This window comes from Gracilinanus agilis, chromosome 1 (assembly GCF_016433145.1).
Source record: "Gracilinanus agilis isolate LMUSP501 chromosome 1, AgileGrace, whole genome shotgun sequence".
NCBI classification, from domain to species: domain Eukaryota; kingdom Metazoa; phylum Chordata; class Mammalia; order Didelphimorphia; family Didelphidae; genus Gracilinanus; species Gracilinanus agilis.
Genome location: NC_058130.1, coordinates 262,596,463 through 262,740,641, shown reverse-complemented (window position 1 = coordinate 262,740,641; position 144,179 = coordinate 262,596,463). Strand labels below are relative to the sequence as shown.

Below are 144,179 nucleotides of genomic sequence, written 5' to 3'. Positions count from 1 at the left end.
TTAGAATTTCCTGTAGTATTTCCTATACACAATTTTCGTATGTACAGGAGAGAGCCTGAGATTACTTGTTTTCTTAGAATAATTTATTTGCGTTTGAATAAAAGAAATGCAAGAATCCTTTTGATTTTCACTAGATAATTGACAACTGATAATAAATATCTAGTGATGTAATAACATTCTGGGGAAATTATAAGTTGCTTTTTAAAAACCAAGAAAAAAGGTACTTGAAAAGTACCACCTGAATTTCTGATTCATCACATTTATACATCTACATACATATTTTTATAGATAATAATAATTTTTTTATTTTGTCCAAATTTTTGTTATTTTACAGTGAGGTAGAACAGACTGCTCCCATGGAAGAGACTGCAGAAACAGAAGAGCACCAAGGAGTACCTGAAGGAGAATCTTTGACTAAGTATAATGTTTCATTTAAGTATTCTTAATTTGAGCATACTTTCAAAAGTGATGGCCAATTGATAAGTTTAAAACAATAGTAATGCAATAGAAGGAACTGTTAAAAGAGAATCTTTCAATACCAATTTCACTGTTAACAAAATGTATGTATTTCAACTAGATCCTAGAATGATATAACAAATTATAGAATTTCTACCAATGAACCTGCATTGACTAAATAATTGATTCTTTTTTTTTCATTTATTCCTTGAATCTTTCACTTTTTAGGCAGGCAGAATTATATTTGTAACTTGCTGACCTTTTATATAACAATATTTTGTGGTGATATTCAAGACATTTTGTTTTTCAGAAGGACCTACTGAGTCGTGACATTTTAGTATTGTTAATATCATTCACTATCACACCAATATTCATAGAAATAAAAATTGGTCAGAGCATGTTTATCCAGCTGGATAAACTTTAGTGCTAATTCTGGAATTTTATTTTTCTCTCTTTCGAGAGTATTACTGATATCTTTTGTCTTTTTACCACAGATAATTTCTAATATACATGTTTTTCTTCTTACCTCCTTCCTATCCCATAGAAACACTTCTTGTCCTAAAGGAAATCAGGACACAGCAGCTGTGTCCAGTGGCATATATAATATTCAGCATCTCTGCTGAGAGGAGGGAGATGAGTTTTATGTCTGTCTTCTGGAACTAATAGTGGTCATTGCCTTGAAACTTTACTATCTTATATATTTTTTCTTTTGACAGATTTGTAATATTGAAAAATTTTTCTACATCTTTTTCAGGAATATATTTTCTTCATTTAGCTAAATCTCAACATTTTTCTAATGGTTCTTATTAAATAATCTCTTTTAAATCTTCCTTCACTCTTCCCTTTCCATACTCCTTTTAAATAAGTACAGACCTGGAACATAGTAGGTATTTAATAAAATCTTGTTGATTTGATATGCTACTTTTCTCATTTACAGTAATATATATCTTTAGTATATACTATGACAAATTATGTTACCTTTGATAGGCATTTTTCAGAAATTCCCTAGGAATTTTTCCTTTTGAGTTTGACTTTTATGTTTCATGTATATTAATGTTTTACAACTGATCCATTAATTGTTTAATTGAACATAAAGTCAGCATTTAAAAAAATAAAGCAATTGTCCCTATGTTCAGAGAGTTCTTGTTTCTTGAAAGTTCAAAGAAGCTAGCCATTAGATGTCTGAACTCACTCAGGGAGAAGGTGGTGAATAATTAGAAAAAAAACATAAAGAAATGGTATTTGCAGAAAAGTTTATCTTGTGCATAAGATTCCCCTCCCCCTATATAGCCATGCTTCCTGGATGCAGAGCTGTTTTACTGCAATATTGGAATCTTGTATTTAGTACTTCACAGTATGCTTGTATTTTGGCATTTTCCCCCATAAATAATACTACTAAAGAAAGGCTTGAATAATTTGACAGTTCACAATTCTTTATGCTTATTTTTACTTAAATACAGTTCTTAAATCTTCCTTACCACAGTTGACAAAGTCACAGTTGTACTAAATACCAGCTTCTATTTTATTTCATAGGGCCTATATTTGAAAGAATTTGGGGTCAGAGAAGGTTGGAGATATGTTTGTTTATAAATTAGAAAGAATAGGCTTCAATGTCTTTATTATTTAATTAGAATTTCATTACTTTTGGAAGAAATTAACTTGTAAAGAAAAAAGGTCTTTTTAAGGGAGCATTTGTTTTAATTATATGTTAGGAAAAATAATTCATTGTGCTTTATTTTTACTTCATGTTTTTTCCTTTTTGACTTATTTTCCTTAAATATGTACGCATGCATATGCTTTTGTTTTATCTAGAGTAAAATGCCTAATTTAATGCTTTGGGACTTGTATTGTGAATTTTGCGGCCAATTTGAATGCAAACACATTGACCTCTTTCATAGGAGATGATGTAGACTTTTGTCAATTATGTTGAGAAGATTCATGTTTGCCAATTATGTCTGTTGTGCTGTTTTTCTTTTTTACCCCAATTATATCTATTTTTTTCTTACAACATTTACACTTTGAAACTTTATATTTGACAAGAATTTTTTCTATCAAAAACAGTTTTTGACACAAGAGATTCTCTCTCTCTCTCTCTTTCTTCTCTCTCTTCTCTCTCCCCTCTCCCTCTCTTCCTTCTTCCCTCCCTTTCCCTCCACCCTTCAGCAACCCCTCATGTCTCTACTCCCACTCCTGATCAGCATATAGGAGCTTTGACCTGTTCTGTTTTTACCCAGACTGGTTCACCCCATTCATAGGAAGAAATGGTAGTCTCTAGGAGTTTCAGCTGCAGTTAGTGCAGATATCCAATTGGCTTAGTATCCTATTGTCACTCTTATACTCAGTTAATACCCTACCCTCAATCTTCTCATTAGCAGAGATTACAGGCATGTGCCACTATGTCTACCTCTACATAACTTTAAAAAATTAGTTTTTATTGGTATCTTTTTGTTTATACATGATTTTAATTTCCCAATATTTCCTTCCTCTCTTAAATAGAGCCATTTCTTACAAAAATGAAAGGAAAATACAAAAGCAGTTCAATAAACCCCAATAATAGCATATGTATTGTTATAAGATAAGATCCTCAAAAGTTGGAATAGTTTTTATTGAATATTTATTCCTAGAACCCAACAGAGTGCCCAGCATGTAATAGGTATTTAATAAGTACTTGCTGTTTAATTTTTATCCCTCCCTGATTCCTCTCAGCAAAGAAAGGCTAGCTGGGCTGACATTCTCATATATCTTTTTCAGGTCCAAAAATTGCCTGTTCCATTTGTGTTTGTATTTCTTTTTGAATTATTAGTTCTTGTTATTCTTTCCACGTATGTTGTAGTAGTCATTGTGTATATTGTTTTCCTGCTTATCCTTCATTTTGGATCAGCTCATATAAGTCTTCTATTCCTCTTAGATTTTTCATAATCATCATTTCCTATGGAGCAGTGATAACTTGCTGCACTGTACAGAGAGCATTTTGGTTTTTTTTTCTATTCCTCAGCTATAGGTCATCTATTTTGTTTTGATTCTTTGCTTCTCCAAAAAGTGCTATTATAAATATTTTGATGTATATTGGATTTTTTTTCTCTATTTTTTTCTTCTTGGAGCACATGTATTCTGGACCAGAGCTAGCTTAGGCTAATCCATTTATTCAAGGTCAATGTTAAAATGCAGTGAGGTACTCATGAACAATAGTAAAATTAAATTAAAACAAGGGAGAACTGGTGACAAAGGAAAACAAGATTTAAGGATATTAATTGAAATAAAAACAGCAATTCCTTTGTCACCATTCACTTCACCATCCTTTAGGTTTGAGAGGATGTCTATATCCTACAGTAGAGTGTAGATTTTGTTTAAATTCTACACCAGTTCTTTAAGTGAATGCCTTTAACACCTTAGACCAACAAAATCAAGCCTCTAAAATCTCTTCAATGAGCAGCCAAGCCTCATAAAGCAAGTGATACTCTTACCATTTTAGTAATTTTCTTAGCATAATTACAACTTGCTTTTCAGATTAGCTGAGTCAATTCACAATTCCATAAACAACTGCTTAACTTTAAGTTTTGGCATTTTTAAATGCCCATTACTTTTTATCTAGGAAATCACCATATTAATGTTACATTAAAAAACAAAATAAGAAAAATAGAAATTCAATAAGAAGTCTCCTGGGTGTCAAAATCTATTTGTTTCTTTTGGTTCTGTAATATATTTCCAAAAGCATTTCTCTTGTTCTGAACTATTTTCTTTTAAAATTTACCTCAAAATATCCTGCATAATAGTTTTTACTTAAATTTTATGCAGTATACATATTCCTGAAAAGTTATGTGTATAAACTGGATAATCAGAAATGCCCTGAGTCAGGTGCATTTTGCTTAAGGAAAACTTCCAAAGAATTCTTTGCAGTATTCTCAGTTTGTAGTGTGTGTGTGTGTGTGTGTGTGTGTGTGTGTGTGTGTGTGTGTGTGTGTGTGTGTGTGTGTGTAAGGCTGGATTTTTGATCTGTCATGTCAGTCTGGCCTATCATTTCTTGGCATACTCTGAAATCTATCCCTAAATCTAGAGTACATGATTTGGTTTTGCCCAGTTCTCTTTTTTTTTTTTTTTTAAACCCTTGTACTTCGGTGTATTGTCTCATAGGTGGAAGAGTGGTAAGGGTGGGCAATGGGGGTCAAGTGACTTGCCCAGAGTCACACAGCTGGGAAGTGGCTGAGGCCGGGTTTGAACCTAGGACCTCCTGTCTCTAGGCCTGACTCTCACTCCACTGAGCTACCCAGCTGCCCCCCCCCCAGTTCTCTTTTTTTAATTGTGATGAATGAAATCTAAGATGAAATGGTCATTGCCCCCCAAATTTGTTACTCCTTTTGTTATGTTTAATCCTTGTTAATGAAAATCAGATGCAGAATAAAAGCTCTTCTATAAATTTACAGTGGCATAGTTGTAATATTATTGGCAACACTATATTCTTACATACTTCTAACATGAACTTAATAACCATGTATTTATTCCTACTGAACATTACTGCTATATCACCAAATTGTTCTCAAAACTATTATTGAGGAATCATCATTTTGGCAATTTTGGGCCTTACTGATATGAGTTGCTTTTGAAATCATGATCTACTTCCAAAACATTTTAAATATATAATCTTTAACCAATCATATATCCTACTCTGTGTATCTCTTGTAAAAACAAGTAAGAAAAAATAGAATATATAGGAGGGAGGTATTCTGTCAGCATATATTTATGAGTGAAGAAGAATAGAGAGAGGATGCTGTGTTAGGTTGATGATCCTAGGGAAAAGAAAGAACACTATATCTGGGTTTGCTATGTGACTTATTTTTTTCATTTTATTTTTTTTTCTAGCCACCTAGCTCTTTCATTCAGGATCTTTTGTTGTGTCCAAATGATTTGTAGATAATATATTCTTATTTTTAAACACAGCCCATAGTTTTTCTTCTTTTTTTTTTTCCCTTTTTGATTTGGCGTCTACTTAAGTCTAGTTGAAATCAGGGATTTTTGTCAACTAGTGTTTGTTTAAAGATTCTTGGATGCAGAGTAATCTTTAAACTTGTTTCATGAGACTAATTCTTTAAAAGTATTGCTCTTTAATGTAAATATTTTTTAATGCTCTGTCTTCTTTCTAGATTTGTATTGTTAACATTCTTAGTGTTTAGACTTTTTCATTTGTTTTGTTCTTATGCTTTTCTTCCTTTTAAACTTCTAGCTTTTCTTTTTTCTTTTATATTTCTTTTTTGGAAAATTTATTCATATGTTTATTATTATTTTATTTTTAAACATTCATTTAAAATATTTTGAGTTCCAAATTATCTTCCTCCCTTTCACACTTACCCCACACATAATATCAGTTATATATATATGAAGTTGTTCCAAACATATTTCCATATTAGCCATATTGGGAAAAAAGGAAGAAAAATAAAATGAAAAAAGTGTTTCAGTTTGCACTCAGAGTTCTAACTTTCGAGTTGATAAAACCTTCAAATCATTGAACCTTCCTGCTTAGTTTAGGATTCATGCTATTAATATCTCTAATCTCTAGACCTAAAAATAACATACAATTATAAAATTTTAGGGCTAGAGGAGCCATTAGTATTAAGGAAAGCCTGTGTAATGCTTTTTATATTGATCTGTAGAAGTAAATCTTCCTGGTATAGTTTACAAAGTTTTCTATTAATTTTTTTTGCAGAATCTTCTATTTTGTCTATTTAGTATTTATTTTTTTCTTTTAACAAGCCTTTAAAAACAATACCACAAGATCTTTAAGAGAATCTTGAAAAAAAGAGGCCATTTCCATACCTGGTTTCTTTTTATTTTTTGATGAAAGGCTTCTCCTGATTATTCACCTTCACTTTACTTCTTTGAGCATTTTATGCAATCTGCCATAAGAACGGGTATGTTATTGTCATGGAGTTCATGTTATGCCTATTTTCTTGCTATCACCTGAAGATAAAGTAGTAACTATGAAAAGAAATAATAAAAAACAAAAATTTATTGGGAGATTATAATTAAATATTTCCCCTCCTGTTAGTTTATGGATAGATGGTGTTTATGTGATGGGTAGCATGTGAATTTATTGCCAAATTAAAAAGTATCACTTTTCTTTTTTGATATATCACTAGCTAATTTCTTCTTTACAACTATACATTTTTTAGAGTTGCTGAAGTTGGGGAGCTAGTGGAAGAATCTCCAGTTCAAGAAATGACCTTAGATGAGTGGAAAAACCTCCAAGAGCAAAATCGACCAAAGCCTGAATTCAACATCCGGAAGCCTGAATCCACTGTTCCTTCTAAAGCAGTGGTGATTCACAAGTCAAAATATAGAGATGATGTAAGCATTGCCTTTTAGCTTTTAGAAACAGTTCTAATTTTTTCCATTTTGAGAAAAAATACTTTCTTATTTTCTGAATATATATAATTTAGCATTATTTCAACTCCTTTTAAGAATAATTTATAATTAAAATTTTTTAAACATCTATTAGATTCAAATTCCACCTTTCATGTTTACTTCCTAACTTTCATGTTTACTACCTACTACCTAAGTGGACAAGTCACTCAATTTCTGGAGGGGAAGAAGTGGGGACTAGATTAGATGATTGCTGAAGTGCCTTCCAGCTAGAATAAGAGAGGAAATTAGTTCATCAAAACGAATCAGCCAAATGTAGCAGTGTATGGTATGTATTGTCTATATCCATAGACCCTCACTTCTGAAAGGAGCTACATTTTTTCCAGTCTTCTTATGGACCAAGTTTGGTTAAATATAATAAAAAAATCAAATACTTATAAATGATCAGACATAGTAAAAATGACTCATTTTAGCTTCATTTTTCTTTATAATAAATCATTTAAAGTACAAAGCAACATTTCCCACTGAAATATGAGTTGTAATAATTTCATAAATATAGGAATTTATGTTTCAGAAATATATTAGAATGTTAGAAAACAAATTAATTTTATTGCCTTTTTCATAAGTACTGTATGCTAAATGAATCTTAATTGATTGTCCTTACCTAAAAATGTGAATTAGACTCTAGAACTTTATATATACAATTTACTAGAATATTAAAATTAGAGCGGGGGTCATGTAGTTCAATGTCTACATTTTATAAAGCAAAATATAGTTATTCTTTAATTATGTAATTGTTACCCTTGGATTTTTATTAATTTTACAAACCATTTTAAAATTAGCATAGAATTACAATTCTACATTAAGGCAAAGGAGATAGCATAGTTGTATATAAACCCACTCTAAATCTAAACAACTTTGCCTGATATCAGAAAAGACTACTGAATGGAAGCTATTTAAGACTTTCACAAAGTTATCTAAGCTTCAAATTATAGGACATTATGAAGTATTGACTAAATCTTGTACTTTTTAAATTGTCAGTTAAATTAGACTTTAATTATATGTTGGAAATTTATGCAAATTTTTCTTCCTAGCTTTTGCCCTTTAATTAGAATCTTTTTTCTGTTTAATAGATTTGGATTTTGTTTTGTATGGATTTCACAAAGCATAGATAATAGTATTTATACAGTAGAGTAGTATGCCTATTTGCATAGATCTTATTTGTATAAAGATCTGAAAATAAGGTCTAGAGCCATGATGGTGAACCTATAGCACATGTGCTCGAGGGAGCTACTCTCCTCTCCCTCTGCACCGTGCCTGAGGACATTTCTCCTTTCACCTGCTCTTCTACCCAACAGCCCAATGGGAGTGCTTCTTCCCTTCTCTCTCTAGGGTAGGGAGGCAGCTCACATGCCGTTTGGGGGTTCCAATTTGGGCATTTGGTCTCTAAAATCAGTGGTCTAGAGTCAAAAAAAATTATACTAATAAGTAAGATTTGTTGAATTAAACTCTGATCTTAGGGAGGATGTTTTTTCCTTCTATGTTTCTTATTGTATTCCATAATTCTATACATAACTTGTTGCTGATTCAAGTCTTGGATCATAATTCTAAACTTCTTAGAAGAGTATTTTAAGAGTGTTATACCACTTGAGAAGAAGAATAATAAGTTGTCAGTTTGTTGCTTTGCAGTAATTCTTATAATCATGTTTTGTTACATGAGAGTATGATATGGTAATAAAGAAAAGACCTCCACGTTAGGAAGACCTGGATTTAAATTCCACCTCTGAGAAAAAACCTGACTATATGACTCTGAGCAAGTCAATTAACCTATCAGTGCCCCAGCAAACTCTACAAGATTGTAAATTACAAAGGAATTTTCTTATGAGTTCAGAATATCATGAAATAACAGGTTCATTTGATTCCAATTTCATATGAAACTAAAAGTGAAAGCAAAATTCTAAAAGTTTATTGGGAAACCTTATATTTAAAATAAGATAATATTATTCATATATTAGATATAAGGATTACTTCTGGAGTGTTCATATTGTAAGCTTATTAAAAGTAATGTTAAGGTTTAAAAACACCCAAATTATAAGAACAGAATAATTCCATCAAATTCCTTTTCTTGATATGTTTCAGTGAACATGTTAACTTGTTGTGGTGTTTTATGCATGTAATTCTTTCTATTAAAATTTCCCTTCTTGAGGAAATTCAAATGAAAGCTTTTGTATAGGTGATGAAAAATTGCATAAACAATCCGTCAACAAGCATTTCCTAAGCACCTATAGTGTGTTGGTGAGAGATACAAAGACAAATCAGAATTTGGAACTGTCTTCAAGAAACTTAAATTCTATTGGATGAAGACCGTAAGTACACATATAGCTATGTTCAGAACATACAGCTATATACAAGGTAACCTTAAATGGGAAGATACTTGTAGCTGGGGGCACTAGGAAAGAAGAGGAGGTGGTATGTTATGTTAGTTAAGCCTCAAAGGAAACCAAGGATTCCAAGAGACAGAGGAAGTTCCATATATAGGGGCACAGAAAAACATGTGAGGAATACCAAGAATAGTCTGGCTTTTGACCATAGAATATGTGGGTGGGAGTGACGTGATGAAACTAGAAAGATAGGTTGGAGCCTGGTTATAAAAGACTAACTGCCAAAAAAATTATATCTGATCCTTGAGGTAATAGGGAGCTTCTGGAATTTACTGAATTTAGAAGTGGCAGTAGTCAGACCAATGTTTTAGGAAAATTATTTTCCTAAAATGGAGAGATTTGGGGCAGTGAGAACAGTTACAAGTTCTTGTAATATTCTAAGGGAGAAGGGATGAGGGTCAGTTAGTGTCAAAGAGCTTGATTTTAGACATGATACATCTGAGGTGTTGATGATACTTCTTGGTGGAGATACCTTTTAAGGAGTTGGGGACCTGTAACCTTTTCTACATCATTGACCTTTTTGCACATTGGTGTTTCCTTTGCTACTATTTCATTACTACTTACAAACTTTCTAAATTAAACAAAATTTTAGAATTTCTTAATACTTTTTAAAAGTACAAACTGCAGTCCAGTTTTTAAGAAAACATTACTGTAAGTTCTTTTAGAATTTGAAAAAATTATAATTTAGGAAAAATAATGTTTACTATGAAAAAACAACTTGGAAAAATAGAGTTGCTAGACTTGAAGTCAGGAACTCAGGGTTTTAGAATGCTTGAGCAAATAATTTATCCCCTTAGAGGCTTTTTTTTTCTCACCCCTAAAAATAGAGGTATTGTGTGTGTGTGTGTGTATATATATATATATATATATATATATATATATATATATGTAAAACTTACCTCACAATATTGTTGAGGAAAGAAAGTGCCTTATAAATCTTCAAGTATTTATATAAATGTGAATTATTATTACAGTTAAAGCAGTTCTCAGCACTATAAGCTTTTACAAAGATTTTAATTTCAAATTCATTTTTACATTAACTAATTTCTAATGAATATCATTGATGCTCATGTGACCCAAAAGGGCATACAATTAAATCTTTGCTAAATGTATCATGAAACTTTGTCTAAAAGCTAATTAATATAATTTTGTCTGCAAGCTGTCAAAAGGAGTGAACTTTAGGCATAAGGAATTATGTAATGAGGATTCTTGCCTAGATAACAATAAGAAGCACCTATAGGAATCTCCCAACATTACTTTCAAAAAAGGTTAGGGTCAAGTATAGACATATTCCTAAACTCAAAAAGAAACTTTAGATTTTCAAAGGGCATAAAAAGGAAAAAAAAAGTTTTAGGTTTTCCCCTAAATACTTATTATTCCTCATCCTCTCAGATCAGATAAGTAGATAAATATTGCTTCGACATTTATGTTTTTATTGTCCATTCATAAGATGTTGAAAATGACAAAACTTAATTGCATTTACCTATTAATGAGAACAGAAATTAATATAGTACACTTCCTGAGGCCTTTTAATATGTAGGCACTGCCACAGAATTGAATCTTTTAGAGATTATAAGATATTAAATTGCCATATAAAATCAATTTTGATATAAATTTTGGAGATTTATAAAATGTATGAATATATAATAAGTATATAACAAAAAAGCTTAAGGCAAGCCAGGTTTGGGGATTAAAAGGCCAAATGACTATTGCTTTATGATTGCCTTATTCAGTTTCTTAAATCCTGTTTTAAAATCTTTAAATCTTAAAAAAAATTTAAAAACTCTTTAAATCCTCAGACTTGGGGACTTGAGAAATGAGAATTTCGTCCAAGGTATAAATACATGTTTTTAGAATATAATATGTACACAACAGTCAAAAACACTACTTTACAAGTTGCTACTCCTTAATCTGACCTAATATATGATTCAAAATGTGGAAGCAGCAAAGTGAACTAGGGATCTTTATGTAAAGAAGTAAATTGCAAATTATAGATGTCACTGAGGCATGAGATTCATGTATGGAATATGATCCTGAATCCATAAACCTTATTGAAAAGAAAGAGGATAGGTAAGGAAAATTAGGGTGTGTAACATGGAAGGCATTACATATTAAGATACACAAGTTTAGGAACTAGTTGGAGGAAGCATAGTGGAATGCATTAGGCCAAGGATGAACAACATGATATTGGCAGATAGATATAGAAGGAAAGAAAGATTGATAGTTTCTTTTGGAGAGAAAGAGGAAATTTTCTGGGCCAAAGTTTACAAGCCTGGCATGCTGGAATTAAGTCTTGGCGACTTCGGTTACCCAGATGGCTACAAGAGTCCTTTTATTTCCAAAAACAGCATTAAAAATTTCTTAATTTGGCTTAATGACCATTTCATCTTTCCAGAAGTTGGAAAGACTAAGGAAGGGAACCTTTCTTTTGGATCTGATTCTCACAAACAAGGAAAAACTGGTTGCTGGAGTGGAGAAATTTGTGGGGAACAGAAGGGAATGTCTATGCCAGTGATGATGGCGTACCTATGGCCAAAGGTGCCAAAGAGTTCAGTGCTCTCTGTGGGCATGCAGCTCCACCCCCCCCCCCATCAGAGTTCATTACTAGAAAGGTGAAGGGACTTGGATGGAGCTGCTCCCCTCCCCTTCTGCCATTCCTGGACATTTTTTCAAGTCACTCATCCCTCTGCTCAGCAGCCCAGTGGGAGAGCTTTTTCCCTCCCCTGTGTGGGATAAGGGAGGGTTAGGGTGCACCCAGCTCTCAGTGGTGGGACAGGGCATAGCATGTGGTCTTTGGGAGGGGTGGGGCATAGCATGGGGTTTGGGAGGTAGCGGGGGTGGCCAGGGCCCAGCACTGTGTCTCTGAAAGGTTCCCCATCACTTGCCTATGCCATGTTAGCATTTGTGAGAGAGAGGAAAGCCAGGCACTATCTGACATGTATACTAGATTATGTGAGCTCATGGATCAGGAAGCTTGGAGAAAGAAATATGGTCTAACATCTAAAACTTATGAGAATAAAATAAAGAATCAGACAAAAGAGACCAATGTGAGTGTAGAAGGAACTCTTAAACTAATTTTAAAAAACCATGTTCAGAGATATAGAAGCAAGAGCAAGTAACTTGAGGATGAATTTAAAGTAAGACCTGCCTATATAAGAATAGTTAGGTATGTGAGAGCTCAGTTGAGGAAATTAAAACTTGGAATGAACAGAAACTTATGAGGAAAGCTAACAAGTACAATAAAAAGTCTTTTTTGTAACCTCCATTGTGAGGAATAGTCAAAGAGGGGGAAAACTTTGGGATAGATGGGACAATAATAATGGACAATGTGTGTGATTATGTGTGTGCATGTGTATGTGCACACATGTGTGTGTGCCTGTGTACCCAAGAGAAAGATCCTTAGAATGGAGAAGATGGAATAAAAAATAGCTAATTAGGGAGATAAGCTGGTAATATTAAAAATTAACCCCTTCAGGTTCTTTTTCTAATAACTGCAACTCTTGAGAGACATAAAAGGATAGTGTATCATAAAATGTTCTTCACTATTATGTTTTAAATAAATGTTCTTTGTTAAAGTATACTCATGGCATAAATTAGATGACATCATATAGTTAAAATAACATTTATGGACAAATAGAAATTAACTTCAAAAATAGTCCTAAGATCTGAATTGAAAGATTTAGACAATCAAAATGTACTTGGAAATTTAAACATTTACCTTAGCCTGTCTTTAGAATGACAGACTGGGGGAAGCAGGATTCACTGTAAATATATGTATCAATTCATTCCTAATAAAATAGTAATATAAATGATTCAAGAAGATATAATTGTGCAAATTATACAGAAATATTTGAAACTAATAAAAATGTAATTTTTGCTTGGTGATACAACTAGGTCAAAGGGTAACCTATTTTAGCCTTTGATGCAAGATAAAATGAGATGTCCTTTGCTAAATACTGGTTTTGTTTGGTATGGTTTTGCTTTTTAAAGTGGTTTGCAATAGTTTTAGGTGTCTATTAGAACAATACAGTGGTAGACCTTAAAAGAAACTTGGAGACTTCTTTAAGATAAAATGATTGCCTTTCAGATGATAAAGGATGAGTATGAGGATGACACCCATGTTTTCAGAAAAGCAGCCAATGACATCACATCCCAGTTGGAAATTAATTTTGGCAATCTGCCTCGTCCTGGGCGTGGAAACAGAGGTAGTACCAGAGGTCGAGGAAGAATCAGGAGGATGGAAGAATCTGGATCCAGACCAGAAGTTGTGGTAGGTATTTTTTTTTTTATTAAGTACCAAATTATTTTGTAAAACTAGCTAAAGGTTGGAGATAATCAGTATTTCATTTTTGTGTGTGGCTCAACTACCCTAATTAAGTTGATAATTAATCCATCCTTTAACATCATATAGTTATCATATAGTCTATCCTTTCTTTCATAATTGTCTGATGTTTTAATGTATAAAAAGATATCTGAGAGATGTGGTTCAAGACCCAGAACTCCTCCTGAAGAGCAAACAAAACTCATTCCTTTTTTATACTAGACAAAAAACTCAAGCTTGATGACAGGTCATGTTAGCTAGGATATCCTTACTGGCATAAAAAATTAATGGTTCCTATGGCTAGTTGTTGATCACTTTATGTTACAGTGCCACCTTGTGGTTATCTTATAACAATTTATTGACTTTGATCATTTCTTGACCATGTTAACAGATGTATAAAAAAATCTTTTGGAAGTGTTGGGTAAAAAAAGATGGGTATTAAAGATAATTATATAGTCCTAATTAGAAATCAGGGTGTGCTGTCCAATTAATGGTCTTGAGGGAAAGGAAAATGCTTCCATTAATCTGACAATCAGTTTTGATATTAAATAATTTTGAATCTTAGAGATAGAAAAGATTTAGTTAAAGATCAGCAAATCTCACTTCATTCAGTTCCAGAATTCTCTGTAATTTCACAAAATCATTAGTTCCTGTTTGAATACTTTAATTGGCCAAGTAATGAATTACCTCCCTAAGCATCTTATTCTGTCTAGCTGTTATGATAGGTTTTGTTTTTTTTAATTGAACTGAACTTTTTGTATTTAACTAGTTTCATAATTTAAACCCATAGTTTTGAAATTGTAGCTTATCTGCCACACACTGGGGTGTTTTAAGAGTTGCATAAAAAGCAAAAAGTAAGACTACTCTTCTTGGTGGAAAAGAATGCTTATTCAATGTGTATGTGAAATGGGCAGAATTGGGGGTGGAGCTTGGGAAAATAGAAATTTTTTTCTGTTCTTCCTTTCTAAAGAGATGATAACGGGGATGCATTGTGGGAAGATGGCAAAGTAGAGCATGAAGTTTCCTCACCTTCATAATACCCCCACAAACAACCAAACCTAATAACAGAGAATCAATGCTAAATGCAACAAAAACAGATAGAAGTTAGAAGTGAAGCTGAGAAAGCCAGGGGCAGAGAAGAAAATTTCTGACTTCCCTGGCTTCAGTCCCACTACCATATGCCTTGGGGGCAGGAATAGAGCAAACAGTGAAATCCACAAGTTATCCCCTGGGGGCAGGATTGGCAATCTTACCTAGTTTGCTGAGCCCCAGAGCTTTCATCCTGGAGGAAACTGCTAGAATTGGCTGGTTGAGAGCTCTGAGGGCAGTTGTGTCTGTTTTGGCCTTGGCCCTATGGACCACTGCTACACTGCAGTTTAGGATTAAGGGAGTAGACACCACAGAACCTATAGGCACCCGGCCCTTAAGGGCAGAAACTCAAACCTCTCTTTTAACCAATGAGGGACTTTGAAGGTTAGTGGAACAATGGACTATGGCAGTAGGAGAAGACTGATGAAAGAGAGTGTACACTGGGGAGTGTGGTTGCTGAGGAACTTGTACTCTAGGAGAATGGATTCCCTAGCTACTGCCACTGTAGTAGGCAGACTGGCTGCTTGCAATTGCAGTAGCAGAACTGCCCATGGGCTCTGGTTGGAGCATTTGAGAAGTCAATCATGACTAAGGTTTGAGGGGGAGGAGGGCCCAGGATTTCATCAGACCCTGGATTATAAAAACTAGAATAATTAAATAGGTCCCAGGAAACACACACACACACACACACACACACACACACACACACACACAATCCTGAAAGCTAAGGTAACATCCCAACACATTAGGAACTTTGGGATTCTGGTAAAAAGCCAATAATTTAGTCTATTTGGCCTGACTGCTAAAAATATTTAAAATAAATAAAAATGAGCATGCAAAGGAGAAAGCAACGATTGATAGCTATTATGGGGGCAGATTACTTTGGCTCAAATTCAGAGGAAGGACAGTGAATTTTTAAAAAAATGACTTCAAAAATAGCAAAAAATTAAATAAATGGTCATAGTCTCAAAAAGAGCTTTTGAAATAACTTTAAAAAAGATCTCAAAAACCAAATAAGAGAGACTGAGGAAAAATAAGAAAAAAAATTAGATAAGTACAAGAAAAGATCACCCAAATAGAAAAAAAGAGATCCAGAAACTCACAGAAGAAAATAACTTATTAAGAACTAGAATTGGACAAGGGAAAACTGACAATTTCCTAAGACAACAAGAAATAATAAAGCAAAATCAGAAGAATGAAATAATATAAAAGGATATGAAAATACATCACAAAAACAACTGACCTAGGAAATAGATCAAGGAAAGGAAGATATAAGAATAGTTGGAAAGCTAGGATAAAAAAAAAAGTTTAGATACTTCAAGAAATCATCAAGGAAAACTGCCCAGGAATCCTAGAATCAGAGGATAAAATAGAAATGGAAAGAATCCACAATCACCATCTCAAAGAAATCCAAAGATGAAAATGCACAGGAACGTTATTGTTAAGTTCTGTAGCTCCCAAGTTTAAGGAAAAAATAAAACAAACAACAAGAAAAAAATACTGTGGAGCTATATTCAGAATAACACAAGACTTAGCAGCTGCAGCATTAAAAAAAACAGGACATGAAACAGCATTTCATAGAATTAAAGAACTGGGCTTACCATAAAGAATAACAAAACTAGCAAAGATAAAAGAAAATTGGATATTTTATGAACTAAAGGAGTTTTAACTGTTCTTTGGAGGAAACCCAGAACTCAGCAGAAAATTTGATAAGAAACATACAAAGGTAATGAAAGACCAATCATAAGTGACCCAAAACATCAGGGTTTGATTTCTGTATGGGAAAATGTCATTTATGGCCCCTGGGAATGGCATCATCTTCTGGGAATTTAGAAGGAGGGAGTGTGTGTGGATAGAAGACTTGGTTGAGGTGATTGTAATGTAATGAGCCAGAGTGGTAGTGGAATAGACTAGGAGGAGGTAGGATAGAATGGCTATCTCATATAGAGGAAGAATGACTGGAGGAACTGTAACAAGAATGAGAGGAAAGAGTGGAGTACTAGAAGCCTAGAATCCCTAGACATGGGACAAAGAGAGAACAGCATACACAATTAAACGGGTAAATTTTAATCTTAACATACAGAGAAACAGGAGGGAAAGGAGAGGCAATGGGATAAGGAAGGGAATGGAGTTCCTTTGGGAGACTGAGGAAATAAGAGAAGGAAGGTTGTTATCAAGAGAAAGGAGTGCAAGATGATAAGTGAAGGGAGGGAAGGAAGGGGGATAAGGTGGGGAGTGGGAGTACATGGGATAAAGTGAAAAAAGGGGATAAGGGAGGAGGAGCTCTTGGGACAAGATCAGGATTTTTAGAATCAAACTCATATCAAGAAACTAGGAGGGCATGTTTGTAGGGATAAGGAAGGGATTTTTGGAGAGCTATGTAGAATAAGAATTAAAAGGGGGAGGAAACAAATGAGGGACTTTTGGAAAGGTAGGCCAACTTGGAACTAGGAAGGCAAGAAGAGAGGATAAGATTTTGGGGAAGGGGGGGTATGAATTAGGCATTAGTCAACAGAAATTGGACATCTGAGGAGGAATGTGGCAGAAAGAGGGGGACAAAGAGTGAGGAGGAATGGAGTAGATAGAAATGCATAGCTAGTAACTATGACAGTGTAAATGGGATGAATTTACCCGTGATCAAAAAATGGATAGCAGAAAGGATCAAAAACCCAGGACCTAACAATGTATTGATCACAAGAAACAAACTGAAAATGAGAGAGACACACTAAGTGAAGGTGAGGGGATGAAGTGGACTATACTATGTCTCACTTGATCCAGAGAATGCAGAAGGTAGCAGTCATGATCTCTGACAGAGTTGGGGCTAAAATGGATATAATTGGAAGGAATGAACAAGGAAGGGTAACTATATTATGGTGAGGGTATGGATATTGAAACATTATCAGTATTGGACCTATATATACCAAGAGTTATAGCATCCAGATTTTTAAATGAAAAACTAAATGAAATATAGATGGAAATAGATAACAAAATAACAATAGTGGAAGATTTTAATTTTTACATTTCAGAACTAGGTAAATCTAACCAAAAAATAATAGAACCTTAAATATGATAGATATCTGGAAGTCTCTCACACTCCTTCATGACGCTATTAGTAGATCTAGACCTGAGCATACACATAATCCAAACATAGTTTTTGGTGGGACAACAATGGTTTAGAGAGCATAATCTGCAAAATTTACTTTATCACTCATGAGACTGTGGAGTAATCCTACATTCCTGAGTGGTTGTGGCTGTGGAACAAAAGTTCTACTGGATATGACTAAGTTGGAAAGATTTGCCTGGCAATAGATTGTGTCTATCTAAGGACCAATCTAGTTAAATATGGCCCTGGTGATTTTTGCTAAATGAGAATCAAATGGGGTTAAATTGATCAAATTAATTGCTGATAGGACTATAGAGAAATAGGGCTGAAGACGTTGCTAGAGCAGCTGTGAATTGTTTTAGAAAACAGCATGGAAATACACATTAAGAGCTGGGAAGTGATTCATGTTCCTTATTGACCTAGGGATACCGTTACTAGGATTTAGTCTTAAGGCTATATTGAGCAGGATAAAAAGCTGTAATGTGTGAAAATATTAATGGAAGCTTTGTTTGTAATGACAAAATAACTGGAAATAAAACAAATGAAATGATTGGGAGAAATGGCTGAATAGATTGTGATATTTGAATGTAATTGAAATGTTATTAGAAGTGACAAATATTGGAAATATAAAGAACATAAGGGAAATATGTGAAGAAAAGGAGAAAGAGAGAATAATACATACTATGATTACATTAAAAAATAACAGCCACAAAAATCAAGAGGAAAAAGTATCAAAGTAAAATAAATCCAAAGGGAGCCTAAAAGCAGAGATTTTTAAATAATAGTGCATATATATTTTACTTATTTTAAGTAACTTGTGAACAATGTGGAGTTTTTGGTTTTGCACATAATTTTTTATGTATTTGTGTGTTTAAATGTTTTTGGTGGTGGTTACAAAGTATATAATAAAACTTTTTTTTTTAAGAGAGATGATCATATGATTCCAGACCTTTGATGTACAATACACAAATGCAAAATTTTGGGGAAGTTGCAGTCATGTATAATGTTAAAGGAGATGGCACTTAAATGTGTCTCTTGATTTCCCAAAGCCTTTCCTTTTTCTCTCTAATTTTTTCCCCAAAGAGGGTCTGGAACCATGTGTTCCCCTTCAAAGCAGGAAGGGAAAAGATGGCTGCTTTTTCTAGCTTTTGCAACAATTTTGCCTCTTATGCAGCAGGGAGGAATCATTATCCAATGAGGAAAGTCTCACGTTAAGCAACAGCACACAAAATGCTTCAGGGGTTTTGAAAGAGCTTTCCAAAGTTAAAAATCACTACATAAATTACAGTTCATCGTTGTGAATTCCTTTATGACTTCTTTCCTTTTTTTTGAGACACATAACTCATTGGAGACAGAGTCAGCACTGGAATCCTGGTTTCTTACCTCCTGATCCACTATTTTTTCTTGCCTTCCCTTCACTCTTTCCCATTCAGCAGATAGGATTGAAGTCCTAGTTATATAGAAGTTGCTCTACTTTTTATTAGATACTGTTGGGACAGTATTTATTTACTAAATGGATGCTAAAATTATGGAAGTTATTTGTATTGTGTGCATTTGGTGCTACATACCTGCAGTTAAGAGTACATTCTACTTAACAGTAGATCATATCTCATTTCTTTGGTGGCTTTTAGGAATGAATGTTCTTGATTGACGTTTCACATGTCTTCTAGGATGGCTATGGCAGAAGTTTAGAGTCCAGAAAACAATAATATTTGTTTTAGAAATTCCATTCTCTTATTATGAGTTTCCCTTGGTTAGATTAAGGATTCTCAATATGCTAATTTTAAGTTATTTCTTTTTCTTTCATAGACACAAATCATTGCTCCAAACCCAGATGACCCTGAAGACTTTCCTGCTTTAGCTTGAAAGAGCCCTCGTTTAACAGCATCATAAAATAGCTTGGCACAGCTATGGGAAAAAAAAAAAAAGACTTTCCTTGCTATGGGGAAAAAGGGATAGTCTGAATCTATGAAAACAATAGAAGTTGCTTTTTTCCCCTTGTAGTGTGAACTTGTTGCACTTTTTGGTTTGGGAGTTTGAGGTAGGTGCAATTCCAAATGGTTCTGGGTTCATTAAGAACCTTCAGCAAGAAGGTGAGGGATGATGATCATTGTTATACTCAAGGGATTTTGAATAAAGTTCAAGAATGATGTTTAAGATGTGTATATAGAGAATATATTGGCTTTTTCACAAAACTAGAGAGTAATATAAGCTGTAAATTATAGTCCATTGTTGAGGCTACATCAGGCCCTGTAGACACTGGAGGTTGTTTTCCTTCATTATTAAGTTATATATAACTTGGACAAATTTAAGCAGTTAACACTCATTTTCAGAGACGAAAAAAAACATTAAAATACAATTGAATTCATGGCTTATGTGTGTGTAAATGTTATGGTATCTCCTGAATATTTTTTTCCTTCATTTGCAAGGTAACTTTTAACTCTTAAGCCCTAAAAGACACTTTAAATTTTCTATTATGCAAATATTGGTCACTACCTCATGACATGCCATATTTTTTTAAAGGGATCAGAAATGATTGGGTAGGCAGGAGGGAAAAGACCAAAGCCAGGTAGACTGTAGCTCTTAACAGTGCCTTGATTTTTGTGGTTTTCAGTAATGTTAGGTCTTACTCAGAAGCCAAGAAAATTTACATAGTGCACATATAAAAATGTTTGCATAGTCTCTAGCTTGAAGAAGAGTAATTAATGATATGTTTGATGAATATATAATCTGATATAGCCCATCAAGCCTGCAAAAAAAGGGAGGGGGGAAGCAAAAGGAGATGATAAAAGGGAGACAAGGTTTGTTGGTGGCAGTGACAAAATCGATCAAAATTGCCATAGCCTTTCCTCCCTCAAGCTGTAGTTTTATTGCTGCCTCCTAGAGTCCAAGACCAAAAAAGCCACAGCAAGTTGCTGCTACAGAAGACCGGAGAAAATTATTTTTATCTACTGCTGTCTCCTTGCCTCCTTCAACCTACTCCCGTTCAAATCCCTTTCATAAAATTTAGCCAGATTCCTTAGTGTCGTCTCCAGAACATTGAAAAATATGAATGAAACCCTTCATCCCACTTTATTCTTCAACATTATATGGGAAAAAAACCCACAAGAAAATAGCAAACTTTTGTTCATAAAACAAACTAAAAAAACTGTGGAGCCCTATTAAAATGTATTTTTAAATGATATGTCCCACCTTTTTTTAATTCCTGTGGTACCAGGGTATGTTAACATTATTTCCTCTCTTTGGCAAAGACATAATAAAGGGAGACTGCTAAGCCGAAGCAAAAAAGAAATTTAGTAAGAATGATTGTCATGTTCAGTACTTTCAGCTAGTATCTTGTGGCAACAGTATTATTTACATTCATTAAGTTATCTCCTTTCCTTGACTGAAGAAAGCAAAGTAGAAGTGAGATATATTAAAAACATCCCTTTAGGTGTAAGTTACATGTGGTGATTGATTTGACACCACATTTGGTCAAAATATTATATTTTCAAACTTTAAAATACTGCACCATGTAGCTTTGTTTCAAGTGGCATACTTTACCTGTAGCCTTAGAACAAATTTAATTGGGAGGGGAGGCATAGTTTTCACAGGGCCTGTTGTCTCATCTAAGCCTCTTCATTTTGCTTTGTTAACTAAAGCTGGCCAGCTGTGTGTGTAAGACAAAATTATATGTGTACAGTTGTTTGTTTTTTTATTTTAATTTTCTCATGTCCTATGAGGAACTGTCTAGTTCCCAAAGAAAACTGGAAAGCAGGGAATTCTTTTATTCAGTACTTTATTGTAGCAGCAGAGGATGAGTATGGGCAGGAGTAAGAATTTAGCTGTATATATGTCATAATTTATTTCTTTTTAGCCTCTGTGAGCTTGAAGATAGATATTACTTGCTAAACCATTTCTAGGCATATGGGGTTTTTGTTTTTACAATACAAGAAATGAAGCAAGGTTTCCCAAGAGGCTTATTTATTAGATGTTATCTCTGCCTATTTCCTAAAATGGTTTATTCATTAAAATAAGATCAAAGTGATCCAGAAGCTCTTCAGGCATTTAAAATTTGTAGCAGTAGAATTCAAGTACACTAAAAGGGAAGATCAATTGGATTAAAACAGGAATGGAAAAAAAAAAAGAGTGGGGGATGGATGGGGTGGTCCTCAGTGGTAGATTTTGACTTTTGATAACTTTTTATTGTACTTGGGTTCCTCTGTAATCAAATGTATTTTATACATTGGCAAACATTAATCTAAGGAGGGGTCCATCACACTAAATTTAAGAGTCTCTGATTTAGACAGTGTCTGACCAGTGTAAGTCATAGCTTAATAAACACTTGTTGACTGACAAAAATCGAGTTGCTTTAAGTTGACTGAGTTAAAGAATGTCTGGTCACTAAGGAGAGGCCAATTCTCCCATTCCCTAGTTGATTTTCCAAGGAAGTAACTACTCCTTAGATAACTGGGGTCATGGTTTTTATTTGGTAGGGGGAAAAGTCACCTAAAACAGGTGAGGCCATTGGAAACGATCACAATCTTTGTTCAAAGTTCATTCTATTTTGTTGTGAAGAGGTTTCAGAACTGTGCAATCTGGATTAAATTTCAGGTACAGTGGTTTTAAATGTTAGTTGAACTGCTTCTGAAGTAAATCACATGCCAAATGTTAAACTGATTTTATTGATGAGTCTCTAGTGGTAACATTGTACTACTTATGATTCCATATCGATAAGTGCTACAGCAGCAGCATCATTTTGTATATATTTCTCTACCCTGTTGTGAATTCAATAAATGTTTCCTGTATTTGTTCCTGTGAATAAGTGTAAACATGAAGTGATTTCCCCCCTTTAAAACAAGCCATGTTTATCAGTACCTTATGAACTAGAAATCCAATGGTAACATTGGGAACAGCTGCATTCTTTATAATTCTAAAAAGTGGCACCTCTCACTGAAAAGCTGAAAAATCTTTCCAAATGAGTCAGCATAAAGGTTTCCAGATTTCATTTGACAAATGCTACCTTTTGTTTCCTTCTTGATATTGTGCGATAAAAATGAGCACAAGTGCTACACTCACTTAAACAAAACTCGGAGTCAGAAGTTGGAGTAAAAAAAGGAGTTTTTATTTCTTTCATGAAAGGGGGTACTTCAATAATGGGCTGAGAAGTGCCGACCGACTAGGCGGCAAACAGGCAACATACAGGTTCTCAACACAAGCCAGCCCCCCTCCCCCCCCAGAACCTTGACTCACAGCCTAAAACAAATGTGCTTCTAACCCAGTTCAGGTAAGGTAAGGAGGAACAACTGAGTTTATTCCTTTCTGGCTTTTATCAGTCTCCTCAAGCTTGTCCCAGAGTCTTCAGTCAACAAAAGGTAACAAACCAGCCTTCCACATCCCTTTCTCAACTGGGGGTGTTAACTGGCTCTTTTTGCCTTGAGAATCAGGGCAGATTGTGAGCTGAATGCCCATTCTGGGAATAGCATACTCAAGTATTATCTCAATATGGTGAGGAATATTTTCAAGTCATGTTAAGCTATTTTCTCCTCTCTAAATCCTTAATTTAAAAAAATATATATGTGTATATATACACACACACACACACACACGCCCCTTACTTTCCATCTTAGAATCAATACTTTGAATTGGTTCCAAGGCAGAAGAGCAGTAAGGACTAGGCATTGGGGGTTAAGTGACTTGCCCAAGGTCACACAGCTAGGAAGTATGAGGTCAGATTTGAACCCAAGACCTTTAGGCCTAGCTCTCAATCCATTGAACCACCTAGCTGCCCCTGACATCTTTTTTTCCATGCTAGATCATAGTACCCAAATTGTTTTGACATCTAGAAGTCTGTTAGGTAAAAGCATTTCTAACTACTACTCATTTTTGTGGGGACTGCTTGAAACTTGCCAATCTTGAAAATGACAGCAAGGACATTTCCCCCATCCTCCCCACCATTAATCAGCCATATAATCCAATAATCTTTTGTGGGGGACTTTTTATAACCATAATTTCCAGAGGTCTCCAAGTCTCCAGATTTAGTCAGATTCAGTTATACAGCGATAATGGCAGGCAAATGTTTGGGTCTTATCTCAAAATTCATGTGTTTTCTCTACTAAAAATTGAGGGCAGTCTGCATTTCGATCATGTGCTGCCAAAGTGCACAACAAATAGGCACTTAACATATGCTTATTGACTGATTAGTATTAATACAATACATTTTCCATAAAGATTTTTGCTGAGTGCCATCATTTGGCATCGAATGGCCATGCAATCAGGCACATTTATTTGCCTTACCTCCTTTTCTGGGATGGATATTAAGCGACATTTTATTCTTTTTCCTTGGCTGGAAATAATTGCAGAGCATGCCTTACTGGAAATGGTCACCTGAAACATATATGGTGCACCCATTTCCCCGAGTCAACAAGGAAGCATTTTTAGGCAAACCACAGTAGGAGTGGAGAGAAGAGCCAGGAACACCTGAAGAACCACATAGGTCCCAAATGCAGATGTTTCTTGTGTTTTGTAAATCGGGTATTAAGGGCTCTTTCTTGCTATGATTTCCACTAAGTCTTGGTTTCCCCTTGTGCCATTTGTTGGGGGTTATTTTTTTTAAAAATCCCATCTTCTGCCCATGTTTGCATCAGGGAAGAAACAAAGCAAAAATTCATTACTTTTTCCAAAAGGTAGCTGTTGCAATACCCATGAAAACAGAAATAGCTGAAGTACTTTTACTCATTCAATTTGCATCCCTTAGCAAGCAGGATACCTTTAAGGAAGAGGAAAAAAGCAAGACACCATATTTAGGAAAGCTCCAGGCCATTCTCCTTTAAGTGGATTTGGCTGTTAAATCCATCTCTGGATAGATAATCTTTTTAAGTTTTATTAACAAAACAAGACAAAACCTTTCCCATAAATTGTTTCACTTTAATTTCTGGTATATTTGGAGGGAGTGTGATAGGGAGAAAGGTAAGTATATGGGGAGGCAAAAGGAACCAGGTATAGTGCTAGAATCTGACTACTCCGAGATGCCAGACATAGTTTTCCACAGTGTACAACTGTTTCTAGAGATGGACTTCAATGTAGCCTATAATGGGCTCATTCTTACTGAGGACAAAACTGCCTTTTTGAAGAGACAAGGCTCAGGGTTGTGAAGGCATGGGTTAATCTTGATCTTTCAGTTCCAAAACAAGAAATCTAGGAGGGGCTTTCTTGTGGGAAGAACGTAAGAGCTTTCCCAACATGACTTTTCTTTCTTCATTTGAAATAGAAAGTGTCAAGTCTATAGACTCTGCTCCAACTATTCATAAGAAGGCATTGAAGTTTCTTCCAGACATTAATATCCCTGCTTTCCAAACCTTGCCATTCCCAAGTCTTATAGGCTGTCCAGTCTTGGTCCAGAATTTTAAGATCTCTGTATTCTGGCCAGCCTAGATAAAAATGCCACTTAAAAGCTCAGGTTGTGTAAGAAGTGTTCATTTACTTCCCTGAGACTCAGTTCTATAAAGTCAGAGGGTTGGAGATAAGAGGGTTATCTAAAGTCCCTCACTTGAGATCTAACATCCTAAGGAGGTGCCAAGTACAAATACATAATGGTACATATAAAAACAAAAATAGAAATAGCAGAGGACCTATTTGGAGACGACAGTATTACTATTAGTTTTCCACTACTAAAAATTAGCTGTTTCTCCAATTTCCTCTTCACAATATCTTCACTTAGGCGTACACTATCCTAGCTCAAGTGTGTCTTCAGGAGCTAGCCTAAGAAATCTGAGTCTCACTTACTTTTACTTTGTGGGATAAAAAATAAGGCTTCAAGATACTTCAGTCATAGAGATGGCAGCTCCAGTGGTAATTAACTGCTCATGACTATATTTTCATTTGTGGCAAAACAGGCTATTTTGGGGGGGGGATGTTACTTTAGAATCTGGTATGATGTAATTACTTAACAATGTAAATTACTATTTAGTTTCCATCATACTCATCTCTTTCCTTGCCATTAAAGAAAGCCTGGTCCTAAAGAGCCACTTCTTCCCTATCACTCCACCCCAACCTCACACTCCTATGCCTTGCCTACAGACTCACCACAGGCTAAATGCAAAAAAGGGAGGGCTTACCCAGTAAACCCCTTAACTTGAGAAACCCACAATGCTAGGCCTTGCCAAGACTAGTTTTATCTTTATTGTCCCTAAGTGAAGTAGGAAATCTCCAAAAGGTGTGGATTATCATAGCAGTCCTTTAAAAAATGTGTAAAAAATTGTGGTCAAATATTGTACAGTGCTAGGCAATATGTACTCCATAAAAACACTTTTATAGTAAAAAAAACTCAGTTCTTTCTGTCAATAGGTATAATTATTGAGGCAAGCCCTCAACTCAAGTCATTCTTAATTACATAATTCTATTTTGTCTCCTGGGCCCCAGCAAATGGCACATTTGGTCACTTTAAAGATCTTCCACCATTACAATCATAAGTAATTGTTACTACCAAATATCCTAATACCTTTTATAGAAAGAAGATTGTATCTAATATTGTCAAAAATAATCTCTTTGGATAGAATATCCTTGCCTCTCTTTATACAACTCTGCTACCATTCAATAGTAGTATAAATTTTAGGTCAGTTTTAGAGTTTATAAAATGTTGGTTTTCTCCACTACTAAAAATTAGCTGTTTCTCCAACTTCAATACATTGTAGGGTGGCTATTCATAAATCTTCAGTTATATCTCTGCATACACACATATGGATATAGAGATATAGATACACATACACGTCCCAGAAGAAAACTTATTTCAACTAGACTGAATGAAATCAAACAGATTTGTGTAACTGTTTTGATATTACCTGGAGAGAAGAGTGGAGGGGAAGAACTATAGAGTCAAGAAGACTTATCTGAATAACCACTAAACTCACATTTATCTTTCATTCAATAAACTTACTTTAAAAGTCACCTGTTGCATAAATATCTGTGGGTGGCAACATCTGGAAAAAGCGCTCTTATCCCTGATCAGGAGAAAAATATAATTCTTGCTCAAGCCAACAGCACTGGACAATGAAAATAATGTGTATAGATTTGAACTTGATGCATCAGCAGCAGTTCATTTTCATTTTACAACACCCCCCTACCCCCATATTAAGTAGCTGAGGGCAACTGTCAAGTTCTGAAACCACACCACAATTTAATGTTAGGAATTGGGACCTTCAGTGCCTAAAATTTTAGCTATGGCTCTTTTCATACATGGCTTGGCAAATAAAGCTTAGAAAACCAAGAGTTAGGGCCATTTATTTTTATTCTTAAAGTGTGTAAGTGGGAGGGACCATTGGTGTAGGATAATGCATATAAAAGACTTTTTGATTTTTTGTTTCTGAAATCTTTTTATCTTTTGTCATATTTATTTTAAAGAAAGGCTTATAAAAATGGAAGTTACCCATAAGAGTATAATTAAAAATAAATCCCTAATGTTCCCCCCAAAGGTCTTCTGGTTTCATGCATCATTTCATTTCCCCTTTCCTAAATGTACTTAATGCAATATTGAAAAATAAAAATGTATCTTCAGTTACAAGTGGGAAGGATCTTTTTCTTCAACTTTTATTTGGTCCAATCACAAAGAATATAAATTTTGAGCTAGAGGAGACCTTAGAGATTCATCTAGTCCAACCCCCTAACAAGTTAAGAAGTTTGCTGAAGGTCACAGAGATAGTTATATAGTGGCAAAACTGAGATTCAAAACTAGGTACTCAACCTCTAAATCCAGCTGTCTTTCTCTGATGATAGCACAGCATATTCAAGAGGTACCTGGTAGTTTTGATAGTCTTAGGAAATATTGTCAAGCTGATTGTTTCTTTCTGACACTTTTGTACCACTTTGGTCTTACATGGCAGATAAAATTTTCAGTGAATCTTTTTCTGATGATCTATGAGTCATATATTTTTCTCCAAACGGGGTGTTGTTTGTGTACCTAAATCTCTCTCCTTCCCATAGTACCAGCTAGACCATTTGAACGATTCTCCAGGGGTCCCTTGTACATCCAGGGAACACTTAGAAGAGGGCCTGTAAGGAGAGTTTATGTGATTGTTTAGGAAAGCAATTCCAAATTAAATGTAAATCTTTCCTTTCCTACTGCTTGAATTCTACCAGAGTCTCTTCCTTCACATGAAAGACAGATCATTGAGAATATGCTGTATTTGGGCAAGGGAGATAAAGCATATTATAGTGGAAAGAATCAGGAAACAATACTGTATTACCTTGAGTAAGTCACTTAACCTTTAGGCCTTAGTTTTCTCTTCTGTACAACGAGGAAGTTAGCTTAACTGACTACAACTCGATTACAAAACACTATAATCAAATTGGCAATTTTCAAATTACACATATATCTTAAAAGTCTTATCTTAATCTGAATTATTTCCTATGAGGAGAAGATTCACTTATGTTGCTGAATGCCAGAATTGGCAAGTGTTCACCACAGGAAAATACTTCAATACATTCTTCCACGTGAGATGCTTCCCATTCCTTCCCACTCCCAAGAAAAGGTCACAAATGAGGGAAAAGTATTCTTTTCATGATCATCGTGGTGTCCGATAACCAGTAAATATCGAAAGAAAATCATGCAGCAGCTTCTGGTTAATAGTTTTAATTGTACATAACCTTGGGCATACAATTTTCACTATTTAACATTTTGTATAAAATCAGTTACAATACACAAGGTTTTTAAATAAGACAATACTTATTAAACTAGCTAGTTTACAAGACATTTTACCTGAAAAATACCTTAAGTAAAATAAACATTCGCTCTACCAGTTCCTTCTGATTTAAAAAATATGAATAGAAATATACATTTTAATTTAAAAAAATCAAGACAATGGTTAAATAAGTACTGATCAATCAATTTCACTTGAAAACTTTTTATAACCTATACATGAGTGCACATTAGAGAAAAGCCTGCAAATTACTGATACAAAATTGCAGTACTTGAATCAGATGAACTGAGCTGCTGTCAATTTTTTCCCCCTCTGTGGACGAGGTAATTTTCTACACACTATTAAGTGTCCAGTCTTAAAAACAAAACCAAAACCAAAAACTTCTGCAGCATTTCCATTTAGCAACATGGAGGATACAATGATCTGGACAGAAGAAGAGGGGGGAAGAGGGAACCCCACTCATTATTTGGTGAAAAATAATTATGAAAGAGTAAAGAAAAAAACAGTCCTTAAGGTGGGGCTGAGCAATAGTGATTTAGAAAACTTTCAACAAAATTCATTGAGGATTTTGTTCGAAGAAATGGGAGATGGTATGAGAGAGGATACATGAATGAGAATAGAAATTGAAGCTCTTTTCCCACCAACTTTTTTGAGTAAATTCCTTGTTGCCCAGGGATAAAGTAAATAAAATAAAAGGCATTACCTTTGGGCCTTTCTTACAAGAGAATGTCTCCCAAGAAAGCAACAGTTCCACAGTGAGTCAGTGGATTGTAGTATGTGTACTTCAGTCTCAAACATGTTGGCCCCAAGCATTCCAAAGAGGAAGCCAGCCCCTAACTAAAACTTGAAGGAAAGAAGCGAGGTAGAAATTTTGGAAAAATTTCCCCATGAAAATCCCATGGCAGGGGGAGGTTTGAGGGTTAGCGCTAAATTTTAGGATTAAACAATTGTAAAGTTTAGAAGAGCAACCACACTGGTGGACAAGTAAGGCTACTTGTACTGAGGCAATGCTTGGTGAAACAATTATTCACAGCTAAGTAAAAAAATACTTTCTAAAATACATCTGGCAGTTAAGACAGATCTATCTCTAAACTCCCATTTCTGCTAAGGGTTTATAGTTTCATTTTTCTTTATTTCCAATAAACAAACTGTTACACTGCACAGATTTAACGTTTTTTTATTCTGAGAAAAGAAAAAGAATGAGCAAAATAGTTACTTTCATGACAAAAATAATTCAGATATAATTATTTCTATTTTATTATCTTTTAAATGTCACTATTTTAGTCCCAAAGAGATGGAAGAATGACAAAAATATTCAACTTGTTTAATCATGAAAATGCAAAGTGGTCATAAGAAATCTACAATGCTTTCTTAGTTTTTTGGTGGTGATCCAATCTGAATTTTACCATGGTGGGGAGCAAGAGATGGGAAATTTCCCTGACCGATGCAAATTGGCATCTTTTTATCAACTCAGGTCCTCTATAAGATGCCAAGGTACTGAGGCACTGAGAGGTAACTTGCCCCAGGGCAAGTATGTGGTTACAGATTGGACTTGAATCCAGAGCTTACTATTTCTAAGGCTAGTTTTCTATCCACCTCCTCTTCATCTGATACGTTTAAGTAGTGCTTCTACAAAATGGGCTTAAAGTGAGAAACCTTGGAAGACCAATTTGGTTATATTGTGTGTTTGGAGATCAAGAAGCAAAAACAAAGCAAAGCAAAAACGAGAAAACTGACTTCTAACAACAGGAATCTTTCCAGCAGTCATGCCCAGATGCCTCTTAATCCCTAAATATTCCCCCTCAAACACTCACACACATGCTCTGTTGGCTGTTTTGTTTGGCACATACCAGCTCAAGTCATTGAGGGCAGCCAACAAAGAAATGCTTTTTAACCAAACTCAGACTTCCTATGACTAATTCTGGTATGAACAGAGCAAATGAACATTAAAATATGAGGAGAAAAGTCCTTGCTGACATTTAAAACAGCTAGAAATTCAAGAAAGGCTGAGTTGAGGACTCACTCTGTGATGTCGATTTGAAGGCTAAAATGCTTACAGTGGAAACACTGCAGTCAAGATCTTTTATTACTAGTCAAAAAAATTAATATCAATCTTGGGGAAAAGTTTGGTGGGATGGAAAGCAGGTTTTCCCATTTTGCTTTAAAAGACCAATACAGTTAATAAGGAAATTACAAATGGTTTGATTTTGCTTTTATCCCTTGTTATTAATAGAGGAAAGTTTTTAGAGAAACAAAAGTAAGAAAATAGCCCTGAGTATAGGGAGCTTAACATTATATTCACTTTTTATAACCATTATTTATTATTTATTCTCTTTTTTCCTTTTTGTTCCCACCATAGTACAAACACAATAGTCTTTTTTCTCTCCACATGCTCTGGAGCAGATGATATAGTAGCCAGTGGGGAAATGATTTTGCCTCTGGGCTAATTAACTTACTAACCAATGTCCTAGTAGCCATTACCTCGAGTCCTACCCTCAATTCTTTAGTCTCAAGGATGGTGAGAAGTATTTTGTGCTAAATTGCAAGAAGCTATGTCAGCTGCCAATTTCAGTGTTTTATATATATATATATATATCTGAGAGAAGTGCCCCTTGCCCCCCAAATAGAACCACTGCTTTAAAGTTATTTATTATTAATTATTATTTTTTGCATTTACAGGCTTTTAATTACAATCATCCTTCAGCCCAGGAAGAGCCTCTTTTTCACCTTTTAACAACAGCTCTTAAAAATAAATTAGGTATAAAAATAAACATGGCTGACATTTATTTAATGCATCTGTATTATATTATAAAAGTATCCATTTTCTGTAAGATTTCAATGGTCCAACTTTTCAAACTGGATTGCCTGAAACTAGTCTAGTAAAGTAACAATCATTCACTCATTCATGTGCATATGGAAAAAAAAAGTGAACTCAAGATAGTAAAAATATTCTTTACCATTAGGCCCCCTTTTATTTGTAGGTAATAAGATACATCTTAAGTTTTAAATTAAATTTCTGTAATTGTTATTATTCACAGAATCTACTCTGCTTCGTTGGATTGAACAAGGCACTATAGAAAGAGTTACATTTTTGTATACCCTAAATAAAGGCAATAAGTGAGATCCTATATTTAACAATAACTGAAATCCATAGATGCAAACCATTATAGTTTGAATCAAAGGAGGAGATGAGATAAGATATGGGAGAAAAAAGCAATGGCAGAATTCAATTAAAGTGGTACCTTAAGAAAAAAAATTTAAATTCCTTGGAATTTTTGTTTTATAAGGGAAAGAAGTCACAGTATTCTTTTTTTTTTTTTTTTAAAAGAAAGGCTTTCTGCTCATGTTACTGGGCAACAAAACAGTGACAAGTTACAGGAGGCTATTCACTTACTAAATGGTTTTAAGGATGAGAAATGAAATTATGCAGCATTTGTACTATTTGAAACCAGTTCTCTCTCTTGGCTTTCTAAAGTAATATTCATTTTCTTTCACTAGTTTTCAAATATTTTCTAAAAGATACACTTTGTACCAAAACACATAACAGTGTTTATGTAAGGTTACCAGTAAGTAAAACATTTTTTGGTGGAAAGCAAGCAATTTGGTATACTTGGCTAATTAACATGAAATATTAAAATTACAACAAATCAAAAAAGTACTCTTTCCATAAAGCAGTTTCCTTTTACATCTTAGTACAACATAGTGAGAACAAACAAAATAAATATACAGAAGCCCGCCTCAGATTCTCCATTCCTTTGGAGGCCAAGAGCTAAAAATGATTGCCATCACAGTTTATACACATGCACCAAACAGACTCTTGAGCCTTCTTAATAACAGAAGGCTACATATTTACACCTGAGACTAAATTTACAATAGATTTATTTTTGTTTGCCAAACTTCAAACATTTCTTAACATAAAGATTTTGAGTTCTTTATCAAATTACTGACCTCAAGACTCAACAGTATGAATAAATTCAACTAATTAAACTCTTGTGTACATTTTCTTCAATGACCAAGTGTTTTAGTTGGAGGCAATTAAAAAAATTTTTTTTTTGCTTTTTGTTTGGTTTTCCAAAGAAAACTGTGTTAGGTCCTGTTGTTTTCCTTTTCCTAGAGGATTCCTTCAGTTCTGGCCACATTTTTTTTTCCTTAACGCAAGACTGTTCTAGTCCTTGGAATGGAGTGGCTACTGGGGGGGGAAAAGACAGGATGTTTAAAATGAATGCATAAACATTCCCTATATTCACAATACCGGTCCAAAGATATATGACACAACAAGCTAATTAAAACATTTTTGCCAATACACGCTAAAAAGTATCATAACAATTAAGATGAACAATTATAAGGTTTCTGGCAAATATTTTTAAATGTATACTTATTAACCAAAAAGGAAGGACAGATAAGTGGAGAAATGTATTCAATTCTGCAAGAAAAAAAACAGCATTAAAACAATTACAATGCCATAATTTGCATAGGTACATTTCTCACAAAGTATTTCTTTTCTTTCATTGTTGGGAAACAGATGATGGAAAAAGTAGAAAGACTAATAGAGAGAAAGAAAAATTATTTGATTATTTAAAAGACAGAATTAGGTAACAAATTAGGTAACAGAAAAAGTCCTGACAGCTCCAACAGTTTCTAGCATTAGAATGAAAATTCTACCATTCTTGGTGAAGTCCAAGGACGAAGAGCTTTGACTTTCCAGAAAGAAAAAGGACTGTACCTCAACTGTTGAGGAATAACTCATTTCCTAGATTTTCCTAATCCCTAACATCACAATTCCTTAAATACAAGTGTTAAAAACACACATATAAGAAAGCTCATAAAAAGCAAATGCTTTAACTGAAGCAATTTAAAGTTCAAATCCTATCACAAAAAGAACAGATTCTGGATGACTGCCATCGATATACACGGACTAATTTCACTAGAATAGTTTTTATTTAACTTTCATAATTCATCATATCTTGGTCTAAAGTTGTTAGATTTGTTAGCAGAGCTAAGTTTAAAGGGATCTACTGGTCTTACTGAGCAACCAGATCCATTACTCATTACACCTCCCGCCACTGAAACAAACAATATGGGGACTGTTACAATTAGATGTACTTTTCTAATCAGAATAGCCAGAAAATTCTAAAGTTTCAGAAGTTGTGTTACTAGAGATTGATATCTGAGTTCCTGCCACACAAGAGACAGAGATGAAGAACCATGATATGAGCAATGAAGTAAATATCATAAGTAAGAAGTCTTTCAGTAAAGAAATCTGAAAAAATGAAAGCCTTTTCAAAAAAAAATTAACAAAGACAGATTTAAATATTATAGGCAACAGGACCTTGGACAGTTATTTTCCTTTACTATAACAAGCATGTTGAATTACATTCATTCAATGGTAACATGGATTAATCAAAATAAGAGCAGGAAGACCTGGGTTTCCACCCTGCCTCTGACATATACTGATTGTGTGTGACTGTGAAAGTCAAAATCTCAATGTTCTAGGAATTCTCTAAGATATTGGACAGAAAGTGTTACTTTGCACTGATAGAGGAAGTTTGCTTACCTAAGAACTCCCTATTCTAATGAAATCACAGGTACGGTTTTTCTCCTTCTATCCCCAGTACGTTACTACAAATGAATGGCCAGCAAGCAAAAACCCACGGGTAAATAAATAACTATGATGTTCTGGACAGATAGGTGTTAAAGATTACTAGCTAATAACTAAAGGTAATAGAAATTGCATCAAAAATACTCTTGTATTGGGAAAGAACGAATTTGTACAATGGATGGCTTCTTAGGAAAATCAGTGATGCCTGAGTCTGACAAAGGTCTTATTTAAACAGAAGATCTATCTGAGAGAATTGAATGAAAACAAGATGTTGATATGAAACTCTAGAAGATTTCTTAGCACTACAAGATGTGGCCTGCAGTAAAATAAAGGTTTTACAAAATCAGTGCAAAATTTTTTTCCATCTCCTAAATGAAAATTGAATATAGAGAAATTCTATGTAACTAGCTAACAAATGAACTTAGTCACTCCCCACGGAGAAATGTTTTGGTATTCCTTCAAGCTGCATGGCAACATGGATTAATCAGAATAAGAGCAGAAAGACCTGGGTTTTTCTCCTGCCTCTGACATATATTGATTGTGTGACTGCATAAAAGTCTGTTAAGCTCTTAATTCTCTAAGATAAGAAATTAAAGAGAAAAGATACTATTTTGCACTGATAGAGGGAATTTGCTCATCTAAGAACTCCCTATACTAAGGAAATGACAGGAACAGTAGTTTCCACTTCTATCCCAATATGTCCCTATCCTGCAAATGAATCAAGGGATCAATATTCTATCACCTTCACCCTGTATATGTACAAAATAGAAAAGCACGGAACTCATCTCAACCTAACACTTCAAAGTCACAGGACACTTGGTCAATAAGATGACCTGCCACTTGATAAGTCAAATTTAAATGCAATTAATTGCTCTACTTCATTTAAATTGCTGAAGTTTTATCAGAAGCTTGTGGCAAGGAATTTACATAGCTTTATGTATAGGGATGTGTATGCATACACATTTCTATTATCATGCTTGCCATGTTAAATACGGTACAATTTCCTTTAATAGGATGCATACTTCGAGAGGGAGCATGGCTAACACATGCAATTTATTTCTTCTCCCAAAGATAGTTGATAATTCTTCATCAGTTTGGCAAGGAAGCTCTCCAATGTTTGAACAGAAAATGGCTTCATAAATAGAAGCAAAAAGTGAAGTAAATGACAGAATTACTATGTAAGTAGAGCAGCCAGAAGTATAAAGACATGAATAGCACACATCAAGAGAAAGTCTCACAGACAGAACTGTACAATCCTTGGGAAAACAGGGTGTGATTTTATAATGAATTGGGTATTTAAAAGACTTCAAAATATTTTAAAATTCTTACCATACCTATTCTAAGCACTACTAAAATGAATCCAATTATACACACATTTCCTGCTCTAAAATTCACCAAGATCTAGTCATAGGTTCTTTCCTTTAAAAAAAAAAAGTGACTACATTTCACATAAATCATTCAGAATATCTAGATGGTTGTCTTAATTTCAAGAAATGTAGGCCTATGAATAAAAATAGTGACATAAATATGGAAAAAATAGGCAAAGGATCTGTTGTGTTTTGTAGAAGGACTTTTCCATTTTAGACTAGCGTAATTCCTGCTTCATATATTCTATTTCTCCAGTGTCCCAAATATCCTTTCATTGCAGGTCTGGATAACTTGAAGGCCTTTTCACAGCCAGCAAACTACATGCAAACTGCTTCATGCCACTTAAAAACATTCTTCCTAGAAATCCTTTCTTCCAAAGTGGTTACTTTAAGCACTCTCAGAACGATTCATCCCGAGTCCTTAAAATTTTGTTCACTGCAAGCCAGAGCTGCCTCCACTAGCAGGCTTTGGATGTGTAAAGAATTGAAAAGCTCTGGATGAAAGTGACACATATCCAATAGATATTGAACCATCAAATGAATTATATAGCAAGACTCTATCTAGTCTTGAACCAGAATTTTGGGTTCCATTTTACTGTAAAACTAGATGGCATTGTTCAAATAAACAAAAGAATGTTTAGAAGTGTGCAAAATCCTATCTTATATTGAACACCCAGGTGCTTATTTTGAAAAGAAAAAAAGTTTACAGTATCTAAGGGCTCATATTATAAACTAGATAACTAGGACAATTTTTTATCTGGACAATGAGTTTTTCATTTTGCCTGGATGTTGTCCTTCATACTTGAAGAGGACCAAAATGATATTACTATGGTGGGCAATGTACAGCGTGTCCCACTGTGGCAGATCAGACAAATATGAACTCAGAAGGTTTTACTTTCAGGTTGAGCACAAATAGCCCATATTTCTAATTCCCCTAAAGATAGCAGGAAAGCATATCCCTAATACCTTGGAATGAAAACTTCTCAATTCTCCATTGTAATTTTCTACCTCTTAATGGTAATACAATGGGCAATGAAACTATAAAAAGGGAGATAAAAAAAATAATGAGCCAGGACACTCAACTCTCTATTAAAGAATAGTGTCAGAGCTCAAACTCAATGTATACTAAAGTATACATAGAGTATTCCCCACGTTTTGGTATTACGGGTACCAAATTTGTGATCTAAATTCTGAGATTAAAGGTAACCATGAGTCTAAGGCTTAAGAAATTTGGGAGAGTAAATTTAAAAAATAATAGGAAATCCAAGTTAGAGGAGAATACAGGTTTGTAGTTTGGGTCCCTGATGGGGTAAAGGAGAAGGGTGCATTATTTCTCTCAGGTTTATGAGTATTCTGTAGTTCCATACTCCTAAAACTACAGCTCACAAGCCCCAACCAATGAAGTTACCTTTAATAGTCAGTGGTCACAATTAGCCAGAAACAAAAGTATTGGCTATGACATTGTAAAAAGAGTGGCTGTGAAACATTCACTGCCATAAATCTATGGTGCACCCTCTCACAAATACACACAGTGATCCTGAGAAGAGTGGGCACAAACTAAGTGCAAATAAGAAATGAGGCACACACGTAGCCAAGGTAACTCAGGCCTCTGGTATTACAGAGCTACTGCAGTGTCCTCTTTTTTCATGGTATTCTTGTGGTACTCTCTTCTGAGCTCAATTTCTGTTCCCGTTGCTCGGCCAGCCTCCATGTATCTGATCCTTTCTACAGCTCATCTCTCTTCTCAGCTTGTTAGAAGTCATGGTCCTTGATGTGAGCCGTGTTCTCACCCTCTCTCTGTTGGATGTGTGATCTCCTATTAACTGAGTAGCCCTGCTGCAAAATGCTATGGCCAGTGGAGAGAGAAATCATATTCATGACCTTCTTGCCCTCTGCTAGAAGTACAAGGGTCCCACAAAGCTGCCCCAAAGCCTGCTACTTCCAGGGCAGGCAGACTGAATTTTTTAAATGCTCTATCAGAGGCATGGTCCAAATTCAGTCAAGGAAGTGCTTCAGTTTTTGTAAAGGGATATCAGGGCATAGCCATGACTTTGTACCATGAGTTTGTACTTTAACACACTGACAATCCTGTTATCTGTTATAATAAAAATATCTGACTATCTATCCACTATGCAACCTAGCTACATTGTTATCTGACCCTTGCTTTCTGTGTTTACATCAATTGGGTGAGGGGGGGGGGCAAAATGCCTTACACTTATTACAGATGGGAAAAAAAATGCATTAAGGGATGGTGAAACAGCTAAGCCAATTCTGTATGCCTCTTTTAAGTTGTTGTTTGATGTTCTGTATTTTATCTATCCATGCAAATCTTTTCTCCCTTTTATTCTCATCCAATAGATGTATTGGTTGATATTCACACAAATCCTTGTGTCCTATGTACCCACAACATGACAATATAAGCCACTTACTCCCAAAATAACTCTGAAAAAAGGTACTATCTATGGTACTATATAATAAGAACATAAGAGTAGGAATGAGAAATATGTGCACTTAAAATATTACTGATGATTTACCATTTCATAGTCTGGAAATATCACAGAGGGCAGAGGTGACACCCTCCTCCCTCATTTTCTTTTTGCCTAGTTTCTACAACTTTGAGAATAAAGGCTGGCAAGGGAAAATAAGCCCCTTTTAGAGTATGTTAAAATCAAGTCATTGAAACAAAAGCATGCCAACAAAGCAATCATCTATTGTTGCTTTATGTTTTCTTTTTTAATTGGAGAGTCTACACCATGGGCATTTTTAAGGGGCATACTAGTTTCACTAGGCACAGTGAAACAACCCAATCATCAAAGAACATTCTACCTTGTCTTCTGCACTTTATGCAGAACTAACCCTGCCCCTCACCAATCACCATTTGATGAAACAGGAATTTTCTGCTATACTACTGGGATTGTCCAGACATGGATTCATCTGTGTGGGGCACTCTGGGTAAGGAAACTCCATAAAAGATGATCAACTTGTAAATAAGGAACTTGTAGAAATGCCTGGGAGTCCTGAGAGGTTAAACGCCCAATGTAGCACTGCTAGTATATGTTAGACGTAGGAGTTGAACTCCGATAATTTCAACCATAAGACCAGTGCTTTTCCCTTCAGCAATACTCACTTCTCTTGCTTTCTAGATTGCTGTCCTTAAATGGACAAAAAAGGGAAAAGCTATCCTGGTTAGCATTACTTTAAAATGTGTGCTTTGAAAGACATGATTACAATATAAGTCTCAGTTAAGACTTTGTAAGGTTTGTGGCATGTCTGCCTTTTCATAAAGGTCTCCATCAGAGGTGTGTGTGTGTGTGTGTGTGTCTTGTATTTATTTACCCTCTGATTTGACAAAAAAATTAGAATTAGGATTTAGATCTTGCTACAGGGATGTCCTTTAGATTTTTTTACTTTGCTTTAGACAACAGATTTACTCTCATCCCTGATATGGCAGTTTAGTGCATATTCAAGTCTGGGAATAAGAATGCTTTGTGGAAGGAAAAAATGGAGACATAACAAAAGCCCATTTGGAATGGTGGATGGAGCATTAGATTTGGAGACAAAAGACCTGAGCTTAAATTTCCCAATGCCACTGTGTGATTCTGGGCAAAGCATTTAACTTCCATAGCCTATACTTTTCTTAACTATAAAATGTGAAAAAGATTATAATGGATTATCTCTAAGGTCCTTCCCATAATTTATATGACAATAAACATAATTTGCACAGCTCATTAAAAATGAGAGTAATAAAAAGAAGATGTCTATATAAAACTGTACTTTACAAAGATCCATTTATATCATCCAATCTTTACAACGACCTAGTAATACAGAAATATTGCAGGTCTTGGGGGCAGCTAGGTAGCTCAGTGGATTGAGAGTCAGGTCTAGAGACGGGAGGTCCTAGGTTCAAATCCAGCCTTAGATACTTCCCAGCTGTGTGATCCTGGGCAAGTCACCTGACCCCCCATTGCCCACCCTTACCACTCTTCCACATAGGAGCCAATACACAAAAGTTAAGGGTTAAAAAAAGAAAAAAAAAAAAGAAAAAAAAAGAAATATTGTAGGTCTCATCATAATTTTACAAAGGAGAAAACTAAAGTACATATTAAGTAAAAATATTGAGTACAACTCAAGGTGGTCAAGGTGATATAGTTATTAAAGTAGCAGAACCAAGATTTGAATTTAGATCATTTTCTTCAGAAAGAATTCTATTTCCATTCCATCAGCTCTGTCTCATCTTTCCTCAAAGGAACTTTCATTAACAAACATTTCTTTTTTCAACTCCTCTAGTAGTATGGCAAGCACAGAGATCAAATGTAATAGATGATATGAATATGTTGCATTAATTTCATAACAAAGTCTATATTTAATTATGGGAAGCTGGGATAAATTGGTAAGTCTAAACTACTTGGCATAGTCTCTGACTAAGAAAAAGAGAGGCACGTTGATAAAGGAAAATGCAAATTTCATCATAACTTCCCATATCAGCTATCACAATGATCTGAACAATAACACTGACTGCCAATATGTGGAAGGAGTTCTTTCAAACTCTGAGAAGGAGCTCTGAGATCAGATGATAAGAATCCCTGAACATAGCCATTCCTAACTTTATCACATGTCAAAAACAAGAGCTCAAAGGTGTCTGGAATCATATATGGAGGAAAAAAAGATACATGATACAGCATTAAAAGTTCCAGAAATTAATAATGCATTAAAAGAAAAGCAAATTAATATTTATAGCTGCACTTTTTGTGGTGGCAAATAACTGGAAAAGGAGGGTATGTCCTTCAATTGGGGAATGGCTGAACAAATTGTGGTATATGCTGGTGATGGAATACTATTGTGCTAAAAGGAATAATAAACTGGAGGAGTTCCAGGCGAACTGGAGAGACCTCCGGGAACAGATGCAGAGCGAAAGGAGCAGAGCCAGAAGAACATTGAACACAGAGACGGATATATTGTGGTAAAATCGAATGTAATGTACCAGCAGCAATGCAATGACACAGGACAGTTATGAGGAACTTATGGTAAAGAATGCTACCTACATTCAGAGGAAGAACTGCAGGAGAAGAAACACATAAGAAAAACAACTGCTTGAACACATGGGTTGAGGCGGACATGATTGGGGATGTAGACTCGAAACCACCACACCAATGCAACTAACAACAATATGGAAATAGGTCTTGATCAAGGACACATGACAAAACCAGTGGAAATGTGCATCGGCCATGGGTGGGGGAAGGGGAAAGTAAGAGCATGAATCATGTGACCATGTTAAAAATGAATATTAATAAATGTTTAAAAAAAAGAAAAAAGAAAAGAAAATTTTAGTATTTTGTTTCTGTTTTGGGTCCTTGGGAATCTACTTTCTCCAGTGGTAAATTCCAATTCCTGTAGTGGACAAGGATGGTCCAAAAAGCTGTGCTAAAAAGCAAAGTATGAATCTTTTTAGAAAGGTAAGATTCTTTCCTCACCTTTTAAAACTGCTTTTTCTTGCAGCAGATCTGGTAGTTCTTTGAAAAATGCCAGAACTGTCAGAAATGTTAGGTTCAGATGTTTTATTGCTCTGAACACTGGACTGAAGAATTACTCTGAAAAGTTGGAAAAAAATAAAATCATATGAACTGTAATTGTTTTCAAACTGTTTACAGAAAGCCATGTTTTCCTAGTATAAAACATTTTTATTATGGATTGACATGTTTCAAGAAACATATTTGTTCACAGATGCTAAAGCACATTTTGTAACATATGTTCTCTGTAATCAAAAGCATTTTTTAAACCCTTACCTTCCATCTTGGAGTCAATACTGTGTATTGGTTCCAAGGCAGCAGAGTGGTAAGGGCTAGGCAATGGGGGTTAAGTGACATGCCCAGGGTCACACAGCTGGGAAGTGCCTGAGGCCAGATTTGAACCTAGGACTTCTCATCTCTAGGTCTAGTTCTCAAACCACTGAGCTACTCAGTTGCCCCCCAAAAGCATTCTTGATGTATGTGTTGTCTAGTAAGCCCCTCTTCTCAGAAGAAATATCATGATTATCACAGCATCTTCTTTACTGATCTAGTGTGCTTTGCAGAATCTAAGCAAGCCTTTGACATTTAAATCAAATCCAAACAAATGAGAAACAAAAAAGTCATTCCTATGTGTCTACAGTTATGTGTCTACAACTTCTAATGTTTAATGGTTTTCAGCTATGAAAAATAAATCATTTTCATTTCTCAAAGCCAAGAAGTCCATAATCACCATTATTATAAACAGTAGGAAACAATGCTAAAACACAGTTATCTTAACTTCTCTCTGGTAATGAACCTTAACTAAGAATGCCTTCTCATGACTTTAAAGTCCACTCAGTAAATTTGAACCTCATCTGGATTATATCAATCACTTTTTACTATGCCCTCAAGGTATGGGGAAAAGTAGGAAAGGAATAGAGACTACTGTCTGGATCTCATATTTCATATGTATGGGAAATTTATATGTCAGGAAAATCCTTTTTCTAAAGCAGTTGGCACCTTGTCGTAGAGGGTTTGCCCAGATCATTGACAGGTTAAATGACTTGCCCAAAGTTATATAACCAGTATATGTGGGAACCAGGATTTGAATCCAAGTCTTCCAAGCTCTGGGATCAGCTTTCTTTTCACTAAGTCCTTCTGCCTTTCTTTATTAGGATACTGTGTTAAGGGGCTAAAATAAAGGTATAAATGTTGGGCTACTTTAAAGAATTTGGTTTCTCAATAAATGCAGTTTAAAAACAAACAAAAAGCAAACATGTCTTATACCTAAGAAGCCCAGACAAAGTCAGCATTTAATAACAAGAATAAAACATGTTTCATATGATTGTTGCAAGGCAACAGCAAGGAATGGAATGGTGGCTCAGAGAAGAAAGAAAGTGATTTCATGCCACACATAATGGAGTACCTTGTGTACTCTTATTATTTTGCACTCCAATAATGATAACTTCCAAGAATAAATGTATGTGTATATGTATACACATACATACTAGACATGTGATTTTATTGGCATGGGGAATTCTCTAGCTAATTCACTATTAGCTAGCTAAGGAAACTCCTACTAATCAATTCAGATCATTATCTTTTCTGCAACTTATAGTCTTAGGAAAGTTACCTGGGGCACTTGGAAAAGTAATGGCTTGTCCAAGGTCAGAGGTAGGACATAAACTTGAAGCCAGTTTTCTATAGAAAGTGGCATGCTGCCTTTCTAGATTGATGCTTTTAATTTGTTGAGCAATAAATACTGGTCAAGGCACATTCCTCAATCCTAACCGTTTCCCTCTCCACTTAATGTTGTATGAATAACAATAGTAATTCCCTATTAATTTAATGTATTGAACCCAGTTCCAATTTAAGAATAATCCATGAATCTGATGGTTTTTTCTGTGTATACACATACACATACACAAACACACACACACACACACACACACACACACACACACACATATGTGACTGTGGTTAAAACATTATCAAAAGTAGTTATTGCCTCTAAAACCCAAGAAAGACAAACTCCTACAAATGTTAGCACTTCTTTAACTACAGTGCAAAGCAGATCAGCAGGGTAATCAGCCAAAAGACTAACTCCCATTGCTATTGCTGACAGCATTTGTGCTTTGCTTATAAAAATCATTAGAATCTGTCAGAGTTTCTCAGGGATTATCTAACCCATTCTATGTCTACACCAAGACCATAACAAGAAAGATTATGCCTTTTTCTTGACAGCTTTCCAGGAGAGGACTGACATAACAGTGGAAAAAAATGTTTTGTTTTCAGTGAAGAAGGCAGGGCATGAAATCATCCATCTTGAAATATTCTTCCCTAGTTCCAAATAAGATGAATTGTGAATTAAGTGGCCAGTGACTGCCCTTCAATTGATTTGGAATTAGTCACAGTCAAGTCATCTGAGCTGAATTAAAAAAAAAAAAAACAAACCACAGGGCATGAAACCATAATCAGACAGTTAAATAGGGCATCACTAGTCTCAGCCAAGAGAGCATACTTGTTTGTTCATTCCCTTGCCTAGATAAGGTATGAGAGAAAGTGTTTAGTAACATGAGTATGTGGAAAGTACGTAAATAATAGTTTTGAATCATATTGCCTTTTTAGGAAAAATGAGTCTTGGCTAGTCAAGTTATCAAGTAGTTAATCATCTCTTAATAGCATTTACAGTACCCAGAGTCTACCTACAAATTAAGAAATGTACAGGCTTAATATGAGTAAGATTTTTTTAAAACATCTGTATTAACTCTATAAATCATCCTTTCTTCAGTCAGTATAAGACTTAGAAATTTTTCACCACAGGTGAATTCAACCAACCAATGAATCAATAAATATTTATTAAGCACCTACTATGTGCCAGGCACTGTGCTAAGTGCTGGGTAATTTACCACATTACATGAGTTTTCCTCCTCAAGAGAATTTGTTATCATCAAACAATATTTATTAGATCCATATCTTATGCCACACCTTTAACTTCCACATCTATTGTTGTCTATTGATTATATCTCTACAATCTCTCTAACTCCTTTCTTGCAGTGCCATAACTTTGATATAAATCTCTTAGTTCATCTTCTCGGTTCTATTCTCTTCCTATTTTAATCCATTCGCACTGACAGATTAATCTTTTTGATGCATAAATGTTATATCACAACTCTGTTGAACACTCTCTTCATGATTCCTTATTGCCCATTGAATAAAATCCAAGCAATCTTGCAGTCAGAGATTCAGTGCCTTCCCAACCTGATGGCAAACTTGCTTTTCTAGATTCATACTACTCCTCTCATTGTGATCTAGCTCAGTGGAGTTATTTGTTTTCCCTGCATACCTCCTGCACTTTCTTGCCTCCAAACCTGTTTCCTATGCTGGAGACTGGAACCTTTACTTGTAATCTCCATCTACTCTGAACCATAGGAAACCTATTCATCTTTTATAGCCAAAGTCAAATGCCACTTCCAAGAAGTCTTCTCTGATCATCTCAACTGGTAATGACTTTTACTCCTTTAGAATATTATTTGTATCCTCATACATTTGTTTCATTTTAAACTACACTTATTTGCACATATTTCAGTACTCCTTTACTAGACTATAAGGATCCATGAAGGCAGAGCATATGTCTTATTTCATCCTTGAATTTTCTCCTAGCATATATCATGGTGCACTATAACTACTTTTGATAAGGTAGTATAGATGAAACAGTATTTTCATGGTACTCTCTACCATCTCTCAAGTCAAGTCACTGACATGCTTCATTCAATACAGTACCTTACAGGTATACCTCCCTATTACCTTCCACTATATCAAATCTTTATCAAAGTCCTGTTCTCCATGCTTATATGTTTACAATCCCCTTCTCTCCTCATTGGTCTCATCTTTAAGTTTGTCAGCTCTGAAACCTTGTTGAATTTGCCACCCTGAAAAGCAATGTATTCAATATCTTTCATGCCACAAAACTAAACATTTAATGTGAAAGTGCTGCTCCCAGGGGAGGAGTAAAAGGCTTCATCCACTTGGCTATTCTTTACACTCTGTGGTAACCCTTCTATATCCATATACAAATAATATGGCATGGTAAGAGCTAGTGTATTTGCCATTCTACTGAGCCAATTGAACTAACAGAAATTTCTTGAACAACCATAACTGATGTTCAGGAATGACCTTGAAGCAATCCAAGTTCTTTTTTTTTTTTTTAAACCCCTTACTTTCTGTCTTGGAGTCAATGCTGTGTATTGGCTCCATGGCAGAAGAGTGGTAAGGGGTAGGCAATGGGGGTCAAGTGACTTGCCCAGGGTCACATAGCTGTGAAGTGTCTGAGGTCAGATTTGAACCTAGGACCTCCCATCTCTAGGCCTGGCTCTCAATCCACTGAGCTACCCAGCTGCCCCCTAGTAGCAATCCAAGTTCTTGAAGTGCCTGCCCTTTGGATCAAAGAAAGATTAAGTTAGAGTCGTTATAGTTTTAGAGGCATTTTTTATGCAAATTCTTTGAAAACTGGTAATCCATGCATGCCATATATCAATTATGGGTAACCTTTTGACCTTGGTGGGTCAAAATTCACCAAAAAAACCAAGTATAACTCAGGTGGTATGTCACTTCGAGAAAAAAAGCCACCACTATAATTTCACAATATTTATAGTCTAAATAACATACTTCTCTGTATGCGGCCATGTATCATCAAAAATGGCTACATGTGCCAGTGCTGACACATGTGTCATAGGTTTGCCATCAGGGCCATATATGGTTCTCCTACTCCTAATCTCTGTAATATGCTATAGAGAATAGAGGACTGGTCTTGAAAGCCAGTAAGGTCTATGTCCAAATCTCATCTTTGATACATACAGCACTGGTTTTGTGACCCTAATTTCATGAGGAGATTCTGGTCTTTATTAGTAAAATGTACTTTCTTCACCTGAGAGTTCCTCCTGTTAATAAAAATACCAGTTCAATTTCCCATCCTAATTTCTAAATATGCCAGATCATAGTTTTCTGTAAAACAAAATGCCTATCAGAAAACAATAGCTATATTGCTGATGGAAGCAAATAACTTCATCTGCCATGAGGATGATTAGAACATAACTATGGTGGTTAACACTTTATTTCAGAGCTGTAGAGCCAACAGATGATGGATCTCTAACCCTGGATGACCCCCAAAGCATGCAACTGTTGTTAACAAATGTGAAGAGATATCTCACAGCAAAGAAGGAAAAAAAAAAAAGACAGCCCACAGGGCTTAAGGTTTTGAATTCAGTAAGAAGTATAACAGGTAGTAATCTTACAAACAGTAACTCCTATTGCACTTATAGAACAGCCATGAAAGGAACAAAATGCTGGATTTGGAAAAAGAAGATCTGGTTCAAATCTTAGATGTCTTCTGTGGGAGCTTGGATAAGTCACTTAATCACTCAGATCCTCATTTTCCTCCTCTGTAAAATGAAGATAATAATGTCTATATTTGCAGGATTTTGTGAGAGTCAAATGTAAGGAAAGTGCTTGGCAAATCTTATGATGCCATAAACATTTCAGTCATTATCTCAGGTTTAAAGTTGAGGAAACAAGTCTCTGAGAGGTTATACTGACTTGGCCAGAGTTCAATATATAGTGTCAGAGCTGACATCTGCACTCTGGCCTCTCAACATAGACTCCAAACTTAGTGTTCCTTCTATTATGCCTCACTAAGTAACAGTTGAAAGGAAATTATGACCAATGATGGACATGAAAAAACAGCAATGACAACACTCTACTTCTTTTACTAACTATGCATCTTCTACCAAAAGAACCACTTATATTTGTAATACTAAATACATAAAAATAAAAAGAGTTGTCTGCAAAATTAATACAGACCAGGATTTTAAAATATAGACCCTCTAGATATTTTGAAAGGGTCTAGAAATATCAAACAACCAAAGACAGGAATGGTTTTGGAAGACAAGAAGATACTGAAGGATCTTTCAAGATGAACTCTATTTTATATTTCACCAAGTTCCACAATAGTAATTAAAAAGTTGTAGCTTGTTCCCTATATCTCCCTACCTACTCTATGGAATAGATGAGAAGTTAATTTGTCCATAAAATTCTTGAACTTCTTAGTGGAGATAAATGTTAAAAGTCATTTGTCACCTCTTTATAACAAACCAATCCTTGCAGTTAGTAAATATTCTGAAACCATAGTCTGCTAGGCACACAGAGTGAGGGAAAATGTAATGAGCAGTATGACCCCTTTCTCTGTATTAGTTAAGCAGCAGTAATATCATATCCAGGAGAATGCCATAAGCAAGAATACAATAAGGGGGAGGGAGATTATTCCCCCTCAAGAATCAGTGGGAAGAAATAAAAGTTTCAAAATTCTAAATTTTGAAAATTGGAATTGCAAGTGAAATTTCCAGTCATTAGAAGACATACTAAGAGCCTATGGAGTACCAGATTTTTCTCTTGATTGAAGTAGGATTCTACTTCATCTTTGGAGCAAAAGATCTTGGCTTACATGAAGTCCAAGGTGGGAAAGGTCAGAAACCTTAAAAGAAGGAATATCTGAGAAATCAAGATTGACAGAAAAGATCTCCAATCTCATAGGAGATAATTTCTATTTACTATTTTCCCTGAGAACTCTGACTTAAAATTCAGACCAAATTAATATTCTGTACAAAGAATCTTGCTTCTTCACTACCATGACTTTCCTTTTGAAGTTGATTTTCCAGGTAAATAATAAATCTTTCATAACCTCTTTATGAAAACAACCCTTTAAGGAAAGTATGGGAGAAGGCTGGAGGTGGTGGGGGATGAAGTAGTCATCTTCACATGACAACCCATAACCAATCCTGTGATTCATGTTCCTCTGAATCTTCTTTTCTTCTTGCTTTGATTTGATAGAAAGTGTCAAAAAGTTGTACCTATTACAATTCCTCAAAGAGAGGGAAATGGAATATTTAGACTGGGAAAGAAAACAAGTAAATCTTAATAAAGAGAAAGCACTGAGGCTGTGGTGTGGTCAAGAGACTAAATTATCATAATGGCTGGATAACAGCTTTTAAAAGACAAGAATGAAGGGCTCCTTGGACTTGCTTTTTATTAGAAAAGCAATCAACCATGTAATAAAATACCAATAGAAGAATTCTTCTCATTGAACTAGGAAGATTTGAGGTATGCAAATTAAAGAATAAGATGGCTAAAATAATTTGCACAAACACATTTTAGAAGAAAATAAAAATTAAGACTAACTTCATTTGATGAGTATGGGATGAGGCAGAAATTATCATTCCTTATTTTCAAATTTTTATTTCATCTATTTATATTTTATTTCTAAAACAAAATCAAGAGATGGATCTTTTAAATATCCTTTGTTATTATTAAACCCTTCAAACAGTTGACATGAACAGTTTTCACCAACACCCAAAGGAATCTTTAAAAAATGCAAATCAAATTAACCTTTACATAAAGCCAGGAGAGGGAGAATATGGGTAAACACATGCATCATGAGAAACATACTGGACACCAAAAAGTGAGTAATAGTAGAGAAATGGAATGGGACACTTACACAGTGGCTATCTGTCAAAAGGTCCTGATGGTTACTAGGTTCTTAAACCATCTAGACAGAATAGCAGGATGGGAAGAATGCAGTCACAAACAATCCACCAGATGACAATACTACATAGTGCAGAGGTCAGCACAGCTAGGATACATCTAGAAAGGGGTTGGGGAGGAAAAGAACAAACGTTCAAATTGGGAAGCAAAAACAAAAACAAAAAAGTAAGCTGAATTGTGAATCTTAGACCCTTGGAAGTTTGGGGTAAGGGAGAAAAGTGATACAAAGAATAAAAGAAGCTGAATGTGATTTTGACATTTCTTGTGAAAAAAAAAATGATTTTATCATTTTATTTGGAACCAACATAAAATGGAATAGACTAATTCCCAGAGCTAAGGGAAAAAAAAAACCTCAGGGAAAGAACACAATGTAAGAGAGAAATGGATGGTATAGAAATGAAGTATGAATTCAATAATAACATCACATGCCTTTCAGCTTGAACTATGTCATGCTTCTATTTTGTTTTCTGATAGTCAGACCTAATCTCTAACTGGGAAAATTAGTAGTTTTAACTAAATTCTATTTTAATGACTTTGATTCCAGTTTCAGGGACTAACTCCTTTTCTTACTATCCCCAAATAAAAAAAAAGAAGCTTATGTATAGAACAACAAAGCAACATAGTCATTTGTTGATGCTTAAATTTGTTGATATTTAAAGAGTAGATCATTTATGAAGGGATTATTGTGCTATGATAATTACATGATTATATGAGTTCTGATTACACTAATTGGTGAGACTGATTTCACTAACCACAGACAGACACAAATACTGCTCATTTGCTTTTAATTTGTATGTCTTGTGTGTAAAAGAATAGGTGCTATAAACATATAGTAATAACAGAATATTATACAAGTATATATATTTTAGACTTTTAAGATATGATGAAACATTTTACCATTCAAAATTCTAATTTTAGTTTTCCTTAGTTTATGATTTTGTATGATCATCTAGTATAATTTTGTTTCTTTAACAATTTTTTCCCCACTCAATAGTTTTTAGTACAAGCCAAAGACCTCTTTTTAGCCTGTTGGTATAAAGGATAGAAGGTAGAACCTGGATTACAGAAGATCTGGATTCAAAAGCTACCTGACATTTACTACGTGAACCCCAGCAAGTCACTTAATCTGAGCACCTCAAAATAAATTCTTTAGGACATTTCTAGCTACCTTTCTAGCTACACACACACACACACACACACACACATACACACACACACACACACACTTACACACACACGCATTAATCCCTTTCATGTACCCTAGTTTCCTTCAAGGCTCAGTTCAAGTGTTGCTTTCTACTTTTCTGGTTCTCTTAGTTGGTAGTGCCCTTCCTCCCAAAATTATTCTGTATTGATTTTGTATATACTTATATATGTGTGTATGTCTTTACCAATAGACTATAAATAAGCTCTCTTTGAGGATGAAAAACATTTTATGTTTGTCTGTATCCTCAGCACCTAGCACAGTGTCTGACACAGAGTAGTTACTTCATGTCTGTTCCTTGACTTGACCATAAAGAAGGTGCAATCTGCCACAATCAAGGCAGTTTCCCACACAGCATCAATATAGACTTGGAGATGGACCATAGAAGTCATCCTAGTGAAACCTCTTATTTTCTAGAATAATAAAATGAGGGTGAGAGTACTCCCCATATTGACTGAATCACAGACACTTTTTTGTGTTTTTGTGGTGTGTTGTCTCTCAGCCTGTTGGTCTGGAAACTATCATGGCTCTCATAAAAAAAAAAAAAACAACCAACAACATGGGCTAAATAAAAGTGATATAGAGACTAAGCAACTTGCCCATAGTGATACATATATATATATATATATATATATATAGTCAAAGGCAGAAGTAAAGAACTTAACCCGATTCCCAATTCAGGGTTCCACACTGCTTTGGCAGAATGATGCCCATGTTTTTTGTTGTTGTTGGTGGTGGTGGTAGTTTAAAAAGGATTTTTCTGCCAGCAAAATTTATTGTAAAGACTTCTCAAACCTTTCTCCTCCTAATTCCAATGGGGCTTCCCTCAGAATATGAAAAAAAAAACAGATGATTATAATGGAAATAAAGAGTTAAATAAGCAGGAAGTTATTATGTTGCAAGAAGAGAAAGGAAGATTTGTTATAGGTAATATGAGATGTGGAACACCCACATAGTAACTAAGGATTTAAGAGTATTTTATAATTCGGCTCTTGTGTTTCTTCTGAAAAACTAGGTCTAAAACTTTATTCGTTCAACAAATATTTATGAATCTGTATTGCACATAGGACACTGTGTTAGCTATTGCAAGAGATGCAAAACGAACAAAACAGAAAGCATCAAAACTCTTCACTTCTAGGAACTTACAATCTAGTTTACATGCTTCAGTTGGGGTTCAGTTTCCCCAAACAAAAAGAAATAGCCTAACCTATCATGTGCAATTGAATTAATCAACCCTTGGTAACATTGGGCTTTGTGAATATGGATAGGGAATCAATAAAAGAGAGGTTTGAAGCTATTCACTCTGTCATTTCCCTGAAGCATTTAAGTTAGACTAAAGTCCAAAGGCATCTAAGTAAAGTAAGGGTTAGGTGGCATATAGAGAAAAGTGGAGGCTCAGTCAGGAAAAAGGGCAAGTAACAGATTATAATAGTTGTTTAATATTTTTCTACTGTGTTTGTTTCCTGCTCTCTCGTTATTACATTTTCCATTCCACTGGGATTTCAGGTTACTGTATACACTTTCAATTTAAAAGAATGTAACCATTACAGACCATACAAAGTCCCCATAGAAGGCTATTAGAAATAAAGGCTTTCGATAATGTTTGAACAGCTTTTTATTCTCACTCAGTGATTCCTCCTTTACTTCATCATCACACAACTCTGCCTTCACAAAATTGTCTTCTGTCTCCACCTGCAGCCTTTGGCACAGAAGGAAGTGGATACTTCAAACCCTATGTTTTAAGACTGTTCCAACTCTTGTAGAGAAACGTGAGTACAATTAAAGCCAGGGTCTCAATCAGAAAATCCTGATTAACTGGCACCTAACTGGAACCTTCTCTTAAGCAGATCTTATTCCTCCTTGCCAGAACCTGATTTTAAAAAAGAAAGAAGCAAATCACAAGAACAACTCTAAGAGACTCATTTAAAAAAAAAAAGGGTATGTCCTGGGATAAGTACAGGTCCTATTTAGTTTCATATTGTTACCATACTTCTTCCACCAAAACTGATGTCTCTATTTGAGGCACTGGGAGATCCCCAAATCATCCAGGATTCAATTATGCTTCTTTCATATACAGTATTTTATACTCCAATTAACTCCTCCTCAGATGCCTCATTATAATGTGGAGAAGATTTTGGGTTCTCAAAGCCCATGCCGGTCATCCACAAGTTCTGGGGAGAGGGGCCCTACTATGCTATAAAGAAGGATTTGAGTACAGACTTAGTAGGGGACCAAATGTCTATCATTCAAGGGCTAGACTAGGTATGTTTGAAAATTCGTCATCAGATTGGTTGTAAGTTGATGGCATTTTTGGCCGCAGCCAACTCTCAAGAACTGTCTTGTACTTTAGAGAGGTTTTAATTGGTATCAGTGGACAGAAAGAACCGACACTAATGAAGTATCAGTCCCTGAAGTAAATAATCCCTTTAGTATTAAATACTTAATATAAAGCAATGGATGGGTTTTTATATTTAAGAATATTTTTAGTAAGAGTCGAAAGAAGAAAAGTAGTTAGAGCTAACTATGAGTTAAGCAGAAAACTTAATTTCCCCAAATACACTATTCCATTAATGTTCTAGATAACAGAGGTTTTACTGTATTGTGTAGCAATACTGTGTAGCTTGATGAGTATCAATGGTTGCCCAGAAGCCTCACTGTAAAGTTACCCTTGAGGTTCATATGGCAATTGATGAAATGGCATAATAATGAAATACGTTTGGTAACTACTGGGATAAAAGCAAAGGCAGAGATGACTTATGGTGAATTCTACTTTAGAAAGCTATTTTTTCTAGTGTGAACATCAAAACACGGTCAATATTAAGAAAAACTTGAGTTATTTGTATCTGTAGTTAGCTAGTTGAAATTAAGTCTTAAAAAAGTAAAGAATACTGAATACTATGGGGATCTTAAAAATTTGAAAGGAAAAACTAAATTTGAAAGGAAAGGACAGCTTTATATATTTTTGAGCATCCTTGGGGCTTTTCACTCCACTCACTGGTTATCACAAACAATAATTATTTAGCCTGGTGAGCTTAACTGTATAAGAGGGAGGACTCCAATAAGATAACAATCTGAGGTTGTATGACTTACAAGTTTAAGATGTCCAGACCTCAAACTCACTGTCTTTCATCTTCTACTTTCAAGACAAGCACAATACTTGTTACTGTGTTCTTATGTTGCTTTGGGAAGGTAGAACTAAGGCATTATTTCTGCCACATCAGAAGCATTGAACAATATAACTTACACGCTTGCAAAGAATGTCAAGATAAGGAAACAAAGCTGTTTCTTTCTTTTACCCATGATAGAGTCTTTCCTGTGATTCTGAAATTAATTTCTCTGAGAAGAATTTCATGTACATATACAAAATTTTACTGAGTTTAATTCAGTTTGCTATTTCTCTACATTTAGGCAAGTACACTAACTCTGTCTCAGTTGACTAAATTCTATCTTCTCAAAATATAGTCTTTTTGCAGTTGTTTTGAGAAGTCCACCTTATAGCAAATGCAAACACACACACGGACACACACACACACCAGTTTGCACAAAGAAGTGTGGCTACAAATTAACCAATTATCTGGGGTTTCCAAAAGCTTAGTGGTGTTCCCACAGCATAAAATGAAACACCCTGACAGCAGCAAAATACCTTGGAAAATAGAAAAGCAAATGAGATATAACATTTTATAGTCAAAGATGTTGGCAACCACTCATTACTGCCATTTTTTAAAACAGTTTTTATAAACTGAATAAACAGGCATACATTGGTATGCCTGAAACTTAAAAATGGCAAAAAGGGGGGGGGGAATCCTGAAAAGAGAGACAGAGAGACTTTGTATATGTTTAAAAAAAAAAAGAGAGAGAGAGAAAGAGAGAGAGAGAGAGAGACTTACGTTAGAGGAATAGAAGTTGCTGGTTTTGCCCGTCTTCTACTTTTCAGGGCAAGTAGCTTATCACCTTGAGTCATTCTGTTTATTTCATCATCATCATCATCATCATCACTGTACTGTATAAGTAAAAAAACACTGAGCTAGTGATTTTAAGTTGCATCTTTAAGTGTAGCAAAAATCAATACTTTCTTCCATAATGTGAATATTTCAAATTTGTACTAAATTTTAAAAAATGTTATCTTCTCACTTTAAACTATAAGAGCAATTTCAAGAAATCTATTTCTTCTTGTTTCTAATAATATACAATCTGTGATTGTTAGAAACCAATAATATTATTATTACACATGCCCGCACTAAAGAGATAGGATGTTTTTTTAAAAAAAATACATATATATGTATATATACATACAGGTCTGAAGAGAGAGACAGAGAGAAAGAGGGAAAGGGAACAAACATTTTTGTTCCTCAAGCATCTTATTGCTATTTATCTGTACAAGGACCACTCCACCCAACCAAAACAAACAAAATAGAACTGCTTTGACTTCAAATCTAGTTTAGTTCATTTTGAACTAAACCAGCCATTATTAACAGATACAGAGGGGGGAAAATATAGAAACCCTCCCCAGTACAATTAGGACTACCTGGAAAAGCCATTTCGTATACCTCGTTGCTGTTTCAATCTTTACCTAGTTGTGAAAAAGACTTTAATATAATAATCACCCAACCATTTTATGACTAATTCTAAAGGCTTTTGGAAGGGGGAAAAGTATCAGAAGAGGGGTATTAAAAAATGAAAAAAGTATGTGGACAATAACCCCTCACAACTTTGCTTTATTTTTACCTGTAATTTCTCCATACTCTAAAACATTTTCGACAGCAGCAAAACAAATGACAAAAACATCTAAATGAAAGATAACAGCAGGATTTCGGGGCGATTACCGATTCAGAATCTTTAGTTTCTTCAGATTGGATTTCACATATTGAAATGTCATCAACCCCTGTGAGGATTTTTGTAACTGCAGCTGCATGTCTTCCATTTTCCTGGTCCCTTAATTTCTTGCGATAATAGTCTCCTTCTGTCCAAAGGCTTGCCTGCTTCCTATATAAGCGAAATAACATCACAACTTTTTCCAGAAATGTGCATATGAAGGATTGTTCTCTGCCAATGCTTTGAAGTCCTAGTCTACCATTTCTTCCTCTTTCAAAAACTAATATGATGGTGATGTGATGGAGGAAGAGAAAACCACAGTTTATATTCTATTACATACATCTATACCCAGGAATATAGAAGAGGAAAGGCAGGTTCTGAGGAGTCAAGTCTGAGGCAGTCACATGGAGAAGTAGATAGAACAGACCTCACATCAGGAAGACCTGAGAACAAAGCTGGTCTCGGACACTTAGGGTAGCTAGGTGACAGAGTGGATAGAGCCATGTGCCTGGATTCAAGAAGACTTATCTTTCCTGAGTTTGAATCTAGGCAAGTCATAGTTTGTCAACTACAAAATGAGCTGGAGGAGGAAATAGCAAGCTACTACATTATATTTGCCAAGAAAACCCCAAATGGGGTCATGAAGAATATGATGTGTTTGAAAAACAACTGAACATCTCAGACACTTACTAGTTGTGTGACCTTGGACAAGTCACTTAACCGCTGTTTGCCTCAGACTCCCCCATCTATACAATGAGGACAATAGTAGCACCTACCTACCAGGTCTGTTGTGAGGATCAAATGAGATAATAATTGCAAATTGCTTAGTACTATTCCTGGCCCACAATAACACTACATAAATGTAAATTAATATTTAATATTAATACTTCAAGGATCTGTGATGCCATTGATGGGAATATTTCCTCCCTCTTTGGACATATGATCTTTGACCATTGCTATAATCAAAAAATTAATTGGCAACCTGGCAATGAGTCCTTCCTGAATTCAATGAGACTAGTTCTTAGAACCTAAACCTACAGTTTATCACTAGGAAAATTTTCTGCTTGGTAGAACCTGTCAGAACTTACACTTTACTGTTAACAATTCTGAGAACTAAGGGTCACCTCCATGCACACAGAGAAACTAGACTTTAATGGAGTTTTACTTACGACACCAAAAAATGTTGCTGAGGTCCAATCACAGAGCCAGGTCTACAGATTCTGATCCAGGCAATGGTTTCAGGAACTGTCATCCTATAATGCTTTATGATATAGCAAGCTATAAGGGTGCCTGTTCTTCCAAGACCGGCTAAGAAAAAAAATATATACTACATGGTTATTTGAACTTCATACTTTTTTTTTTGACAATTAATCAACTACAACAAGCATGTCTATTAGAAGAAGTTAACTTTGCCAAGAAACATTTTGCAGATTTAATTTTATAACCCATGTTTCAGATTCTACAAAAACTATAGAAAACATTACATTAGATTTAGGTGCTCAAAAAGACTATTGGAGGAAAATCAGTTTTGTCCTGACACTTTAGAAACTGTCAGGTGAAAAATGTCTTATAGAATGAGCTGAGAAATTATGTAAAGTGTCTTTCCTTTTGGAATCTGAACAAAGGTATTGTTTTACTTGTGAAGATCTATTAAGACTATGCAATAAAAAGAAGGTAAGAATAGACATCTTTCTTAAGGAGATCTGGTTTAGTACTATTTTATGAAGTAATTTTATAAAGGAAAGTTTATAAAGGGAATTCTACCAAAAGGAGTTAATTGTTTCCTTTCATTTCTGAAGAAATGGAGGACAAATTGGAAGGAAAGGAGGAGAAAATTTTTCCTTAATGAAAATTACATTGATTTGATTAAAAAACAAAACAAAACACCTTATGGAGATAATGAAGAGGAATCAACTACTGTTTGTTACATTGATGGTTTGTGGTAAGTCAGGCTATGACAAAAATTGTATCTTTGTGTTTATTATTACTAAGTGTAATTTTTAATGGAAAAAGAACACTCTCTATTTCACTAAAAAATTAATAGCTAATATTTTTTGCTTTAAGGTTACAAAGTGCTTTACAACAACTATCTCATCCTCATAATAATCCTGTGAGATAGGTGCTATTATTATTCTCATTTTATTCAATTGGAAACTGAGGCAGATAGGGATTATGTGATTTGCCTAAGGTCACAGAGTTAATAAAAGCCTAATAAAATGTTTAAGATTTGAAATCAAGCCCTTCAAATTCCAAAGCCTATGCTCTATCCCCATGAAGGTAAATCTGTGGCACCCGTGACAAAAAGGACATGCAGAGCTCTCTCTTTGGGCACCCCTGCAGTCACCCGCCAGAGTTCATTACTCGAAAGCCAGAGGGACTCAGGGCAAAGCTGTTCCCCTCCCCCTCTCCATGCACCTGAGGACATTCCTCACTTCTCTCGCCCTTCTGTTCAGCAGCCAATGGGAACTCCCCTGTCTGGAGTAAAGGGGGGGTGGGAGGCAGAGGGCAGCACTTGGGTAGGGGCACAAGCAGAGTCCAGCACTCCATCTCTAAAAAGTTCATCATCACTGCATCCCCTTTGTTACCTGACTCATCAACTAATTAATTTTATTTATGTTAATTAATTTAAAAGATGACATGTTTATTTAATAAGAAATATTGCAACATACCATTAGACTGATGTAGAGCTCAGGAGGATAAAATATTACACAGCAAAGAATCAAATGGCAGACAATGTTTTAATGATTTATTAATTAATAAGCAAGAGTAGGGCAAACCTCATATAAATTTGCTATATGTAATGGTTTGGTGATCTGTTTCTGTACTTAGGATCAAGTACTTATTAGTATTTTCAGCTTTCAAGGAGAAAAATTCCTTCTTTTTCCTTTGGATTGAGTCCAGGATGCTGATCAAGCACGATGACAGCTACAAATTCTGAAAAGCCTCCCCCTCAGACAGATGTCCATTGCTATTGCACCAAGTGATCCAATATTAAGCTATGGAGCACACATTTGGGTATGATGACAATGAAAACCCTAAGTCTTACTATGAAATGGCTTTTGGTATGATAATCCAGTACCTAGGATTTATGGGCACTGTTTTATAGCATTTTCAACTTATGGAGAAAGTTGAATTCAATTTAAATAGTATATGGATTTATTTTTACAGAATGTGGAGCTTAGCTCTATTAGATATTACAAATACCTAGAAATATAGCAGAGGAAAGAAGTTTGGAGAGAGTTAAACCTAAGGATGAGCTTTTAAGACTAAAGAAGTTCTATTACTTATGGTAATGACTATTGTCACTGACATAAAAAAAGACTCATTTTTCATGTGAAATATTCTTTGCTTTCTATTCTACTTCCTAGTCTTGTGACCAGTAAGATTACTTTCTTTAGACTCCCTTAACTCTCCAAATCTTAACAATATAAAGGTACTAGGTGCCAGATACAACTATAGAACTACAGCTGAATCAACAGTTCAAACCAGAGAAACCTGTTAAATAAAATTATGAATTAATCTAGAAAACATTAATCATCAAAGCATTCACTTTTTAATAGTGTCCATGCTCCCACCGGAGAAATCCAAGCTAAATCACAGGTTTGTGTCTGAATCACATTCAATCCCAACATATATCCCAGCATACCTTCCCTACAACCAAAACCAAGCAGAACACAATGACTCTGTCCAGTTTTCTAGAACCTTACATTCAGTGGGGATGATGATAAAGAAGGTTTTCCACATCCTAACAGAAAGGTGAGACACTATAGGAGCTAAAACCATACATTTTCAGATATGACCAAAGTACACATCTGTTCTAAACAACTACTTATTTGTTATAAGATGTGGGGCAGAGTGTTGTCAAAAAAAAAATGTGACAAATTTTCTAAATATAGAGGAAGAGAAATTAAGACAGAGACATGGATAAGCAAGAAATACTTGAGTATACTGAATTTATTATGTATTTTTTAAAAATTCCTGCTGCACCTAATAGATATTTATAGAATAACAACAACATTTACATACTGCTTTAAGGTGTACAAAACACATTCCATACACAATCTTCTATAATTCTCTTGTTTTTCTTTGTAGAAGGGAGATGTTTGTGTTTGCTGATGTTTGTCAAGGTCAGAATAAGAAAAAATAGAAATTAGAATTTGTAGGCACCAGAGAATAAGCCAGGGGACAGAGGAAGATCAAAGATTAGGGGAGAAGGGAGAAAGGGAAAAGGAGAGGGTGTAGAGAAAGAGAGGAGAGACGAGGAGAGGGTGGGAGGGAGAGAGGATGGAAGGGGACAGAGGACAATAGTTGGGATAATAGCTGAAGACAAGAGGGAATAGAACAAGAATTGGAATTAAAGGGTTTGGCTTTTTCTTTTCTTTCTTTTTTTTTTTAAATCCTTACCTTCTATCTTAGAATCAATACTGTGTTTTAGTTCCAAGGCAGAAAAGGAATAAAGGCTAGGGAGTGGGCCTGATGTGACTTGTCCTGGGGTCACAACAGCTAGGAAGTATCTGGGGCCAGATTTGGACCCAGGTCCTCCCATCTCCAGGCTTGGCTTTCAATTCCCTGAGCTACAGGGTTTGGCTTTTTCAAGGAGATATTATTTGTACTGGTAGAATAAGTTCTTTATGCCAATAAAATCATAGGTATGCCAGGGGGCAGCTGGGTAGCTCAGTGGAGTGAGAACCAGGCCTAGAGACAGGAGGTCCTAGGTTCAAATCTGGCCTCAGACGCTTCCCAGCCGTGTGACCCTGGGCAAGTCACTTGACCCCTATTGCCTACCCTTACCACTCTTCTGCCTTGGAACCATTACACAGTATTGATTCTAAGGTGGAAGGTAAGGGTTTAAAAATAAATAAATAAAAAATAAATAAAAATAAAAAAAAGGGGGCAGCTGGGTAGCTCAGTGGATTGACAGCCAGGCCTAGAGACAGGAGGTCCTAGGTTCAAATCCGGCCTCAGACACTTCCCAGCTGTGTGACCCTGGGCAAGTCACTTGACCCCCATTGCCTAACCTTACCAATCTTCCACCTATAAGTCAATACACAGAAGTTAAGGGTTTAAAATTAAAAAAAAAAAAAAAGTAAAAAAAAAATCATAGGTATGGACACCAGTACCCCTCTCTGGCAATTGGGACATAAAATTTGCAGGAGAGACCAGTCCAAAACCTCAAGGAATTTGTAGTCTACTACTTAAGATATTTATATAAGTATACAAAAATTCAGGGTATTCATACCAAACTACCCAAAATTTATTTCACAGAACTAGAAAAAGTAACAACAAAATTAATTCAGAAGAAGAAAGAGCCAAGAATATCAAAGAAATTAATAAAAAAAATTTGAAGGAAGGGGCCTTACAGTAAGAAATAGAGTAGTGAATCAATAGAATAGATTAGGTACCTAATGCATAACGTTAATAATAATAATAATAATATACATAGCAACTTAAGTGTCTGATAAACCCAAAGATCTGGGCTTTTGGGGGAATAACTCACTACATGACAAAAACTTCTGGGACTACTTAGAAATCAGTATGGTAGAAACTATGCATAGACCAGCATCTCACTCCATATACCAAGAAAAAGTCAAAATGGATTCTTAATCTAGAAATAAAGGATGACATCATAAACAAACTAGGGGAGCATGGAAAAGTTTACCTGTCAGACTTATGGATGATGGAAGAACTTATGACCAAATAAGACAGAGAAAACATTATGAAAAATGAAGTAGATAATTCTGATTAAATTAAAAAAAGGTTATTTTTTTTACAAACAAAACCAATGCAACAAAGATTAGAAAATACTTTTATAGCAACTATCTCTCACACAGGTCTCATTTCTCAAATATACAGAGAACGGAGTCAAATTTATAAAAATGCAAAGCATTCTCTAAAAATGGTGAAAGGATATGAACCAACAGTTCTCAAAGAAAGAAATTAAAATTATCTATAGCAATATAAAAAAATGTTCCAAATTACTATTGATTAGAGAATTGCAGAGATAACACCTTACACTTATCAGATTGGCTAACATGACCAAAAAAGAGAATGATAAGTGTTGGAGGGGATGTGAGAAAATTGGGACATTAATACACTGTTGTGGAACTGTGAATTGATAACTGATACTCTGGAGAGCAATGTGGAACTCTGCTCAAAGGGCCAAATAACTATGCATATCCTTTGACCCAGCAATATCCTTACTTGGTCTGTATGCCAAAGAGATCAGAAATGAGGGGAAAGTACCTACTTGTACCAAAATATTTGTAGCAGCTCTTTTTGTAGTTGGCAGAGAACTGGAAGCTGTGGAGTTGTCCATTATTTGGGGAATGGATGAACATGTTGTGTTATATGATTGTAATGGAATATTATTTGATCATAAGAAATAATGAAGAGGATGAATTCAGAAAAAACTGAAAAGACTTACATGAACTGATGCAAAGTGAAGCAGGATAAAGAACCAGAAGAACAATATATATAGTAAAAGAAATATTAAATGATGATCAACTGTGAAGGACTAAACTAATATCCACAAAGCAAATTTCCAAGATAACCACAATGGAAACCTGAAAAATGCTATCCACAGCTAAAGAAGGAACTGTGAGAGTCTGATTGCAGATCAAAGCATGCCATTATACACTTTATCTCCTTTGTGAGATTTTTATTCTATGTGTGATGTGTCTTCTATCACAACATGAGCAATATGGAAATGTTTTGCATGAAAGCAATAATATAACCTATATCAGACTCTTTACCACCTTGGGAAAAGCAAGGAATGGAGGGAAGAAATTTGAATCTTAACATGTCAGAAGACAATTATCAAAATTTGTTTCTAGGGGGCAGCTGGGTAGCTCAGTGGATTGAGAGTCAGGCCTAGAGACAGGAAGTCCTAGGTTCAAATCTGGTCTCAGACACTTCTCAGCTATGTGACCCTGGGCAAGTCACTTAACTCCCATTGCCTAGCCTTTACCACTCTTCTGCCTTGGAACTAATATAGAGTATTGATCCCAAGACAGAAGGTAAGGGTTTTAAAAAAAATCTGTTTCTACATGTAACCGAAACAAATAAATAAATAAACAAACAAACAAATGAATGAATGAATAAGTGAGTAAGTAAGTAAGTAAGAGTCCAGAGCACTGATATGCATTAGTTTTCTCAGCAACAGAAACATACCTTTGCAATGAACTGCTACAACACCTTCGGCATTTTCACAAATATTCAGAAATTCTTTTACTATGGCATCACTAGGTATGCTGCCATCAGCAAAAAAAAGTTCATGATGGTCAAAACCGGCATCTGTAAATCTCCTAGCATCATATGCCTTTTTGTTGAGTCTAATAATGGTTGTAACATTGTGCCTTTTAAAATAAGGAACATAGGCTTCTGGTGTATGATAGTGGTAACCTGTGGGGAATAAAAAGAAAACATTTTTATTTCAACAATATAAAGATGGGCTAAAAATTGTTTTAACTCTATATGATCAGGAACTGCCCTCTAAAATGCTTTTTATAGACAGATATCAAAAGAATTTCCCTCTCTTCTTTTCCCTCATACCCTACCCCCTTTCATTTCATTCTCTGCTGCCTGCAAATTTAGAGCTGGAAGGGACCTTAGAGGACATCAAGTCTAATCTTCTCATTTTACAGATTAGGAAACTGGTCAAGAAAAGTTAAGAGACTTGCTCAGGATGATACAGCTAGTAAGTTTCTGAGGTGAAATCTGGTATCAGATCTTCCTGATGCTGAGTCTCTATCACTCCATTCACTATATCAGACTTAAGACTTGTTTTGGATAATCAAATTAAAAAATAACAAGAATTATCATTATAAAATAAGAAAAGTCATGCTCAAATGACCGATTTTCAAAAGCATAGCTTATGTAACTAAATTCAGAGTTAAGTTCTGATTTCTAATCCCCTTGAACAACAGACATACAAATTGGCATCCAGAAAATACAATGTGCTCATTCAGCTTCTCAGTTAGGAAGATTTATTTCCATTTTCTGGCGTACCACTTTCAAGTCGGTTTCTTGGGTGAGGGCCACAGAAGGCAATAAATCGGCCTGGTATTATCCAGTTTAAATCTCCATTTTCTGCTTTCTGTGAATAGAAGAATATACATTTTTATTATCAGCACTTTTCTCCCCTTTACATTTCTATAAACTTAATTGTAACATTTACAAAAGCCATTAAGCATCAATGAAATAACTTAAATATTAAAATTCATTTGTGACATCAACCTAGCTAGATGTTCTTTCTAACCAGATGTTAATTCATCCACACCATGGAATGCTTGCCTACATCCCACCATAAGTTTACCAAAGGGGATTCATCTAATGTGCCTTACTTCTCACTGATACCGAGAGGATATCAATAAGCTGATTGCTGGTTATCACTGGATTTTCTCCACATGCCTCTTACATCTTTTTTCATTCATATACTTTCTGATGGCATCCTTTTTATAGTCTCTTGCTTGGTATGTGGTAACCTTGTTCACAATTACCATATATGTCTCCACAGTCCTCTGAGTAATACCTATTTTTACAGACTAGAATGCTCTATGATTCACAATCATACAATATTGGTGAAATTTTGGCATTAAAAAAGTTGGTCTGATTCTGATAGAAGTTTGAGGTTATTAAAAGAGCTAACAGGGACAATCAAGCTAGCTTTACTTCTAATTTATTCTGGACCCAATTCATTGTCCATTTACACTCACTGTTGAGATATATATATATATATGTAAACATGCACACACACACAAATGAATGGACTCTCTTATAGTTTATCCATTTAACCATATGTCGTAATCCAGACAATAGGCATGCTTCATCCAATTGGGTTTTTTTTTGTATGAATGGTTAGATCAAAGTATTTTGAGTGATCATAGCTTTTTCTTCCAAAAGATTTATCAATGTCCTAGGGCAAGCATTAAGAATAATGATAATTTGCATTTTCATAGCACTTTTAGGTTTGCAAAGTGCATTACACATCATCTCTCATTGGATTTTCACCACAATCCCATGGGCTTGGTGCTAATATTTGCCCCATTTTACAGATTAGGAAACTGAACCCAGATAGTTTAAATATCTTGCCTAGTGATATAGCTAGTAAATGTCTGAGGTAGAATTCACATTTAGGTCTTCCTGACTCCAAGATTAGTGCTCTATCCAATATGCTACTTGACACAAATAGGATGAAGTCATCTGCAAAGAGGAGAATCTGGAGGACCTCACCATCTATAGCAGCGGCTCTTAACCTTTTTTTTTTTTTTATTTTTGGCATGTCATGGACCCCTCTTGGCTATCTAGTAAAGCTTATGGACCCTTCTCAGAACATTATTTTTAAATCCATAAGATAAAATTACATAGGATTTCAAAAGAAACCAATTATATCAAACCATGGTTATCAAAATATTAATACTCCAAGTTCACAGACCCCAGGTTAAGAACCCCTGATCTATAGGAATTATGTTTCAACTTGGACACTGACCTGGGCTTCCTCCATGACAGTGGAAAGCACTTTTGGTGAGTAGGAAAGAAGGAAGGAAGGAAACAATCATTTATTAAATACCTACTATGTGCCAGACATTGTATTAAGCACTTTACAAATATTATTTCATTTGGTCATCAAAACAACCTTGGAAGGCAGGTGCTATTATTAAACCCATTTTAAGGGTGACAAAACTGAGGTAGATATGAGCTTAAGTGAGCATAGCTAATAAATGTCTGAGGTTGAATCTGAATTTAGGTCTGATTCTAGGTCCAGGCTTTATCTACTGTGCCACCCAGCATCTCTTAGCCTAATATTTATGATTAAAGGATTGAACAAGGTTATGTCTATTATTATAGCTTTCAAATAATTTTAAGTTACTTTTATGTATTGAGACAGAGATGGAATTTGGAAAATCTTTCAAAATAATGCTTCCTCTGCAGAAGCAAATACTTTTTTATAATAAACAAATAAATGCATGAGCTCTATATATTCTCTGTCTTTCAGTGGTGGAATGGTATGGATGTGGTCAACTGTGTAAGAGGACTTGAAAAAGCCTACATATTGCCTACTAATACTCTCATTGATTCACATAGATCATTTTCTTACAAATTATACATACATGAAAGTGTACATACAGCCAGGTTTGCTGCTGTTCTTTGGGTTGTTCTTTTAAAAATATTAATAAGAAAAAAGGTTTTTCATGCCAGTATAGTATCTTACCCCTTTTCAGGTAACATGTGAATGGAACCATCAATGCCCTCACAATTGTGTTTCCTATAGCACATTTTCTCTATGGATCAAATCTAGCAGATTCCTCTGACTTTGTTTATTTTTGTATCATTTCTATCTCCTATAAAAGCAAATCTAGGAATGTGGTGTTAAAATTCAGTATCAGAATGGTTGGAGCTTGATTACAGGTCAAAGCATGCCATCTTCCACTTTATTTCCTTTATGAACTTTTATTGTATGTATTTTTGTGTCTTCTTGTTATGGCATGAACAATATGGAGATATGTATTGCATGGAAGCAGGGGAAGGGCAAGAGGAAGAAATTAGAATCTTAAAATGTCAGAAAACAATTGTCAAAAAATGTTTCTATATGTTATTAAAAATAATTTTTTTTAAAGTCTATATGGAGGTTCTGCTGTTTTTGAAGGGGAAAGCAAGTGGTTGTTAAAAAAAATCTTTTCAGATTTTTTCCTTTTTTCCCTCTGTCCTTTTTTGTTCATCTTTAAATGTCCTTGGAATGACTTTGTTTAGGTGATGATCATGAAACAAGAAACTAAATTTCTGCCTAATAAATATATATCCTTTTCATCAATTTATATTCATCCATCTGAGAGCATGAGTTTCTCCTGATAAAAAGTTAATGGATATGGCAGCCAGCCCCTTTAGTTTAGTCAACTGATCTTAGATTTATAGTTGCAAGAGACATTAGAGATCATCTCATTCAACTTTTATTTTTTTTCCAGTTGAGGAAAGTTTAAAGTGATTTGCTCAGTATCTCATAAAACACATCTATATGAAACATTTTTAAATTAAAGAAAATTCTGTCTTCGGAACCCTTTTGTCTTTTCAGTTCATTGACATAGGTAATTCCCGGAGAGAAAATTCACTTTCTACCAGAGTGGCAGATCTATATATGATCTATAACTTATAATCTCAGAGTTGTCTAAGGCTTGTTGTCTAAGACAAATGACTTGTCCAGTCATATAGCCTATCTGTCTCAGAAATGGGACTTGATTCCAAGATTTTCTGACTCTCAGGCTGGCCCTTCATTCACTACTCCACTCTACCACTTATATTCTTAGAATACTTGATGCCAATCACATGTTTTTAAGAAAACCATTTAGAAACTTTATGATATGAGTAACGTACTAGATCTGAGGCAGGAAGACCTAAATTCAAATCCCACCCTTACCCTTAGCCCCTTACCCCTTACTGTCTGTATGACCATAGGGAAGCCACTTTACCTCCCCTCAGCCTCAGTTTCCTCATCTGTAAAATAGTGATGGTAATAACACCTAGCAGCCAGAGTTGCTGTGAGGATAAAATGAAATGTCTATAAAGCATTTTGTAAACCTTAAGACACTGTAAATTCTAGCTACTACTTCTAAACTGGTTTGGTATTCTTTTCTTAATTAAACACTGATTTAAAGAACTTTCCTGAGTAAGAACAAGGATAATTAATCTCTAGTTTGAGTAAGTCTTTACATGTAGGGATAGGAGCTAGGTATGTGACTTTACTACCTGAGGGACTCCCTCATGAAGAAACTCTCTCTCTTAATGTTTGTGATCACCTCAGATGGTATGTGTCAGAAAAAGGATTGGAACTCCATTCTTCCGGACTCCTAAGTCTGGCTCTCTCTACTACCACATGCCTCTAAAAGTGTGCCAGCCAGTGAGGTCCTGGCTATTCAGGTCCCTTCTGTTCTTGGCTGCATACATTTGGTTACTTTCCTAATGGTCCTTATGATCAATTGTAATTAGTTCAAAGGCTACCTCTTCTAGGAAGACTTACTTGATATCTCCCATTCTCCCCTCAAAAAAAAAACAATCAAGAAGTTATCATTCATTCCTCCATGCTTTCAGCGAACTTTATTCAGACTTTTCTTATCCGTTCAATTATAAATTTTTAATTCAAATCAACAAGTATTTATTAAGCGGCTATTATGTGCCAGGCGCTTTGCAAGACAATGAGGAATGAAGGCAAAATTTAAAATAGCAGCTGTCCTCAAAATGCTAACATGCCCCCAACACCCACCCTCCGGAGGAGAGGGGAGAGAGCAATATCTTTGCGGTTCAGTAAATGAGGACAAAGTAATTTGAGTGGGAGGGGAAGCACACCAACAGTCTAGAGGGATAGAAAAGATTTTTGTAAGAGGTAGCAAGCCCTGGAACTGGGTCTTAAATGGAAGTAGGAATTTCTAGAGATGGCAGGAAGGATGATAAACTGGCATAGGGGATGGTCTTAGTAAAGATGCAGAAGCTGTAGGTGGAATGTTTATACAAAAACCTCTGTTATTATTTGGTTGTTTCAGTCAAGTCCTACTATGTGACCCCCATTTGAGGTTTTCTTGGCAGAGACACTGGAGTGGTTTGCCAATTCCTTCTCTGGCACATCTGACAGATGACAAACTTGAGGCAAACAGGGTGAAGTGACTGGCCCAGGATGTCTGAGGCTAGATTTGAACTGGGGAGAAGTCTTCCTAACTACAGGCCTGGCATTCTCTCCATTATGCCACCTGGTGGCCCGTATAGAAAATAACAAGTAAGTTATTTATTTCTCAAATCAGAGCCTGAGCTATTAAAGAGGAAGGATTGAGCTTCCATCTTAGTCTTCGCCATAGCCCTTAGCACAGTGTCTTATTATAATAGATGCTCAGTAAATATTTTTTGAATTCAATATTTCCCCTCCTTCAAAACATTAACTTGCTGATTCAGTCTACTAATGAGGGTATGTTTCAGGCTAATGTACATTAACATAATAAGAAATTCCATCAGGTTGTTCCATAATGCTAACTAGATGAAATTAAAAATCTCTGCTATTTTACTTGGTTTGGAATTCAACTTCAAGTTAAGCATCAAGATCATAAGAGTTTAGAACTAGAAGGCATCCTAAGAGATCATTTAATTCTATTTCCTTATTTTAGAGATAAGGAAATAGTAGCTCGGGAATTAAGTGATTTATGCTACACTATGCAGGTGGTAGAGATGGATTAGAACAGAGGTTCTAGGAGGAAAGAGGAAAAGAAAATCTAGGAAAGAGGGAGAGAAAGGTGCCTAGGATATTCAGAAAAGAGAACCAATCAGATTATTCAACAGACTGTACATGGTAAGAGAGAAAAGGAGTTAAAGACATCTAAGATTATGAGCCTGGAGACTGGAAGAACAGCTGGTGCTAGGAACAAAAACAGAACAGAGTATGAGAAAGAAGGGAAGGAAAAGAAATGCATAGTTCATATTTATAGTGTTTTTCATCTTATTAATACAATGATTTCTGGGGTTTTAAACTTATTGAATTGGCAATAAATCTGACAGCTATCACTTAAGATAATGAGTTAAACAACTTGGCTCTGGGGACTCTTTAAGTCATCTTCATGCCATTATGCCCATCATACCCCAAATCACCCATAAACACACTCCACTCAAGACTCTGCTCTAAAATTGGCTCAGTGTGTGTCACTCTACATTCCTAGCACAATGCCTGGCACATAGAAGGTATTTTAATAAATGCTTGTTGATTGAGTCCACTCTTCAGTCACCAATGAATATAAACAATTTCCATCTGATCTGTCCCCTAAAATTCAATTCTACTAAATATCAATTATGTGCAGAGTACTGCTTGGTAGGAATAGGGGGAGTATTTAGACAAAACAGATTTCTGACCTCGTGAGACTCACCATTTAGGAGAGGGTATAATACATAATAGTACACAATAACTGCATTTGTTATTTTGACTTCTAAAGTTAAAGCATCATAAAATATCTTACATATGCTTTATCTCAGTTTCTGATTGGTTTTGATATATGACTGGTAGCCTTTAGTGAGTGATTGCTTTGCATTTGACTATTGCCAAGCTCTCTCTTAATTTAGAATCTGAAAATAATAAACACTTCATTGCACCATTACAAATGACTTCAAAGGAATACTATTTCATTCTTTAATTAGAACAATTTTTGTGATACAGATAAAATCAACCCCCAATTTATGTGATTGGATTTTCATATAATGGAATTTTTGTAAAGAAAAAATAGCCCTGAGATCATGGATATTGCATTTGTAATTGTAATGTGGTGATGTGGTATTTTCCACTTCCCTCTCTCCCAACCTTTAAACAAGATAAATATAAATTTGTAGTAATAGAAACAAATAGCTTTTGGAGTCAGTATGACTATAGCATACATGTAAATGTGAAAGGGATTAGAAAAATCATGTAGACTTACTTCATAATGCTCGTATTCAACAAGGTCGAATTTTTCAAAATTAAGGAAGCCATAATGGATTGCCTAAAATCCAAAAAAATAAATAAACCCCAAAACTTTCAAAAGGTAAATAATTACAAATTTATTTCTGTTAGAGCAAATTTAAGACGTTCTCAACTGATGAATAATTACATTGTATTAAACATAACTCAAAATAAGTGAGCTATAGCTTTTTGAAATGCCTTAATCATAAAAGCGGTTCTTATAATAGTATGCATTTATTATAGGGATAGGGAGTTGATCTGAGATTTAACTGGCATAAAAAATTCCCAGGGGGGGAAGCTGTCACTACCATTGCTGGTCAGCATCCTCTCTGCAATTATACAGACTTTTAGAAAGTTGCCAAGAATTGAGAGATAAAAGAAAGGTCCCAAAAGTCAGCATTTCTATCACTGTTTGACCCCAGGTCTTTCTGGCTTTGAGGCTAGCCCACTATTCACTACACCAAACTACCTTTCAAACTTTTTCAGAATTTACTATACTACAGCAATGCTTCACTGCCTTGGTTTTTGTTATATTTTATTTGATCTATATTTTTATTTTAAAAATTTGTGCCATTAATATAAATCTAGTTAGTCATCACTTCAGAGTGGTTCTAACTACACAAAGATATATATACATATGTATGTATATATATACATACATAATAAAGGAATGGGAAGTTTCCCTTCAGTGAAAATGATCTCCTTAATATATTACTTTGAATGAAATTTATAGACTGTGAAAGAAATAACATCTGAGGCAATCCTGCAGATTTCATACATGCTTTTATTTTAAAAATTCTTAAATTAAGAAACCAAACGTTTTGTGCACTAAAAAGAAACCTCACAAACCAATATTAATATTAAAACTTGGAAAATATGATATCCTTCATTTGAAGAATATCCTGCCCTTTAAACCTCTATTTGAATCGCTATTTGAATAGCAGCTAGCCATACTCCTATAATGAAATAAGAAGTGTAGTATTTATTTTCTAGAAAGATGAGTTAAACATTGTCAGCACTGAATTTTTTTCAAGTTGGCTGAACTAATTAATAGAGTAGTACTTAGTGCACATTCACAAAAGTGCATTCCTCAGGATAATGATTTTCTAATACACAAAGTAAAATACCAAAGGAGTTCCAAAGAAAAAATCTAGTTTTAAATAGTTATCAAAAGATTTTTATAAATCCAAGTCCAAAGGTCCCAGGTTAAAATCTCTTCAATTTTGAGAATCAAAATATTGAAATATGTATTTCCTAATAAAAAAAGGTGAAAAAAAACCACTTCCCCATCAAATTCTACTATTCTGCAAATGTATTTCTAAGCTGATAATTTGAAACCATATGTGTCAAATTTCTTATTAATTCACTAATTCACTAAACACAAGAAGCCTAATATATAGAACTGATGTGTCCCTAAAATGTTGACCAAAATTTGCTTTTTTCACAGGCAAGTTTGGGTCATATACTCGCTTGGCTGCTATAACAGAAATAGCATATCTTTCTGGTGTATGTGCCAAGAATTGTAAATTCTCTCTGCTGTCTCCAGCTGCAATTAGGAGGAGACACATTCTCTGGCTTTCATCCAATGCTATTTTAAACACAGCCTTTTGCTTCAGGCTGGGGTCAGATCAAGATATTCTTAAGTATATAGAAAGGACTGCTGGCTTAATGCATCTATCAGGATCTTCAGATAGCACAGAAGTAACCAGCCCCTGAATTGGCAATTCTTAACTTCAAATATCTTTACATGAGGGTTACCATCTTCTAAAGGGAAAAAGAATCTAATTACTTTTCTCCCTGACTACTGCAAAATCCACATGAAGATTCTGATATATACTTTGCTGTTTTTCAGTACAGGACAGATAAGCCTCAGGCTATTACCTATGGAAATGTAAATATCATTCTGATACCATATAGTACAAATAGAACTTAAATTTTAATACAAATTTCTTTTGTTCCTGATGGTCTTTTAACACTGAGTTCAACAAGTTGACAATATATATGCCAAAAAATCAGTGGGAATTTAAAAAGGACGGAGTTGTATTAAAACAGCCTAACTCACTGTCTAACATCTTCTATTATACCAGAATTTGATTATGAGATATTTGAAAAGAATAGATTTTGAGCTGAGGGATTGAGTGTGTACACACACACACACACACACACACACACACACACACACACACACACAATTTTGATACAACATGATACTGATAGAACAGACACTTCCCAAGTACCTGAACAAACTTTCCCATAAAAGTATAGTCCTTGAAAAGTTAAAAGCACCCACCAGAATGACTGCAATTAACAATAAGCATCACTTGCTATTTTCTTTACTGATTTTTAAGAGGAAAGTTTTTAACAATAACTTTTTTGGCAATATGATACCAACAGTATCCTCTTTCACTTGAGATGTGTGAGGAGATAGGAAAGCAGAAACAAAGAAACTCCCCCAGTCCCTTATGTAGAAATCTCATTGTTGGTACATTCAAAAAGTCCTTGGGGTCCATGAGTGTAATTGAAAAAGGTTCCCAATTCTGTTCTCCTAAGTATAACATATTATTTACTATTACTGACTCCAGCAGTTGGTTGGGTCCAAAATTGAGTATCTAAAGAGCAGGCTTTTCTGAAACTATACATATGTTGCTTGCCTGTCAGGGACCATAATAGACAGAAAAGAAATTCAATTGCCAGTGGAGCTGATTGGCACATCCAGACCTTGTATCCTTTTGTATAGAGCACTGATAGTTTACATCTCTCAATTAACTCTGAAAAATTAGGATTTAAGGAGTCTGTGGCTACATTTCTGTCTTCATCTTCTGAAACGGAATAATTTAGTTGACTTTTATTGCATTGTGGTAGTAATTGTACATATTATTTTTCCTAGTTTAAATCAGTTTGTCTTTCTGTTTATAAATTCCTCAAATTTATCATTCTTTAATAATATGCTATTATATTTACATACCACTGTCTTATTCGGCCATTTCACATGGTGAGGACATACATTTTTTCAGCTTTTACATGTAATGCTTACAATGAATATTTTAATTCACACCAGGCTAGTCTCACAGTCATTAACTTCTTTAGGACATAAAGTCAGTTGTGGGATCTATAGGTTATAGGGATACACAACTTAGAAACAGTTGAAAAAAAATTTTGTTAGATTTTTTTGATGAAATGGTTTTATTTTTTAAGAGCATTAGACTTAAGAAGTCATAGAAAGCTGAGAAAAGTCAACTAATTTAACAGCCTGTCTTCTAATGGTGTCTCATTTAACAAAACTTTTATACTAATTTAGAAGTAATTACAAAATTCTCAATTTTTTTCTTTTCTTATGCAAAAGGCCTTTATCAAGCTTTTATAACACCTGAAACTTTATTGTGTGAAAAATATCCCAAGCTTCCTATATCATCATTAATATAAAACTGCCATACCTATAACCATTATTGCTACTTGGATCAAGTCTGAAGTTCTGGACTGGGCCAAATTTTCACAAGTTGTGGCATATGGTTGTGTTTTAAGAAATGATGAGCATGATTTCAGAAAAATCTGAAAAAACCTTCATGAAGTGAGCAGAACTAAAAGCGTTATACACAATAACAGCAATATCTTATATGATGAACAATTGTGAATGACTTAGCTATCCTTAGTAATACAGTGATCCAAGACAATACCCAAGGATCCATGAAAAATGCCATCTGCCTTCAGAGAAAGAACTGATGGAGTCTGAATGTAGACCAAAATATTCTATATTTTCACTTTCCTCATTTTTTTTTGTTTGTATGAGTTCTTTTCTACAAAATGACCAATACAGAAAAATGTTTTGCATGTCTGCACATATAAAATCTATGTTAGATTGCTTACCATTTCAGGGATGGGAGAATATGGCTTAAATTTTTTTTAAAGATTAAAATTGTTTTTACATGTAATTGAGGACAAAAATAAAACATTATTAACTAAAAACAAAAACAGAATTATCCCCTTGCACTACTTCACCTCTCAGGGACCAAGAGAGACAGCTGATAAATTGAGTAGACAATGGAGCTAAATGGCATATTACCCATTCTTGTGTTTTCTATATGTAGCATTGGTAGTTTGTATAATAAGTAAGCTCTGCAGAGGTAAATATAAAGAGAGGTATTTAAAACAAATATTTCCACTATGGAATTCTTTTAAATTGAGGATATCCTCAAATAATGGTGATATAAAACAAAAGGCATCAGTAAAACTTACTTTAAAAAATAAAGTTAGAACAACTATAGGACCTACTACTATTTTAGTGGCACTAAACTTAGCAGCAAAATGAAAATCCTACCCTTACATACATCCCCCCAACCCATACTCCCATGTGTCATTCCTCAGAAACTAGAATACATGAGAAAACATGGCAATACCTCAAAAGAAGCACTTATTGATAAGCCCTGAAAATGCTGGACTTAATTTTTCCGTTCTGGTTTCTTTAACATTCCAATACAAAGTAGCATCACTTGATTCACTTACCTTATGTACTGCCTGAAAACAGTCGAGTAGTGTTAAGTAGAAAGTGCAATTACCATAGGAAGCATCCCTAAAATTTCACAAATATTTGAATCAGTATCTCAGTCAGTTTTCATGAATAAATCTACTTCTTTAGAGTTCCATCTGGAGATGACTGAACCAAACAATGGCTCACAAAAAGAGTTCCCCAACCCAAAAGGAAAAAGGTCCATTTAAATATTATTCATCTAACATCCAAAGGTATGATCTCATTTGATTAATCAAGTATAGTATTTAATTTAATTCTAACTATTGAGTTCACAAGTTCACCCCTTCTTTTGTCCTACCTTCCAAATAGTTTTTGTAGGTGATTTGAATCTTTAGAACTACTAGATATATTTTAAATTAATTATTAATTTTACATAAATTACATTTCATCTTAAAAGAAATTAAAACGTTTCTATTGGGATTTTTTTTGTGTGTGTGAAAAAATATTTAGAGCAAAATGGAAATGGGAGGGAAGGATTTTTTTTAAAGCTTTGATGAATAATGTAAGTAATCTCATGCTGCTGGGTAACCTTAGACTTGCTATATGTTTAGATCTAAAAAATATTTCTAGGAAGAAAGACTTCTTTCCCTTTTATCCAATGAAAAATGTGAGAATTAAAATTAATATACAAAGATGACAGTCACCATCAGTGCATGATTTGTAATATGGATAAATGTCCTTTTCCTCTTCAGTTTTATATATGCCAAAATAGTACTACAATTTAAAATAAAGTCATGTTGTAAAACCAAATCTATAAATCATTACATGTCTTTTTGTCAGAACTAGAATTAGTCATGAAAGGAACGTTAATGATGTGGTGGTACAATAAGGTGTTTATAAACTATATTTTATTCAAATTGAACTATACTTACCTCATGACAGTTATTAAAGTTTAATAGATGTTAATAGTTTAATCAGAATATGTCCTAAGAATCAATATTTCCTCTCATTAGCCAGAAGATTCTGCATGGAGGAAGCATACAGCAGTATTTCTGCCAACTTAAGGACACTAAACTATGAAATATTCTATTTACTTTAAATTGTGCTATTTAATTTTTATTTAAATATAATTCAATTTGTTTGCCAACAGAATAGGATTATTCATGGTGTTATCAATCCTGCTGATGAAAAGATGCATGAAATTACACTGGATTCAAGTTGTATATTCCTTACTTGAAAAACTAAAACAATGTATTAAATTAAATATGTATTCTTGTTCCTAGTCTTAGGGCAGATTATTTTCAAGGGTGTTTGGATACTGTGATATAATACCATTAAACAGACAATGAAAACTTGTTAAGTACTTTTAGTTATTGCTATTTGATTTGATTAGATTGACTTCCATGTAGGTGTCTCTCCTTTAAAAAGAAAATGCATTTGAATACATTGATTATGAAGCTTGAGAAGAAAAGAGATTAGATAGTTATTTTCATTACTCTAAATCACCAGATTTGGTTTTGAATTCTGATTTGGGGGAATCTCTTTTAGGAATTAAATGAGAGTTCCATTAATAATTGTTAAAGATAATTAATTCCCAAACAACCCCCCCAAAAAAAAGTGACCTAAAAAGAATAAATTACTACTTATTTTTTTATCTCCAGGCTGACAGATTAAATATAAGGAAAATGCTGGGTAAACTGTGTAATAAGGCTTTCAATGCCTTTCCTAAAGAAGTTATATAAACTTAGAATGTCTAACAGTATAGAATTCTGCATATACAATTTTAGTTGTCATTCTAAGAGGTACTTCTTCCTATAGATTCAGAGAGAAACTGTATTTTAATTTTTGCTCTAGGACAAACTATGGAGATTATTATAGACTGATAGGAGAAACTTCTTATGAAAACTGGGAAATGTTCATTTTATAAAGAAACATTATAAAGAGAATTTAAATTCATAAATAAATTTAGAGATAGACTGAATGAACAGTGTGGGACTATATTTTGTGAAGGGAAGTCATATGCCATTAAATAGAGTCTGAGGTGACAATGGTTTTGCATTTTCTCACAGCTAAAAACAATTCAAATTAACCATACCATACCTTTGTTTTATTATTAATTTATCTCCCTGTAAAAATTAATTATATGCTTTATGATTTTAATATAGATAATCCCAGAAATGAAAGATTTTAATTTACAATGTTATAACGATTAGAAAAGGATGTTTCTCTAGGTTATTATGTAAATAATATGATACATTGGTGGAGCTATGAGCTTAGTTTACTAATTGAGAGATATATTGAAATCTAATTAGTGAGAAAAATATACATATTCCTGGATTTCCCAAAAGCTTGGGTTCTTTATCTTTGTTTGTGTCATGGACTCTCTGAGTTTGGTGAGAACTTTGGATCCCTTTTCAGAATATTTTAAAGTGCATAAAATAAAATATGTAGGATTACAAGAGAAGTAAAAAAAATTATATTGAAATACATTCACAAAATGAATCCATGGAACCTAGTTTAGGAATACCTGTTGTAAATTTTGGAATGACAGGGTTAAAGACACCAATTAGTCAAGGATTAGGTGAAGGCACATTCTGCTTGTGAGAATGTTGTCCAATGTAACTCTTATCACATGCGGAGTTCAGAGCACTTAATCTCTATATGGAGAAGCTACTACTCTGTTACAACTGTGAACTCCTATTTAGATACATAGTATAATTATAATCCCAAAATTTACATCCCTCCCCTTAACTAACTATAGCAATCATCTTCTTAGCCTATTTGAGGACTCCGAAAGGTCAAGGCAAACTGGTAATATTACTTTTAGGTCTGAATTGCCCATGTACATGAGGGTTTTTAAAAATTAATTCTTGCACGTAAGCCAAACACAAAAATGTTCTAGACTTAGTTTTCAAATCATACTGTAATTGTAAGCTATGATGCCATCACCACTGCCATAAAGACATTCTTAAGTGAAAAGATAATAGAATCTTCTTCATTTGAATTTGACTAATTTGGAATTTGTGATAATTATCTTTATTAAATTCAATTAAAATTAATTTAATTTAAATCTGTTCACTTTAACAGTGTAAACAAAAATAAAGGAGCTATATTTAAATTGTCAGAAAACAAAACTATTTCAAAGGATACTACATAGTTTAGTGAGAATATCTAGTTACTGCTATTATACTCCCCAATTTATCTGAGGCAGTGTGATATAATGTATACAGGACAGCAAGATACTGCAGAAAGTTTGTTTTTTTTTTAAACCTTACCTTCTGTCTTAAATGAATACTCTATATTGGTTCCAAGGTGGAAGGGTGGTAAGGGCAATGGAGGTTAAGTGACTTGCCCAGGGTCACAGAGCTTGGAAGTGTCTGAGGCCAGATTTGAACCTAAGACCTCCAGTCTCTAGGCATGGCTCTCAATCCACTGAGCTACCTAACTGATCCTAACGTTTTGAAGTTCAAATACTTGAAGTCAAATTCCACCTCTAACACATTTTACCTAAGAGATCTTGGTAAGTTGCATAATCTTTTGGAGCCTCATTTTTTCCCATCTCTAAAGTAGGATTAATAAAGCATGTAGTTCTTACCAGACAGCTGTTGTGAGACTCACGTAAGATAATATATTTAAAAACTTTTAAAGTACCAAGTCTATATACGTATAGTCCTTAAAATTGCATTAAGGCTTTTGGGACACCCTGTAGAAATGTCAATTATTATGAATTAATAATACTTCTTTAACCATGTGGAATGTAGCCTGGAAGAAATTTCAAGGCAGAAAAAAAGTGCCACAAGGAAGTATGTAATTTACTTCTTAGTTCACAGAGATTAGAGGGGGAATTTAGATGACATAAAATAAAACTTAACATTTAACAAATCTGGAAGAAAAGATGGGAAGATAACGTATTAAGAGCTTAGAAATGTCAACTTTCATAAAGAACTATCGAGTCCAAAAAAAAAATAACCTTAGCAGATCCTGAGGTCTTCATCACTGTATTATACCACAGTATCCCACTCCCCCCAAAATATTATGGCTCTTTCCCCAATGCGTGATGTTTCCTCCATGGCAAGTGCCTATAGCAGTGAAATGATCTGTTGTTTCTGTCATGTTCAACTCTTCATGATCTCATTTGAGATTTTCTTGACAAAGATAATGGAGTGGGGTTTGCCATTTTCTTTTCCAGCTCATTTGGCACAAGAGGAAACTGAGGCAGAAAGGAATAAGTGACTTTTACCCAGGGTCATAAAGTTAGTAAATATCAGTGGCCAGATTTGAACTAAGTTCTTTCTGATTGCAGGGCTGGTGTGCTCTATACACTATAAAATTATAGGTTCACTAAAAAAAAAAGAATTATAGAATAATAAAACTAGAAAGGAGTTTGGAGATCACTTAGTCCAACTAAGGGTCACTGTAACTATTTTCTATCAAAGGCTTTTAAAAATTATTCTTTAAGTGGGTTGAATTAAGTTATCAGAAAAAATCACTTATGTGGGAAATTTCATTCTTTAATTAGAGTAGGAGTGGGAACAGAAGTATAAAAGCATATGTACCTGGAAGTTCTTATCTGTAATTAGTAAATCCATTCTTTAAAGACCTATCAGGACTTCTAATTTCAAAAAGTTTTCTAGATTTAGGAGAGGTTTTTAAGAGAAAAATGTAATTTCTTTTACAAGTCTCTCTAAATGATTTTTTATTCATTCAGACTAACCCTCCTCCTTCCAAGTAATTCAAACTAATTAGATTTTATAATATTTCATTTTCAAAAAAGTACTTTCTTGGAAGTTGAGACAACAGAGGTACAAATTACCTAAATTACCTAGAAAAGTTGAATTTTTAAAAAAATAGTACTAAAGGGAAAGATATGACTTTCTTACTCAGTGCAAGATCATTTTTTATTAGCTATTTTTATTGTCAATCCCAAATCTTTTCCCCACATTCAATTATATGTTTCACAGATTTTAAGCAAATCATGTATTTGTCCATTTTCCAGGATCTATTGATGCATCTTTCCTAGTGAAACCCATTACCACAAATACCACTGTAAAGAAGAGCAATGTTTTAAAGCAACAATGCTCTTGTTTATAGTTCCCAAAGAAGAAAAATGCAAAGGTAATTTTCTGGTTCTTATTTGGGCAATAGCGTTCCCTTCTAAATGGCAATATCCATCAGCTTGTATATTCTTTATAATACAGAAAGGAAAAGGAAGAGAATTAATTTCCCTTCAAACAATTCATCATTTAGCTCTCAATTCTCCTCTCACCTTCCCAACACAGCGAGTGTAGTCCATGATATTTTCCTTCTTTTTTCCTACTGAGTTTAAGTCATTTCTGCTGACTTGATTAGTCACAGGCCAGGTAGGCATTCTGTGTTGTTCTATCTCCAACAACAGATTAGAAATTTAATGTCTAGAAATATTATAAAAACTCTACTCCAAAAGAAAAGATGTCCTTATAATGGTCCAAAATTCATCATCTTGTGGTTAATTTAGTTATGAGCCTTTCTAAGTTTAGTGACACTGGTTTCTTGAGGGATAGATATACAGGTGAGGTGTTGCAGGGTCCCTATTTAAAGCCTCTATAGCCAGATAGGACCTTCTGGAACAGAGATGCCTGTTTTTTGTGTCATGGATTCTCTTTGAGAAGTTTGAGGAAACCTGTGAACCCCTTTCTCAGAAAAACATTGGTTGCCTACATTCATAACTGAAGGATATGCTAAACGTCAGTTAGAGATAAGTGAAAATACAAAAGAATTTTTCCCCCTATCCAAGCTCTGGATATTCTGAAATCATACAAGAACTGTTGGGGTTCTCTTTGCACTTCAGTTTGAGAACTCCTGTTCTATAGTTATGCTTTTATGGGTACAGCCTTCAAGAATCCAGTGCCATATCTCTATGTCTCAATGAGGCAGAGGAGAATGAATTTAAGAAACGATCTTAATATCAATATATACAGGATAAATACTTTCAAAAGCAGATGTCCAATTCTGAAAATCTCAGTACTTTGCATCCTAATGAATTTTGTAGATATTTTACCAGATAGCTAAGATATTAGCCAGGCATTTGTTCAAATGTGCCAGTAAACACATTAAGAGGGATAGTGCTTTTTTAAAATTAACTTTCTATAAAGCTACACAAAAGTTGTTTACTACAGTAACATATGGCACTAGTTGAAGGTAGTCTATTAAACGTTTTCTTCTTGGTTTTATAATGACTTCTTTGAACTTAAGCTAATGTTATTTATATACAGAGAACACATTACTCATACCCCATCTGTAGGATTTATAATTTTAATAGTTTTTCCAGTAGCAGCCAATAAATTAGCAATATATCACATACTGCCCTACCCAACCCCTTCCCTTGCTTCTTCTTAACATGGTACATAAATTGAAGATTGCCTGTCCACATGCAGAAGACAATTTTTGCCAGCAAGGGGCACTATATATGGAAAAATTAACAGACTGACATAGGAATTAAATCTATAACTTGTCTTCAATTAGCTCTATGCACAATAGCTTACCTGCTTGAACAAGCCTTATTTCTAGTTAAATGGTTGCTCTTTTGCACAAATATTATGCAATGACACCCCTCTAACTCTTCTCTTAAAAACAAACACAAGTGTTTTCAGTGACAAAGGATGAGAACACAGGGTCCATGAAAGAGCCTGATTCAATATAGCTAAACACATAAGTAAAGCTCTCACATTTGCTAACAATTAATTTTGGTCCTGGAAGAGATGAAGAAACATATTTCTCTCTCTTTTTCTTGGAAAAATGGTGGAAATAGCTGTGAACAATTGTAAATTCTTTCAAATGTGGTGGCTGTGCTGGCTAATTTCTCACTTTTTCCCCTTTTGTTACAATGAAAGGTGTATACAAGTAGAAGGAGGGTGAAGATGAAAAAGGAGGTATGTCTAGAAATGAGTATTACATAAAAACAAAAGACATTAATGACTGTAGACATTCTCATACTCACCTGAAAGGAACATAGGATATGTTTCCAACCAACAGCATCCTGTAGGTATCTTCAGGAGATTTCTCCAAATATATTATCTAGGTGTAAGGGGGAAGAGAGAAAATAAAGCAATTACTCACAAATTATCTGATTAAGAACTAGTTATCTATAATTGATATTTCTGATAAGAAGTTAAAAGCAACTGCTCAAATTCTAAACAATGAAGTGCATCTTCCTCTGCCTAAGACAGGTTAAGTAGTAATGTAAACAAAACAAATTCTTTGACCTGCTGTTAACAGAAATTACCTTTTCTTCAGTTTCCCTTAAATAAACTATGCTTCTATTTATAAATTTCTAATATGTCTTAGAACACGCAATTGTCAAGATTTGGGCAACTAATTCAATAAACAAAATAGTCAATGAAACAGAATTATTCCCCCATCTAACACTGGGATAGATGTAAAAATACTGATTATACATATGCAACAATCCTTCTGATAAACTAATACCATATAATTACTCAATTATAAGAAATATTCCACTGATATTATTCTTTTAAAAATTCTTTAACCCTAACAAAGTTGTGACAACCTGAGAGTCATCTGCACTAATACTCTAAATGGAAGATGTGTTAAAGAAGAGGCATTCTTATGTTTTGGACCATAAAGACCATGAGAACTTTCATATATGCTGCCTTGCCATTAGGATGTATGCTCCTTGAAAGCAGGGACTTAACTTTTCTATTTTATCTCCAGTGCTTTGCAAGTAGTAAATCAATGCACACCTTTTCATTCATTCATATAACTTTGCCTCAATGATGTTATCACTCTAAAATCACAGAGTACACCAAATTCCATCTAATATCTATGCTAAAAAATTGTTGTGATAACACTTGGGCAATTGTTTCCATGGAAGGAACTCCCTCTTATCATTGTCCAATATTATTAGAGGAGGCTAACCTACATGTATTGACATTTAAACTAGTTTAACAAAGCCTGAAGTGAAAGGTGTCCTGATTAGAAGTATGATTTGTAATGAATTTTAATAAATTGTAAATAATTAAAAAGTCTCAGCTATAATGGTCTCTGAAATGACACTGAATAGATATATGACTATTATACACATTAGACTATGATAGGTGCATGGGAGAGGTCCTAAAAGAATGCAGTGAAAGATAGAGATCAAGTTGATGTCTTACAAACTGGATTTTGAGGACAAAGAGTGATTATAACAAGTAAAGGATGGAAATCTCTCCAAGACATCAGAGACCAGATTGTATGAGCAAAGATGAAGAATGCTAGAATATATTAACTGGAGTTGCATCAGGTTAGGCAGGAAAGGTCAGCTCATGTAGAGCCTAGACTACCAGGCAAAAGAACAACATAAGGTAAACAGATTTATTTGTGTCAAACCCTGATCTACTAAAATTTAAGTTCTGGATAAGCAGTATTAGTTTTTAGGTCAGATTTAACCAATTTTAAGAAATCTCTAAGCCTAATGCTTTGAAAAGAAGATGTTTATAAAATTTTTGCAAAGTATACTAAAACATTTTTTAGTATACTAATTCATAATTTAAGATATTCTGGTGCTTGATAAACAATTTATTGATGTAGAAGATTCCAAAGAGCATGTGAAAACATTTGAAAATAATTTATTTTCAAGTACATAAGTAGGTTGTATTCAGTGTCATTTCATAGGAATGCAGAGACCACTATAACTTAGACTCTTTAATTAATTACAATGTCATAGTCTAATGTATATTATAGTCATATATGTACATGTCTTCTCCCTACCTAGATGGTAAACATCTTAAGGTAGGGAATGTATCTTATTCCATTTTTTTTTTTATCTTTAGGGTCTAGCATTTAACGATAGCTGAATTGGGTTCTATATCTACTTCTTAAGTATTGATACACCATCATTCATAAGACTGTCTTGGTCTCCTAGCAACAGTATGCAAAGGCAAAACATATAATATGAAATAGAACTAGTCAAAGACCAAAGTATATAATATGAAACATATAATATGAAATAGAACTAGTCAAAGACCAAAGTATAAAGACTACTCTCCCAAGAATAATTACAGGTATCTAATCAGAGGTCCCAACAGCTCAAGTTTCCCCTAAAGGGGGGGGGGGGAAATAGGGGAATGGATAAAGCTATCTTTATATACTTTTACAAAGGAAATCATATGCTACATTACATTTTTTAAATGTAAAAATGTTCTACTTAGAATGACTTCCCTACTAAATTTCTCATCAGACAAACTGTTAAAACAAATTTTTTCCCCCACGAAACAAATGACTCCTCTTGCTAGATTTTATTTTCAGGGAGGAATTCCAGGAAAAAATGGAATATGAGAGGTAAAGTTGTCAGGGGAGCAGGGTGTCAAAGTTTAAAAATGTTAATCATTCATATTAGAACAGCCTCTCTACTATGACATAATTACTGGTTCACAGTATTGACTAATGAAAGTAATAAGAACACACAAGGTTTGGCTTTGGAATAGAATACTCTGTCAGAAAGTAGGATGCAGAGAAAAATACTTTTTTACCTTGCAAATGTATATTGTTTGATAGAAGCAATAATAAGCTAGCCATTTACATGTAGTGGAAGAGGGGAGAGTTAGTTTCACCATGCCCAAGCCCACCCCTACCAACCCAAAGCTCAAATGCAATAACAGAAAGCAAGCCACAGATACAGAGATGCTAAGTGTAAAGATTTGTCTATGTCCTGTATCCCTCTACAAACTGTGAAAGTGTTTTATTAACAACATTGGCAAATGGAACAACTGCCACTGGTTGGAGATGAGCCACAACCTTGAAGGCTCTTAAAAAACAAACAAAAAACCCACTTCACTAATTCTATAGTCTAGCTTATAGGCCAATCAGGAAAAGCCTATGAAATAATGACTTCACTTTTAGGAGAAAAGCAGAGAATTTCTCCTTCCTCCCTACCCTCATCACCCATGATGTTTTGCAGTAGTTACTAGCCTGGCAGGAGACTGACTCCATATCCAGGGGTATATAGTCTATGATACCGTGATGTACAGTAGTCTCCATTCTTATAGGACTTACATTCCTTCAGAACATGGACATCATTGTCATAGTTCTGTATCCTGAGTGCTTTTTGCACATAGTGGGTGTTCAATATCTTTGTTGAAAATAACTTCAAAATTCTTACTTATATATGATAAAAAAAAAAAAAACGGTTGTAGAAATCTAAGTTTATCATCTTATTCAGGCCGATCACTTTAAGCTCCAAGGGGAAGAAAGGACTGTGAGAGTTTCTTCCCAATCCTAGATAGTTTGCAGGATTATACCAAAATTAAAGCTGAAGGATTGCTACATAAATGTTTCATAATCAAGAGACTCAAAACTCATACTCATATATTTATAAGCTATAGCAAGGGAAACGTAGAAGGGGAGAGTGATTTTTGAGCAGGGAATGACAAGGTCATCTAGTCCTACCCACTCATTTTACAGATGAAGACCTCGATTTTCAGGCTTGGAATAACAGAACTAAGATTTAAACCCAGGTCCATCATTCTTTCCACCATACCTTTCATCCTTTAGTATAATCTTGAGTTGTTGAAGGCTAATAAGCTATCAGTCAACAAGAACTGATTAGGATCTTGCTACATGAGAGCCATTGCATTAAGTATTGAGGAGTACATACTCTAAAAGAGGTTCTTAACCTGGATATCTAGGAATAGAAATATACCTATATCTTGTACATGCATATGTAATATAAAAATGCATGTACACATGCACATGTAATATATTCACATGGAGGATTAAGTGACTTGTCTAGGGTCACACAGCTAGAAAGTGTCTGAGCCCAGATTTAAACCCAGGATCTCCTATTTCCAGGCCTGGCTCTCTCTCCATTGAGCCATCTAGCTGCCCCCCAAAAGGTAAATTAAAAAAAAAAAAACATAGACACCCACAATGACTATAAAAATTTAATGGGCCTGCATTTTGCATCAACAAAGGGTGTATTCACACCAATAAAATCTTGGGACCTTGAAGTACTGAGTTTGAGGTGATGCTAAGACATCACCTCAGATGAAAATTTTAGTAGAAATTCAGACATGAGTTTGGGACTGGGAAAGAACTGTTAACAAAAGATTTAGAATTCGCAATCCCCTACTAAGAAATGACACTGAAAATATAAGATTAGAGGGGAAAGAGCAGAAAATAGAAAGAAAAGCAGAGGAATGAAAGGCAAATTCTAAAGAGCACATATTGTTAAAGAATGGCAGCTAGATGGCATAGTGGATAATGCTAGACTTGGTGTCAGGAAGACAAGAACTGAAAACTACCTCAGACACTAGTTGCATGATTCTGTTTGCCTCAGTTGTCTCATCTCCCTGGCTTGTTGTGATAAAAAGAAATAATATTTGTAAAGTGCCTTGCAAACCTTAGAGCATTATATAAATGTTATTAGCTATTATTAATAATGGAAAGGCAGGGGGCAGCAGGGTGGCTCAGTGGATTGAGTCAGGCCCAGAGACAGGAAGTCCTGGGTTCAAATCTGACCTCAGACACTTCCTAGCTGGGTGACCCTGGGCAAGCCACTTAACCCCCCCATTGCCTAGCCCTTACCACTCTTCTGCCTTGGAATCAATACTTAGTATTAATTCTAAAATGGAAGGTAAGGGTTTAAAAAAAAAAAGAATGAAAAGGCAGAAAGAGAACAGAGAAGGACCAAGGACTCTGCTGTCACAGAGACTAAGAGAAGAGAGTTTTAAAAGGAGTGTTCAAATAATATGCTACAGAGACATCAAGGAGAATAAAAACTGAGAACATGAGTTTTTAACAAAGAGGACCTTATCACAGACCCTAACTATTACACTTACAAGTAGCAGAGTGACAAAAAATATTTCAGAAGCTTAAGAGGGGAGAGGTAGTATAGAAATGAGGACAGCTTATTTTACAAGCTTAAAAGGAGCTACTAGAATTCTATGAGCCTGAGGGCAAGAATGAGAGAATCTTTGGGAGGGCAGCATAGATAAGAGAGCACAAGCAAGATAATCTCATTACTTTCTAAGTAAAATAAAAGGTAAGGTCATCTGGGAGAGTAAGAGCCAGGTGGAGTACAATTGGGGACCAGAGGAGAGAAGATTTGGAAAAACTTTTGTAGGTAACATGCTAAAACTAAAAGGAAGGTGACTTAAAAGAACTTTAGGTTCACATGTCAGGGTACAGATGAAGTTGGAATGACTTTGGTCTGCATGATTTTGTGCAATACTTTGTAGCTGAGAACAAAAACACAGAAACTAGAAGATTAGTCCAGCTAGGAAATTGGCATTCAATCTACATGTTACTGACAGCAGTACTGAAATGGAAACATGAGTCAAAGTGTAGCCAAAAGAGAAGTAATTGGGTGAAAAGGAAGGGATCAAATGAGTTTAGAAGATATCAGAAGTAACAAGTAAGGAAGCCAGGGTGAATCTAAATGTGAGATCTAGGAAACAGCTGATTTTATTATTTTTGTGATGACCAAGACCAAGGTGTGATTGTGTTGGTAAATTGGCTGTGAAGTTTGGAGGATGAAACACTATGAAATGAGTGTTTTAGATGGATAATAAATGTGGATTTGGAAACAGCCGGGCATGATGGCAGGAGAAACACAAAACATATTAAAATCAATAATAGAATGAAAGTAGATGGTAGAAGATAATGGAAGTTTCTCACAGTAGGAAAGAGATAATGTTCATATGAGATCAGTGTCAAATGAGAAGTAGAGAGCATGGTGGTCCTGGTCTGAACTATCAGTCCTTTCTCTTCAATTCTATTCAGTCTAGCCATTTGTTAAACCATTCAGAGTTCTCTTCTGTTTCCTTGTGACATGTAAGTGATACTGGCTTGTCAAAGGCCATCGCCATCTGCTAGGTCCTGCCATACTGGAAGGATCTGAGTAGAGATCTAGGGAAAACTGTATACATGTCATTGGAGGACTAGTTTGGCTAACTTCAAGCAAGCTCAGCAGCAGAAAACAAATCTGGGGTGCTTCAGCAACTCAGGAAGACAGCCTATCCCCTACAAGGCATTAAGGAATAGTGTAATAGGAATCACTGTAATAGTGAAAAAAGACATTAATGAAAACACAAATCTCTGCAGTATGTAAAAGGCACCGTGTGCCATGCAATTTGCCAATGTTGTTAAAAATTGGTTTTATACTGTGTAAATGGAATTAGTTCCAGCCCATTCCTAGTTAGACTCGTACTTAACCTAGACATAGAAATTACTTCACCCTCACCTTCCTTAGTGAGGAAGGGAAACTAGTTACCCACAGGTGACAATAAGTAACAAATCAAGAATAAGGGACTGCCCTTTGGGCAGTCCAAATCAATGTAGAGACTGCCATTTGTCCATTTGAATTAGAGGTGGACCCATGGGAAGTGATGAAAGACACTATCTCTTTAAGTAAGTTGGTTACTTCCTGTGGAGGTAGTTCCTACTCTGAACTTGGTGCTGAAGGAGCTCCTGAGACCACAGAACGCTTACACTCTGTATTGTCACTTGGGTAAGTTAGGCTGACTTCCTTGGCCTACCTAGGCCTCTTCTAAACTCTGCCTTAAGCAGGCACTAGCCTATCTGGTTGCTGGGCCTTGTGGCTTGCAGCTTCATTTATTTAGCCCCCATGAGATAGATTGTCTTTATAATCTCTTTTTTAAATTAATCAGAAAGGCTAAGTGACTAAGCTATGCATCACATATAAGAAGCTGAATTAGTACTTACATTAGGTCTTCTAATTTTGTCTCTCTAATAAAGGGGAAAGGTGAGGCCAAGAGGGCATAAGAGTATGTATGCTTTATTTTCCACTTATATGGATGATGATTCTTGATGTCATAAGCTTGTTCAAAGAATTGGCCTATTTTTTAATATAATTTTTTTCAATAACATGTAAAAGCAATTTTTAACAGTTATTATCTAACATTTTGTGGTCCAGATCTCTCTCATTCTCCCTTCCTTCTCCATGCTTTGAGAGAGTAAATAGTCTGATATAGGTTATACCAGTGCTGTCATACAATACAGATTTCCATATTCCTCATGCCGTGAAAGAAGACAAATATCACACATGTAAGAAAAAACTCATGAAGGAAATAAAGTGGAAAATGGTATTATTTTTTAATCTGCATTCAAACTCCTACCATTCTAAGACTATGGATAATATTTTTCATTGTGAATGTCCTGGAACCTTGCATTGCTATAAATACTTTAGTCCCTTACATCATACAATATTTCTGCCATTGTATACAATGTTCTGCTCACTTCACTTTGCATTAACAGAACTGGCTTATTCCAAAACTGATTCATTAGTCTCTCTGACTGAGTCAATCATCCTTCCAACTAAGCTGTCAAAGGGATCTTCCTAAACTACAGTTCTGACAATGTTACTGTTACCAAATTCTATTCGGTCTGTCTCTCCTCTGAACTCTAGTATCATTTCACCAATAACCATCTTGAATTAGATGATTTGTAGGTATCTCGAATTCATTATAATATACATAAAATGATGAACTCCAGTGGTTCCATATCACTTCCAGGATTCCGAGTTAAAATCTAACCTCAGACACTTATTAGCTGTGTGATCCTGGACAAGTCATTTAACCCTGTTTGCTTCAGTTTCCTCATCTGTAAAATGAGCTGGAGAAGAAAATGGCAAACTACTCCAGAATCTTAGCCAAGAAAATTCTAAATAGGGTCCCAAAGTTTCTAAAACAACTAAACCACAACAAAAAGTATAAGGAAATTAGCAATAAAATAAAACTGGGGAAGAAGTGATAAGTGTTAAGAGACTGGGATATGGATTTCTGGATCAAAGCTAAGCTCCACTTAGGGATAACATACAGTAGAATACATTCTGGCTCTGTCACCTGTGTGATCCTGGGCAAATGACCTTTCTGAGCCTCTCAGTTACTTCATCTAGAAAGACAAGGGACTGAATTAGATGAATATAATAGTACCTTCCAATCTTAAATCTATGTTCCCATGACCTTGATAAAAATATATTTGCCTAAAGATTTTCAGATACATTTAAGATAGCTTTAAAATGAAAATGGAGAGGGAAAGAGAAAACTATCTATATATAGTAGCTTAATGAGATAGCTCAGAGGCTAGCACAAATGACATGGAAAACAGAATAGCGATGGAGAAGTGAAATAATTCATAGGAAAAGGCATCCAGGAAAAAGAAAATAATAATAGAATATGAGTAAAAAGATCTTACTCTGGCCTTCTAGGTATATTTGAGTCTTGGTAAGGTGATGACTTATAATTGAAATAAAAAGAAGAGTACTTCTAATTTCCTAATTTAAATTGAAAAAATTAGATAAAGAGATAGAGTAGGAATGTACATAAAGAAAATATACATTTTCTTTTATTGCCCAATCTTGATTTCCAAAGAGTGCTGATAAAAATATACTTCCCATCTCTTAATAGAAGGTGGTGGACTAAAAGTATAGAATGATGCATATAGTTAAATCAGATCACCATGTTGGTTGGTTTTGATTAATTTATTTTCTTTGTTATAAAGAAGGGTTCTTTTTTTTTGGGGGGGGGAGCTATTGGGAGGCAATTATGGTATAATATTCTCTTCTATTGAAATATACGAACCAAAAGGTGAAAGTAGTGTAAAACTCCCCACCCTCCCATCCATCTTTGTGTTCTACTTATGAAACTTAGCATCCAACTCCTCCTTTTGGCAGGATAATCAAATATTCTGCCTTTGTATCTGTTCTGGTTTTTCTTTAAGTGATAGGTCATCACTCAAATAATTCACATCATGCTTTTTGCCCTCTGGTTTGTACTGAATTATATTTGAATTTATATTTGAATCGTAAGGCAATTTGGCCTCTGTGCTCATTAATCAGATGAAATAGCTCTCTCCAAAGTTCTGAATCATCTCAATTGCCAAATTCAATGGCCTTTTGTCAATCTTCATTATTCTTGATTTCCTTGTACATTTGACACTGTGGGCATCCTTTCCTTCTATTGCGTTCTCTTCTCCCTAGGTTTTCAAAACACTCCTCTTTCCAAGCTCTCCTCCCCCTCCCACTTTATTTTCGTTTCATCTGTTGGATAACATAGAAGTCTCACCTTCGCCTTTTGGACATACCTCAGGGCTCTATTATCCATTGTCTGTTTATCACTGTGCACATAAATCCTAGACAGAACTCTATTCAGCCCCAGTCTCTACCCCCTGAACTCTAGCTTCATGTCACCAACAGTCACCTTGAATTAGATGATTTATAAGCATCTCAAACTCATTATGTCCCAAACAGTTCATTAGCTTTTTCCTTAAACCATTCTTTCAATTATCTCTATCTTGACCTCATTCTCAACCTCAATGCTTCTGCTGAAATATCTAATTAAAAATTCTACCTTCATGAGATCTCACTTCTTTCCATTTCTTCCCACTCATATAATCGTTGCCCTGCTTCAAGCTCTCGTCAGCTCTATTCCAGAATGTTTCAATATCCTTCTAATAGTCTTCTTTTACAGAAGACAGAAATTTGATTTTCAACTCATTCCACTTTGCATCTGCTGCTCTGTCTAGTTTTAACTACAAGAACAAAGTGCTCCTTGAAAGAGGAGCACTTCACTTCTATTCTCATCACCATGTTGCTAACTCAAGCCTTGATACCACCCTCTCCCCCTCAGCTTCATCTCCCCTTTGCTTGGAGGGCTAGAGGGTAGAGTGGTAAACTCCCTCCAAGGCCTTAAAGAACTCTGAACTTTTAAAAACTTTCCAGACAACTTTCCATCTTCCATTGGCAGCTCTCCTTGGTATTGACTCTACAGAATATCATATGCCATTGTCATGGTGTCCATTCCTACCTTATACCCCACACTTTCCTGCCTCTTCTTGTGTGTTGTCTTCTTGTATTAGATTGTAAAATCCTTAAGAGCAGGGTCTGTCTTCCTTTTTATTTGTATGTCTAGTGCTTTGCACAAAGTAGCCACTTAATGAATGCTTACTGAATTGAATTCTAGTTGGCTTTCCTGCTTCTAATCTCTTTTCTTCCAACCTACCTACCACATTGCTGTTACAGACTGTTTTTCCTAAAGCACAAATCAAACCATATCAGTCAGTTTCCTGTTTGAGAAATTCCAGTGGCTTCCTTTTGTCTCTAGGATAAAATGCAGAATTACACATTTATCTTTTAGAATCTTTCAGAAAAAAATAGGTCCAGCCTACCTTTCTAATCTGACTACACATTATTCTCCTTTATCCATTCATTCTGCCTTTCAGTCAAACTGGCCTATTGCTATTACCCATACACAACGATCTATTAGATATCAATGTCTTTGTACAAGTCATCCCAATGTATGGAATGTATTCTCATCCTCATTTTTGCCCCATGGAATCCATGGCTTCTTTTAGCTCAGGTCAAGCTTCTTACAGGAAGCTTATCCTAATTATTATCCTATCCAACCCCCATTACTGGTATTTTTGCTTTGAGAAATTACTTTGTATCTATTTTGTATTTAATTTTCTGCGTACAAGTGGCTTTCACCCCAATAGAGAATAACTTCTGTGTCGGCAGAGACTTTTTGTCTTTGGGACCCTAGTGTCTAGTATAGTGTGGCACAGAGTAGGTATTTATAGATTTGTTAAGTTAATAAATTAATATGAGGCTTGAGAAATGACTGCCAATTATGTGATAAGTAGATTTTTGAATGCTGATATTTAAGGGCAAATACTGCTAAATATAAAAAAAATGTGGAAGCAGATCAGTGGAAACGAGATAAAGACTAAATAAGGAAGAATCAAAACAACCTAGTAGTTGACAAAACAAAGGACAAATTACTTGGAGAAGGACTCATTTAACAAGAATTATTGTGGGGGAAAAGGATTGTAGGTTGGCAGACATTAGGTTTAGACCATATTCTTACACTCTGAACGACAATAAGTTCAAAATGGATTTGTGGCCTGAATATATAAAAGGTCATACCATTACAATTATTTAGAAAAGAATCAGAATGAGTAGTGTTTACAAATATGGTAGGAAGGGTACTCTTAAAAATGAAGATACATATATTCACAAAAGATTAGATTAGATTAGATGACATTAAAAGGCTCTTGCATTAGCAAAATCATTACAACTAGTAAAAGAAACAATGTATTAGGAAACATCTACAAACCAAATTACCTCTGATAAGGCCCTAATATATAAGATATGTTGTAGGTTGCATAAATCTATCATCAAAAATTATTAATTAATAGAAAGTACTCAAAGGACATGAGCAATCAATTTTCAAAAGTACAGCAAATTATTAACAACCATATAAAATACTGTTACAAATCATTAATAATAAAAACGCAAATCAAAACTTTGAGGTCTTATATGACACCCAGGATTATAAGCAAAGATGACAATAGTCAAGAAAGAGTCAGTTCTGGAGGTATTGGGGAAACATGAACCCACTAATGCCCAGGATATGTCATTGTGAATTGACTCATTTTGGAAAGCATTTAGAATAAGGGTAAGAAGAGACTAAAATGTCCCTACTTTTTAAGGCAGAGATTCCACAGTTAAGTGCATACAGACCCTATGGCCCTGATGGCAAACCTATGACACGCATGTCAGCACTGACATGTGTAGCCATTTTTTATGACATGTGGTCACGTGTGGCAGCATACAGAGAAGTATGTTACTTAAACTATAAATATCGCAAAATTATGATTTTTTTCTCAAAGTGACACACCACCCGAGTTTTGCTTGTTTTTTGGCAAATTTTGATACACCAAGCTCAAAAGGTTGCCCATCACTGCCCTGTGGAAATAAATAACAAAAGGAAAGATTGTATATATACCCAAATATTTATAGCAGTACTTTCTCACTTAGCCCTGTTTGCCTCAGTTTCCTCAACTGTAAAATGAGCTTGAGAAGGAAATGGTAAACCATTCCAGTATCTTTGCCAAGAAAATTCCAAATGGGGTCATAAAAATGACTGAATAACAATTTTTGCTCAAGGAACCAGAATAAAGAAGCAAATGATAGCATGAGGACTGAATTTCTTATCAGGATCTGATGCAAGTTAACAGTTTTGCTGTTAACCTGGATGTTCAGAGAACATTAGAGAGCCCCAATATCCTTAAAGAAAAGCTTAAACATGAGATACTGGCTGAAGAAATTGAGACATGAAAGAGAACAAAGACCTACACTTCCAAAAAAAACCAAGACATTCATATTTTGCATATTTTAGACATGTAGGAGGAAAATCAAAAGAGCAGTGTCTTGAAAACCCACAGAGAAGATTTTCCAAAAGAGGGTGGTCAGCAGGGTCAAAAGCTACATGATGACGACTAAAGAAATGCCATCAGTTTGGGGAATTCCAACTTCCTTCATTTTACAATGGAATGTAAGTTTCTTGAGGGGCAAGATTTTTCATCTTTGCCATCCTAGATTTTAGCACAGTGACTGTCACACAGCAGGTTATTTATAAATGTTTGTTAAATTGAATGCTGGTTATGCTTACAGGTAAACCATCCCTACTTTCTCTCTCTGACTATAGCTTCTTTAAGTCTGTGGCTAAAAAACAGTAACTAATCAAATTGTATCTCCAGACTTCAAATGCTCTGCCATTTTGAAGTACTGGTTGTGAACAGCAGCAGGTTTACAATTAAACTATATATTGAACTTCTCTCACAAAAGGCCAGATTCAAGACACTGAATAGCTTGACTTATACACCATGTTTATCTAACCACTCTTTCTGGGTCTCCTTTGCTGGGTAGACTCAAGAGTTTCTGTCCTGGGACCTCTTCTTTTTTTTTTTACACATTCTCTCTTGACCCCATTGGCTCAGATGGGTTTAATGATCATGTAAATGACTAACAGATCTACAGTACATATACCCCAGTACTGATTTTTTAGATTCGTCAAATATGTTGGAAATTTCCAAGTGGAGGGTCCACAGGCACTTCAAACTTAACACGTTCAAAACAAGACCTGTTTTTTTTTTCTTCTCCAAACTTACCCCCACACACACACCGTTCTGAATTTTCCTATTTTAGGTAAGGACATCATTTTTCCAGGCACCCAGATTCCCAACCTCAAAGTCTTCTTTGATTCTTTACCTTCCCTCATACCACAAAGCCAACAATCACCAAAGTCTTATAGATTCTACCTCCTGCTAAGGTGGGAAAGTGGCAAAGCAGAGACAGTGAGTAGCTGTGAGAAACCTTATTTTAACTCATGTTAATTTATTGCCTTTTTTGTTCAACAGCTCTCAGGAAGAAAGTAAATTCCCATTCTTCCTCTTAATGACTAGGCTACAGGTATTTGAAATGTTTAAGTCTAAGTTTTGCTTTGTAAACTAATGCCTTGACTGCATTGTTGGATGGGTGGGACAGGGATCTGGAACCTTGAAGGAAAAGAGAACTAAATGTCATTAAACTAAATTTGCAATTGTTTTAGAATTGTTTAGAATGCATGCACCAAAGGCATAAGCATGGTAGTGGCTGGCTAGGACAGCTAGGTGGTACAGAGGATAGAACACAAGGTTTTGAGTCAGTAAGACCTAAATTCAAATTGGGCTCATGGGCAAGTCACTTAACCCTGTGGGCCTCAGTTTCCTCATATATAAAATGCAGAGTCATCCATGACTGAAATTGAACAAAAGTGGCTGCCTGGGGTGAGTCAGGTAGGCATGATCTCCTTTACTACGGAACCAGCTCTGTAAGTAAACTATACCCTGAGAAGTGAGGAGGGGAGTGGAAAGGAAGGAGAAGCTAAGGAGCAAATAAGGGCCCAAGAAAAGGTTAGATGGGGACTAGTAGAGACAGTGACTAGTGATTGGTAGGCCTTGACTGCCACTTACGAGCTCATCCAGTATTATACTTGTATATACTTAGAATATACTTACATATGTACACGTTAGATCCCTGAATAGAAGACAAACTCCTGGAAGAAAGGAGTTTTTTTTTGACTTTGTATCCTAGCAGGAAGCATAACAACTGGCATATATTAGGCACTTAAAAAATACATGTTGGTTAATTGTTTGATTGAACTAGGATCTTATTTGTATTTCTATTATAAGGAAAAATCACTTGTTCTAAGGAATTGTCTTCTAAAATAGTGACATAATAATCCCAATAATAATAAAAACAAGAGAATAGTATTTGTTAATAAAAGTCAGATCTTAATATTTACTTCAATATTTTAATGAAAGTAAATGCCAACTTGAGGGACTTAAATTTAATCAAACTTTATAAGTTAGACATATAAGCTTGATTTAGAATATTAAAAAACCCTTCCATGCAATGGGATTTTAAACAAGAGAATGGGGGGCTGGGCGGGGTAGGGGAGAGGAAGGCAGTAAAAATTTTTCTAAAAAGCCATAAGACAGAAAAAACAAATCTTGAAGAATAAAGACACAGTGCAATGTAATAATAATAGCTAGCATCTATATAGAATGTTATGGTTTACAAAGTATTTTACACGTATAATCTCATTTTATCCTCTCAACAATACTGAGCCATAGGTGGTTTATTATCCCAATTTCATGGTTGAGGAAACTGAAGCATCCAGAGGTTAAAAGATTTGCCTTGGGCCATTCAACTAATAAGTATCTCAGTTGGGATTTGAAGTTAGGTCTACTAGACTCCAGGCCCAACTACACTACATACATTTAAAAAGTAGTAGATCTGGAGCTGCATTCCAGTTCTGATCCTGCCACTAATTAACTCTGTGGCCTCAGGCAAAACCACTTCCCGATTTTGGGGTTCTTTTCTTTATCTGTAAAATAAGGGCATTGTGCTAAATGAAAACTAGGATTCCTTTCCTCTATATAAAATACTATGAGTACTATTCTTACATCTGATTGCTTAGTAAAATTGAAAAAGGGAAGGTTTTTTATATTAGTCTCACAAATTCTTCAGACTAATCTATCACCTTCGACAAGTTTGCAGCATAGAAATAATTAATTATTTTTTTGTTTTTAAAATATTTTTCCATGTTTACATATTTCATTTTCTTTCCCTCCCCACTCCTGGATCCAATAAGCACTTCCACTGGGTTATACAAATGTTATCACTTATACCTGTTTTCATATTATTCATTTTTACAATAAAGTAACCTTTTAAAACCAAAACCCCAAATCATATATCCATATAAACAGATGATAAATCATTTGTTTTTCTTCTTTGTTAATAGAAATTATTTTTAAAGAAAAGAACTTCTAAGGAATTCTACTGATAATCCATATACAGAGGATAATCTCGTAACATAATATTGTACCCTTATCAAATAGCATTGTTGAAACATTGTGGTCTAATGAATGGTACATGACCTCCATAGTACAGTAACCAACAGTAACAGCTAAAAAGGCTAAGCAGAGTTCTAGGAATGGTGCCTTGTGATATTAGACAATATAATTTAAAATATTGAAATGATAATGAATTCTATAGCTTCCTTTTGGTGGATGTTGCATAGAAAGTCATACGAGAATTGTTGAGAAAAATTAGAAACTTGTACTATTATGGTTAAAACTAGTAATACTGATTTTTTTTCTTCCAGGGAAAGCCTTACCCTCTTTATACTGAAACTTTAATAATATCTTCTCTTAAGGTAAAACTAACATTATATTTAGAACTTAGGTTAATAGAGTGAATTAATTACTCAAGGAAATCACTTGAGTATATTTTACATAGCTTAAAATTCTAAAAAGCAGGGGGCAGCTGGGTAGCTCAGTGGATTGAGAGTCAGGCCTAGAGACGGGAGGTCCTAGGTTCAAATCTGAACTCAGACACTTCCCAGCTGTGTGACCCTGGGCAAGTCACTTGACCCCCACTGCCCACCCTTACCACTCTTCCACCAAGGGCCCAATACACAGAAGTTAAAATTCTGAAAAGCATAGAGTAAAAGAACTATTATTTTAGACATCTGTCTGCTCATTTCCTGTTTTATAAACAAATTTTCAAAATTATGTGTTCCTAGAGGCCTTTTGATATAGCTTAAAGAATAAAATAACATTTTAGCCACCACATTAGAGATTTAACAACCACAAAGGATACTTAAAATCCCATCAAACATCTGGCAGTATGATGTACCACTAGACTACCTAATTACTTTTCTAAGAAAAGAATTATGATGCACATACATATTCACAATACATGTAACTAGTCAGGAGATAAAATGTTCTTTTCTTAGCCAAGAACTTAAATTAAATTTCATTTCAGTCATTCTGAGGCTTAATATGTATAGTCCTTGAAGCCATGTAAAAATGAAAAAAAAACAGACATATGCTTACACACCCTGTAAGAGGAAAGATGACTAATGGAAAGGTTTAATATGACACAGTTTATAGGGGGAATTCCAACCATTTTAGCTACATGAAAGATAGGCAATAAACTACAGATTTATTCTGCAAAGTCCTTATGCAAATACTGACAAGTTTAAAGAAAATTAACTCTTTCAAAAGTATAAGTCACAAATCAGATTTTCATCCATAATAACTTACATCTGAATAAAGTCTTACTTTTTCAAAGAATTAGTCCTTATATGCTTACGCTATTTCACTCTCCCTTCAATATAATAATAGGGTTGGGTAGAATTATTCCCAATTTATAGAAGCATAAACTGTGGCACTAAGAGGCCAAATCTTTTATCCAAGGCTACACTGCTAATCATCAACAAAACAAGGACTTGAACCCTAAAACATGTGACTGTGTCAGACAAGAATGAAATACAAACTGAGAACACAACAGAAGAACAACCCACTCTTTTAAAACTGTCTTGAGAAATATTTCTTAACCAGGTATTTGTGTTCTTCAACTTGCCTTCAAACATCACTAAGTGAGCTAAATACCCTGTTACCACCACTTGAAGGGCTCCAGGTCATGTTCACTTAAGACTGGTTTTCACAAGGGTAAAAAGGGAATAAAAGCATCAGTGGTTAGGATAGCAATGATGCATTAGTAACAGGGTTCTTCTCAGTTGGTGCTTTCTTTTAGTTTTTTCAAAGGACCAGTGGATCTCCCAGTTGTTCCAGGTCTGGATGTTTAACTTACTTTCCTTTATAATGCCAAGTTATTATAATTGCCAACTATTTATCTAGACTTTGGACCTCCAATTTTTTGCCCTTTGGTTTTCTGGATTTGTTTGCCTACTGGACTACTGACCTACCAACCTTCACGTGGGTTTCACTTTTGTAGACATAGTTTTCCCTTCTATCTATCTGATATGCTCTTTCTAGACCCAGGTGACCCATGAGATAGTCAAAATAGGCCACTCACAATCTATTCTTTTTCAGTGCATGTGACTAATGTATATGTGTTATTTGGTTGATCATACTTATGTGGCAAATCATGTATTCTCACTATAAGCCTTAAAGGCATTTTAAATTTCTAAGGGTTTAATTTTTAATTTTTTTTAAACCCTTACCTTCCGTCTTGGAGTCAATACTGTGTATTGGCTCCAAGGCAGAAGAGTGGTAAGGGGTAGGCAATGGGGGTCAAGTGACTTGCCCAGGGTCACACAGTTGGGAAGTGTCTGAGGTCAGATTTGAACCTAGGACCTCCCATCTCTAGGCCTGGCTCTCAATCCACTGAGCTACCTAGCTGCCCCTAATTCCTAAGGGTTTACGGTACACTATCCATAAGGTTGAAATTAACAGAATTTCTTTTTAATTATAAGATCCTTAAACAATTTACGTAAAAACTTACCAGGATAAAGAAGCAACTTTGAACTAGGCAGACCATCAGGACTAGGATTTGGGTATAATTTGTTAGCTTAAAGCAGGGTTACTCAAATTAATAACAGGGAGACTGACTATTAGGGCAATGATTGGAACCACCAAGGTTTATATATAGTCTGCTTAACATTATAGGAAGTCCAACTTACAAATGTATTCCAATATTGTGTCAATTGTTTGACACACACAGTGCTTCCTCCTATTTAATGTTACTATAAATTGTGGTTAGATTTTCAGATTAGATCACGAAAAAATTAACATAGCAGTTGTTAAAGTATTAATAAAATTATTGAATTATGTATAATTGAGAAAGGACTAGACTGAGAATCAGAACACTTAAGAAGATCTAGCTCCCATTCAGCCAATAAATAGCTACATAATGCTTGGGCAAATCATTTTTGTTTGTTTGTTTTTAATTTTTTTATAAATCCTTACCTTCCATCTTGGAGACAATACTGTGTATTGGCTCTAAGGCAGAAGAGTGGTAAGGGCTGGACAATGGGGGTCAAGTGACTTGCCCAGGGTCACACAGGTGGGAAGTGTCTGAAGCCAGATTTGAACCTAGGACCTCCCATCTCTGAGCCACCCAGCTTGGGCAAATCATTTTTACTTTAGGCAAACCTCCTTTTTAATATCTGAAAAAAAAAAAGAGTTGGATTCAATGTTTGGATGTAATGACTTCCAAAGGTATCTTCTAAAAATGAAATACTGTAAATGTATTTCTTAAACACTATTGTATTAGCAGTAGTTAAAAAAAGAGAACAATAAAACTAAATAATGGGGGAATTTAGTTTATCTTCAAAGTTCCTGCTAAAATTAAAAAACAGGTATGGAAAAAGATGATGAAACAGATGGAGATTTGCACTTTCAAATCACTTTGAAAGTTGTCACTGGCTCTTTCTGCTTAATTTCACTTTAAAACTTGAAGCTTTCTTTTGTCTTGGTATAGGTGTGTCACCATCATTAGTCACAATTGGTGTCAATTTTTCAGCTTATACATGAAATTAAGAGATAGATTTTTCTAATGTTAATGGCAAAAGCTGGAAGAGATAGGAAAGAAGTAAGAAGATAAGAGACAATATGTATATGTATGAGAAGGATGACCAATAGTAGAATTTATGGCGTGAGAGGCAGGACAGTAGGGAAACACAGCATTTACATTATCCCAAGAGTAGAGGAAAGGGAGATGTTAGAGGAGAGGCTTTGGGACAATTTTCATGCTCTGAGTCAAGGATCAACAACTGGATTGCTTTCCAGGGAGTCAGAGACAGGGAAAAAAGAAGTGAAAGAAGAGTATAAATGGTAATACACAAATTTGGGGTATAAAGAAATCCACTGTCCTTAACTCAGGGAAGACCTAGGCTGATTATTTTCATGCAACAGTAAAACAATCATGATTTGCTAGTTAACAGCAATGGAAAATGGAAATAACAGGACAATAATATTTATTTTAGGGGACAAAAATTTGTAAGTATCTCCCTTAGGATTGTTCATCTCCCCACTAGACAACCAATTCCTATCTGTAAATGGCAACGCTTTTAGATAACAACACAATAATTTTAGTAACAATTGAAGTTTTCTAAATCTTTATTAAATTCTAAATTTTCAGACACCCCCCCCCAAAAAGAGGGAGAAGGAAGGATGTTTTCACAAAGAGAAGAAAGTATTTGCCTCCGAAAATCTCTAACCAATTCTTCCTTTTTATTTAGGGCAATGTTTATTACAAAAAGTCAAGTTTCCATGACTTCCTATTTGAAAAAAGAGCTCTCTGAGGAAATGCAAGAGCCTATTAGTTTTTCCTCAGAGTCAGCAAGCCCAAACCAGAGAAGAATAGCAGTAGGTGACTTGACCTATGAAACAAGAGAGTGAAACCAACAACAGAAAAATGAAGCTTTTCCAGATGAATATTTCTACCCCTCTGTATTGCATTGTTTATCACTGTTCATTTCAGTTTGCAATTCTAGACATTTAACTGTGATCCATGCAACTCTAAATAAAACTAAAAAGACAAAAACCCCAAGTTTTATTGTATAGTGGAATGAGTACTAGACACAGGGTCTTGTGATCTGAGTTTGAATCCAGTCAGAGCTAGTTACTATATTAGTTTTCATTTAATCTGGGCAAGTCATCTCGGCTCCAGTTCCCTGTCTATAAAATTGGGGTACAGGGTGGGGAGATAGTGTATAATAAATAGCAAATTAGCCTCTGAGGCAAAAACATCACAGGTTGAAGTCCAACCTCTCACACATACTGGCTGTATATATGTAGGTTAAACACTTAAACTCTTAGTGTCCCAACTCAAAGAGACATTGTGTTAAGCATGAAGAGCAAAAACAGTTTCTGCCCTCAAGAAACTCACATTCTAATGAGGGAAAAAACATGGAAATGACAAGGTATATTGTTCAGTTATGTCTGCCTCTTGTGACATCACATGGTCCTTTAAAAAAATAATAAAGTCTTTTGTGGGTATTTCCCTCCCTCTCCCAATCCTGCCCTTGAGAAGGCAATAACATATCACATGCTACAGAGAAATCTTTTAGGAAAGGAAGAGTTAACAGATGCAGCAAACTTCATTGTTGTCTTATTTAAAGAAATTACCATAGCTACCCCAACTTTCAGCAAAAACCACTCTCATCAGTCAGCAGCCATCAACATGGAGGTAAAACCCTATGCCAGCAAAAAGATTATGATTCATTGGCAGTTCAAATGATAGCATTTTTTAGCAATAAAGTATTTTTAATTTGGGTAGGAACATTTTTTAAGGCATAAAACTGTAAATATAGCTTTTATAAGTGCTAGGAAACCAAAAATTCATGTGGCTTGCTTGGAATATTTGCTTTATTGTGGTGTTCTGGAACCAGATCCACAATATTTTCAGGATATGCTGATATTAAAGCTGCCTAAAATAATTAAATGAACTTCTGATGAACCTATATATGAATCCTAAGTAAGAAACTAAAGGCTGTAAACATTTAAAAATTTATTTTTTCTAACGGAATGTCTGCTGACTTAAAAGGACAAATAGTCAAATGTTTTTATTTATTCACCATGTTATTGTTCAGTTGTTTCAATTGTAGCCGACTCTTCAGGATCCCATTTGGGATTTTCTTGGCTAAGATACTGGTGTGGTTTGCCACTTCCTTCTCCAGTTAATTTACAGGTGAAGAAACTGAAGCAAAAGGATTTAAAGTGACCTCCTCCTCAGAGTCACATAGCTGGCAAGTGTCTGAGGCCAGATTTGAACTCAGGAAGAAGTATCTTCCTAACATCAGGATCAGCCTATCCAGTCTGCCACCTAGTTGCCCCATTTATAGATTATAGCTTACCTTTATTTCCTTCTAGATCATAAATCTAGAGATGTAAGGGACAATAGAGGCTAATGAAGCCAACCTTAGCATTTTACAGATGGAAAAACAGACTGAGAAATTATACGATTTGTATATAGCTAGTAAAGCAGGATTTGAATTCCAAGTTTCACTGACTAAGTCCAACATCTTACATGATACTACCTCTTTGTGTCTCTGCTATCAAGTGTGAGGGAGAATAGTTAGATGCTTAGATATTATGTAGGGAAGTCCCACAGGAAGCAAATATTTCAAAATGAAAGAGGAGGAAGAGAAATCTAGACATATGATTTTACCCAGGTAGAGAATGAGTGTGGATATTTTCCTGAACAATGCAAATGGGCATCTTGTCTGTCCTTAAGAGAGTTTAATCATGGGACTGAATGGCTGGCTGCATCTTGCTTATCATGACAGGTAGTATATATCAGGGGCTGGCCTCAACCCCAGGTCTTCAGGACTTTTAAGTTTGGCCTTCAACCATACTGTGCTATCTCTCAGGTAACAATGAAACTTTACAAAATTACACAGGATTTTCTCCACAAATAAAAGACCCAAACTTACTATTGTTTCATAGTGAATAGAACTGTCATTTGGTCAATGTATTTTCCAATTAAATGAAAATCATACTATATTCATATTACTTATCTGCTACTATCTAAGGATCACATTATTTAGAATGGTTCTAGTGTGTAGCTTTTCTGAATCTCTTCATACATGCAGGTGAAATTGGTATTTTTGAGGAGAAAGAAATGTTTGGCCCTGGATTTTACCTTGTACAAAAAAAAGAGCACCTTTTAAACATTTTAAAGCATACTGCCATAGTCATTGTTGCTCTTTCTGCCTTTCTTCTAGAACAAACATTTGATGTTTAAGCTTTGAAAAATGCTAAAATTGTAATCATCAAAATACTTATTTTAAAAAATATTTCTATGACCTCTAAAATTTCAGCCTGAAAGGTGACCACTTTGTAGGAGTCACCAATTCCCTAACTCCAGGGAAAACCACAATGAAAGTCTATCCCTTCCTACATTTGCTTATTAAGCAAAAGCAAGAGATTCATTTTTCTTTTTAAAGCAAGCATCAAATTTAAAACATCTAGCAGAACATAAAGTACATTTTCACTAATTAAATTAGGGAGTTGGTGAAATACTTACTATGAAACACCCCATGAGGAAAGCTGCATTTGCTTGTTTTCTTTGATCAGCACCCGTAAAATGAATTATTTTCTTCCTTAGCAATGTAAGGGACTGCATTAAAAATGAATAGCTGTCAGTATTCCATTTTATTGTTAAAATTCATTAAATATTTGTGGTCTGATATATTTCCCTTTATAATGTGATTTTTTAAAAAATCCCAAATTCTCCATTCATAAGCACCCTGATTCAAAATTTTCAACAACTGAGGCAAGAGGTCAATATCACATTAATGTTTAGAAACACTAAATATACTAAAAGTTTGTTAATGTACAAATACACAAATATGTGTCCATGTTATTTAATGTTAACTTTAATATAAATAATTAACACAATCATGTGCCAACAAAAATTAATTCTGATAAATTTCATTCCAGATAAGGTATAATATCTCCCTATTTGTATATTTGTGTGTGTGTGTGTGTGTGTGTGTGTGTGTGTGTGTGTGTGTGTATACACTTTCCCTTAAGCTGTTTAAGTAATAGATACTTGATTTATAGTATCTGGCTTGTTTTATTTTTAACTATCACACCCTAATTCTCCACTCATTCTGGATATCTCATTCACAATTTATGGAACAGTGTTAGAGCCTTGCAAGCTACATGTCATTAATAGATTAGCCAAAGGAAGTTATATAATCTAGCTTACATAAGGAATGGTAAAATCCTGAATGGCATAAATGAATTTTGAGAACAATTAAAGCAAAGACCAAATTAGTTTTTACAGAAAGTTTTATTTTTGAATATAAATTTTTTACTAGAGCTTCCTGATAACAGGTAAAGCAAAAGGAAATTATTGTTAGACATTTTTGTCACTGTCAAATTAGTTAAAAAAACAAAAATAGACAAATACCAAATCTGTTTCATGAGTGGTACTGGAATAAAAGGGAGCAAAAATGATTAAAGCCAAGAAAAAAATGAAACGCTATAAATCTATGTTATATAACTGAGTACTATGGGAGAAAAAAACCCAAGTGTTCCTTAAGCAAATGAGGACTTCAAAAGGAAAAACAAATTCTTGCCTATACTATAAAGAGAGTAAAATTAAGAAGAATGTGGTAACTGAACATCTAGGCCCAACAAACAGAGGAGGGAGATAGTCTCTAAGGAAGCATCAGTTACTGGCCTTCCAAATCAGTTCAATTCAGCAAGCGTATGTTAAGTATCCACTATCTGTAAGGCACTGATGATACTAAGAAAGGATGATGTGGAAGCCTATTAGTGGCTATTAAGTAATAGATAGATCATTCTGTAAAGGTCAGATGAAAAAGACCCAAGTATAAGTAGTGATGATTTCCTGCAGAGCGGTCCTAAGATCCTAAGGCAGCTATCTGTAGATAATAACAGAGAGGTCTATTATCTTCTTGGGGCATATATCAAGAAAATGACAGGGAACCTAATTCTAAGGCTTGTCAAGGATGACTATTACTTGGGGAGATTCCTATGGGCATAAATGATACTGCCAGAAGGAAGCTAGAAAATACTTTTAAGAATTATGAAATCTTAAGCAATAAATCAAGTGGTATTTTCCTCACTGCTAACAATTGATGGGGAAGCATTTCAAAAGAGATAGATTTAGGAACTGAATAGCTATGTAAGAAGATGTTATCTGACAATAGGATTTGAATCTGAAGTGCACTAAAGAACAGTTCATAAGAATTCTTGCAAATCTAAGCAAAAGACCTTTAAAATGAAAAGGAAGTAGGAGTAAGAAAATCATCAACACACACATACACACCCATCAAGCTAGATACCATAAAGAGTAGCAACAATATAAGAAGAAAAGCACCAAAAATTCACAAGGGATTTTTTTAAAAAGTCAGAATTAAAACCCACAGCCTCAGATGTCTATTCACCAATTCACAAAGCCTGTGTACCAAGTACACTAAACTAAGAGATCCTATGGCAAGGAAGGAAATTTGACATCATAAGTATCATGGAAACTTGGAGGGACAGAGCTCAAGACTAGATCACAACTGTAGAAGGGCATAATTGAGTCAAAATGGACAGAACAGATGAAAGGAGATGGTTGGGTAGCACTGTACATAAAAAAAGATATATAGCTGAGGATAGCCAGATGGCAAAAGAGAGGATGCGTGGTAGAGTAACAGAAGATACATCATTCTCTGAGAATACCACACAGACAACCTGGACAGAAAAAGGAAACAGATGAACAGTTTGGAAAACATATCAAACCTGGCAGGGTGACATTATATAATAAAGATAGGGTACATTGTCAATCATCCAACATCTGTTGAAGCTGTCTCTCTAATAAAAGCAGAATAGCTAATCCTCTCTTGACTCAGCTTGATGGTTTTGTCCTTCAAAAGATGGAGGAAACTACCAGTGTCCCCCTGTACCTTGAATTCTCTCCTTCCTCATCTCTGCCTCCTGATTTCTTTCATGTCTCAGCTCTAATTTATCCTGTGGATACCTTGTTCATACATAGTTTTATGTATTTTGATCTTAAGAGCCCTTCTTTGTATCTTCAGTAGTAGCCACAATGTTTAGCATAAAAATACTTTTTGATCAACAAGAGAAAAATTCCATTCTAGATCTGATTTTCACCTACAGGTAGGAACTGGTTGTTGGGGTGGAAATAATAATGGTGACCTTAGGGGGAAAGTTATCACTCCATCTTAGAATTTGTGACAGAGGTTAAGCAAGATGGGCACAGGCTGATGTGCATACTAGTTTGAAGATCTGATTTTTTAAAGGGTTCAGGTATCAGGGAATAAACTTCCAGAAAGGGAAATAACTTCAAGGAGAATGCAAAGTCCTCCAGAAGAAAATTGTGAAGATACATGTAAGAAAGACACAGAAAGAGGGCTGTCTAAAAAGATTGATGTGAATGTAAAGGGAAATAACTAGATTTTTAAGTAGCACGCCCTAATTCTCCACTCATTCTAGGTACAGGAGAAAGACAAAAATAGACTATGGTTCTGATAAACAAAATGAAACAATGTAAAGAATATAAAAACAAAAAAATTCTTTAAGCTATTATTGGGGAAAAGAGGAAGGTCAAAGAGGGATACTGGCCCTACTTACAGCAGATGTGATGCCAATAATTCATGATGGAGGGAAGGTAGAAGTGTTCGGCTTTTATTCAGTTGTTCATTTCTATGCCAAGGAGAAAGATCACTGAACTGGAAAGAACAGTACAGAAATGACTAAGGAGGAGTGATAGTCAAAATAAAAAAGGGAGAAAGGAAGAAAGCAACTAGCTGCCCTTGATAAGTTCAAAACACAGGCCCAGATGAACTTCAATACAGGGTTATATTGATGGAAAGAACTGGCAGATGTGACCACTGTCAGTAGTTTTTAAAAGAGATGGGAGAATGAAAAGAGGCACCGCAAAATGGTAAACCAAGCACTGTCTAGATTTCTTTTTAATAGAGAGAAATAAAGATATAGGCCAGTGAGCTTGGGAACATATTATTTAAAGGGGTGGCTTTTCTCATGCCCCAGGAAGCTCATTATTAGGAAAATTTCATCAACTTTGGTGAGATCACTACTTTCCTCTACCCCTTGGGTTGAGCCATAAACTCCTAAACCTCCATTTAAGGAGGGAGCTCAGCTAGGAGCATCTTGTTTCTCACCTGGCTGAGGGCTATTATGACTTGTCCATCCCTCTTCCCTGGCTTTTCAACTTCCTTTTATGTGTTGTCTTTGCCCATTAGACTGTAAGCTCCTTGAGAGCAGGGGCTCTCTTTTTTCATATTTATATCCCTAACACTTAGCACAGTGCCTAGCACAAAGTGGGTAATTAATAAATGTTGATTGACTATTATTATTATGGCTGGTGAGCATTTGAGAAAGAAAGAAGTAACAATAAATGGTGATGGAAATTTGTTGCCCAAAATGTCAGGGAGAGTGACTGACCATTGTCTGTTGGTACTAGAACTTCACTGCACCATGGTGCAGCTGGAGAACCTTATGAAACAAAAATGAGAGTTTCTTCTATATACTTATGAATTTATGCATTCAGCAACAGTTATTAAAATTAAGAAACACTAGCTGTTTCATATTTATGTGTAATAATGTATATGGAATACAATTAATAGAAAATAACGGAAATATTTTTTCTTAAAAAAAAAGCAAAGGATGTAGTGAACCTGATGGGCCTATATGGTTTCATACTAGACCAGTGATTCCCAAAGTGGGTGCTACAGCGTTCCAGTGAGGCAGTGATGGCCACAGGTGCATTTGGGGCAGTGAATACCTGTAAGGGGGCGGTGATAGTATGTGACAGGGGGCTGCTAAGTAATATTTTTTCTGGAAAGAGGGTGGTAGGCCAAAAAAGTTTGGGAACTATGGTACTAGACAAATATGTTCACATCTAATGTCTAAAGTCTATTTCTGATAAGTCTTATTAGACTAGTTTTATTTCCTTTTTTATTTTTGACAGGGTTATATTATAGGGTCAGTAGACCAATTGACCAAATGTGGTGATTTACTTGGACTTTAACGGAATATCTGGCAAAGTCTCTTGGACTTTTTGTGTGAACAAGATGGAGAGATACTTGCTAAGTGATAGCACATTTAAGTAAATTTGGAAATGGTTAAACCGGACCCAAAGAAAGGTCATTAGCAGTTTGATGTCAACATTAGAAGAGGTCTCTAGTGGAGTTTCCAGAGGTCCGTATCAACAATTCAGATTTATAAAGCACTTTTAAATTTTGCAAATTTCTTTACATTTGTTATTGCCTTTTATCCTTCAAAATATCTCTGTGAGGTAGGTGCTATTACTATCCTCATTTTGCAGGTGAGAAAACTGAGGCTCAGAAAAATCAAGAGACTTGCCCAGGGTTGAGCCAGAAAATGATTGCAGGTCTTCCTTATTCCGAGTCCAGTGCTCAACCTATTATGGTATCTATTCTCATAGATGAACCTTAGCTGACAAGGTGTTATTCTATTTCCTTTTTTTTTTTCTTAATCAATGGCCTGGGTATGGCACACAAAGCTAGAAGTGACAGATAACATACTATAAAACTGAATCAGGATCTCAAAAGATCTAGCTAGTCTAAAACATTAAGCCAAATCCAGTAGGAATAAACTTAATGAGGACAAAGGTAAAGTTTTATATATTGGTGTGTAAAAATCAAATTCAGTATTATAAAATGAGTAAGGCATGGCTACTACTGAGCAAATTAGTCTGAGAAATATAAGGTTTAAGTGACTATAAATTAAATGAGTTAACTTTATCAGATGGCATATTAATGAGAAGCAGAGTGTCTCAGACTAGGGAAGTGATAATTCTACTGTTGTGATCAGAACACATTTAGCATATAATGTTCAATTCTGGGCATTATTTATAGGAAAGATGGGATGACTAGAATGATGAGAGGGCTCAAGACCTCGCCACATCTCAGCTAAAGGAACTAGGGATTCTTATTCTGGGAAAAAGACTTAGGAGGAATGTGATAATCATCTTTTAAGTATTTGAAGGCCTGTCACACGAAAAAGAGAACTAGGAATAAAAATGAGTGAAAATGATTTGTTTTTAAAGGAAGATTTATGGATAGAACTTAGAGTTAGAAATTGTGGAAATTGTGCTCTTAAACAATTTTGTTAAAATTATTTAAAAGACTTCCTTGGAAGGTGGTAGTTTCCCCTCCCTAGAGAGCTTCAAACAAAAGCTAAAGGATCACTTCTCAGGCATGAAGTAAGAGAGAATTCATGTTCAATTACAAATTAGATGGGCACCAAGATTCCTTCTGAGGTCGATAGCCTCTGATTATAAAGGAAAATAGTCTAATGTCAAATATTCAGGATGTTAAATAGAACTTTTCCTTATTATAATGTTTTAACATAAGGTCAAAGGCAACAGAGGTTGGTTTAAGTTTCCTTTTTTTTTTTTTAACCTGCCTGATTTTTTTTTCTTATTTTGTACTATTAAATCAAGCAAAATATACTACCATACATTTGGTCTTATAGGAGCAAGTTACCAGACTTCCTTTTTACTTCAACTGATATAAAACACACACTGGCAAATCAAAGTACTATGTAATTAAAGTGTCACCAGTTTTATATAGGCTGGGCTGGTCTCTTAAGGAAGGAGAAGCTGTTGGACTTCCTTGTAGCTTGAGGCATTAAAGGTCCAGTCAATGGGAGTTGAACATTGTAACATTGTGAAGTTAAGCGTTACACTGTTTTTTATCCTTGGTCACTAGTGTTTTATTGTCCCCTTCCTCTCCAAGGGAATCAGTGGACTGAATTAAGCTTGGCTCATACTAGTTTGGTCTAGTACTTGACCACCAAGGTTCAAAATTTTCTCAAAGAAACAAAGAAGTCAATCGTTTTGTTTGTTGGCATTTCTTATCAAAGGTGAGCAGTGTTGGATTGTGGAAAGGGCATGGAACATAAGATAAGACCTGCTTCTCCCACTTTCTCTAAGTCAACGTGGTTTGGGGAAAGTAATTTTATCTCCTAGGCTTTATTTAGTTGCATCATTTGCAAAATAAAGAAGGGAAGCTAAACTAAATTACTTCTTATCTTCCTTTTAGCTCTAACATTTGGCAAAAAATAATGAAATGAAAACATGAGATAAGTTATGCTTATGCCTCAACTCCACTGTTATAGATGTGTTATCCTTATTATCTAGTGGCTATTATAAATTAAAATATTGCCACAAATACATCAAAACATCAGAGGCATAAACAAGAACTGCTGGATCAAAATGATAAATATATGTACAAATAATACATTTATTTAGTTACTTTCTAAAAAGAAAAAAATTATAGGTGCCTTTTCTAAATGCATAGGAAACATCCTAGGTCAGTGATGGCAAACCTTTTAGAAATGGAATGCCAGGACACTGTCCTCCCCATCCCCCAGACCAAGTGCCATGCCAGTCACCCTGAAGAGACCGCATGCTGTGTGTCTCCCCCTTACCCCACACAGGGGAGGGAGGAAGTACTCCCACTGGGCTGCTGGGTGGGTGAATTGAGGAATATTCTCAGCAAGTGTAGAAAGGGGGAAGGGAGTGGCCCAATCGCTCTGCTCCCCTCTAGCTCTGCCTCCTGTGAACTACCCACCTTACCCCCTGTGCGCTCCTCCCATTGGACTGCTGGGCAGAGGGGTAGGGGATGTGAAAAAATATGGTCAGGCACGGTGGAGAGAGGAAGGGAAGCAGCTCTGCTTGAGTCTCTCTGTCTTTCTAGTAAAGAAGTCTGGGGATAAGGGGAACGGGGTGGCCAAGTGCCCACAGAGAGTGCTCTCCTTCCATCTTTGGCACCCATACCATAGGTTGGCCATCACTGTGACAGATCATTCTAAAATACCTGAGACTACTCTTTTGAAGAAGAAACATCTTTTTTTTTTTTTTCTGACAAGGCCAATGCTGATTACTTAAATCCATTCTGCTACCAAAAAAATAGTTTTACCTTTAATTTCTTATTTATCTTGCAACAATATCTGTAAACCATTGCCAGATTGAGTGGTCCAAAATCTGCGAAGAAGCTTTAAAAGTGAAAACAAACAAAATTGTATAGGTATGGCTTGGATTTTCTGAATTAATGCCTGTTTTTGTTGTACAGATAAAATTACAAGGAAAACAACACAACTGATCATATGCTATTACTGGACAAACAATTTAAAGATATTGCCTCGTTATAGAAGAGACAAATTGGCAAACACAAAGCTTCCAAACATAAATGACACAATGAATGCAATTAATAAATTTTTTCTATACTCACACTAATAATTGGAAAACACTTTTGGGAAAAAATAATTACATCTGACAAATTTTTTACTCCACTGACAAGAAATGTAAAGTATATCCTTTTATAACAAACTCAATTTAAAGGAAAATAAGCATAAATATCCTTTTATAACAAACTCAATTTAAAAGAAAATAAGCCATAAATTTCCTAGTCTAAACTAGGACTGATGAATTCTAAGCTCCTTTCAGTTCTTAACATTCTATGATTCTGTACAAACTGTTTATGAACTTTGAGAAAAAGAGCATAATTTCCTCACCCACCCCCATCCAAGATCTATTTTACCATGAAGGAAAGATGAAATTTAATAATGGAATCTCCCTATTGAATAATCCAATTCTATAATTCCAAAGAATATGTCTTTAAGATTGTCTTGTACAAAGTGCTCTTCTAGCTTATTGAAAAATGAATAGTTTCCCTATATTTTTAGAAGAGCACAAGATAATACTTACTTCTCATATTCAAATTCGTCATCTATGGAGAAATAGTGTATGTTTGCAGCACTCTTTGGTTTCTGGTAAAGAATGGCAAAACAAAGGCGATCTGAAATGCAAAAAAAGTCAAAACTAATACTACTCTTAAAATGACAACCTTGATTTCTTCAGAGGAAAAAAGTTCTTGTAAGTCATCCAAATCCTTTCAAATTTCTTTATCACAAACTTTAATTTTTCATGCATGTTTCCAAATACTTGGAAACTCAAAAGGTGAATAATAAAAAAAAAAGCAAGCTGTTTCAGTTAATCATAAATATTTTTCTTTAAAAGAGTATTGATGTTGCAATGGAAAAGGTCTGATTTGGGATCAGAAGTCCAAGGTTCAAATCCTGCTTTGCTACTATGTGACACACCAGGCAAGTCATTTATTAACTGCTTTGGGCCTCAGTTTCTTCATTTGCAGAATGAGGGGGTTAGATTAGACAGCCTTTAGGGTTCCTTCCAGCTCTAAAACTGTGATCCTATGACCTTTCACCCACTGAATTTCAGCAGGAATAAATGACTTCCCATAGAGCTGGAGAGCCTGATTTTTGGATTAACTCTAGCAAATTTCCATCACTTGTTTATTATAATACTTAAAACCTTGAGGTTTCAGCCAATTATAGCATTTGTAAACAGCAAGCATACATTGTAAAACTTTTCCCATAATATACTACTTGTTAATATTCAGAACATACTAAAAAAACAACTGCTAATGCAGTCTGAAGTCATACACCAACTGTTTCAACCATAAAATCATTATTTTTTAGGGAAGATTTTTTCCCCCTTTTAAATGAAAAAGTTCAGAGAAAGCAAAGAACAACAACAAAAGGCAAGTCATGTCTTTGTGCTACTTATTTTTTTAAGCAGAAGGTTACATTTCTCAAGCACTGTTTTTTATTAAAAATGTTGAAGTACTAATGAAATACAAACGTCATGAGAGTAGGTTTTTCCTTCAGAACTGCAGTAAATATATCAGGATCTCCTAGGATATTTAAATAGCAACTAAGCAGCAGAGTAATAAGTTGTTACTAGGCTCCACCCCTTTCCCCTTGGAAATCTTTGTCTTTAAGCCTCTCCCAGAAACGATCAATATCCACGATGTCCACAAAAAAGCACCAGTGACATGCTCATTTTAGCTTTAAAATGTCGCAAAAATTAGACTTTTTTTGTTTTGTTTTATTTTCAGTATTTCTAGTGGTAAGAAACAAATAACGCCAGTAGGCACTGATCCTCGAAAATGTAACTTTTAAAGCTTTGACCTATTCTGAACTCATCTGATTTTTATAGCCACACTTACAAATTACTCGAAAAAAAAATTTAAATATCTACAATTACAAACTCTAAATGCAGTAAGTTAATGACTAAAATTACTATGATAATATCTCATATAAAAGGCATTCTCCTAAGCAACTTATATAATTAGTGGATTTTTCTTTTAAAAGGTTTAATTCAGAAAGAGCTCCTAATACCTTGGACTCAAAAGAGTTCCAGAGTGGACGTGCACGCTAACCAGGGGGTTTTTGAACCTGGCCTCAATAGGTCCAATCATTCTGTTTTTCAGAGAATGTACCCAGTTCAAATCTACCTAGAATCTTCTCCCATTCTCTGCATTTTTGAGAGTTCACGAAGTAGAAAAACAAAGAAGCAAACTTTTGGAACTCCCTCTCTTTTAATATCATGCTAAATGTTTTAGTCTCAGACTTAAGTCCGCCAAGGGATTGGGGCAGTTTCCTCCAACTAGTGGAGATTCTCCTAAAGAAAATCTTGTGTCACCGAAACCGAGTGATAAATGGTAGGGCCCAGAGCTGGGGCTGAAGTCTCTCTCTTCCCCCGCCCCACGGTATTCCCCCGCCTCTAACCCCCCTCCCCCTTCTCCCCTCACTGGGAGTTCTGAGCGCTTCTTGAGACAAGCAGGGCTGCGCCCCCCCCCGCCGGGCGTAAGACTCACCTTTTATCACCTCCACTATAAACTTCTCCTTGCCGGTCATTATTTTAAAAGCATCTAAGAGAAAACTGGGACGGAGGAGGGAGAGGGGAGATGGGTCGCTAGGAAGCAGGGAAAGTGTAGAGGAGGAAAGTTAAGGAGTCAAGAGGGCGGCTCTAACTTCCCAGATCAGCAGCTTGGAAGAAGCGCCGGAGCCACACCCCCGAAATAAAAGAGGAGGAAAAAAAGTTTAAAGGGCTATATCTGATTCCAAAGGAAGAGGAACCATTATCTCTCCCTTAATACTATGTCTACCCTGGAGACTGCCAACTTTCCTGAAAACCTCCAGATTCGAGATTAGGAAATTGAGAAAACGAACTTAAAAAAATGTGTAATAAAGATAAGGAAAAAATTCTCAAGGTATTAAAGCGCGTCGGTGGATCATCTGAGTATTTTAAAAAAGTTATCTTTAAAAATTCTTTGAGGAAACACTTTCAGGTGATGAGACGAAGAGCTGGGATAGTGACTTTAATTCGCGTAAGCAAAGGAAAACACTCATATACAGAATTAGCTCCCTAAGTGAAAGTTTGTATCTGGGCCAGTTTCCTCCGGATTCAAGGCTCCTCCCCCTGTTATTTCCAACCGGGTGGAATGCGGAACCAACCCAGCCAGGAGGGTTATTGCAGCTGGGGCGCCAAGGCTCCTCCTCCACAGCCTCCTCCTCCACAGCCGCCTCCAGCTGCGCCAGCTTCAGGCAAAGAGGATTAGTAGATTTCCGCAATCCAGGGAAGGCGCCTAAATGAGCTGCAGTCCAGGTACTGCACCTTAATAAGCCGGCTGGCCAGAAAGTGGGAGATTCTTATCTTCAAAAAAGGAAAATGAACCTTGGACTACAGTCTCAACCCCTTCCTCCCTCCCTTAAACGCAGTAAAATTTTGCTGGGTCTATGCTGGAGACAGTACGCCCTCTGTTGGGTCTGCAGCGAAGAGCTTGTTTTGAGACCTCTCTAGCTCCTTCGGTAGGTCTCTCAGAGCCTAGCAGATGTGGCTGGAGATAAAATGAAATTACCCACTTCCTAGTTTCTTCCCTTTCCAGCTCCAGTACAAAAAAAGTAAAATTCCTAAGAGGTGGTCAGAAGATGGAGTAAGTGAGGTAGAAAAGCTAAATAGTTTTCCACATCTAGTTGTTTTTGTTTGTTTTGGAGGGGAAGTAAATGTTGAAGGGAAATGAATACCTGGAGCTGCTGTTGAAATGATCAGATTCCTTAGATGGCCAGAGACGGATGGATGGATGGACGGATGGATAGAGAGATAGATAATACTACTGTACTTAAGTGCCATTGCTATGTTTACTGTCCAAGTATCTGCCAGAATAAACAGAAATCCTGGAGTGTATGTATACATACATACACATACATATAGATGTTTATATACATATGTATGTATGATTTTTTTGAGAAAGGTGATACTGAAGTCTAATTTTCCCTGGAAAGACTGGCACCTTATGCTGAAAACTCTGATACTGAACACAAAAGCAAACATTTCCACTTCCAGAAAACTCCCTTCAAATACATTTCTTGAATTTTTTGTAATTGTATATATCAGTAGTAAACAATTTTTAAAATTTACTCTGGCAAGATGGACAAATGCCAGATTGTATCTGATAACCTGGTACACAGCCTGTGTTGCAAAATCAAGGATGAGTAAAATGGTGTCTCTTGGAAGAAATGAAATTACATCTCTTAACAAAAGCTTCCCAGATGTAACAAAAAGAGAGATGAGTATTGGGGGCAGCTGGGTAGCTCAGTGGATTGAGCTTTTTCTTTTTTCTTTTTTTAAATAAAAACCCTTACCTTCTGTCTTGGAGTCAATACACAGAGTGGTAAGGGATAGGCAATGGGGGTCAAAGGTCTTGTCCAGGGTCACACAGTTGGGAAGTGCCTGAGGCCAAATTTGAACCCAGGACCTCCCATCTCTAGGCTGTCAATCCACTAAGCCACCCAGCTGCCCCCAGAGTGCCTTATTCTAACAATTCCAGCCCCCTGTATTGCTTTTCAGCATACAACACTGAAAACCCCTTCCCCTCCCCCCCCCCACCAACTACTTATGCATAATAGTCTTTCTTTGTGAGGGAGTTATGGGATCTTATATTTTCAAACTGTAAGAGATCCTTAAAATCTTCTTCATTTTACATATGAAGAAATTGAGTTCTTCATTCTTCAGAATGATTAATTGATTTACCTAAGAAAATGCAAGTAGTGACAAGAGAGTAGACTGGAGCCAAGTCCTTTGATTCTAAGCTTCATACTCTTTTCAACTTCTCTGTAGAGCTCAGAATCATCCTATTGATGTAGTGTTATTTCAAATATAATTATTTCTATCCTTCTCCCTCCGCATGTTCAGAAATTTGCTACAGTATTGATCAGGAATCTCTGAATCTAGTTGAGAATGTGCTGGTAAATATTTAAGAAAAAGAAAGTGAGAAGGAAAGGAGGAAGGAGGGAGGAAAAGGAAGAAAGAGAGAGAGAGAGAGAGAGAGAGAGAGAGAGAGAGAGAGAGAGAGAGAGAATGAACTATATCTAGGACACAGTTAAGTTTAATCTCCATTATTAACATTTTGCATCACTTTCTCAATTCTAGTAATCAATAAAACAATAAATCGAGCCATAATTTGTAGAATTTGCTCATTTCCTATGGCATCAATGCTTACATTGAAATTTTAACAATTAGACTTGGTTGGAGTGAGCTCCAGTATACATACCCCTTCATCTAATTCTAAATGTGCCACTAACTAGCTGGGTGACCTTTGGCAGGCCATCTAACCTCTCTGGGCCCAAGGTTTCATTAATTATAAAATGTGGGTGTTGGAAAGAAATCAGGGGCTTCAACATTTTATAATATGAGGGAACTCTTATTATTTTTTTAAAAAATCATGCCTCCCCCCATGTAACAATGATGTTATTAGAAATGGCTGACTGAGAAAATGCATGACAAAGGGCTATTATTAATTCGGTAGTGCTTTTAAATGAACTTGTACTTTATTAGACACACCAAAAAATTAGAGAATTGAAAAATAGTAAATATATACCTACATATATGACATATTTATTCAACCCCCAGAAGGCATATTTGTATAATCTATATTTATAGACTTATATGTCTGTATCCCTGGTTCATGAATTAGATTCAAGAAAGGCATACCTTTACCCACACTGAATTACTACACTCTTTCTTTGTCTTAGTTCCCCTCCTATAGCTTGGATCTTGGGTCAAAAACCCAAATTTCAAAAGACAAGAAATTTCCAAGTGAAAAAACTACTTTTCATGACATATACTGAGCATATAGACTAAAGCCACCTTGCTTAAAGATCAAGTTAAGATTTAGAGAAAAACAAGTCATGCAGGCTAGTAAGATGAGAGTGAATTATTTTAGTAAAGATGATATATGCAGATAAACACTAAAATGTTGTACCATGATGGTGATGATGGCAATGGTAGTTTTACTAGACAGTTGATTCCAAATATAAGGAAGTAAGATCCCTCAGAAATGTGGGAAGTTAAGAACGGGTGAATGACCTGAACATAAAGAAAGAAACTATAAGTAAATCAGATGAACACAGAATAGTATACTTGTCAGATCTTTGGGAAAAGAAAGATTTTAAAACCAAGCAAAAGTTAGAAAAAATTACAAAATATAAAATAAATAATTTTGATTACATTAAATTAAGAAGGTTTTGTATAAACAAAACCAATGCAACCAAAATTAGAAGGGAAGCAACAAATTGGGAAAAAATCTTTATAACAAAAATCTCTGACAAAGGTCTAATTATTCAAATATATAAGGAGCTAAATCAATTGTACAAAAAAATCAAACCATTCCCCAATTGATAAATGGGCAAGGGACTAGGCAATTTTCAGATAAAGAAATCAAAACTATCAACAAACACATGAAAAAGTGTTCTAAATCTCCTGTAATTAGAGAAATGCAAATCAAAACAACTCTGAGGTACCACCTCACACCTAGCAGATTAGCTAACAAGCCAGCAAAGGAAAGTGGTGAATGTTGGAGGGGATGTGGCAAAATTGGGACATTAATGCATTGCTGGTGGAGTTGTGAACTGATCCAACCATTCTGGATGGCAATTTGGAACTATGCCCAAAGGGCTATAAAAGACTATATTCCCTTTGATCCAGCCATACCACTGTTGGCTTTATACCCCAAAGAGATAATAGGGAAAAAGACGTGTACAAAAATATTTATAACCAAACTTTTTTTGGTGGCAAAAAATTGGAAAATGAGGGAATGTCCTTCAATTGGGAATGGCTGAACAAATTGTGGTATCCGTTGGTGATGGAATACTATTGTGCTCAAAGGAATAATGAACTGGAGGTATTCCATGTGAACTGGAATGACCTCCAGGAATTGATGCAGAGTGAAAGGAGCAGAGCCAGAAGAACATTGTACACAGAGACCAATTTACACTGTGGTAAAATAGAATGTAATGGACTTCTGTACTAGCAGCAATTCAAGGATCCAGAGCAAGGCTGAGGGACTTATGAGAAAGAAAACTATCCACATTTAGAGGGAGAACTGTAGGAGCAGAAACACAGAAGAAAAACAACTGCTTGAACATATGAATTGATGGGGATATTATTGGGGATGTAGACACTAAACGATCATCCTAGATCATAATTCCATATCAATAATATGGAAACAGGTCTTGATCAATGATACATGTAAAACCCAGTGGAATTGCATGTCGGCTATGGGGAGGGGAGGAGTGTGGGGGAGAGGGAAAGAACATGAATCATGTAATCATGGGAAAATATTCTAAATTTAAAAAAATAATAATTAAAAAAAAAGAAATGTGGGGAGTTAGGACAGCTTTTTATAGTGTTAGCTAAAAGGTATTTTTTCTAGAAATGAAAGCAAAGAAATATAAAGTTCTACTTCAGTGAAAATTCCAAAGAAAAATAGTCAAGCAAATGAAATTTTAGCTGACTCATTTAAATACAATATTCAAAAAGTCAATTCAATACACATATTTGAATATTTTTTATTTTATAAATCACCCCCACAAAGTTTTTTTATTCCTAATATTAATTATTGATGTTTTTTGTATTTTTCAAGAATGTCTTGATGATTTTTAATTAATTATTGATGTTTTTTGTATTTTTCAAGAATGTCTTGATGATTTTTTATTGCAGTTGTTTCCTTGATATTTTCAGCGCTCATTGCCAAATGTTGAAAATATTAACATTTGTCAACAAGAAGATATTTTTCTGTCTATAAAGATTTTTTGGAGAGAACAAAGCTTGACTGTGACTGGAAAAGGCCATTTGCACAGAAGATGATTAAGAAATACAAATCTATTACTGAAGGGAAAAGAAAGAACTCATCAGGAGACTTCCTCATTTTAGGATCTTTGAAGATGCTAAAGTACTTTGCAAAAGACTTATCTAGACACAAATCATCAATTATAATTAAAAAGTACCTTAATAAGACTGCCCATCCATCCTGGTCCTATTTCTTGAGAATCTAGCAAAGGTCATAAATAGCAAAGTTCTCTACATAATAAAATATTATCCTAGCAAACAATTTATGAGTAATGGAAAAATGCTTCCAAAAATTCCCAAGATAGTAAATGTTTACCACTTAAATTCAGTTTTCTAATTCTGTGTACTATTTTAAATAGTGGATAGAAGTTTTCAAATGTAATTTAACAATATGTTTTGATGAAATGGGTTAAAGAGATATATTTCATGGTATCAGAAGGAGCCTCTGATTCAGAATAGTATATAACCTGATTAGAAAGATACTGAATAGAATTCAAGAGAATGATTTGCTTTATTTTACAGAGCACACAGGCTTATGGTTGGCCTAGAGAAAATGTATATTTAATTTAAAATCTTGTGATATAAAAACTCTTCTCAAAATGTCAAACTTTAGGATACATAGAACAATTCTTAGCCATTAGTTTTCCTAGATATGAATGACTATAACGACCCAAGTTTTGGTATACATTTCTAATATCTCTAGGAAGCTTAGTCTTTGAGAGTATGCCCCATGATACTACATTGCTAAGTGAATTCTTCTATTCACTACTCTAACTGAAATAATGTCAAGGAAGCCCCACAGGAAAAATAACCCAAGGGCTCAGTTGAGTGACTTTAAAAAATACATATTTTATATGATATGGCTTTCAAAGATTTTAACAAAAAGAGAAAAAGGAAAGAAAAGGAAAAGAAAAAAGAACAATGAGCAAAGAAAGCAAACTGAAACCCACACCATATAAAGAAACACTTTACCTGAGCCTTTTTTGGGCTCACTTCACTTTACAGCAGGGCTTCCTTGTGGTAGTTGTGGCATCATGGAAGAATACATCCTGGGGCACCACAAAGGGAGCTGGAGCCAGCAGAACTTTGGGGAAACCTAAGAAAGAAAGAAAGTGGGATATTTGCTGAACACCCTTTATTATCCTAGTTAGATGGGGTTATTCAGCAAATGGAGCATACTGATCTTATTTACAGGTCATCATTACCAGAATGGATTCTCAAATCTGGGCCATTTGGCTCACTATGGTAGCTGAAGTCTAGGGGGCCAACCTGTCAATAATCTTGCATGAAACATTCAGTACTAATGATTAAAACATGTTTTCCTTTTCTCCAAAGGAGGAACCCTTCATCTTTTTTTTTTTTAAGTTGCTGATTTTCAATCCAACCACATTAAGAACTGGGAAACTGGGGAAGCTGTTATATTTATAATCTTAAAGAGCTGAATATAGAATCTCTAATACAAGTTTATGATAATTTTATAAACATTCATTATAGTCAGAAGGATTTTTCCAGTTACCAACACACACCTTTCTTATCTAAATATTGGTTTGATTAGTAGAAATCCTACTCATTTATATTTCAGATTATTTTTATGGCAATCAAAGAGATATTTTAGATTTTTATTATAGGGTTGAAGGCGTGTTTTATTACTTTAAACATAAAAATATTTCCTTGAATCTAGAAAGTGTTTTTTAATTTTGAAAAGATTACAAAAACAAAATGTTCTTACATTTGAGCCTGATAAGTATGTTTTATTATGTTTGTTATTGTGTTAAAGCCCAATTTACATTCATCTAATAATTTACCTAGAATTATTAAGATTAACTTCAGAAATTTTGGTCTTTGACTAGGCCTATGATCTCATTAGTGTAAAGAAGGAACCAGAGGGAACTTGCCATACAAATGCAGATTGCTAACTATTCAGCAACTCAGAAGCTCATCTCAGAAAGTTGCTTAGGGATACTGAGAAGTTAAGAGATCCTATCCATAGCCAGTGAATGTCAGCAGTGGGACTGGTACCTAAATTTTCCTGATTCTTAGGATTGCTAGCTGTTGACTATGATACATATCTTAATACATGTTAAAAAAAGATTTGCATATATGTACATAATAAGCATTTATATAAATCTTTTGTATATATAGGCATATATATATTGTGTGTGTATATTTGTATGTATAAACTCATTATTTTGTTCATTAAACAAATTGTTTTATTCATGATATAACTTGCAACTTCAATCTACATTGAAATCCAGTCATATTAGATGTACTAAATAATTATACTATGTAGCATTTAAATAAATATTTTAATTTAAACAGATGTCAAAATTAAGTAGATATTAATTGCAAACTCCTGTTTGTCAGTATGACAAAGCAGGGACTAGTTTTCTTTTTGCTTATGTTTATATTCCCAACACTTAACACAGTGCTTGCCTGTATTATAGTATTTAATAAAATATCTATCTGTCTGTCCATCCATCCATCTGTCTGTCTGTTTGTTGGTCTTCTAGATATCATCTAATCAACATTTAGATAAGCATCGCTGGCAGCAGACAGGGATCTCCTAAATCTACTGAAAATGTTTCTAACTACCTTTAAGTCAAAATTTTTATTGCAGAAATTCCACAAGAATACAAAAGAAAAACAAGGTTTAATTTTCTTGTTCACATGCATAACCCTAGGGCAAAATTTAATTAGACCTATGAGGAGCAGTCTGATATGACAGAAAGAGGACTGGCCTTGAGTCAGAAGTACCTAGGTTGAAATCCCACAGGTCAGGCATTTATTTTAGCTGTGTAACCATGGGCAATTGAGCTCGTCTGAACTTTAGTCACCTCATGTGTAAAATCTCAACAATACCTGTGTACTTACCTCAAAAGATGATATAAAAAATATTAGCTATTTAAACCTCTCACAAGATCGTCAAGGGGTATGACTAATTTTTTACTTCTTTCCTCCACTGAAAGCAAGGGAAAGTGATTAACCACTTACATAAAATATACATATATATATATATATAATAAGTGGTTAATATATACATAGCACTGTGATAACCACTAGGAATACAAATAAAAAGCAAAAATACCTTTTCCTTCATGAAGTTCATATTCAAATGATGAATTTGAAAATATTCAAATATTCAAATGATGGATGACTGGGGATATGAATAAGGACATAAGAAACACATGCAGAGAAGACAACAGATAAGTCTTAGAGGGGAAGGCACTAGCAGCGGAATGCCCCAGGAAAGTAAAAACAATTTACAACTATATTTTTGTGCCCTTGAGCAAAACAGGGGGAGATGTGGAATAGAAATGAAAAAACATTATATAGTGATAACTAGAAATGAAAAACAACTGAATGGATATTTTTTGAAAACCACACTTGAATGTTTGGATGTACATTTGGATCACATCTGTAACTAGCCTATTCTGAACTCATGCATTTGCCATGAGTGATACAAACGGTTTTCACGTACTACTTTGTAGTAGCTGATTTTATATATGTGGGTGTGTGAGCATTTATACAGATACCTATATGCACACCTATGCATATATACATGTGTCTATATCCATATATACATTGTATATACGTGTGATACATGTACAGCCTATAGACATGTATACCTATGTGCAAGTGTGTATATAGTCATATATTATATGTAAAAGATCACAATCTCCTTGAAGTCAGGGATATATCTCTGCATCCCCAACTCCAAGGCACCTAACAAATGAAACACAATGCCTTCAACATTGTAGTCATTCAATAAAATATTTATGAATTCATCAAAGAGAAAGTATTTTATAGTATAAACACCCAAGGTTTGATTTATTCATTTGATACGATTCCTATCAAGACCTAGGTCACTGTGTTAGAAGACCCTGAAACTGCACTTATTCATAGAAATGATTTTACTAGATTAAAGTCAGTAATTTCTCCAAAGCTTCTGACTAGGTTGCCGGGAAAATGAGACTAAGTCTCAATTTTTTTATCCATCACATGAGAGAACTGAATTGCATTATCTGTTGCAAAGTCTAATCAAAAATCTTATGATTATATTTTGTCAAAATCCAAATTAAAAACATACATAAAAAATCCAAAAATCCACAATACTGTTATTTTTTTCAGCTTCAGCAAGACAGACATCTTTAGATCATTGAGTTAGAATTTGACCATCATCCGATTTCAAAAATAAAACCCAAACCAAACAGTCTGAAATCAAAGCAAGCAAGTATAATGACGCTTTGAAATATATCTCTCTCCTTTAATATTCTTAGTCACATATTCAATTGGGAGGGGGGAAAAAACCTATTTTGAAATAAAATGTGCATAGATTCCAGATTTGTGCAATGGAGTCCTCTTCTCATTCCTTATTATGGGATGAAGGGGACCATGGATTATCAGAATTGATGCCAATAAAACACCAGCTCTGGCAGGTCCTACACCAAGCTGGAAAGGTTTGAGTTATGGGTCTGGCAATAGACTGCCATTCAAACACTAGCTGTGCCAGATTCAGAGAGACACATCACCAGAATGTTGGCCAACAAATGATGATTCCCCCCACCATGGCATCCCTTGAAGATATTGAATAAGGTGTAGAAGGCTGCAATATACATACATACACACACACATCACATCACATGTCACTTAAGTTATCTTAGTATTGCTATAGTTCCATAAGTCTGATAAGACAGGATCAATCAATCAAGTCATAAGAAGCAGTTTTTTTTTATCAGTCCAGATGTTAATTGTACATAAGAAGCAAAGCTCAAATCTTCTCCATTAAGTTTTCCTAAAACCCAGTGCTTTTCCTTTCTTCTTAGTACTTATAAGACATTCCACATAATTTAGTATTTAATTACATAGCCCTTTGTCTGCTAACTGTTTATGTGTCAGAATTACCATCCCAGCCTCCCCCCTACCCCTGCCCCACCACTAGAAGGTAAATTCTTAAGAGCTCAGGTACCATTTCTCAAAATCTTTTGATATCTCTAAGTAGCTACAGCTCAGGGCTGGGCACATATTCAGCCCTCATTAAAGATAAATTGATTGACTGGCCTTTCACTCAGGTGGTTTAAAATAAAATAATACTACTTTAACACAAGTTAAAAAGCTGGTTTAATTGTTGTTTACTAAGAAATATTAAAGTGTGCTTCTTACATCGTGATAGGAACTAATATTGACATAGCACTTTAAGGTTTTGCAAAGTTCTTTACATATATTAACTTCGGGGGCAGCTGGGTAGCTCAGTGGATTGAGAGCTAGACCTAGAGATGGGAGGTCCTCGGTTCAAATCTAGCCTCAGACACTTCCCAGCTGTGTGACCCTGGGCAAGTCACTTGACCCCCATTTGCCTACCCTTACCACTCTTCCACCAAGAAGCCAACACACAGTATTGACTCCAAGACAGAAGGTAAGGGTTTCAAAAAAAAAAAAAGCAACATATATTAACTTCTCTGATCCTCACAAGAGAGGTGTTACTATTGCATCCATTTGATAGATGAGGAAATGGGAGACTGAGAAAAGTTAAGAAACTTGCCCAGTATCATACAGATAGTAAATATCTGAAGCAGGATTAGAACTTAGGTCATCTTCATCCAAATCCATCACGATCCATGATGACTTCTGTGTATTAGTACAGCCCATTACTTGTTATTTTCTTTGTCATTAGGGTTGTCATGATGGCAAAAGGCTCTTCCTTAAAAGAAATTATTTTCCTTTATACCAGAATTACAAATAAAACCTTGTTTAATAAATTTGCTATGACTGTAGTTATTCCTTAATGATTATCATATTTTAGGTAATAACATTTGTATTAACTACTCCTAATTTATATAATTTTTCAGAAACTATGTGTTAGACACCATATTACAAGTTAGGAAATTGATATTTAGAAAGATTGTCATGGTGTCAGAGCCAGGACTCAGAACTGGAAGCGATGTTCAGAGAGTATCCAATTCAACCACCTCATTTTGCAGATGAATGTAAGTTCTTGAGGCCAGGGACTATTTTACTTTTGTCTTTGTATCCTTGCAATTGGAACAGTCAGGTGGTATGGAGAATAGAATGCTAGGCTTGGAAGCAGGAAGACTCATCTTCCTGAGTACAAATCTAGCATCAGACAAGTTACTAGCTTTGTGACCTTAGGCAAGTCACTTAACTATGTGTCTCAATTTACTCATCAGTAAAATATGCTGGAGAAGGAAATGGCAAACCACTCCACTATCTCTGCCAAGAAAATCCCAAATGGGGTCACAGAGTCAGGCACAACTGAAAAACAACAGATCAACATCCCAGCAACTAGCATGGTGCCTGCTCTATAACAAGTACTTAATAAATGTCTTTTTGAATTAAGTTGACAATTCATTTTGTTTTCAAAAAGGAGGCAATGAACAGTCAATCTGCAGCTTTCTCTCTTAACAGTTCCAAACAATTAATCTAATAGCAGCATTATAGTAGTATTTTTAACACAAACTGAGAAATGAACAGAAATTTAAAACCATAATCTGAATTTCATTCTAAATTCACATCAAAGCTGTCTCTCAGTGGATAGTTGTAAAAATATATGGAAAAATCAGGGTGTGTTTTCAGCTTTATTCAAAGACTCCAAAATAGAAAATGTCAATGTCCTCCACACTTCAAGAGATTTATATGTGCTCCATAATTACTCACTAATAAGAATGGAAAAGGTTCCTCATTTGAACATTTTACCTCCTGGGATACTTTGAGAGAATCAGACTCAGATGTGTAATTAATTGAACTATGGACTCAATCACCTATTATATTTTCTGCTATAGAACTATTTATATACTTCTTTGAAATATTCCTTTAAGGCCTTTTATTTTAAAGTAGAAAAATGCCTTGTGTAAAGAGGAGGCATCTAAACAAGTGAAAAACAATTACAAGAGGACTTTAGAGACTTTTATTAACTCGTTATTTGCATTAGGAATGTAATGTTTCATTGCAAAATTCTTCCAAATTTGTACTGTTTAAATTTTTTAAAAGAAGACATATCTCAGAGAAGCAGAATAATATAATGGGGAAAAAAAAGAATGTACCCAGGAACAAGAAACTAGGGGTTCAGTCTCCCATTCTGATACTAAATAGGTGTGACTGGGCTGCTCGGAAGTACTGTGGAGGCAGTGCTGGTCCTGGAGTCGGGAAGACACTTTTTCCCAAGTTCAAATCTGGCCTCAGACACTTACTAGTGGACAAGTCACTTAATGCTGCTGTTTGCCTTAGTTTCCTCATCTGTAAAATGAACCAGGAAATAAATGGCAAACCACTCCAGTACCTTTGCCAAGAAAACTCCACAGAGGGTCACGAAGATCAGATACAACTGAAATGAATTGAATAACAAGCTGTGTGACTCTGGGTAAGTCTTTTAACTATCCTGGGCCTCGGTTTCCTAATTTGAAAATCGGAGATGGTAATATTTAAATGTCTGCTATACAGTGTTGTTGTGAATAAAATATTCAGCATACCTTAAAGAGATTTATAAGTATAAACTATTATTATAAGTTATATTATCTAGTTCAGTGGTTCCCAAACTTTTTTGGCCTACCGCCCCCTTTCCAGAAAAAATATTTACTTAGTCCCCTGGAAATTAATTTTTTTTAAATTTTAATAGCAATTAATAGGAAAAATAAATGCACCTGTGGCCATCACCGCTCCCCTGGATCACTGCAGCACCCACCAGGGGGCGGTGGCACCCACTTTGGGAATCACTGATCTAGTTTAATGGTCAGTCAAGAGTAGATGAGTTGGCTGCAAAATACAAGCTGAGAGACAGAAGGGAAAAGGAAAGTAGAAATGAGCTGGTTCATTTGCATCCTCTGTATCCCTATTCCCTAGGTTTTAAAAAACTTTGTATCCCACTATCATGCATATTTATTGAGTGAGCCACCTGCTTGCTTGCTTGTCCACTAAACATGAACTCTTCAAAAGTGTTCATAAATTCAAATTAATATAATAAACTACATAGGGTTGCAAGTCACTGACAAATTGCTTGAAATCTCCATTCTTAAATTTTAAATTGGTAAGAGTACTACAGTATCCTGCAACCCTCTAGGAGAATTCCAAATAACTGGAATGAGCTATTCAACTTTGTCTAGTGAGGTAGTGGAAAGCACAGGCGTATGGGCCTGGCGTCAGAAGACTTCAGTCCAAATCTAGTCTCAGATACTAATTCTACCTCTGTGACCTTGGGCAACTCACTGAACCTCTGTTGCCTCAGTTTTTTCATCTGTAAAATGGGGATAATAACAGCACCTACTTCACAGGGTTGTTGCGACGATCAAATGAAATCATAATTGTAAAGTGCTTATTTGCATAGTACCTGGCACATAGTAAGTGCAACATAGATATTAGCAATTATTATTGTTATGCAAGACCATAGTTTTAGTGACAAAAAACTGAGTTTCATTCAATATAAAGTTGTGAGATACTATGTAATAAGAACTAATTTACACAAACTACCTTAATTCTTAACCTTAACATGTGACAAAGACAGGGAAGGCCATGAATTTGAGGTGTACATGGAACAAAGCATGCTAGAATCACAGAAAATTGGTCCTATAAGATTTATGTGATCCAAAAAAGTTAAAGCATTATAAAAAAGATTAAATATACAAAACAAGAAAAAAATACAAAATATACTTTGGGATAACACACACATGGCAATTTAGACCTGTTCTTTTGGTATTTATTTTAAAATCAAAGGCAATAAATATTAAAAGGAATCAAAAGAATAATGAGATGTGGGTATGTGTATGTACATACTCAACACACATACATACACAATGGCACATATGCATATACATATACATACATAAATGGGTCTGGACCTGTGATTTCTTTGCAGTGGGGAACTCATGGCATAAACACCCTCCATTGAGACAGAAAAACAACTCCCAATTTTTCTTTTCACAAAGTTGTTTGAGTGTGCTAAGAATTTAAGTGACTTTATCCTATGGCCACCTAGGTCATATGTTTTGGAGTTAGGATTTGAACTCAGATTTCAAGGCCAGAATTCTATCTATATGCCTTACTACTGCTCATATAAATACTTAAACATTCTATAACTCTTGTGCATGTAGATGTATTAAATATGTTTATGTGTGAATATATATGTATGCACACACATATATCATTTTGCTGTAGTTGAGAGAGCTGATCTGGGAGTCACAGAATAACCTGAGTTCAAGTCAAGCTTCTGACACATGAGTTGTGTGACCAAACAAGTCACTTAAAGTTCTTATGCAACTCCCTAAGAAGATAAGTTGCAAAGTAACTGGTGGTCTAGAAGGGGTTTCCACAGCAGAATTCCTCAAAACTTAGAAAATCACAGATTCAGAGGAGCTGGGTGGCTCAGTGGATTGAGAGCCAGGCCTGGAGATGGGAGGTCCTGGGTTCAAGTTTGGCCTCAGACACTATCTCTGGGACCCTGGGCAAGTCACTTAACCCCCACTGCCTAGTCCGTATTGCTCTTCTGCCTTAGAACCAATACACAGTATTGATTCTAAGATGAAGTTATGGGTTTAAAAAAAAATCACAGATTCAGACCACAATATAGATAAGGTAGCCGTGGATAAACTGTTACTCTTAACTTGAAGCTTGCACTGTTACATTTCATAGATTTTTTACTAGGTGATAACACAGTAAAAACTAAAGAGCAAATCTAGTCATTAAACTAAGAACTACTAGAAAAATAAAACACCTGAAAACCATTAAGACCAGCTACTGTAACTAAATACCAAGATGCATGTAGGAATTCACTCCAAACTTTCAGTAAGACCTTTCAAAGATAAGTTTTAAGTAAAAAGCAAACAACAAATTATTATAGAATATTCACTCTAATTTTGGCTTCCAGAATTAATTTAATAAATTTATATTTTAACACCCATCCTCACCATTATCCATGCAATTATGAAACCAAGAGAAATTTTCATGTCAAAAGAAAAAATCAAGACTAAATCATAAACATGGAGAATGTTTCTATAAAACTGAATTAACTCAGACCAAGTTTAGACAAACAAACAGGAAAGGAGAGACCCATGAATCACAACTGACAGCATGGAACTTAAATTCTACAGTTTAAAATCATCAGAAAGAACTACAATGAGAGTCAATGTCTGAATACCTGGTTGGAGCAGTATCCATGAAAAGCTATAGAAAAAAGAGAGAGAAGAGGACTTAAGACATTCATATAGACTAGAGAATTTAGATGTGATGATGATGCCACACAGTCTTTAAATATGCTTAAATAAAAAGGCTGAAATTAAATGTTAAAAAAAATTGTCTTCCAAAAAGAGTAATCACAATTGCTTATAAATTTTAAAACTTGGAAGGTGAACAAATGGCAGCAAATAGAAACCCATGAATATTGGATAGGAATAGTGCTGCTAAAGTTAATTCAGAATAAAGCATCATGATTTATATCAATTAGCCTCACTCTGTTGATTCATCCATCTAGAAAGAATCATTACTAACCTAGTGCCTCTACTTACCTAATAAAGTTTTAATGAGGCCATAGCAATTTCAACCTTCAAGATGGTAAGACGAAATATATACATACTTTTAATGTTAGTTACAAGCACAATCCTTCATGTACTTCTAGCCTGATGCCAATTCCCTACAAGTACCTCTCTGTTATATGACTAAAATTGGAAGAGCCCTTTGATTAGCCAACAGTTTTCTTTCAAGCAGGCTATAATGCACAAATTGTTGCTGTAAATGACTGGTATCAGTTTTGTTCACTAAAAAATAACAGAGGCAGCATGGTATAGTGAGTGGATGGAGAGCTAGCCTTGAAACCAGTAAGACCTGGGTTTAAATCCTACTTCTGACACACACTGAGTGTGACGCTGGGCAGATCATTTAACTAAACTTCTCAATGTTTAGGTAAATATCTAAGACTCTAAGTTGAAGAGGAGGAGCTGAGTTTTACTGTTAGTGTGGGTTACTTCATTTGGGAGTGCGCTATGCCAATAAAATCATAGGTCCATTCCCTATTCCTAAACTACAACATTAAATCCAAGATATTTTAAGAGCATAGAATAAGCCCTAATTTTAAATCAATACTTAAAAGCTATATCAGATCAGGGGGGAAATTATATATATATACATATATATATATATGTGTGTGTATATATATATATATTATAATATATATAGTATATATAGTTTTAAGGATTTGCTCCCTGAGGCATTCAATTTAATTCAATAAAGGCCTATAAGTTTATTGGCAATTTGATGCTATCTAAAATACATTCTTTGCCATTATGCAAAGATGGCATACTGATATTAGAAACAGAATAACATTTCTATCAAGAGCTTCTATTTTTCTCTTACAAGACAACTTTAGAGAAAAGCATATTATATTTTTAAAGTCCATAAAGTTTTATCAATATATTGTCAAGTCAACCCCAAGCACAAGATGGGATAAGAAGATGAATCTGTCTCAGAAGCAGGAGAGAACAGTAATGACATTCGGGATGGTACTCTTCAGCCATCCAGACAGCTTCCAAAAAGCAGGGCAGCTGAGGAATTCTTGATTTTAGTGTTTATTTCATTCTTCAAAAGGTGAGGGAAGCAATGTGGGAAATTAATGATGTAGACTTACTAAGCACAAAGGAAGAATTGATAAGCACAAAGGAAGAATTGATTGCTGAAGTAGAAATGATGAAAATCCCAGGAGAAAGTAGAGAGTCCATGATAAAGAAGAAACTGAAGTCCGGTATATGAGACCCCTAGAATTTAGGAGAGTGGATTTCAAGAAGTTCAGAGAAAGGATAGGTAAGACCTCAGAGCTTAAAATTCTGAAGAAGTCCATCCAAGAAGATAATACAAATGGTAAACAATTTTGATTAAAAAAAGGAAGCTATTTGAAGGGAATAATCTGAATGGATATATAAGGAAATGGCCAACTAGAGAACACAAATAAACATAGAAAAGAGCAGGTAGATGAAGATGAACAAAAATTTTTTCAGTAAAGTATGAGAAACATTCAAATCAGAATGAGTGGAGACTGGTGGCCCAGTGACTCAGGTCAGTCTATATGATTAAAAATTGCAGGGGGCAGCTGGGTAGCTCAGTGAAGTGAGAGTCAGGCCTAGAGACAGGAGGTCCTAGGTTCAAACCCAGCCTCAGCCACTTCCCAGCTGTGTGACCCTGGGCAAGTCACTTGACCCCCATTACCCACCCTTACCAATTTTCCACCTATGAGACAATACACCGAAGTACAAGGGTTTAAAAAAAAATTTGCAGTAAAGCTGCAGATTTGCAAAGGGATATTTTCTGTTTTTAGTAGAATCTAATTCTAAATCTAAAATCACTGTTTTTAGAGCATCGATTAAGTCTGATGAGTTTCATCAAGAAGAATTTGTAAAGATTCATCTCATTTATTTTATTGACAGGTAGGGTGACTAATGAATCAGGGAAATGTTATAAATCTAATATAGTTGGATTTCAGTAAAACATCTAACAAAGTCTTTCATTCAATCCTTGTGGACAAGATGGAAGAATGTGATCTAGATGATCAACAGAACAGTTAGATAATCAATCATCAAATATTCATTAAGTTCTTACTATGTACCAGGCACTGTGTTAGCCATTGGGGATAAAAGTATAAATAATGAAACAATTTCTACTCGTGAGGTGCTTATATACTAATGGTAAAGTCAAAAAGTACATATAAAGCCATAATGGTAGAAATAGAAAGTCAATAAATACAAAATAGGTAAATAAAAGTTGGTTGAAAAGACACACTAATAGACTCTTTAATGAAAGTCTTCTTTAGGCACAAAATGATTCTTGAATTGGGTGTTCAAGAAGAGATGGATTCTGTGAGGTAGAGGAGAGAAGGGAGTAAATTATAAGTATGTGGAATAGTCAGGACAATTTTATAGACATATGAGATGGAGTATCTTCTGTGAGGAACTGAGAGAAAGCCAGTTTAGTAGGATTACAGTACAAGGAGAATAGTGTCCAATGAAGCTGAAAAGATAGGCTGTGCTAGATTGTGAAAGGCTTTAAAAGCCAAAATGAGGAATTTCTATTTGATTCTAAAGGCAAAAGGAAAACAATGGAGGTGACTGAGTATGGGAGTCACAGTGTTTAGGAAAAATTATTTTTGGAGCAGTAGGATGCATTCTCATGGTGACAGACTTGGTACAAGGAGCCTGATTAGGAGACTACTACAATAATCTAGGGAAGAGGCCTGAACAGAACCGAGGGCCTGAACAGAACCAAGGTAGTAATCATGTGAGTGAAGGAGTTCTAGACATGAGAGGTGTTGTGAAGGTAGAAATGGCAAGATCTGGCAGTTGACTGAACACATGGAATGAAGGAGGTTAGGAATATGAGAGGCTGTTAAAGATAGGTGATACCTTTGACAGAAATAGTAAAATTTGAAAGAAAGGAGGGTTTTTTCTTGTTTTTTCTTGGGGGGAAGGGAAGACGATGAATTTAGTTTTGGACATGTTCAGTTTAAAATGTGAAAACAAAAATGAGAACTGACTGAATGGCCGGAACCAATGAGTAGTCATTGATTAGTCAATTTCATCTTTAAAAGAGTTTAGTGGTGTGGACCTGAGTATTCATCTCTGTGCTTTCAAAAAAATTATAAAGAAAGATTTTTATAAAAGCATAAGTGGAATATGTATCACATTTGCACAAAGATGAGAGGAATACCTGACATTTTTGATGATAGAATTTAAAAAAAAAAGTGTTACCAGGCTAGAACAATGATTAAATCTCATAAGTTGAAATTGAAAAGAGATAAATATAAAGTCATGGAAATGTAGAATGGAGAGATAGAAGGGATCTTGAAATTATCAAATCCTAACTCCTTAAATTCTACCCAAGTTCCAAAAAGTCATATGCATAAGTATAAAGTGAATAAGGTCATGTCTTGACAATATGAAAAAGATCTTTGGGTTGAAGTGGAAGAAAAGCACAACATGACTCAGTGGCAGAGAGTAGAAAAGAAGCTAAAGATAGATTTCATGAAGAAAAGGATTGATCCAGGCCTAGAGGAGGAATGAGTTCATCTACAAACTGCTCTCCTCAGACTACGCCTGGTGTTTTGTCCACTTTTTAGGAAGTAATCAACTGGCATGGATCTAGAGAAAGATGACTAAGAGGATGAGGGGACTAGAACCAGTTGTGGAAACTAGGATAGTTTTGCCTGGAGAAAAAAAAAAAAAAAAGATATGTAGTGAACGATATGATCCTTGCCATCAAAGGCCACTCTGTATAAACTTGGATTAGTGTTAGACTTGCTCTGCTCAGCCATAGGAGGTGAGGGAGAAACTAGGGGCACTGGGTAGAAGATGCAAAGAGGAAAAATAAGAATTGATGTAAGGAAAATTTCTTATAAAAACCTTCTTACAAAAACAAAACACTATCAAAAATTAGAATGGGGGTTAGCTAAGTGGGCTCAATAAGACAGGCCCGGATTTTGGGAGGTCCCTAGTTCAAAAGTGAACAACTTCCTAATTATGTAACCCGTAGCAAGTTGCTTAACCCCAATTGCCAAGTTCTCTTGGAACCATATACTTAAGAATACTTAGTACTCATTCTAAAACAGAAGATATGGATTTAGAAAAAAAATTGGAATTAATTTCCTGAGGACACAGGGTTCCCACTAACTAAAGACTATATGATAACTTATCAGTTGTATTGTAAAAGGGATTTTGTTCAAGGAAGGGTTGGAGTAGATAATTTCTGAGGTTTCTTGCATCTCCCAGATTCTGTTCAAAGTCTTTTATGAAATCTTTGAAGACTAATGGAGAATTGAATTATTACTTGTCTCTTAATTCTACCCTGTTTGAAAATGCAATTCCCATTATACTCTTCATTCTATATTACACACACACACACACACACACACACACACACACACATTAATGCCCAATCAATGGTCTTTAAGTATATATATACACCCCTTTATATATTAATTTCCATCAATGTCATGGATTATAGATTATAAATTCCTTACATACTTGGGATTTATCAATTATATCTTTTCCCCTATCCAGCACAGCATCATGCATAAGGTATAAATTATGTAGTGAGGGCTTTTAAAATAATTATAATTTTGGCATATAGTACACATCAACTCTTGATAAAGTATGTATTAAGAGAACACTGAACATTATCAAAACATAAAAACAGATGAGATACTTAGTAGAAAACTGACCAGGCAGGGCATATAATTTTTAAAAATACAATATCCTAAATCTTTCATTAACCTGCACATATTATAAATTTTCTTTAGTAACTTTGGTTGGAAATACAAAAATCAAGTGTCTAGATGGTTTCAATGTATTATAAAATGTCATAATTATTTGCCTAGTTATGTTAAAACAGTTTCCTGATGGCATTAAAAAGAGAAAAGGGAAGAACCCGTATCTGACTGATTTATTAATACTATGCTTTCACACAGGTCCAGACCATAATAAAAGAAAACAAATTTCTCTAGCACTGCCTCTTCTCCACTTCAGTTTACCTTATTTTCAACATGTTGCATGTTTCTTTCTCTACTTGAAATTGCTTCCTTTCTTTTAGTTGAAGAATGTTAACATTTTATAACTAGAAGGGGCCTAATGGATACAAACCAAAACTCACCTCCTCAAAAAAGCCTCCCTTGATTAATACACCACCTCACTTTGCTTAGTCACATAATCCATGTCTGCTCAGCCTGCATACATATAGTTAATGCTAGGTTATACTGCATAGTTTTACACGTTGCAATTTAGTTATGCCCTAACTGCTATGTAAATTACTTTTGTTTCCCAAACTAGTCTATGAGGTTCTCCAGGTGAGGAAGCATGCTTCTAACCTTTTATATACTCTGTTCCCTTTCAAATGTCATGACAAATGTGAAAATGTAGCATAGCCCACAGTAATTTTAAAAAATGGTTTAATGAAGAATTTTTTAATTAAAAACTTTTTTTAAATTGTTGTCTCTCCTCTTCATAAATATGAAGGCTTATTTAGGAAAGATTCCATGCTAAAGGGACAGAGCCTCTTCTCTATTATCTATTACTCCAATTCCTCTTTACAACCCTGGGAAAAATCAATAAGGAGAGACTGTAGCAAGCTGTTACTCTCTGGAATATTGAGATGGAGACTTAAAACTGCTATATAAAGCAAAAGAAATATCTGAAGAGACTACAAAGTATATTATGAAAAGAAGTTAAACTGTGTGCCCATTATAAATAAGAGTATGATAGATAAATAGATATTATTTTTTAATAATGAAATTTATTTTTTAAAGTACTTAAGGGAAGAGTGCAGGCAGAATTGAAAAATATTGAACACTGTGTAATAAAACCTTCATTTTCCCCCAATTTCTCAAAATATTTTCAATTGTACCAAATTCTAATGCCAACAAGCCCCAGGTGTGTGAATAAATTACCAACAAAAAATGTTCTTGGCACATTTCTCTAAAGGGATAATTGAACAGGCTTTCAAAATTTTACAGAAAGGAACTTTGAACTCTTTCAGAAAGAAATTAGAAACAAATCAAAATCGATTTTAATAAATTGTAATTCTGAACAATGAAGAAAGCATGAGTGTCAGTCAATTCAAGCCATTTAAAAGTAAAACCTGCACCTTCCCAATCTGAGGAATCTTAACATGAGTTTGAGTCTTCTTTAAGCTGGTCTTAACTAAAAGTAATCTAAGACTTGCAAACAAATTAAAATTTTTAGTTTTTAACCAGGTTAAAAATGAAATGATTGTACACTATTCTAGTTCTCTTCCCTTTCCCAATTTCCAAAACAAAACAGAGAGAAAATTGAAGAAATTTGATGTTTTTTCATCAGAGACGTCTTCCTAAAACTCAGACTAGTCTCATCTCTTCCCATCACTTCTAGCCAGATTTTTTTACATCTGAAAAACTGCATTTGGATTTCAAACGACCCAAAAGACTTTCTCCCACAAAGTTTGATTTAAGCAGCCAGAAGGGAAAATATTTCCTGGCTATCTTTCTGAAGGCTTTCCATACTTGCCACATCCATGCAAATACACAAAATCACAAAAATGTGATATAGCAATATCCCTATTAAGGAAGTGGGTGCAATCCAGTGACAAGTTGTGGTCAGAAATTTCACTTCTAAAGGTTGAAAAAATCAGAATTGATTTTCAGGTTTTAAGTTTCCATCACCCTATTTTATATAAGAATGGAACTCCTTTCCCAGGAAGGGTTTCCCTCCTTAGCTCTAGTGGGAGAGGGGGTGATAAGAAGGGGAGTGGGTCCTGTTTCTCCCAGTATAATATTCTCCAAGTCCGTGACTTCAGGGGTGGTAATTCCCCACAAATGAATGGGTTGGCAGCCCTATGAATACAGCTATTCCTGCAAGAGGCCTCAGTTTGAGAATTCCCTTTGCCTTTCCCTGCCAGTCACTTAGGTCATATTACCCCCTCTGTGTTCAGCAAGGGTCTGGAACTTTCTCCATTTCACTATATACCTAGAGTTTTGTTAAAAGCATAACTGTTTGTTAGGGATTGTCAAATAAGATATGTTATTACTTTCCTGTTAAATTTTTTAATTGTTCATTTCTATATTAGTATTAAGGAAAACTGCCATATGCCTGGTTTTTCTTGAGGCTGAGGTGATATGTGATACAAAAAAATGGAAATAAAAATAAATTGGTTACGATATACAGGCTGTATAAAATGCATGTAACCTTTTCTGTTATCTGGGAAACATGACCTCTATTAACTACCTTGGCTTTAATAAACTGTTCAGTAATGAGTACAGATATCAAGCACTGCTTTTCTGTGAAGTGACAAGCTGATGAGAGCAATTGGACCAGTCCAAATGCTATCAAAATAACAGATTTTCTTTTCAAGCCCTTGGAGCCTATCATAGCTTTATTTGTTTGTTTGGGAGGGGGGCAAGAATGGGAAAGGAGGGAGACACTAGGCAATCCAAAGAAAATGAGTGTTTGGGCCTTCGTGCTATGACTCAGGAAATGCTGTACCATTGGTGACTGCACAACCTCCTCTAGCTGATTTGGACAGCCCAGCAAAAGACAAACTGGACATCTCCTGAACCTAATGCTTTCTCCTAAAAGGACTCAAGGAAACAATTTAGTCCCTTAAGATGTTCAAAACTAACATGTGCGCCAGGCTCTCCAAATCCTGGCTGGCAGCCCGAGTCCATGGAAGAACTCCGAAAAACCCAGAGACGATGGAAAAAAGTGTTAGGTTCCCCACAGACTAAAGCTCCAAGTTTGAAATTCATTTCAATTCTGTTCAACCAACACAACCATTTGGTGCCAAGTTGCTTATTTCTCATTGTCCTAAATGAGGGGACTGGGCCAGAGGAGAAGGTTGTGGTAACAGCAAGATGGAATAGTTCCTGACTTGCAGCTGGAAGAAACAGAAACCGGAGAAGGATGGGGGAGGGGGAGGAGGCCTGTGGCTACTTCAGGACCAAGGAAGATCAGGGCGGGCAGAACTACCCAAACAAGGTGGGGGCGCATTGTCAGTAGGTGAGAGTAGATTCAAGGGGTGTGGATTGTCTCCCCACACTCCCGGCTCTCATTAAATGTCACAGAACAGCTGAACCAGACGCAGAGCAACAGGGGGGTAGTGAGCAAGGAAGTGGGGTCTGGGTGATGCCCACTCCCACACCCAGGAAAGATGCCTGGGAGTAGAGAGGAGGTGCATGCGCCACGCCCCTTCATCTCCTCCAGTAACCCCTAAATCAATCTTTAATCTGCTTGTCACCTAGGAAGGGCGGGACGGGGGTACACATTCACCCCGGCAGCTGCGCTTACCGGTGATATCCAAGTAAATGTCCTCTCGCTCTAGTTCTAGATCCACCAGATCCTGAGAAGTCGAGTTCCTGCTCTTCTTGGCTCCCAGTAAGTCCAGTGAGCTCTTGGTGTTGGACACCCTGAGCCAGCTCGATGATCGCCTCTCGTTCTTCCGCTTCATGGAGCCGAGCGCGGTGCGTCCAGGGACCCACGACCATTGCCCTTAGCTCCTGCCCGTGAGGCCGTAGCCGTCGCCAGCCCCGCACCGAAGCACTCCCAAGGAGGAGAAAAAGCGGGGGGGTGGGAGTGAAGGGATAGGGAATGGGAAGCGATGATGCTCGGTGGTGGTGGCGTCGACTGTGGCGTCGGTGATGGTGGGGGCTTCTGGCAGCGGTGGTAGAGCAGGAGGAGGGGGGGCAGAAGCCTCTGCAGCTAGGAGAGGAGGAGGAGGAGCAGTGAGAAGCAGAAGGAAGTGGTGAAGGAGGAAGAAGAGGAGGAGCTCAAGTCAACGTTTCTCTTCACACTACCAACAGCCTCAGCTACCAGCCTAGGAAGCCCCCACTTCACTACCGCCTCCTTTTGCCCGCAGCCCCAACGGCGCAGGCAACAGCAGCAGCAGCGGTAAAGTGGCGGCTCCTCCTCCTCCTCCCTTTAACCCGCCCCCACGTTCCCAGCAGCTCGAAGGTTGTGATGATGGTAAGAAGCTTGATGATGGTAACACAGCCGCTATTAAGGCTGCTACAGCCCCGGCTGGTGAGGTTGTTGACCACACCGGGGCCAGGAGCTCCCGGAGACCCCTAGAGGGGAATTCGGTGGAGTTTCATTCACAAAAAATGCCCACAGTCCTTGGCTAGTCCTGCAAACCAAGGCTTCTCATTGGTCAGGGATATGTGACGTCATGGAAACAAGGCCTTTTTTTACCAGTAAATAGCTAATGACGCCATAGAGATAAATATGGACAGTCCCACCAATCAGGGATAAAGAGTGCCCTGGATGTTATCCTGAACCATCACTCTTGGGTTCCCGACTTTTCTTATCCATTTCTCACCCCTACCCCAAACGATGTTTCTAAAATTCCATCATAGTCTCCACAATTTATTATTTTCAAAGTGCCCACTCACAATTTTTTTTATTTTTATAAGTTTTACATATTCTCTCTAACTATATTTACCTATAGCTATATCAGTATCCTCATCTATGTCAACATCTATTTCTATCTGCATATCTAATTATCTATGAGGGGTTTATTATAACAAAATGATCTGCTAGTTTTGTCTCTAATCCAGAGAATGGAAGTCTTGAAATAATAGAATAATTCGTTTTAAATTTGATATAGTTTTCTTCAATTTTATGCTTAGCATGACTTGAAATCACTTTTCTCTTAAAACAATGTGAAGACAGCAACTTACCCATTAATAGTGTGGAAAATTAATATTGAATTGGATTATTTTTTGATTCATTATTCTTCCTTTGGCACCCAAGAACAGTTTTATTTTAAAAACTGTCTCTCCCCAAGCTATGAGACTGAGTTGGGTCCAACCTTCTTTTGTAAAAACTGGCCCAGGAGAGACGATTCCTTATTTATCTATAAGCAAAGATTTGATGAAGTTGGCTAAGGCAGCGAGGCCATGTTGGGATGAGTTGGGGGGGTGCGAAGCATGTGCTATTCAGCCACGCGACAAGGATAAAGAGAACCTCGTGGTGTAGTCCTGAGACCCGCCTCTTCCTGTGATGAAGTGGTAAAGGAGGAGGAGTCTCTGAGGCCACGCCCTATGTGACTCTTATCCAATCACAGATGGCCTGGGGAGAGACCAAGTGATGACCATGGAAGGGATAGAGATAATGTATATATCCCTATCTCCTTTTGTTCCTCAATCTCTCCCTCTGCTCCCCCACTCCTTTAAGGCAGTCTTTTGGCTACTTAGATTTTTTTAGCGTCCGATTAATGAAAGACTACTTTAAAACTAAAAATACAGCCTCCAGAAAATTTCATTTGTTACAATAGGATTAATAAGCTAATCAAAAACTCTCACATTGTCCTTAACTAGATCTTACTCATCAGTTTATAAACTGAAGCAATAAATCTTATGAACCTTGTTTATATTTGTAAAAAGCATTTAGCACAATTCTGGCACACAATAGGTGCTATATAAATGTGTCTTCTCTCCCTCCCCTATCAAGTTCATTTTGTCTTCAATAATTTTTATCCCTCCTCTCCTTCATATTCCTTTTCTATTAGTCTATCCTCCTACAAACTTTTGAAAAAACTCCCTAATATTCTTTTCTATGTTCAGTCTCTCCTTGTCTCAACTTCATATCTTTTCACACTATGACCAGTCTAATCTTATGCCAGTCATGTCATGGCTCTTCTCAAAGCCTTTGGTGTCATAGATTTAATGGTGAAAGGAACCTTGGAGGTGATTTGGTTTCACTTTTTAATTTTATAGATAAGGAAACTGAAGGCCACAAAAGTGAAGCGACTTTCCCAATGTCTGCTTCTTTCTTGCCCACAATCTAAAACTTACATTTACATTTCTTAGCTCATTGTTCAGAGCCTCCCCAAATCTGACACACATCCCTAATCTTTCTAGCTTTATCCCATACTATTCCCCTTATCTCACTATTCTAAACACTTAAACTGGATTACTTGGTTCCTTCCAAGCATAATGTGCTTTCCGACCTTCTCAACTTTACTAACAGTGTCTTATGTACTTTGAATATTTATACTTTTTGGCTTATAACTTTTGAAGTCCACATTAAATGCCATCCACTCCATAAAGCCTTCCCTGGTCCCTGTGGTTGATTCTCTTTCATCCCTTGGAAATAGCACTTTGAACCTCTCTTATTTACTAACCATGTATTATTTTATTACAGTTATTTGTAGGCCATTGCTCTTTATTAGGCTGGAAGTAACTATAAAAGCAGGGATGGGTTTCTAATTCATTAGAATTATAATAATTCTATTACTTATCCTAGCACCTAACACAGTTTCTCCATAGAAAAGTAATTTTATGTTTCCTGAACTGAATAGAATTTTTTTTTTGAAAGCAAGGTGTGGGGACAGAGGACAGTTGGGTAATTTCTTCATTGTGGGGACTTCCAAGTATAAAATGGTGATGCAGATCAGCAATTACTCTAGTAACATACAGTCCAAGAGATTTTGCTTAGGACACCATTAAGAGAGATGTCATCCTTACATAGTATGTACGTAAGCTAGTCTTATAAAAGAAGCAGGACAGGAATGTGTCTTCTTGACTTCAAGATCAGTCTCTTTGCACTCTATCAGCTGGTGACATAGTGACCAGAGTAATGGGCCTGGAGTCAGGAAGACCTAAGTTAAAATCTAGTCTCCGACATATAGCTGTGTGTCTTTAGGCAAAATCAACCTCACTATTGTTTTTCTCAGTTTTCTCACTTGTAAAATGGGAATAATAATGGTACCTAGTTCATAAAGATGTTGAAGTGGAGCACTTTATAAAGCGAGTCTGGACACCCAGAAGTTCAAATTAATGGAACCAATATTTATTTATTAGTCTATTGATTAATAAATGAAGCTACTGGCCAGGACAGACTTTCCTAGTGAAAGCTGCACCAGACTGAAGTTACAATGCAGTTTTTGTAGGGTGCAAGATACAAAGCAAACAATGTCCATTAATGAGACATAACCTTGATGACCAGGTGCGAAATAATTAAAGAAAGCAAGTCTTATCATCTAGGAGCCAGATGTGTCATTAGTGTAGGGTACAGGACATTCCATTGTATATCTTATCCTATGTTGGCTTCCTTGTTAGTAAGGGAGTCACTTTCTCATGGACACTGACCATATGTTGTTTCCATTCTGAGCTGACTGATCTTCACAAGAATGCTTATTTCTGACTTTTGCTTTCTCTAGGGAGAAGCAGTTTTTCTGATCAATGACTTAGTTTACCTCACTTCAATGTAGCTAGGATCACAAGAGATAATATTTGTTAAGTACCTGGCACATATATGGTTTTATATAGATGCTTTTTTCCCTTCTCTCTTTCCCAAACCAGATTGGATCTACCTACAAAATTAGTGATTTTCCTAAAGTACAGGTCCCATCATGTCACTCCCTTACTCATTAAACTCCATTGGCTCCCTATTGCCTCCAGGGTTAAATATAAAATATAAAATAATAAAATAATATAAAATGCCCTGTCCTTCAGCATTCAGTGTCCTTCATCATCTAGCCCCCTCCTACATTTCCAGTCTTCTTGAACCTTATTTCCCATCGCATACTCTTCAATTCAATGACACTGACATCCTGGCTGTTCCATGAACAAGATACTCTATCTCTAGAGGTTGTAGACATTTTCTCTAGATGAACTCCATGCCTGGAATGTTCTCCTTCCTCCACTGAGCCTACTGACTTCTCTGATTTCTTGATTCCAATAAAAATTTAATCTTTTATAGGAAGTCTTTCCCAACCCCTTTAAATTCTAGGCCTTTCCCTTTGTAAATTATTTTCTATTTATCTGGAATAAAGCTTGCTTTGTATATACTTGTTTGCATTTTGTATCCCTCATTAGATTATAAACTCCTTGAAGGTAGGGACTTTTTTGCCCCCTCCTTTTTGGGGGGGTATCCCCATCACTTAGCACAGTGCCTAGCACATAGTAGGCATTTAATTAATGTTTATTGATTGATTGTGCTAACATTTGTGTGCCAGGCACTGTACTAAGTGCTTTGCAAATATTATCTCATTTGATATCAAATCCCATGTGTTCATTACCAGAGTGGAGGTGAGAAAAGTCATTTAACTTCCCTATTGAAGAGATTAGATTAGATTGCTTCTGAAGTCCCTTTCAGCTCTGTGCCTTTAATCCTAAACACAAAATTTATTCAAAGGAAATAGAAAGTAATTGGATGAAGGGGCAAAGAATTGGTAATAATTGGAGGATCAGAAATGCTTTTCTTGGTGAAAAAGTAAGCATTAGAACTGGACTTTTCATGCAGCCTGGGTTTTTGAGAAGCAGAGATGAGGCAGGAGGGAATGGGGGACCAACAGGTTGTACAGAGATTTTAGGGGTGGGAGCCTGGAAGTCATATACAGGGAATAAATAGAAAATATGCCAGTCTGGCCTGAATGAAGAGTATGTGAGAGTTAAAAATGGGAAAGGTCTAGAAAAGTAAGTTGGACTTAGATTCTGAAGATCTTTAAATGCCAATGATAGTTTATATTTTATTCTAAAGGAAATAGGGAACTACTGAAGTTTGTGAGCAGAGAAGTGATTTAGTTCTGCCTGTGATTTAGGAATATCAATTCGGCAGCTAAGTGGAGGATAATTGAAGAGGGAAGAGGCTGGATCTAGGGAGAACAATGAGGAAACTTGCAGTAAACCAAGTGAGAGATAATAAGGGCCTGAACTAGTATAGTGTGAGAATAGGATTAACTCTCCTCTTGTCTATTTTTAGCTAATCAAATCAAGAACTTAAAGTGCCCTTACTTACCATTCAGTATGAGAATTCTCAAATCACTTACTAGAGTAAGCTTACACCTCCAAAGGCCATTGGTCCTCCCCGCTCCCCACAGTGCTAGACAAATTGAAAGACCGCAGTTGGTTTCTGTGAAGAGGAGTGACAGAAAGTGACATGGAAAAAGTAGCATAAAAGAAGAGACCAGCATGGTCTAGGTTAGGGATTGTTCTTTTCCTGGTGTTAGGAACGAGTGGCTGAGATTCTTGCTGTGGCTTTGGAGGAGGCTGCATTGGTGGAACTCTGGCTGGAGATGCCACCAGGACTTATGGCTGATGATTACTAAGGAATCAGACTTGGGAAAGCCTGTACCTGGGGCTGAGCCAGACTTCACTGGAGAAGGGCTGGTAGTCTTGTTAGGAATCTGTTTCTTTAACTACATTTTACACTTTCACTCTTTCCACCTCTATGTAAATAAAAGTCATTTTGACTTAAGCTATAATATTTTAAAATCGGCAACCACAATATTACTCTCTTAGCAATAACTCTCTTATTTAACCATAAAAAACCTAAATTTAAAACTTACAATAGTCATGTATATAGAAAGAAGCAGAAGAATTTGAGAGATACTGTGCATATAAAATCCACAAGACTTGGCAGTTGATTGGATATGGAGGAGCTAAGAATGGCTCTGATTGTGACTAGATGGTAGAAAGGTAAAGTCAAACTTCATGACTTTCCTTGAGGGCTTCATTAAAATAAATCTTCCCTACTGTGACCACATATAGGATATCTTTAAGGAAGGGATAGGAATTTGGAGAAGCAGATTCCCAGGAAACAGAAACCTAAGTGGAAAAACAAAATTAATATTGTGGCATATGCCTTCCTTATCTTGGAAGAATGGAAGAAATGGAGGAGTTGCTATATCCTGAAACAAATGGTACATGGCTGCCACTCTGTGGGTTTTAGAGTAAGTACACAAGAAACATTTCTTTTTATCTTATTTCTCCATATTCTGAGTTCATATGTTATGATAATAAAAGCACTGATTTTAAAATCAGAGGACTTGTATTTGAAGCTTTGCAATAAATGAAGGCATGTAATAGATGTTGGCTTTGGATAAGTCATCTAAACTCTCTGATGTCTGGTCATTTTATTAGAAAATAAGGCTAACAATATGTGCCTATCCTACCTCCCTGGGTAATTGTGAGAAAAGCTCATTAAGATAAAACATTTGAGTAAATCTTTAAGGATAAATGTGAACAATCATTTTTAAGGCAGACTCAAAAAGAATTGAGGAGTTCAAATTTCCCACGAAAATGATAGGTTGCGATCTGTATTCCTGGAGAAAGCACTTACATTGATTTAAAAAAAAAAACAAAACCCTAGGTCCACTGAAATGTAACACTACTTTTTGTAATACTTTCCCACTTTACTTTCTTAAGGATTAGATTTCCATATCTTAACATATCCATTAATAAAAATGGAAAAATAAAAATGGAAATCTTTGAGACTGAGACTTTTTTGTAGCTAGTTCAGCATCTCTATCTGGTGGACTTGTTCCTGGAATTAAGATTTTGATGTATACTTTATTATCTCTCACTGGGAGAAATCTTCCATGTTGAGCATATGTAAAACTCTCCTGGTTTTGATTTTTGCTCTCTAATGTTCTCAGTGAATGTGGACTTAGTGTACTTTAAACTCAGTATGGCTTAACAGGGTGATAAATAAATCTTAACAATATGTGATTCCATCAGCACTGGGAGTTCCTTCCACTAAATTCTATCACGACTAGTCTAATGTCACAAGTTAGTAGGTATTTCATAGGGAATTGTCTGAGAAACAAAGAAATGAAATGGCTAGCCAGGATCATACATAGCTGGAAAATAT

At 35.4% G+C, this 144,179-nt stretch overlaps 2 protein-coding genes across 2 annotated transcripts in view; one reads left to right on the top strand and one right to left on the bottom strand.

The window, feature by feature from the left end:
* HABP4 (hyaluronan binding protein 4) overlaps positions 1-20,153 on the top strand; it is a gene marked incomplete at its 5' end in the record, with an annotated part of 41,311 nt that extends 21,158 nt beyond the window's left edge. Inside the window, 4 exons of the mRNA XM_044679761.1 lie at positions 335-418; positions 6,621-6,795; positions 13,339-13,521; positions 19,574-20,153. Coding sequence (XP_044535696.1) covers positions 335-418; positions 6,621-6,795; positions 13,339-13,521; positions 19,574-19,630 — 499 coding nt within the window. The remainder of the gene's footprint in view (positions 1-334; positions 419-6,620; positions 6,796-13,338; positions 13,522-19,573) is intronic.
* A 10,272-nt stretch (positions 20,154-30,425) lies between these two features.
* Positions 30,426-137,034, bottom strand: CDC14B (cell division cycle 14B). Its single transcript, XM_044661357.1, has 14 exons — positions 136,875-137,034; positions 110,797-110,887; positions 110,009-110,084; positions 102,586-102,678; positions 80,401-80,477; positions 73,460-73,526; positions 68,937-68,999; positions 62,509-62,596; positions 61,672-61,902; positions 55,671-55,809; positions 54,513-54,672; positions 53,577-53,689; positions 40,875-40,991; positions 30,426-32,626 (listed from the first exon to the last, which is right to left on the bottom strand). The coding sequence occupies exons 1-14, from the start codon at positions 137,032-137,034 to the stop codon at positions 32,587-32,589; spliced, it is 1,515 nt and encodes a 504-aa protein (XP_044517292.1). The 3' UTR covers positions 30,426-32,586.
* Between the last annotated feature and the right edge of the window lie 7,145 nt (positions 137,035-144,179).

What these genes read in the sequence shown, in the direction of transcription:
- CDC14B (XM_044661357.1), bottom strand. Translation starts at nt 137,034, where the DNA reads ATGAAGCGGAAGAACGAGAGGCGATCATCGAGCTGGCTCAGGGTGTCC. An exon ending in AGATAAATAAGAAATTAAAG is followed by an intron (nt 102,679 to 110,008) that starts GTAAAACTATTT and finishes TTTTTAATGCAG; the next exon opens with TCCCTTACATTGCTAAGGAA. An exon ending in ATATCCTATGTTCCTTTCAG is followed by an intron (nt 73,527 to 80,400) that starts GTGAGTATGAGA and finishes GTGAAATTTTAG; the next exon opens with GGATGCTTCCTATGGTAATT.